Genomic DNA, 142,379 nt, shown 5'->3' on the forward strand with positions numbered 1-142,379 from the left:
GAGAGGTCATGCTATATATAGTGTAGAGGTCATGCTATATATAGTGTAGAGGTCATGCTATATATAGTGTAGAGGCTCATGCTATATATAGTGTAGAGGTCATGCTATATATAGTGTAGAGGTCATGCTATATATAGTGTAGAGGTCATGTATATAGTGTAGAGATCATGCTATATATAGTGTAGAGGTCATGCTATATCAGTGTCATGCTATATATAGAGGTCTATATATAGTGTAGAGGTTGTGCTATATATAGTGTAGAGGTCATGCTATATATAGTGTAGAGGTTGTGCTATATATAGTGTAGAGGTCATGCTATATATAGTGTAGAGGTCATGCTATATATAGTGTAGAGGTCATGCTATATATAGTGTAGAGTCATGCTATATATAGTGTAGAGGTCATGCTATATATAGTGTAGAGGTCATGCTATATATAGTGTAGAGGTTGTGCTATATATAGTGTAGAGGTCATGCTATATATAGTGTAGAGGTCATGCTATATATAGTGTAGAGGTCATGCTATATATAGTGTAGAGGTCATGCTATATATAGTGTAGAGGTCATGCTATATATAGTGTAGAGGTCATGCTATATATAGTGTAGAGATATATCATGAGGTCATGCTATATATAGTGTAGAGGTCATGCTATATATAGTGTAGAGGTCATGCTATATATAGTGTGCTATATATAGTGTAGAGGTCATGCTATATATAGTGTAGAGGTCATGCTATATATAGTGTAGAGGTCATGCTATATATAGTGTAGAGGTCATGCTATATATAGTGTAGAGGTCATGCTATATATAGTCTATCTAGAGGTCATGCTATATATAGTCTATCTAGAGGTCATGCTATATATAGTGTAGAGGTCATGCTATATATAGTCTATCTAGAGGTCATGCTATATATAGTGTAGAGGTCATGCTATATATAGTCTATCTAGAGGTCATGCTATATATAGTCTAGAGGTCATGCTATATATTGTGTAGAGGTCATGCTATATATAGTGTGGCTAGTGATATATTTACATAATTTCCCATCAATTCCCATTATTAAAGTGGCTGGAGTTGAGTCAGTGTCAGTGTGTTGGCAGCAGCCACTCAATGTTAGTGGTGGCTGTTTAACAGTCTGATGGCCTTGAGATAGAAGCTGTTTTTCAGTCTCTCGGTCCCAGCTTTGATGCACCTGTACTGACCTCGCCTTCCGGATGATAGCGGGGTGAACAGGCAGTGGCTCGGGTGGTTGTTGTCCTTGATGATCTTTATGGCCTTCCTGTAACATCGGGTGGTGTAGGTGTCCTGGAGGGTGGGTAGTTTGCCCCCGGTGATGCGTTGTGCAGACCTCACTACCCTCTGGAGAGCCTTACGGTTGAGGGCGGAGCAGTTGCCGTACCAGGCGGTGATACAGCCCGCCAGGATGCTCTCGATTGTGCATCTGTAGAAGTTTGTGAGTGCTTTTGGTGACAAGCCGAATTTCTTCAGCCTCCTGAGGTTGAAGAGGCGCTGCTGTGCCTTCTTCACGACGCTGTCAGTGTGAGTGGACCAATTCAGTTTGTCTGTGATGTGTATGCCGGGGAACTTAAAACTTGCTACCCTCTCCACTACTGTTCCATCGATGTGGATAGGGGGGTGTTCCCTCTGCTGTTTCCTGAAGTCCACAATCATCTCCTTAGTTTTGTTGACGTTGAGTGTGAGGTTATTTTCCTGACACCACACTCCGAGGGCCCTCACCTCCTCCCTGTAGGCCTTCTCGTCGTTGTTGGTAATCAAGCCTACCACTGTTGTGTCGTCCGCAAACTTGATGATTGAGTTGGAGGCGTGCGTGGCCACGCAGTCGTGGGTGAACAGGGAGTACAGGAGAGGGCTCAGAACGCACCCTTGTGGGGCCCCCGTGTTGAGGATCAGCGGGGAGGAGATGTTGTTGCCTACCCTCACCACCTGGGGGCGGCCCATCAGGAAGTCCAGTACCCAGTTGCACAGGGCGGGGTCGAGACCCAGGGTCTCGAGCTTGATGACGAGCTTGGAGGGTACTATGGTGTTGAATGCCGAGCTGTAGTCGATGAACAGCATTCTCACATAGGTATTCCTCTTGTCCAGGTGGGTTAGGGCAGTGTGCAGTGTGGTTGAGATTGCATCGTCTGTGGACCTATTTGGGCGGTAAGCAAATTGGAGTGGGTCTAGGGTGTCAGGTAGGGTGGAGGTGATATGGTCCTTGACTAGTCTCTCAAAGCACTTCATGATGACGGAAGTGAGTGCTACGGGGCGGTAGTCGTTTAGCTCAGTTACCTTAGCTTTCTTGGGAACAGGAACAATGGTGGCCCTCTTGAAGCATGTGGGAACAGCAGACTGGTATAGGGATTGATTGAATATGTCCGTAAACACACCGGCCAGCTGGTCTGCGCATGCTCTGAGGGCGCGGCTGGGGATGCCGTCTGGGCCTGCAGCCTTGCGAGGGTTAACACGTTTAAATGTCTTACTCACCTCGGCTGCAGTCAAGGAGAGCGCATGTTTTCGTTGCAGGCCGTGTCAGTGGCACTGTATTGTCCTCAAAGCGGGCAAAAAGTTATTTAGTCTGCCTGGGAGCAAGACATCCTGGTCCGTGACTGGGCTGGGTTTCTTCTTGTAGTCCGTGATTGACTGTAGACCCTGCCACATGCCTCTTGTGTCTGAGCCATTGAATTGAGATTCCACTTTGTCTCTGTACTGACGCTTAGCTTGTTTAATAGCCTTGCGGAGGGAATAGCTGCATTGTTTATATTCGGACATGTTACCAGACACCTTGCCCTGATTAAAAGCAGTGGTTCGCGCTTTCAGTTTCACGCGAATGCTGCCATCAATCCACGGTTTCTGGTTTGGGAATGTTTTTATCGTTGCTATGGGAACGACATCTTCGACGCACGTTCTAATGAACTCGCACACCGAATCAGCGTATTCGTCAATATTTTCATCTGACGCAATACGAAACATGTCCCAGTCCACGTGATGGAAGCAGTCTTGGAGTGTAGAGTCAGCTTGGTCTGACCAGCGTTGGACAGACCTCAGCGTGGGAGCCTCTTGTTTTAGTTTCTGTCAGTAGGCAATCAACAAAATGGAGTCGTGGTCAGCTTTTCCGAAAGGGGGGCGGGGCAGGGCCTTATATGCGTCGCGGAAGTTAGAGTAACAATGATCCAAGGTTTTACCACCCCTGGTTGCGCAATCGATATGCTGATAAAATTTAGGGAGTCTTGTTTTCAGATTAGCTTTGTTAAAATCCCCAGCTACAATGAATGCAGCCTCCGGATAAATGGTTTCCAGTTTGCAAAGAGTTAAATAAAGTTTGTTCAGAGCCATCGATGTGTCTGCTTGGAGGGGGGATATATACGGCTGTGATTATAATCGAAGAGAATTCTCTTGGATAATGCGGTCTACATTTGATTGTGAGGAATTCTAAATCAGGTGAACAGAAGGATTTGAGTTCCTGTATGTTTCCTTCATCACACCATGTCTCGTTAGTCATGAGGCATACGCCCCCGCCACTCTTCTTACCAGAAAGATGTTTGTTTCGTGGAGAAACCCGTTGGCTGCACCGCATCGGATAGCGTCTTCCCAGTAAGCCATGTTTCCGTGAAGCAGAGAACGTTGCAGTCTCTGATGTCCCTCTGGAATGCCACCCTTGCTCGGATTTCGTCAACCTTGTTGTCAAGAGACTGGCAAGAAGAATGCTGGGGAGTGGTCCGCCTCGTTTCCCTCTTTTTCGGAGTCGTTTCCTTGGGTCGCTGCATGCGATCCATTCCGTTGTCCTGTTTGTAAGGCAGATTATTATTCATCTCATATGTATACGTATATACTGTACTCTACATCATCGACTGCATCCTTATGTAATACATGTATCACTAGCCACTTTAACTATGCCACTTTGTTTACTTTGTCTACATACTCATCTCATATGTATATACTGTACTCGATACCATCTACTGTATGCTGCTCTGTACCATCACTCATTCATATATCCTTATGTACATATTCTTTATCCCCTTACACTGTGTATAAGACAGTAGTTTTGGAATTGTTAGTTAGATTACTTGTTGGTTATCACTGCATTGTCGGAACTAGAAGCACAAGCATTTCGCTACACTCGCATTAACATCTGCTAACCATGTGTATGTGACAAATACAATTTGATTTGATTTGAACAGTAGTCTGGTAGAGAATAGAGGACCATAACAGTAGTCTGGTAGAGAATAGAGGACCAGAACAGTAGTCTGGTAGAGAATAGAGGACCAGAACAGTAGTCTGGTATAGAATAGAGGACCAGAACAGTAGTCTGGTCGAGAATAGAGGACCAGAACAGTAGTCTGGTAGAGAATAGAGGACCAGAACAGTAGTCTGGTAGAGAATAGAGGACCAGAACAGTAGTCTGGTAGAGAATAGAGGACCAGAACAGTAGTCTGGTAGAGAATAGAGGACCAGAACAGTAGTCTGGTAGAGAATAGAGGACCAGAACAGTAGTCTGGTATAGAATAGAGGACCAGAACAGTAGTCTGGTAGAGAATAGAGGACCAGAACAGTAGTCTGGTAGAGAATAGAGGACCAGAACAGTAGTCTGGTAGAGAATAGAGGACCAGAACAGTAGTCTAATGTTATAGAATAGAGGACCAGAACAGTAGTCTGGTAGAGAATAGAGGACCAGAACAGTAGTCTGGTAGAGAATAGAGGACCAGAACAGTAGTCTGGTAGAGAATAGAGGACCAGAACAGTAGTCTGGTAGAGAATAGAGGACCAGAACAGTAGTCTAATGTTATAGAATAGAGGACCAGAACAGTAGTCTGATGTTATAGAATAGAGGACCAGAACAGTAGTCTGGTAGAGAATAGAGGACCAGAACAGTAGTCTAATGTTATAGAAGAGAGGACCAGAACAGTAGTCTAATGTTATAGAAGTAGAGACCAGAACAGTAGTCTGGTAGAGAATAGAGGACCAGAACAGTAGTCTGGAATAGAGGACCAGAGAATAGAGGACCAGAACAGTAGTCTGGTAGAGAATAGAGGACCAGATCAGTAGTCTAATGTTATAGAATAGAGGACCAGAACAGTAGTCTGGTAGAGAATAGAGGACCAGAACAGTAGTCTGGTAGAGAATAGAGGACCAGAACAGTAGTCTAATGTTATAGAATAGAGGACCAGAACTAAGTAGTCAGAACAGTATATTTATACAGTAGTCTGGTAGAGGACCAGAACAGTAGTCTAATGTATAGAATAGAGGACCAGAACAGTAGTCTAATGTTATAGAATAGAGGACCAGAACAGTAGTCTGGTAAGAATAGAGGACCAGAACAGTAGTCTGGTAGAGAATAGAGGACCAGAACAGTAGTCTAATGTTATTTAGAGTCTGTTATAGAAGAGAGGACCAGAACAGTAGTCTAATGTTATAGAATAGAGGACCAGAACAGTAGTCTAATGTTATAGAATAGAGGACCAGAACAGTAGTCTGGTAGAGAATAGAGGACCAGAACAGTAGTCTAATGTTATAGAATAGTAGGACCAGAACAGTAGTCTAATGTTATAGAAGTAGAGGACCAGAACAGTAGTCTAAGTAGAATAGAGGACCAGAACAGTAGTCTGGTAGAGAATAGAGGACCAGAACAGTAGTCTGGTAGAGAATAGAGGACCAGAACAGTAGTCTAATGTATATTTATAGTAGGACCAGAACAGTAGTCTGGTAGAGAATAGAGGACCAGAACAGTAGTCTGGTAGAGAATAGAGGACCAGAACAGTAGTCTAATGTTATAGAATAGAGGACCAGAACAGTAGTCTAATGTTATAGAATAGAGGACCAGAACAGTAGTCTGGTAGAGAATAGAGGACCAGAACAGTAGTCTAATGTTATAGAATAGAGGACCAGAACAGTAGTCTAATGTTATAGAATAGAGGACCAGAACAGTAGTCTGGTAGAGAATAGAGGACCAGAACAGTAGTCTGGTAGAGAATAGAGGACCAGAACAGTAGTCTGGTAGAGAATAGAGGACCAGAACAGTAGTCTGGTAGAGAATAGAGGACCAGAACAGTAGTCTGGTAGAGAATAGAGGACCAGAACAGTAGTCTGGTAGAGAATAGAGGACCAGAACAGTAGTCTAATGTTATAGAATAGAGGACCAGAACAGTAGTCTAATGTTATAGAATAGAGGACCAGAACAGTAGTCTGGTAGAGAATAGAGGACCAGAACAGTAGTCTGGTAGAGAATCTATTAAGGACCAGAACAGTAGTCTGGTAGAGAATAGAGGACCAGAACAGTAGTCTGGTAGAGAATAGAGGACCAGAACAGTAGTCTAATGTTATAGAATAGAGGACCAGAACAGTAGTCTGGTAGAGAATAGAGGACCAGAACAGTAGTCTGGTAGAGAATAGAGTTAATGTATAGAACAGTAGTCTGGTAGAGAATAGAGGACCAGAACAGTAGTCTTTAGACTGTAGTCTGAGGACCAGAACAGTAGTCTGGTAGAGAATGAGGACCAGAACAGTAGTCTGGTAGAGGAATAGAGGACCAGAACAGTAGTCTTTATAGAATAGAGGACCAGAACAGTAGTCTAATGTTATAGAATAGAGGACCAGAACAGTAGTCTGGTAGAGAATAGAGGACCAGAACAGTAGTCTGGTAGAGAATAGAGGACCAGAACAGTAGTCTGGTAAGAATAGAGGACCAGAACAGTAGTCTGGTAGAGAATAGAGGACCAGAACAGTAGTCTAATGTTATAGAATGTAGTCTGACCAGAACAGTAGTCTATAGAATAGAGGACCAGAACAGTAGTCTGGTAGAGAATAAGGACCAGAACAGTAGTCTAATGTTATAGAAGAGAGGACCAGAACAGTAGTCTAATGTTATAGAAGAGAGGACCAGAACAGTAGTCTAATGTTATTAGAGGACCAGAACAGTAGTCTGGTAGAGAACATAGTCTAATGTTAATGGACCAGAACAGTAGTCTGGTAGAGAATAGAGGACCAGAACAGTAGTCTAATGTTATAGAATAGAGGACCAGAACAGTAGTCTAATGAAATAGTCTGGTATAGGACCAGAACTGTAGTCTGGTAGAGAATAGAGGACCAGAACAGTAGTCTGGTAGAGAATAGAGGACCAGAACAGTAGTCTAATGTTATAGAATAGAGGACCAGAACAGTAGTCTGGTAGAGAATAAGGACCAGAACAGTAGTCTAATGTTATAGAATAGAGGACCAGAACAGTAGTCTAATGTTATAGTATAGGACCATACAGTAGTCTGGTAGAGAATAGAGGACCAGAACAGTAGTTAATGTTATAGAATAGAGGACCAGAACAGTAGTCTAATGTTATAGAATATGAACTGTAGTCTGGTAGAGAATAGAGGACCAGAACAGTAATCTAATAATGATATTTATACTAGTAGTCTGGTAGAATAGAGGACCAGAACAGTAGTCTAATGTTATAATAGAGGACAGAACAGTAGTCTGGTAGAGAATGAGGACCAGAACAGTAGTCTGGTAATATGAATGTATATTTAGAACAGTAGTCTAATATGAATAGAGGTCCATAACAATAGTCTATATGTTATAGAATGTAGTCAGAACAGTAGTATAATATAATGTTATATAATGTATATTTAGAACTGTAGTCTATAGGAGTCAATCTAATATAACTGGACCATTTAACAGTAGTCTGTATATGAGTAATAAGGACCAGATACATAGTCTGTAGTCTATAATAGAGGACCAGAACAGTAGTCTAATGTAATAGAATATAATACCAGAACTGTAGTCTCTAGAGAATAGAACAGTAATCAGTAAGTATATTTATGAACTGTAGACCAGAACAGTAGTCTAAGTAATCTAATGGAGAATAATATGTAACTGTAGGTCTATAATGTCATATTTAGAATGTAGGTCTAGAACAGTAGTCTAATCTATAGAATGAGGATTTAGAACTGTAGTCTGGTAGACTGTAGGTCCATAACAGTAGTCTATAGAGAATTTAGGACAGAACAGTAGTCTGGTAGAGAATAAGGACCAGAACAGTAGTCTGGTATATTTAGAATAGAACCAGAACAGTAAGGTCTAATCTAATTGAATGTATATTTAGAACAGTAGTCTGGTAGAGAACTAGTAATCCAGAAATTAATGTATATTTATACTGTAGTCTAATATGAATAGAGGACTAAACAGTAGTCATATTTATGAACTGTAGTCCAGAACAGTAATCTAATTGAATGTAGGATTTATAACAGTAGTCTATAATATGAATCTAATTAATGTATAATAGTAGTCTGGTAGAGAATAGAGGTCCATAATCTAGTAATATATAGAACTGTAGGTCAGAACAGTAGTAATGTAATATGAATGTATATTTATAACTGTAGTCTGGTAGAATAGGACCAGAACAGTAGTCTGGTATCTAGAGGACCATTAATGTATATTTATGAACTGTAGTCTGGTAGAGAACTGTAATCCATAACAGTAGTATATATAGAACTGTAGTCCAGAACAGTAGTCTAATGTTATAGATATAATAGAATGTATATCTATAACTGTAGTCTATAATAGAACTGAGTCTATAACCTCTCATATAATATGAATGTAGGACTAGAACAGTAGTCTGGTAGAGAATAAGGATGAACAGTAGTCGAGAATAGAGGACCAGAACAGTAGTCTATATGAATATAATATGAACTGTAGTCTAGAATGGTAGATAATATGACTGTAGACTATAATCTAATAATATGAACTATTTATACTATAAGTCTAGGACCAGATAATAGTCTGTAAGAATAAGTATATTTATAGAACTGTAGTCTGGTAGACCTCTATATAATACCAGAACTGTAGTCTGGTAAATAGAGGACCAGAACAGTAGTCTGGTAATCTATATTTAGAACTGTAGTCTGGTAGAGGAGGACCAGAACAGTAGTCTAATAATATATAATGAACCAGTAGAGTAGAGTAATCTAATTGAATGTATATTTAACTGTAGTCTGGTAGAAGTAATCTAATAATGTATATTTATACTGTAGTCTGGTAGAGTAATCTAATTAATGTAGAACTGTAGTCTATAATCTAATATAATAGAACTGTAGTCTGGTAGACCTCTCAATAGAGGTATTTAGAACAGTAGTCTAATATAGAATGAGGATATTTAACTGTAGTCTGGTAGAGGAGTAATCTAATAATGTATATTTAGAACTGTAGTCTGGTAGACCTCTCATATAATAGAACAGTAGTCTATAACCTCTCATATAGGATATGAACAGTAGTCTAATCTATAGAAAGGACCAGAACAGTAGTCTGGTAGAGAATAGAGGACTCATATAATAGAACTGTAGGTCTATAACCTCTCATAGGACCAGAACAGTAGTCTATAACCTCTCATATAATAGAACTGTAGTCTATAACCTCTCATATAATAGAACAGTAGTCTATAATGTCTCATATAATATGAAGGACTCTATAACCTCTCAGTAGTCTGGTAGAGAATGAACTGGACCATAACAGTAGTCTGGTAGAGAATAGAGGACCAGAACAGTAGTCTATAACCATATAATAGAACCTGTTATATAATATGAACCAGAACTAGTAACCTCTAATGTTATATGAACTGTAGGTCTAGAACCTCTAGTCTAATAGAGACTGAGGACCATAACAGTCTCTATAATATGAACTGTAGGTCTATAACAGTAGTCTATAATATGAACTGTAGTCTATAACCTCTCATATAATAGAACAGTAGTCTATAATCATATATAGAACTGTAGGTCCATAACCTCTCAGTAGTGAACTGGTAGCTCTATAACCTCTCATATAATATGAACAGTAGGTCTATAATGTTATAGAATATAGGACCAGAACAGTAGTCTATAACCTCTCATATAATATGAACAGAACAGTAGTCTATATGTTATAGAATATGAACCAGGTCATAAGTCTAATATAATATGAACTGTAGCTCTATAACCTCTCAGATAATAGTCTGGTAGATAATATAGGACCAGAACAGTAGTCTATAAGAATATAACCAGAACTGTAGTCTGGTATAACCTCTCATATAATAGAACAGTAGTCTAATGTTATATAATATGAACTGTAGCTCTATAACCTCTCATATAATAGAATAGAGGACCAGAACAGTAGAACTGGTAGTCTATAACCTCTCAGAGGAATATGAACAGTAGTCTATAATCTATAGAATAGAACTGAACATAACCTCTCATATAATATGAAGAGAGGACCATAACAGTAATATGAATGTTATAGAATAAGGACCAGAACAGTAGTCTGGTAGAAATAGTAGTCCTCTCATATAATATGAACTGTAGTCTATAACCTCTCATATAATATGAACTGTAGTCTAATGTTATAGAATAAGGTCCAGAACAGTAGTCTGAACTGTAGATAATAGAGGAATATGAACTGTAGTCTATAACCTCTCATATAATATGAACTGTAGGTCTATAACAGTAGTCTGAACTGTAGTCTATAATCATATACCAGAACTGTAGTCTATAACCTGTTATATAATATGAACCAGAACATAAGTCTCATAGAGAATAGAGGATATGAACTGTAGTCTATAACCTGTTATATAATATGAAGAGGTCCATAACAGTAATATATGAACTGAGGACCATAACCTCTCATATAATAGAATAGAGGTCTATAACAGTAGTCTGGTAATATGAACTGAGGACTCAGAACAGTCTCATATAATATGAACTGAGAGGTCCATAACAGTAGTCTGGTATATGAACTGTAGCTCCAGAACAGTAATAGAATAGAGCTCTATAACCTAGTCTAATATGAAATGTAGGTCTATAAACATATAATATGATACTGTAGTCTAATGTTATAGAATAGAGGACCAGAACAGTAGTCTATAATGTTATAGAATAGGACCAGAACAGTAGTCTGGTATAGAATATGAACTGGACCATAACCTCTCAGTCTGGTATATGAACTGAGGTCTATAACCAGAACAGTAGTCTGGTATAAATAATATGAACAGAACAGTAGTCTAATGTTATACCTCTCATATAATAGAAAAGTAGTCTACCTGTTATAGAATAGGACCAGAACAGTAGTCTGGTGGAGAATATAACCAGAACAGTAGTCTGGTAGAGAATATAATAGAACTGTAGTCTATAACCTCTCAGAGGACCAGAACAGTAGTCTGGTATAACCTCTCATATAATATGAACTGTAGTCTATAACCTCTCATATAATATGAACCAGAACAGTAACCTCTCAGATAATATGAACCAGAACAGTATAACCTCTCATATAATACCAGAACAGTAGTCTGGTAAGAATATAATATGGACCAGAACAGTAGTCTAATCTTATATAATATGAACTGGACCATAACAGTATCTAATAGAGAATAGAGGTAGGTATAACCAGAACAGTAGTCTGTAGGTCTATAAGGACTCATAATAGTAGTCTATAAGAATAATACCAGAACTGTAGTCTATAATGTTATATGAATAGAGGACCATAACAGTCATATAATATGAACTGTAGGTCCAGAACAGTAGTCATATAATATGAACTAGAGGACCAGAACATAACCTCTCATATAATATAGAGGACAGAACAGTAGTCTAATGTTATAGAACTGTAGGACCAGAACAGTAGTCTAATAGAACTGAGGTCTATAACAGTAGTCTATAATAGAATAGAGGTCCATAACCTCTCAGTAGTCTAATGTTATAGAATAGTAGGACCATAACAGTAGTCTGGTATATAATAGAGGACCAGAACATAACCTCTAATGTTATATGAACTGTAGGACCATAACCTCTCAGTAGTAATATGAAATAGAGGTCTATAACCTAGTCATATGGTATGAACTGAGGACCATAACAGTAGTCTCATATAATACCAGAACAGTAGTCTATAACCTCTGTTATAGAATAGAGGACCAGAACAGTAGTCTAATATGAACTGTAGGACCAGAACAGTAGTCTGGTATAGAATAGTAGGTCTATAACAGTCTCTAATAATATGAACTGTAGGTCCAGAACAGTAGTCTAATATAATAGAACTGTAGCTCCATAACCAGTAGTATAATATGAACTGTAGGTCTATAACAGTAGTCTGGTATAGAATATAATAGAACAGTAGTCTATAATGTTATATAATATGAAGGACCAGAACAGTAGTCTGGTATATGAATAGAGGACTCATAACAGTAGTCTGGTATAGAATAGAGGTCCATAACAGTAGTCTAATGTTATAGAATATGAACTGGACCATAACAGTAGTCTAATGTTATAGAATATAGGACCAGAACAGTAGTCTATAATGTTATAGAATAGAGGACCAGAACAGTAGTCTATAATGTTATAGAATAGGGGACCAGAACAGTAGTCTGGTAAGAGAATAGAGGACCAGAACAGTAGTCTGGTATAGAATAGAGGACCATATAATAGAACAGTAGTCTGGTAGAGAATATAATATGAACAGTAGTCTATAGAGAATATAACCAGAACAGTAGTCTAATGTTATAGAATAGAGGACCAGAACAGTAGTCTGGTAGATGAACTAGAGGACCAGAACAGTAGTCTGGTAGAGAATGGGACCAGAACAGTAGTCTAATGTTATAGAATAGATACCAGAACAGTAGTCTAATGTTATAGAATAGAGGACCAGAACAGTAGTCTGGTATAGAATATGAACCAGAACAGTAGTCTAATGTTATAGAATAGAGGTCCAGAACAGTAGTCTGGTAGAGAATAGAGGACCAGAACAGTAGTCTGGTAGAGAATAGGGACCAGAACAGTAGTCTAATGTTATAGAATAGAGGACCAGAACAGTAGTCTATAATGTTATAGAATAGGGGACCAGAACAGTAGTCTGGTAGAGAATAGAGGACCAGAACAGTAGTCTGGTAGAGAATAGAGGACCAGAACAGTAGTCTGGTAGAGAATAGAGGACCAGAACAGTAGTCTGGTAGAGAATAGAGGACCAGAACAGTAGTCTAATGTTATAGAATAGGGGACCAGAACAGTAGTCTAATGTTATAGAATATGAACTGTAGACCAGAACAGTAGTCTGGTAGATGAATAGAGGTCCAGAACAGTAGTCTGGTAGAGAATAGAGGACCAGAACAGTAGTCTGGTATAGAATAGAGGACCAGAACAGTAGTCTAATGTTATAGAATAGAGGACCGGAACAGTAGTCTGGTAAGATAATAGGGGACCAGAACAGTAGTCTGGTAGAAAATAGAGGACCAGAACAGTAGTCTGATGTTATAGAATAGAGGACCAGAACAGTAGTCTGGTAGAGAATAGAGGACCAGAACAGTAGTCTGGTAGAGAATAGAGGACCAGAACAGTAGTCTGGTAGAGAATAGAGGATAGAACAGTAGTCTAATGTTATAGAATAGAGGACCAGAACAGTAGTCTGGTATAGAATAGAGGACCAGAACAGTAGTCTGGTAGAGAATATAGGACCAGAACAGTAGTCTAATGTTATAGAATAGAGGACCAGAACAGTAGTCTGGTATAGAATAGAGGACCAGAACAGTAGTCTAATGTTATAGAATAGAGGACCAGAACAGTAGTCTGGTATATGAATAGAGGACCAGAACAGTAGTCTGGTAGAATAGAACCAGAACAGTAGTCTAATGTTATAGAATAGAGGACCAGAACAGTAGTCTGGTAGAGAATAGAGGACCAGAACAGTAGTCTGATGTTATAGAATAGAACCAGAACAGTAGTCTGGTAGAGAATAGGACCAGAACAGTAGTCTAATGTTATAGAATAGAGGACCAGAACAGTAGTCTAATGTTATAGAAGAGAGGACCAGAACAGTAGTCTGGTAGACCTCTCATAGGACCAGAACAGTAGTCTGGTAAGAATAGAGGACCAGAACAGTAGTCTAATGTTATAGAATAGAGGACCAGAACAGTAGTCTGGTAGATATGAATAGAGGACAGAACAGTAGTCTGGTATATGAACTGAGAGGACCAGAACAGTAGTCTGGTAGATGAATAGAGGACCAGAACAGTAGTCTGGTAGAGAATAGAGGACCAGAACAGTAGTCTATAGAGAATAGTCTGGTATAATATGAACTATAGGTCTATAACCTCTCATATAGCCTAATATAATATGAACTGTAGCTCTATAACCTCTCATATAATATGAACTGTAGCTCTATAACCTCTCATATAATATGAACTGTAGGTCTATAACCTCTCATATAATATGAACTGTAGGTCTATAACCTCTCATATAATATGAAGCCTCATATAATATGAACTGTAGGTCTATAACCTCTCATATAATATGAACTGTAGGCTCTATAACCTCTCATATAATATGAACTGTAGGTCTATAACCTCTCATATAATATGAAGTCTATAACCTCTCATATAATATGAACTGTAGGTCTATAACCTCTCATATAATATGAACTGTAGGTCTATAACCTCTCATATAGCCTCATATAATATGAACTGTAGGTCTATAACCTCTCATATAATATGAACTGTAGGTCTATAACCTCTCATATAATATGAACTGTAGGTCTATAACCTCTCATATAATATGAACTGTAGGTCTATAACCTCTCATATAGCCTCATATAATATGAACTGTAGGTCTATAACCTCTCATATAATATGAACTGTAGGTCTATAACCTCTCATATAATATGAACTGTAGGTCTATAACCTCTCATATAATATGAACTGTAGGTCTATAACCTCTCATATAATATGAACTGTAGCTCTATAACCTCTCATATAATATGAACTGTAGGTCTATAACCTCTCATATAATATGAACTGTAGGTCTATAACCTCTCATATAATATGAACTGTAGGTCTATAACCTCTCATATAATATGAACTGTAGGTCTATAACCTCTCATATAGCTATAACCTCATATAATATGAACTGTAGCTCTATAACCTCTCATATAATATGAACTGTAGGTCTATAACCTCTCATATAGCTGTAGCTCTCATATCTATAACCTCTCATATAATATGAACTGTAGGTCTATAACCTCTCATATAATATGAACTGTAGTCTATAACCTCATATAATATGAACTGTAGCTCTATAACCTCTCATATAATATGAACTGTAGGTCTATAACCTCTCATATAGCCTATGAACTGTAATATAATATGAACTGTAGGTCTATAACCTCTCATATAATATGAACTGTGGGTCTATAACCTTAAGATTAATTCCTGCAGAGTTAATAATTTATTTGACATTAAAATGATACATCGTAGGTAGCAACATTTGGAGAATTTATTTTCTGAAAATACAGAGACATAAATCTCCTTGTTTCGGTCCAAATGTAATACATTCTTCTCTTTTCTAACCAGTTGTCGGGTTTGTGGATGCGCGCAGGCCGAAGCTCGTTGCCAATGTTACCAAGGTTACCAATGTTACCAAGGTTACCAATGTTACCAAGGTTACCAATGTTACCAAGGTTACCAATGTTACCAATGTTACCAAGGTTACCAATGTTACCAAGGTTACCAATGTTACCAAGGTGATGCCATTAGCAGACGCCCTGAGGCCCCTGATCCAACAACAGGATTACTCTGATATCTGTGCTGCTGGGACCAGCGTGGAGAAGATGAGGGTTCTGTTCACGGCCGTAGATTCAGGCGGGGAAAAGGTGAAATCTGCTTTTTATACAAGAGTCTGATGAGAGAAGAACCTGATTTAGTCCGAGACATGCTGAAAGCAGAACCTGATCGAGTCATAAATCTACTGGGTGAAGAACTGGGTAAGTCTACCTATGTTGGTCATATATAATAATAATAATAATAATAATAATATATTATTATATATACAGTATATATACAGTATCACTGGGTATATCTCCAAAAAAATATTGTTTTATGTTGTCATAGTTTTCAAATTCAGTTCAGCGTTTCTACAAACTACGGTCTTTACTGGTTGAGCAGCTAAAACCAGGTTTGAGCCGATGTGATAAAATCCATTCATTATTATCATTATATTCACTGGTTCAATCCAAGGTGTTATTAATTTAGAGAGGAAACAGATTTAGTTGGAGATCTTGGTATTCTCTAACTTACTCTGGTCTTTTTAGGTATATCTCCAAAAACAGATGTTGTTGATGATGATCCACCTGGTAAGTTTCTGCCTGTCTTCCTTACTGCCTGCCTGTCTTCCTTACTGCCTGCCTGTCTTCCTTACTGCCTGCCTGTCTTCCTTACTGCCTGCCTGCCTGCCTGCCTGTCTTCCTTACTGCCTGCCTGCCTGCCTGCCTGTCTTCCTTACTGCCTGCCTGTCTGTCTTCCTTTACTGCCTGCCTGTCTTCCTTACTGCCTGCCTGCCTGTCTTCCTTACTGCCTGCCTGCCTGTCTTCCTTACTGCCTGCCTGCCTGTCTTCCTTACTGCCTGCCTGTCTTCCTTACTGCCTGCCTGTCTGTCTTCCTTACTGCCTGCCTGTCTGTCTTCCTTACTGCCTGCCTGTCTGTCTTCCTTACTGCCTGCCTGTCTTCCTTACTGCCTGCCTGTCTGTCTTCCTTACTGCCTGCCCTGTCTTCCTTACTGTCTGCCTGTCTTTCCTTACTGCCTGCCTGTCTTCCTTACTGCCTGCCTGTCTTCCTTACTGCCTGCCTGTCTGTCTTCCTTACTGCCTGCCTGCCTGTCTTCCTTACTGTCTGCCTGTCTTCCTTACTGCCTGCCTGCCTGTCTTCCTTACTGCCTGCCTGCCTGTCTTCCTTACTGCCTGCCTGCCTGTCTTCCTTACTGCCTGCCTGCCTGTCTGTCTTCCTTACTGCCTGCCTGTCTGTCTTCCTTACTGCCTGCCTGCCTGTCTTCCTTACTGCCTGCCTGTCTTCCTTACTGCCTGCCTGCCTGTCTTCCTTACTGCCTGCCTGCCTGTCTGTCTTCCTTACTGCCTGCCTGCCTGTCTGTCTTCCTTACTGCCTGCCTGCCTGTCTTCCTTACTGCCTGCCTGTCTTCCTTACTGCCTGTCTGTCTTCCTTACTGCCTGCCTGCCTGTCTTCCTTACTGTCTGCCTGTCTTCCTTACTGCCTGCCTGCCTGTCTGTCTTCCTTACTGCCTGCCTGTCTTTCTGTCTGTCTTCCTTACTGCCTGCCTGCCTGTCTGTCTCTGTCTGTCTGTCTTCCTTACTGCCTGCCTGCCTGTCTTCCTTACTGCCTGCCTGTCTTCCTTACTGCCTGCCTGCCTGCCTGCCTGTCTTCCTTACTGCCTGCCTGCCTGCCTGCCTGCCTGTCTGTCTGTCTGTCTGTCTCTGACTGTCTGTCTCTGTCTGTCTCTGCCTGTCTGTCTCTGACTGTCTGTCTCTGTCTGTCTCTGCCTGTCTGTCTCTCCGTCCCTCATTCCTGTAACATACAGTAATGTCACATATCAACAACTCCCCGAGACGGGAAAATATTACCAGTTGATGTCACCCACCTCAAGAAATATGTTGTTTGCCACACAGAATGATTTAAATTATTATATATAAGACCTCAGGCTTTATGAGTCTAATGTGTAATTACTGGTCAGGTCTAATGTGTAATTACTGGTCAGGTTATTAATGTTGTTGTCCTCAGGGAGAGAAGACCTCAGGCTTTATGAGTCTAATGTGTAATTACTGGTCAGGTTATTAATGTTGTTGTCCTCAGGTAGAGAAGACCTCAGGCTTTATGAGTCTAATGTGTAATTACTGGTCAGGTTATTAATGTTGTTGTCCTCAGGGAGAGAAGACCTCAGGCTTTATGAGTCTAATGTGTAATTACTGGTCAGGTTATTAATGTTGTTGTCCTCAGGGAGAGAAGACCTCAGCCTTTATGAGTCTAATGTGTAATTACTGGTCAGGTTATTAATGTTGTTGTCCTCAGGTAGAGTAGACCTCAGGCTTTATGAGTCTAATGTGTAATTACTGGTCAGGTTATTAATGTTGTTGTCCTCAGGGAGAGAAGACCTCAGGCTTTATGAGTCTAATGTGTAATTACTGGTCAGGTTATTAATGTTGTTGTCCTCAGGGAGAGAAGACCTCAGGCTTTATGAGTCTAATGTGTAATTACTGGTCAGGTTATTAATGTTGTTGTCCTCAGGGAGAGAAGACCTCAGCCTTTATGAGTCTAATGTGTAATTACTGGTCAGGTTATTAATGTTGTTGTCCTCAGGAGAGAAGACCTCAGGCTTTATGAGTCTAATGTGTAATTACTGGTCAGGTTATTAATGTTGTTGTCCTCAGGTAGAGTAGACCTCAGGCTTTATGAGTCTAATGTGTAATTACTGGTCAGGTTATTAATGTTGTTGTCCTCAGGGAGAGAAGACCTCAGGCTTTATGAGTCTAATGTGTAATTACTGGTCAGGTTATTAATGTTGTTGTTTTTGTTGTTGTTAATGTTGCTATATTTTATTTCAACAGATCAGTCTGGGAGTAACAGAGTTGAAATGATGGAGATGCAACCTTTACTGGGTCCTGGATCAGAGATGGAGAGAGGAGCAAGACAGGCTGTTGATGCTCTAGAAGACCAGGAGAGAGAGGAGGGAAGACCGGCTGTTGATGCTCTAGAAGACCAGGAGAGAGAGGAGGGAAGACCGGCTGTTGATGCTCTAGAAGACCAGGAGAGAGAGGAGGGAAGACCGGCTGTTGATGCTCTAGAAGACCAGGAGAGAAGACAGGCTGTTGATGCTCTAGAAGACCAGAGAGGAGGGAAGACCGGCTGTTGATGCTCTAGAAGACCAGGAGAGAGAGGAGGGAAGACAGGCTGTTGATGCTCTAGAAGACCAGGAGAGAGAGGAGGGAAGACAGGCTGTTGATGCTCTAGAAGACCAGGAGAGAGAGGAGGGAAGACCGGCTGTTGATGCTCTAGAAGACCAGGAGAGAGAGGAGGGAAGACAGGCTGTTGATGCTCTAGAAGACCAGGAGAGAGAGGAGGAAGACAGGCTGTTGATGCTCTAGAAGACCAGGAGAGAGAGGAGGAAGACAGGCTGTTGATGCTCTAGAAGACCAGGAGAGAGAGGAGGGAAGACAGGCTGTTGATGCTCTAGAAGACCAGGAGAGAGAGGAGGGAAGACAGGCTGTTGATGCTCTAGAAGACCAGGAGAGAGAGGCTCTAGAAGACCAGGAGAGAGAGCTCTAGAAGACCAGGAGAGAAGACAGGCTGTTGGTAGGAAGACAGGCTGTTGATGCTCTAGAAGACCAGGAGAGAGAGGAGGGAAGACAGGCTGTTGATGCTCTAGAAGACCAGGAGAGAGAGGAGGGAAGACAGGCTGTTGATGCTCTAGAAGACCAGGAGAGAGAGGAGGAAGACAGGCTGTTGATGCTCTAGAAGACCAGGAGAGAGAGGAGGGAAGACAGGCTGTTGATGCTAGAAGACTAGAAGACCATGAGAGAGAGGAGGGAAGACAGGCTGTTGATGCTCTAGAAGACCAGGAGAGAGGAGGAAGACAGGCTGTTGATGGAGAGAGAGGAGGGAAGACAGGCTGTTGATGCTCTAGAAGACCAGGAGAGAGAGGAGGGAAGATGCTCTAGAAGACCAGGAGAGAGAGGAGGGAAGACAGGCTGTTGATGCTCTAGAAGACCAGGAGAGAGATGAGGGAAGACAGGCTGTTGATGCTCTAGAAGACCAGGAGAGAGATGAGGGAAGACAGGCTGTGATGTTTCTGGGGCTCAGAAAGTCTCCGGTGTGAGAGAGGTTAAAGGTTAAAATGTCCAGAGTCAGAGTCGTGCAGAAGGTGTTGTATGCTGAGGCAGTGAAGAAAGTCGAGGAGGATGGGTCAGAGGGGCAGGGGATGCCTAGAAGACCAGGAGAGAGAGTAGTAGAATTTGTTCCAGCGCATTTAGGGAAGACAGGCTGTGATGTTTCTGGGGCTCAGAAAGTCTCCGGTTAGGTTTTAAAATTCAGAGTCAACAGAAGGTGGTATGCTGAGGCATGAAAAACTGGGTCCCGAGGGGGATCATAAACTACTGCAGCATAAATTTGTTCCAGCGCATTTAGGGAGGCCACGTGATTTATACTTCAGTAAAGGTTATTTAGCATTCATAACAATGGTTATAAAACTGTCCCACATAAACTACTGCAGCATAAATACTGGAGGCTGAGACAGATCTTAGCATTCATAACAATGGCTATAAAACTGTCCCACATAAACTACTGCAGCATAAATACTGGAGGCTGAGACAGATCTTAGCATTCATAACAATGGCTATAAAACTGTCCCACATAAACTACTGCAGCATAAATACTGGAGGCTGAGACAGATCTTAGCATTCATAACAATGGCTATAAAACTGTACCACATAAACTACTGCAGCATAAATACTGGAGGCTGAGACAGATCTTAGCATTCATAACAATGGTTATAAAACTGTCCCACATAAACTACTGCAGCATAAATACTGGAGGCTGAGACAGATCTTAGCATTCATAACAATGGTTATAAAACTGTCCCACATAAACATATTGTAAAAACAACAGGAACAAATAGATGCTGTGGTGGCAACTGCAGAGATGTATTTTGGGGTATATGACATGTACTGGGGGGGGTCCCGTCCTATCAGACAGTTGGCATGGTAAAACGAGCAGACAGGGGTCAAAGTGTGTGGGAATGGGGTATATGAAATGTTGACTTCAGAAGAGTTAGTGTGTCGGGGGGTCCGTCCTATCAGACCATTGGCATGGTGAAACGAGCAGACAGGGGTCAAAGTGTGTGGGAATGGGGTATATGAAATGTTGACTTCAGAAGAGTTAGTGTGTCGAGGGGGGGGTCCGTCCTACCAGACCGTTGGCATGGTAAAACGAGCAGACAGGGGTCAAAGTGTGTGGGAATGGGGTATATGAAATGTTGACTTCAGAAGAGTTAGTGTGTCGAGGGGGGTCCGTCCTATCAAACCGTTGGCATGGTGGAACGAGCAGACAGGGGTCAAAGTGTGTGGGAATGGGGTATATGAAATGTTGACTTCAGAAGAGTTAGTGTGTCGAGGGGGGGGTCCTGTCCTATCAGACAGTTGGCATGGTGAAACGAGCAGACAGGGGTCAAAGTGTGTGGGAATGGGGTATATGAAATGTTGACTTCAGATGAGTTAGTGTGTCGAGGGGGGTAAGTGGCCTTTTAAAAATGAGTGTAGACGGTGATGTCAAGGGGCTCTATTTAATTTATTTCCCAGAGGAACAAGAATAATGAAGAGAATTGAATGTAGATCTTTTTTGCCTTCACCTCCCTTATCTCACCTCATTTGCTCACATTGTATATAGACTTATTTTTCTACTGTATTATTGACTGTATGTTTTGTTTTACTCCATGTTGTTATATATGTGTCGAACTGCTTTGCTTTATCGTGGTCAGGGTCGCAGTTGTAAATGAGAACTTGTTCTGGTTAAATAAAAGGTGAAATAAAAAAAATAAAAAATAAACTGAACTGCCCTCTCACTCCAGTCCGGTAGGTGGCGCTGTATATAAACACACCTAACAGTTGGACGCGATCCGCCAGGAAGAAAGTCCCCGAGTCTGTAGTTGGTTCAACCCTCCCGGGTCTCAGAGGAATGAGAAATGCGTGGTGCTCATAACTAGAGCTGTTGTTTTAAAAAAAATAATGTTTTTTTTTTTTAACGAGTTTTACTTATATAATAACGATTTAAAAAATAAATAAAAAGCCTCCGTTAAAAATCATATGGACAAGACAAGACCGTAAGAATATTATTTTTAAAAAATAAATAATTTTTTAACCGATTTTGCCTCGTCACTTGAAATACCGTTTTGGTACTTCCGGTTGTTGCTGAACCTGGTTGCTAACCAGTTAGCCATGCTAACTATCTAGCCTGTATTCACACGAAAATAGTCAAAATAACAGGACAGGAATAACGCAACGACGAAACTAATAGACGCAGATTCATTCCGTGTCATTTAACTCGTAAAAATTAGTATACATTTACTACTTTGAATCGTCGACTTGTTTTATTTTGTTGGGAAAACAACCCGTTTTAAGTGAGCTAAAGTTGTTCGCCACATCACAACATATAACTACCGTGAGGACGGTCACCGGGAGCCTCCCGGTCCCCGCGTCTACAGACGGACAATTATGGAAGTGAAATAACTATAATTACAACCAACTCCTACATTTTATATTTATATATTATATATATATATCAAATAAAACATGTCAGCCAGTGGTTTCTCCGACCTGCGGGAAAAGCTGACGTCCATGACTCCTCACCGGGACAATTACAAAAACAGAGTTACCGATAAGGACGACAGTTACAAAAATAGGAAAGTTAAAGTTACCGACGGAGGTAGTAGTAACGGGAACGGCCGGAAGCGGAAGCACCGAGATTCCTCCGAGGATGAGGTCGAGCCTGTGGAGTCCCGTGAGCAGGTATGATGATGACCTGCTGTTGACACTGAACTTCTCTGAGATGAATCCAATTCAAAGTATGAATCAATATTTCTGTCTTTTCCCCCACTTTCTTCTCTCTCTCTCTCCATCTCTCTCCCCCTCCATCTCTCTCTCCATCTCTCCATCTCTTTCCCTCCATCTCTCTCTCTCCATCTCTCTCTCTCCATCTCTCTCTCCCTCCATCTCTCTCCCCCTCTCTCCATCTCCATCTCCTTCCATCTCTCCCCCTCTCTCCTCCATCTCTCTCTCCTCCTCTCTCTCTCTCCCTCCATCTCCTCTCTCCTCCATCTCTCTCCCCCTCCATCTCTCTCTCCCTCCATCTCTCTCCCTCCATCTCTCTCTCCCCTCCATCTCTCTCCCCTCCATCTCTCTCTCTCTCCCTCCATCTCTCTCCCCTCCATCTCTCTCCCCCTCCATCTCTCTCTCCCTCCATCTCTCTCCCTCCATCTCTCTCTCCCCTCCTCTCTCCCTCTCTCTCTCCCCCTCCATCTCTCTCCATCTCTCTCTCCCCTCCATCTCTCTCCCCTCCATCTCTCTCTCTCTCCATCTCTCTCCATCTCTCCATATCTCCTCCATCTCTCTCATCTCTCTCTCCCTCCATCTCCCCCCTCCCTCCATCTCTCTCCATCTCTCTCCCCCTCCATCTCTATCTCTCCTCATCTCTCTCCATCCCCTCCATCTCTCTCGCCCTCCCTCCATCTCTCTCTCCATCTCTCTCCCCCTCCATCTCACACTCCCTCCATCTCTCTCTCGCCCTCTCTCTCTCTCTCTCCATCTCCCTCCAGGAGGCGAGGCGTGTCCAGAGTGGCATTGTTCAGGTAGAGGTCTTCTCTAAAGAGGACTGTGATGTCATTGAGGGCAAGATAAATGAGGTGGTTGCTAACGGAGAAGCGGGGCTTTACCGGGAACACACCGTAGATCGGGCACCGCTACGGAACAAATATTTCTTTGGAGAGGTGAAGTCACGCACCTGTTGTTCCTCTCTCAGTCTCTACCCCCCCATCTTCCTCTCCTCATCTCTCTTTTGCTCTGTCTCTAAACCCCTCTCTTCCTCTCTCTGTCTCTAAACCCCTCTCTTCCTCCCTCTCTCTGTCTCTAAACTCCTCTCCTCCTCCCTCTTTCTGTCTCTAAACCCTCTCTCCCTCCCTCTCTGTCTAAACCCCTCTTCCTCCCTCTCTCTGTCTCTAAACCCCTCTCTCCCTCCCTCTCTCTGTCTCTAAACCCCTCTCTTCCTCCCTCTCTCTGTCTCTAAACCCCTCTTCCTCCATCCCTCTCTGTCTCTAAGCCCCTCTCTTCCTCCCTCTCTCTGTCTAAACCCCTCTCTTCCTCCCTCTCTCTGTCTCTAAACCCCTCTCTTCCTCCCTCTCTCTGTCTCTAAACCCCTCTCTTCCTCTCTCTCTCACCTCGTCTCGTCTTCCAGGGCTATACATACGGGGCCCAGCTAGAGAAGTCTTCTCTAAAGAGGACTGTGATGTCATTGAGGGCAAGATAAATGAGGTGGTTGCTAACGGAGAAGCGGGGGCTTTACCGGAACACACCGTAGATCGGGCACCGCTACGGAACCTGAAGTCAGAGAGATTGTACCCTAAAGGAGAGGTAAACCCCGACATCCCGACCTGGGTTCACCTCTCTCTGTCATCACTAAACTGGTCTGTCTCTAAACTCCTCTACCTGAAGGTAATAACTTTTAACCTCTAACATCCTGCTCGTTACCCCAGCCCACTTCCTGTCTCAGATTTGACCTTAACTGTGCTCCAGCCCACTTCCTGTCTCAGATTTGACCTTAAGTGTGCTCCAGCACACTTCCTGTCTCAGATTTTTACCTTAACTGTGCTCCAGCCCACTTCCTGTCTCAGATTGTACCTTAACGTGCTCCAGCCCACTTCCTGTCTCAGATTTGACCTTAACTGTGCTCCAGCCCACTTCCTGTCTCAGATTGTACCTGAACGTGCTCCAGCCCACTTCCTGTCTCAGATTTGACCTTAACTGTGCTCCAGCACACTTCCTGTCTCAGATTTTTACCTTAACTGTGCTCCAGCCCACTTCCTGTCTCAGATTGTACCTTAACGTGCTCCAGCACACTTCCTGTCTCAGATTTCTACCTTAACTGTGCTCCAGCCCACTTCCTGTCTCAGATTTTTACCTTAACTGTGCTCCAGCCCACTTCCTGTCTCAGATTGTACCTTAACGTGCTCCAGCACACTTCCTGTCTCAGATTTTTACCTTAACTGTGCTCCAGCCCACTTCCTGTCTCAGATTGTACCTTAACGTGCTCTAGCCCACTTCCTGTCTCAGATTGTACCATAACGTGCTCTAGCCCACTTCCTGTCTCCAGCCCACTTCCTGTCTCCAGCCCACTTCCTGTCTCCAGCCCACTTCCTGTCTCCAGCCCACTTCCTGTCTCCAGGAAAAGCCTGTTGTTGATGTTGTTTTTTGTCCTGTAGGTTTTGTGAACTCGGCGGTGATCAACGACTACCAACCAGGCGGCTGCATCGTGTCACATGTCGACCCGCTCCACATCTTCGCCCGGCCAATCGTATCCGTGTCCTTCTTCTCAGACTCGGCCCTCTGCTTCGGCTGCCGCTTCCAGTTTAAACCAATCAGAGTGTCCGAGCCCGTCCTGGAGCTTCCTGTCAGGAGAGGAAGTGTTACTGTCCTCAGGTAGGCGAGGGAGGTGGAGAGAGAGAGAGAGAGAGTGTGAGAGGGAGAGGTGTGATGTCATAGTGTTCTCTCTCCTCTCAGTGGCTACGCGGCTGATGACATCACCCACTGTATCCGCCCCCAGGACATCAAGGAGAGACGAGCCGTCATCATCCTCAGGAAGTATGTCTGTCACCATGACAACCAAGAGTTAGCAGGTTGACTGTGGCGTCAGGCTATTGCACTAACTCTCTCGCTGTGTGTGTGTGCAGGACGAGACCAGATGCTCCCCGTGTAGACCAGAGCCCCTCCCCTAACCCCTCCCCTCCTGAGAGACACGCCCCTCTGAAGGCCAAACGCTCTCACCGCAGAGCTGACCCAGACGCTGCACACAGGTACTCACACACTGGGAGACATACACTCACACACAGGACCAGAGCCCCTCCCCTAACTCCTCCTACCTGAGATACAGGACCAGAGCCCCTCCCCTAACTCCTCCTACCTGAGATACAGGACCAGAGCCCCTCCCCTAACTCCTCCTACCTGAGATACAGGACCAGAGCCCCTCCCCTAACTCCTCCTACCTGAGATACAGGACCAGAGCCCCTCCCCTAACTCCTCCTACCTGAGATACAGGACCAGAGCCCCTCCCCTAACTCCTCCTACCTGAGATACAGGACCAGAGCCCCTCCCCTAACTCCTCCTACCTGAGATACAGGACCAGAGCCCCTCCCCCCATGACTCTTAACTCTCTCCTGTCAGACCCTGAGATGGACAGGACCAGAGCCCCTCCCCTAACTCCTCCTAGCAACAGCCTGAGATACAGGACTAGAGCCCTCCCAAGGTCAACTCCTCCTGCCTGACTGGATACAGGACCAGAGCCGTTCTCCCCTAACTCCTCCTGCCTGAGATACAGGACTAGAGCCCCTCCCCTAACTCCTCCTGCCTGAGATACAGGACCAGAGACAGGCCCCTCCCCTGGGAACTCCTCCTGCCTGAGATACAGTCCTAGAGCCCCTCCCTAGTGACTCCAAGACCTCCTGCCTGAGACCCCCTCCATTATAGGACTAGAGTTCCTGGGTCCCCCTGTAACCCTGAACCTTCTGAGATACAGGACCAGATCCCCTCCCCTGAACCCTCCTACCTGAGATATCTGTTCCAGGACCAGATCCCCTGTCACCCTGAACCCTCCTACCTGAGATACAGGACCAGATCCCCTGTCACCCCCATAACTCTTCTTCAGTGATCTCTCTGTCAGAACCGAGGGTTCTGGAGATGGATAAGGAGGAGTATCTGTTCCTCCTCCTCTTTGTCCCTGAACCATTATCATCTGTTCCTGGGTAGCAACAGCTACCCTGAGAACTACCGGAGGCGGAGCCTGGGACGTGATCTACCGTGTCACGAACCATTAAGGTCAAGATGCTGACGTCACTGAACACCGGACTGGACCAGATAGGGAGGAGGTAGTGTGTGTTGTGTGTGTGTGTACCCTGTGTGTATGTGTAGTGTCTGTTCCTGTGTGTGTGTGTGTGTGTGTGTGAGGTGTATCTGTTCCTGGGTGTGATCTACCCTGTCACCCTGAACCATTATGTGTGTAGTATCTGTTCCTGGGTCAGTGATCTACCCTGTCACCCTGAACCATTATAGGGAGGTAGTATCTGTTCCTGTCAGTGAAACCCTGTCCCCCTGAACCATGCTAGGGATGGATGGAACATCTGTTCCTGGGCTGTCAGCCAATCAGAGACTGAACCTGAGGGAGGGGGGGGATCTACCCTGTCACCCTAAGACCATTATGGGAAGTTCTGTTCCTGGGTCAGTGATCTACCCTGTCACCCTGAACCCTGTTGTCAGTGATCTACCCTGTCACCCTGAACCATTACGCTGGGTCAGTGATCACCCTGTCCCCATGTCCTAGTAAAGTGTTTCCTGGGTCAGTGATCTACCCTGTCAGTCCAAGACCATTTATTTTTCAGGGTGTGATCCCCTGTCACCCCCTCCATTATAGAGAGGTAGTATCTGTTCCTGGGTCAGTGATCTACCCTGTCACCCTGAACCATTATAGGGAGGAGGTAGTATCTGTTCCTGGGTCAGTGATCTACCCTGTCACCCTGAACCATTATAGGGAGGTAGTATCTGTTCCTGGGTCAGTGATCTACCCTGTCACCCTGAACCATTATAGGAGGTAGTATCTGTTCCTGGGTCAGTGATCTACCCTGTCACCCTGAACCATTATAGGGAGGAGGTAGTATCTGTTCCTGGGTCAGTGATCTACCCTGTCACCCTGAACCATTATAGGGAGGTAGTATCTGTTCCTGGGTCAGTGATGTCACCAATTCTCAGGTGCTGATTTGGCCCGTAGGGTTAATGAAACGGGGTGGAGAGGAGTCACGGCAGCACGTTTTTCAACCCCCCCCTCCTCCCTCCGGAACTTTTAATTAAGGGTGTAACCGTGGTTACAGCTGAACACCTGACCAGGGGGCCACGTTCAGTCGCCGAACGTTGTGAAACGTTGTGAAACGTGAGCAGCTAGAAATGTCACGGATAGAGCCGACCACGGTTCCTCATTCTACGTCTGTCAGAGAGGCGTGTTTCTTCTACACAGCATATTTCTACCTGAACAACTTTCTGTTGCATATTCTAGAAAACATATATCTATGCTATATCCCTTTTTATTGTTCAGCTCAAACGGCATCCTGTTCCCTAGGTAACACTACTACTGGCCAGAGGGGTCAGCCACCTCATCAGAACCTAATATCTAACAAATTACACAACAAACACCTAATTAACACCTAAAACATAGTGGCTAAAGTAGTGCACTATAATAGGGAACAGGGAGCTGTTCGGGAGTGGGCTGACCTCTTAGTGTGTCCATGACGATATGTATGTAACATGGTTTGTAATAAGATGTACAGTTTAAAGACCATTTATGAACAGAGCTGACTGACTGGCTGGTTTACTGCCTGTTACACAGAGGAACCGTGGACTGTATAACATGTCCTATTGGTACACTGGGGGGGTAGCCCAATGGGTCCTGGTCAAACCTAGTTCACTACAGGAAGCCATTTGGGATGCATGTGAGTGTGGGGGGGTTTGTTCAATGAAGCCCTGTTGTAAACCTGCTGTTCGACCAGGGGGGTTTGTTCAGTGAAGCCCTGTTGTCAACCTGCTGTTCGACCAGGGGGGTTTGTTCAGTGAAGCCCTGTTGTAGTAAACCTGCTGTTCGACTGACAGGGTCTATGTATAAAGAACTGTGGACTGATACATAATAGTAATGATCTGTTTAGGTTTTAGTTTAAACTGTAAAAAAATGAACTGTTCCACAAAAATGCTTCCGTTTTAAAATAATATCTTCCTAAACTGTTTCTCTTCTTATTGGACTGAGTGGTTGTAAAGTTCTACTCCTGAGAGAGGTGGACCGGACCAGAGTGGGACAGGACCAGAGTTAGTGGTTGTAAAGTTCTACTCCTGGGAGAGGTGGACCGGACCAGAGTGGGACTGGACCAGTTAGTGGGACCTGGGACCAGTGGACCGGACCGGACCAGAGTGGGACCGGACCAGAGTTAGTGGTTGTAAAGTTCTACTCCTGGGAGGTGGAGGTGGGACAGGACCAGAGTGGGACAGGACCAGAGTTAGTGGTTGTAAAGTTCTACTCCTGGGAGAGGTGGGACAGGACCAGAGTGGGACCGGACCAGAGTTAGTGGTTGTAAAGTTCTACTCCTGGGAGAGGTGGACCGGACCGGACCAGAGTGGGACCGGACCAGAGTTAGTGGTTGTAAAGTTCTACTCCTGAGAGAGGTGGACCGGACCAGAGTGGGACAGGACCAGAGTGGGACAGGACCAGAGTTAGTGGTTGTAAAGTTCTACTCCTGGGAGAGGTGGACCGGACCAGAGTGGGACAGGACCAGAGTTAGTGGTTGTAAAGTTCTACTCCTGGGAGAGGTGGACCGGACCAGAGTGGGACAGGACCAGAGTGACAGGACCAGAGTTAGTGGTTGTAAAGTTCTACTCCTGGGAGAATTGGACAGGCTCAATAGGACAGGTCTAGGTCCAGAGTGACAGGCTCAATAGGACAGGTCTAGGTCCAGAGTGACAGGCTCAATAGGACAGGTCTAGGTCCAGAGTGACAGGCTCAGCAGGACAGGTCTAGGTCCAGAGTGACAGGCTCAGCAGGACAGGTCTAGGTCCAGAGTGACAGGCTCAACGGGACAAGTCTAGGTCCAGAGTGACAGGCTCAGCAGGACAGGTCTAGGTCCAGAGTGACAGGCTCAGCAGGACAGGTCTAGGTCCAGAGTGACAGGCTCAACGGGACAAGTCTAGGTCCAGAGTGACAGGCTCAACGGGACAAGTCTAGGTCCAGAGTGACAGGCTCAACGGGACAAGTCTAGGTCCAGAGTGACAGGCTCAACTGGACAGGTCTAGGTCCAGAGTGACAGGCTCAACTGGACAAGTCTAGGTCCAGAGTGACATGCTCAACTGGACAGGTCTAGGTCCAGAGTGACAGGCTCAGCAGGACAGGTCTAGGTCCAGAGTGACAGGCTCAACTGGACAGGTCTAGGTCCAGAGTGACAGGCTCAACTGGACAGGTCTAGGTCCAGAGTGACAGGCTCAACGGGACAAGTCTAGGTCCAGAGTGACAGGCTCAACGGGACAAGTCTAGGTCCAGAGTGACAGGCTCAACGGGACAGGTCTAGGTCCAGAGTGACAGGCCCAGGGTGACAAGTCTAGGTCCAGAGTGACAGGCTCAACGGGACAAGTCTAGGTCCAGAGTGACAGGCCCAGAGAGAGTGACAGGCCCAGAGAGAGTGACAGGCCCAGAGAGAGTGACAGGCCCAGGGAGAGTGACAGGCCAGGGAGAGTGACAGGCTCAATAGGACAGGTCTAGGTCCAGAGTGACAGGCTCAGCAGGACAGGTCTAGGTCCAGAGTGACAGGCCCAGGGTGACAAGTCTAGGTCCAGAGTGACAGGCCCAGGGTGACAAGTCTAGGTCCAGAGTGACAGGCCCAGAGAGAGTGACAGGCCCAGAGAGAGTGACAGGCCCAGGGAGAGTGACAGGCCCAGAGATGCACATGGAGAGCGAATATGAATGACATGCATGTCAATCTCTCCTGGCTCAAAGTAGAGTAGAGGTTGACTTTATCACTACTTGTTTTTCTAAGAGGTATTGACATGCTGAATGCACCGAGCTCTCTGTTTAAGACACAAGACATGCCACCAGAGGTCTGTTTAAACTACTGGCACACAGCTCAGACACCCACCCCACAAGACATGCCACCAGAGGTTTCTTCACAGTCCCCCAAGTCCAGAACAGACCATGGGAGGCGCACAGTGCTCCATAGAGCCATGAATACATGGAACTCTATTCCACATCAGGTAACTGATGCAGCAGTAGAATCACATTTAAATAACAGGTAAAAATGTTGCTGGACCCAGGAAGAGTAGCTGCTGCCTTGGCAGGAACTAATGGGGATCTATAATAAACCCCAGGAAGAGTAGCTGCTGCCTTGGCAGGAACTAATGGGGATCCATAATAAACCCCAGGAAGAGTAGCTGCTGCCTTGGCAGGAACTAATGGGGATCCATAATAAACCCCAGGAAGAGTAGCTGCTGCCTTGGCAGGAACTAATGGGGATCCATAATAAACACCAGGAAGAGTAGCTGCTGCCTTGGCAGGAACTAATGGGGATCCATAATAAACCCCAGGAAGAGTAGCTGCTGCTTTGGCAGGAACTAATGGGGATCCATAATAAACCCCAGGAAGAGTAGCTGCTGCCTTGGCAGGAACTAATGGGGATCCATAATAAACCCCAGGAAGAGTAGCTGCTGCCTTGGAACTAATGGGGAATAATAAACCCCAGGAAGGGATCCATATGGGGATAAACCCCAGGAAGAGTAGCTGCTGCCTTGGCAGGAACTAATGGGGATCCATAATAAACCCCAGGAAGAGTAGCTGCTGCCTTGGCAGGAACTAATGTGGATCCATAATAAACCCCAGGAAGAGTAGCTGCTGCAGGAACTAATGGGGATCCATAATAAACCCCAGGAAGAGTAGCTGCTGCAGGAACTAATGGGGATCCATAATAAACCCCAGGAAGAGTAGCTGCCTTGCAGGAACTAATGGGGATCCATAATAAACCCCAGGAAGAGTAGCTGCTGCCTTGGCAGGAACTAATGGGGATCCATAATAAACCCCAGGAAGAGTAGCTGCTGCCTTGACAGGAACTAATGGGGATCCATAATAAACACAACAACAAAGATGAAAAACGCGGGATTATACGGTAATTAATGATCAAAACCAGGTCGAATTAATGTTCTCCGCAAATTGAAAAGGTAATACCGCGTTCACGTACTAGTAAATACTAGGAAACTCTGAAATGTCCAACTTGCTAACTGGTTGAACGCAGGCAAATGTATAACTACAACCAGTTAGCAGGTCGGAAATGTCCCAGTTCCGACTAAATTATGTTTTACACACAATAAATGTATGCGTGTTGTTTGGGTAAAATAGAAATAAATACAACTCCCACCCCTTCAGCTGCAAAGACCCCAAACGTCAACGTCAGAACATAACGTCTCCTGCCATTGGTCCGCCTGGTTGTCAATTACATGGACAATGTAATGGGCGTGTTCCTCTGACATTTTTTATTAACAACAAATCAATACATAAAGCACACGAGGGAACACAAGCATACATAGATTACAAACAATGGACAATCGAGCTAGGGGGTACAATATCACATTACAATTACACAAGGACCTTAAGGAATATGCATATACCTACAATTCTAACAGCTTTTTTGTCCCGCCTGCCAGATCTTACAACCGTGACAGGTATTTTACGTGTCATCTAAGAACATTATTTATTTATTTATTTATTTTGAAATCTAAGAACATTATATATATATATATATATATTTTTTTTAAATATGTTTTAATATATTTTACATTTTTAATCTAAGAACATTATATATATATTTAAAATAAAATATGTTTTAATATATTTGACATTTTTAATCTAAGAACATTATATATATATATTTAAAATAAAATATGTTTTAATATATTTGACATTTTTAATCTAAGAACATTATATATATATATTTAAAATAAAATATGTTTTAATATATTTTACATTTTTAATCTAAGAACATTATATATATATATTTAAAATAAAATATGTTTTAATATATTTGACATTTTTAATCTAAGAACATTATGTCCGCGGGGGGATCCGACCCTAGGTTACGGTAACTATGTATGACGTGGGTTCTTTTCATGGTGACAGAAAATCAAAACACAAGATATTTACATGGTCGACGAGTCGGCTAAATAACGCTGCTTTTATATTTTGATTTTAACAAAATGGATTGGAGTTTGAATACAATATAGCAGAAGTTGTAGATTGGTGAGTTGTCCCCGAACAGCTAAGCTAAATGATAACAACAGCTGGAGCTAGCTAACGTAATGTGGCTAACTTAGCTAGCTAACGTAATGTGGCTAACTTAACCTAGCTAACGTAATGTGGCTAACTTAACCTGCTAACGTAATGTGGCTAACTTAGCTAGCTAACGTAATGTGGCTAACTTAGCTAGCTAACGTAATGTGGCTAACTTAGCTAGCTAACGTAATGTGGCTAACTTAACCTGCTAACGTAATGTGGCTAACTTAGCTAGCTAACGTAATGTGGCTAACTTAACCTGCTAACGTAATGTGGCTAACTTAACCTGCTAACGTAATGTGGCTAACTTAACCTGCTAACGTAATGTGGCTAACTTAACCTAGCTAACGTAATGTGGCTAACTTAACCTGCTAACGTAATGTGGCTAACTTAACCTGCTAACGTAATGTGGCTAACTTAACCTGCTAACGTAATGTGGCTAACTTAACCTGCTAACGTAATGTGGCTAACTTAACCAGCTAACGTAATGTGGCTAACTTAACCTGCTAACGTAATGTGGCTAACTTAACCTGCTAACGTAATGTGGCTAACTTAACCTGCTAACGTAATGTGGCTAACTTAACTAGCTACATGGCTAACTGGTTTGTCTTGTTCGGATGCAAAACAACAGTTTTGTCCCGCCCATGTTGATGTGCGGTGAGATCCGGGTCGCTGTCTTTTCACAGTAACATTACAGCGTTTTTACGAATAGTTGATTTACTGCTAACCAGCTAACCTAGCTAGTTTCAAAACAAACATTTCAATGTACGGCGCCCATCCCACCTAACCAGACCAGCTGCAATTAAACACTGGGCGAAGGGGAGATAAACAGAGACGGTTCACCTCTATTAGCTTTGTAACTACTATCTCAGGCTGAACATATACTAGCTAGCTATCACACACGTCCTCCTCTTAACATTGTCAATAGATATGGCTACAGCGAGTTAGATATATCGACCCCGTTATGTTGATGTGTGTTATTGTACTGGAAAAGGGTCAACATTTGGTGAATGAATAGCTCGCTGATCAGCTGATGCCTGGAATTTGGAATTGGACAACGTGTCTCGGGTTGCACATACTGACACAGGGAGAATAAGTAAATACGGTCCATGGCAGATACATATGTAGAGAGTTTGGACTTTAAGCTTCTGGTCCCTGGTAGTTGGTTGGTTGGTGCTTGTTATATCTGAGCAGGTCCAGGAATATAATGTGACCTGCACAAATGGAGCTCATCTCAGTCTTTAAATAGACTGGTCTGAATCCCAAATGACACCCATTTCCCTATATAGTGCACTACTTTTGGCCAGGGCCCATAGCACTCTTTTCCCTATATAGTGCACTACTTTTGGCCAGGGCCCATAGCACCCTTTTCCCTATATAGTGCACTACTTTTGGCCAGGGCCCATAGAGAATAGGGTGCCATTTGGGATGAAGTCTTGGGCTCCGTCCAGTGCCAGGGTAGCCAAGGGGACATCCTATGATCTGACTCTGCTTTCTGTCAGAGTGATCTGCTGAGGCTATTTCTGTCTGCCAGGTGCAGCAGGAGAGAAATATGACACCAACAGAAAACGGTCACGTAGAGCTGGGAAAGGAAAGTGTGACACAGGCCTGTCAGTCAACACCAGAGATAGGACTGGTTCAGTCTCCGGGACCTAGACCTGTCACCTCCTATCTCTGGTGTTGACTGATAGGACTGGTTCAGTCTCCGGGACCTAGACCTGTCACCTCCTATCTCTGGTGTTGACTGACAGGACTGGTTCAGTCTCCGGGACCTAGACCTGTCATCTCCTGTCTCTGGTGTTGACTGGTTCAGTCTCCGGGACCTAGACCTGTCACCTCCTATCTCTGGTGTTGACTGACAGGACTGGTTCAGTCTCTAGGACCTGGACCTGTCACCTCCTATCCCTGGTGTTGACTGGATCAGTCTCTAGGACCTAGACCTGTCACCTCCCATCTCTGGTGTTGACTGACAGGACTGGTTCAGTCTCTAGGACCTAGACCTGTCACCTCCTATCTCTGGTGTTGACTGGACTGGTTCAGTCTCTAGGACCTAGACCTGTCACCTCCTATCTCTGGTGTTGACTGGTTCAGTCTCTAGGACCTAGACCTGTCACCTCCTATCTCTGGTGTTGACTGACAGGACTGGTTCAGTCTCTAGGACCTGGACCTGTCACCTCCTATCTCTGGTGTTGACTGGTTCTGTCTCTAGGACCTAGACCTGTCACCTCCTGTCTCTGGTGTTGACTGACAGGACTGGTTCAGTCTCTAGGACCTAGACCTGTCACCTCCTATCTCTGGTGTTGACTGACAGGACTGGTTCAGTCTCTGGACCTAGACCTGTCACCTCCTATCTCTGGTGTTGACTGGTTCAGTCTCTAGGACCTAGACCTGTCACCTCCTATCTCTGGTGTTGACTGACAGGACTGGTTCAGTCTCTAGGACCTAGACCTGTCACCTCCTATCTCTGGTGACCTTGACTGATCTCTGGTGGACTGGTTCAGTCTCTAGAACCTAGACCTGTCACCTCCTATCTCTGGTGTTGACTGGTTCAGTCTCTAGGACCTAGACCTGTCACCTCCTATCTCTGGTGTTGACTGACAGGACTGGTTCAGTCTCTAGGACCTAGACCTGTCATCTCCTATCTCTGGTGTTGACTGGTTCAGTCTCTAGGACCTAGACCTGTCACCTCCTATCTCTGGTGTTGACTGGTTCAGTCTCTAGGACCTAGACCTGTCACCTCCTATCTCTGGTGTTGACTGGTTCAGTCTCTAGGACCTAGACCTGTCACCTCCTATCTCTGGTGTTGACTGACAGGACTGGTTCAGTCTCTAGGACCTGGACCTGTCACCTCCTATCTCTGGTGTTGACTGACAGGACTGGTTCTGTCTCTAGGACCTAGACCTGTCACCTCCTATCTCTGGTGTTGACTGACAGGACTGGTTCAGTCTCTAGGACCTAGACCTGTCACCTCCTATCTCTGGTGTTGACTGGTTCAGTCTCCGGGACCTAGACCTGTCACCTCCTATCTCTGGTGTTGACTGGTTCAGTCTCTAGACCTAGACCTGTCACCTCCTATCTCTGGTGTTGACTGGTTCAGTCTCTAGGACCTAGACCTGTCACCTCCTATCTCTGGTGTTGACTGGTTCAGTCTCTAGGACCTAGACCTGTCACCTCCTATCTCTGGTGTTGACTGACAGGACTGGTTCAGTCTCTAGGACCTAGACCTGTCACCTCCTGTCTCTGGTGTTGACTGACAGGTCTGGTTCAGTCTCTAGGACCTAGACCTGTCACCTCCTATCTCTGGTGTTGACTGGTTCAGTCTCTAGGACCTAGACCTGTCACCTCCTATCTCTGGTGTTGACTGGTTCAGTCTCTAGGACCTAGACCTGTCACCTGTCTCTGGTGTTGACTGACAGGTCTGGTTCAGTCTCTAGGACCTAGACCTGTCACCCCTGTCTCTGGTGTTGACTGACAGGTCTGGTTCAGTCTCTAGGACCTAGACCTGTCACCTCCTATCTCTGGTGTTGACTGACAGGACTGGTTCAGTCTCTAGAACCTAGACCTGTCACCTCCTATCTCTGGTGTTGACTGGTTCAGTCTCTAGGACCTAGACCTGTCACCTCCTATCTCTGGTGTTGACTGATAGGACTGGTTCAGTCTCTAGGACCTAGACCTGTCACCTCCTATCTCTGGTGTTGACTGGTTCAGTCTCTAGGACCTAGACCTGTCACCTCCTATCTCTGGTGTTGACTGACAGGTCTAGGTTCTGGAGACTGCACCAGTCGTATACAGTACCAGTCAAAAGTTTGGACATTGTAGAATAATAATGAAGGCAAAAATCATGGTTTGTGCTTAGTGGGACTATAATTTGTTTTTCAACAGGACAATGACCCAACACACCTCCAGGCTATGTAAGGGCTATTTGACCAAGAAGGAGAGTGATGGAGTGCTGCATCAGATGACCTGGCCTCCACAATCACCCGACCTCAACCCAATTGAGATGGTTTGGGATGAGTTGGACCGCAGAGTGAAGGAAAAACAGCCAACAAGTGCTCAGCATATGTGGGAACTCCTTCAAGACTGTTGTAAAAGCATTCCTCATGAAGCTGGTTGAGAGAATTCCAAGAGTGTGCAAAGCTCTCATCAAGGCAAAGGGTGGCAACTTTGAAGAATCTAACATATATTTTGATTTAAAACATTTTTTTTTTTTACTACATGATTCCATATGTGTTTTTTTCATAGTTTTGATGTCTTCACTATTATTCTACAATGTAGAAAATAGTAAAAAATAAAGAAAAACCCTTGAATGAGGAGGTGTGTCTAAACTTTTGACTCGTACTGTATATATTTTTAAATTCCAGTCGGATAAACACTCCAAACCCGACTGCTCAGAGGCGTCTGCAAGGTCCTAAAGCCTCGTTTTGTATCACATTCCAATGATAAAACTGGAGGGGGACAAAAATGCCATTTCAGAATGTGGGGTGGGGGGGCATCTCCCCAGTGAAAGTTACGCCCCTGCTTATACATATATATCCCTCCACAGAAACAGAAAGTCATCTCTCTCTGTTTCTTGTTTCTATCAGGTGACTCTGCGGGACAGGAAGTGATGGACTTCCGGTGGGGGAGGAGCCGGGGCGAGGAGGGCATCGCCGTGGTGATAAACTTCCTGCTGGCTAATGCCCGATTGGTCCTGGGAGTGGGAGGGGCCGCGGTGCTGGGCATCGCTACGTTGGCTGTCAAGAGGGTGAGAGAGACTTTCATCCGACTGGAAAAAATAATCTTGCATCATAATTACTCATTATATTTTACATTACATTTAAGTCATTTAGCAGACGCTCTTATCCAGAGCGACTTACAAATTGGTGCATTCACCTTATGACATCCAGTGGAACAGCCACTTTACAATAGTGCATCTAAATCTTAAAGGGGGGTGAGAAGGATTACTTATCCTATCCTAGGCATTACCGTTTTGTAGGTATTTAAGTCAGTCACAATTTACCCACAATGCATCACAGATTTTATGCGCTCAAACAGGGCCTGTGTGTGTGTGAGAGAGCGCATATGTGTGTGTCTGAACGATGGTAGTTCAGGTTTATAATGTGTCTGTAGTTGACACAACGTGCAGGTTTATAATGTGTCTGTAGTTGATACAACATGCAGGTTTATAATGTGTCTGTAGTAGATACAACGTGCAGGTTTATAATGTGTCTGTAGTTGATACAACGTGCAGGTTTATAATGTGTCTGTAGTTGATAGAACATGCAGGTTTATAATGTGTCTGTAGTTGATACAACGTGCAGGTTTATAATGTGTCTGTAGTTGATACAACATGCAGGTTTATAATGTGTCTGTAGTTGATACAACATGCAGGTTTATAATGTGTCTGTAGTTGATACAACGTGCAGGTTTATAATGTGTCTGTAGTTGATACAACGTGCAGGTTTATAATGTGTCTGTAGTTGATACAACGTGCAGGTTTATAATGTGTCTGTAGTAGTTGATACAACGTGCAGGTTTATAATGTGTCTGTAGTTGATACAACGTGCAGGTTTATAATGTGTCTGTAGTTGATACAACGTGCAGGTTTATAATGTGTCTGTAGTTGATACAACGTGCAGGTTTATAATGTGTCTGTAGTTGATACAACGTGCAGGTTTATAATGTGTCTGTAGTTGATAGAACATGCAGGTTTATAATGTGTCTGTAGTTGATACAACGTGCAGGTTTATAATGTGTCTGTAGTTGATACAACATGCAGGTTTATAATGTGTCTGTAGTTGATACAACATGCAGGTTTATAATGTGTCTGTAGTTGATACAACGTGCAGGTTTATAATGTGTCTGTAGTTGATACAACGTGCAGGTTTATAATGTGTCTGTAGTTGATACAACATGCAGGTTTATAATGTGTCTGTAGTTGATACAACATGCAGGTTTATAATGTGTCTGTAGTTGATACAATGTGCAGGTTTATAATGTGTCTGTAGTTGATACAACGTGCAGGTTTATAATGTGTCTGTAGTTGATACAACGTGCAGGTTTATAATGTGTCTGTAGTTGATACAACGTGCAGGTTTATAATGTGTCTGTAGTTGATACAACGTGCAGGTTTATAATGTGTTTGTGTCTGTAGTTGATAGAACGTGCAGGTTTATAATGTGTCTGTAGTTGATACAACGTGCAGGTTTATAATGTGTCTGTAGTTGATACAACGTGCAGGTTTATAATGTGTCTGTAGTTGATACAACGTGCAGGTTTATAATGTGTCTGTAGTTGATACAACGTGCAGGTTTATAATGTGTCTGTAGTTGATACAACGTGCAGGTTTATAATGTGTCTGTAGTTGATACAACGTGCAGGTTTATAATGTGTCTGTAGTTGATACAACGTGCAGGTTTATAATGTGTCTGTAGTTGATACAACGTGCAGGTTTATAATGTGTCTGTAGTTGATACAACTGCAGGTTTATAATGTGTCTGTAGTTGATACAACATGCAGGTTTATAATGTGTCTGTAGTTGATACAACGTGCAGGTTTATAATGTGTCTGTAGTTGATACAACATGCAGGTTTATAATGTGTCTGTAGTTGACACAACGTGCAGGTTTATAATGTGTCTGTAGTTGATACAACATGCAGGTTTATAATGTGTCTGTAGTAGATACAACGTGCAGGTTTATAATGTGTCTGTAGTTGATACAACGTGCAGGTTTATAATGTGTCTGTAGTTGATACAACATGCAGGTTTATAATGTGTCTGTAGTTGATACAACGTGCAGGTTTATAATGTGTCTGTAGTTGATACAACGTGCAGGTTTATAATGTGTCTGTAGTTGATATAATGTGTCTGTAGTTGATACAACGTGCAGGTTTATAATGTGTCTGTAGTTGACACAACGTGCAGGTTTATAATGTGTCTGTAGTTGACACAACGTGCAGGTTTATAATGTGTCTGTAGTTGATACAACGTGCAGGTTTATAATGTGTCTGTAGTTGACACAACGTGCAGGTTTATAATGTGTCTGTAGTTATAATGTGATACAACGTGCAGGTTTATAATGTGTCTGTAGTTGATACAACGTGCAGGTTTATAATGTGTCTGTAGTTGATAGAATGTGCAGGTTTATAATGTGTCTGTAGTTGATATAATGTGTCTGTAGTTGATACAACGTGCAGGTTTATAATGTGTCTGTAGTTGATACAACGTGCAGGTTTATAATGTGTCTGTAGTTGACACAACGTGCAGGTTTATAATGTGTCTGTAGTTGATACAACGTGCAGGTTTATAATGTGTCTGTAGTTGACACAACGTGCAGGTTTATAATGTGTCTGTAGTTGATACAACGTGCAGGTTTATAATGTGTCTGTAGTTGATACAACGTGCAGGTTTATAATGTGTCTGTAGTTGATACAACGTGCAGGTTTATAATGTGTCTGTAGTTGACACAACATGCAGGTTTATAATGTGTCTGTAGTTGATAGAATGTGCAGGTTTATAATGTGTCTGTAGTTGATACAACGTGCAGGTTTATAATGTGTCTGTAGTTGACACAACGTGCAGGTTTATAATGTGTCTGTAGTTGATACAACGTGCAGGTTTATAATGTGTCTGTAGTTGACAACGTGCAGGTTTATAATGTGTCTGTAGTTGATACAACGTGCAGGTTTATAATGTGTCTGTAGTTGATACAACGTGCAGGTTTATAATGTGTCTGTAGTTGACACAACGTGCAGGTTTATAATGTGTCTGTAGTTGATACAACGTGCAGGTTTATAATGTGTCTGTAGTTGATACAACGTGCAGGTTTATAATGTGTCTGTAGTTGATACAATGTGCAGGTTTATAATGTGTCTGTAGTTGATACAACGTGCAGGTTTATAATGTGTCTGTAGTTGATACAACGTGCAGGTTTATAATGTGTCTGTAGTTGATACAACATGCAGGTTTATAATGTGTCTGTAGTTGATACAACGTGCAGGTTTATAATGTGTCTGTAGTTGATACAACGTGCAGGTTTATAATGTGTCTGTAGTTGATACAACGTGCAGGTTTATAATGTGTCTGTAGTTGATAGAACGTGCAGGTTTATAATGTGTCTGTAGTTGATACAACGTGCAGGTTTATAATGTGTCTGTAGTTGATACAACGTGCAGGTTTATAATGTGTCTGTAGTTGATACAACGTGCAGGTTTATAATGTGTCTGTAGTTGATACAACGTGCAGGTTTATAATGTGTCTGTAGTTGATACAACGTGCAGGTTTATAATGTGTCTGTAGTTGATACAACGTGCAGGTTTATAATGTGTCTGTAGTTGATACAACGTGCAGGTTTATAATGTGTCTGTAGTTGATACAACGTGCAGGTTTATAATGTGTCTGTAGTTGATACAACGTGCAGGTTTATAATGTGTCTGTAGTTGATACAACGTGCAGGTTTATAATGTGTCTGTAGTTGATACAACGTGCAGGTTTATAATGTGTTTGTGTCTGTAGTTGATAGAACGTGCGGGTTTATAATGTGTCTGTAGTTGATACAACGTGCAGGTTTATAATGTGTCTGTAGTTGATACAACGTGCAGGTTTATAATGTGTCTGTAGTTGATACAACATGCAGGTTTATAATGTGTCTGTAGTTGATACAACGTGCAGGTTTATAATGTGTCTGTAGTTGATATAATGTGTCTGTAGTTGATACAACGTGCAGGTTTATAATGTGTTTGTGTCTGTAGTTGATACAACGTGCAGGTTTATAATGTGTCTGTAGTTGACACGACGTGCAGGTTTATAATGTGTCTGTAGTTCCACAACGTGCAGGTTTATAATGTGTCTGTAGTTGATACAACGTGCAGGTTTATAATGTGTCTGTAGTTGACACAACGTGCAGGTTTATAATGTGTCTGTAGTTGATACAACGTGCAGGTTTATAATGTGTCTGTAGTTGATACGTGCAGGTTTATAATGTGTCTGTAGTTGATACAACGTGCAGGTTTATAATGTGTCTGTAGTTGATACAACGTGCAGGTTTATAATGTGTCTGTAGTTGATACAACGTGCAGGTTTATAATGTGTCTGTAGTTGATACAACGTGCAGGTTTATAATGTGTCTGTAGTTGATACAACGTGCAGGTTTATAATGTGTCTGTAGTTGATACAACGTGCAGGTTTATAATGTGTCTGTAGTTGCAGGTTTATACGTGCAGGTTTATAATGTGTCTGTAGTTGATACAACGTGCAGGTTTATAATGTGTCTGTAGTTGATACAACGTGCAGGTTTATAATGTGTCTGTAGTTGATACAACGTGCAGGTTTATAATGTGTCTGTAGTTGATACAACGTGCAGGTTTATAATGTGTCTGTAGTTGATACAACGTGCAGGTTTATAATGTGTCTGTAGTTGATACAACGTGCAGGTTTATAATGTGTCTGTAGTTGATACAACGTGCAGGTTTATAATGTGTCTGTAGTTGATACAACGTGCAGGTTTATAATGTGTCTGTAGTTGATACAACGTGCAGGTTTATAATGTGTCTGTAGTTGATACAACGTGCAGGTTTATAATGTGTCTGTAGTTGATACAACGTGCAGGTTTATAATGTGTCTGTAGTTGATACAACGTGCAGGTTTATAATGTGTCTGTAGTTGATACAACGTGCAGGTTTATAATGTGTCTGTAGTTGATACAACGTGCAGGTTTATAATGTGTCTGTAGTTGATACAACGTGCAGGTTTATAATGTGTCTGTAGTTGATACAACGTGCAGGTTTATAATGTGTCTGTAGTTGATACAACGTGCAGGTTTATAATGTGTCTGTAGTTGATACAACGTGCAGGTTTATAATGTGTCTGTAGTTGACACAACGTGCAGGTTTATAATGTGTCTGTAGTTGATACAACGTGCAGGTTTATAATGTGTCTGTAGTTGATACAACGTGCAGGTTTATAATGTGTCTGTAGTTGATACAACGTGCAGGTTTATAATGTGTCTGTAGTTGTTTATAATGTGTCTGTAGTTGATACAACGTGCAGGTTTATAATGTGTTTGTGTCTGTAGTTGATACAACGTGCAGGTTTATAATGTGTCTGTAGTTGACACAACGTGCAGGTTTATAATGTGTCTGTAGTTGATACAACGTGCAGGTTTATAATGTGTCTGTAGTTGATACAACGTGCAGGTTTATAATGTGTCTGTAGTTGATACAACGTGCAGGTTTATAATGTGTCTGTAGTTGATACAACGTGCAGGTTTATAATGTGTCTGTAGTTGATACAACATGCAGGTTTATAATGTGTCTGTAGTTGATACAACGTGCAGGTTTATAATGTGTCTGTAGTTGATACAACGTGCAGGTTTATAATGTGTCTGTAGTTGATACAACATGCAGGTTTATAATGTGTCTGTAGTTGATACAACGTGCAGGTTTATAATGTGTCTGTAGTTGATACAACATGCAGGTTTATAATGTGTCTGTAGTTGACAGAGCGTGCAGGTTTATAATGTGTCTGTAGTTGATACAACATGCAGGTTTATAATGTGTCTGTAGTAGATACAACGTGCAGGTTTATAATGTGTCTGTAGTTGATACAACGTGCAGGTTTATAATGTGTCTGTAGTTGATACAACGTGCAGGTTTATAATGTGTCTGTAGTTGATACAACGTGCAGGTTTATAATGTGTCTGTAGTTGATACAACGTGCAGGTTTATAATGTGTCTGTAGTTGATATAATGTGTCTGTAGTTGATACAACGTGCAGGTTTATAATGTGTCTGTAGTTGACGTGCAGGTTTATAATGTGTCTGTAGTTGACACAACGTGCAGGTTTATAATGTGTCTGTAGTTGATACAACGTGCAGGTTTATAATGTGTCTGTAGTTGACACAACGTGCAGGTTTATAATGTGTCTGTAGTTGATACAACGTGCAGGTTTATAATGTGTCTGTAGTTGATACAACGTGCAGGTTTATAATGTGTCTGTAGTTGATAGAATGTGCAGGTTTATAATGTGTCTGTAGTTGAGTTGATATAATGTGTCTGTAGTTGATACAACGTGCAGGTTTATAATGTGTCTGTAGTTGATACAACGTGCAGGTTTATAATGTGTCTGTAGTTGACACAACGTGCAGGTTTATAATGTGTCTGTAGTTGATACAACGTGCAGGTTTATAATGTGTCTGTAGTTGACACAACGTGCAGGTTTATAATGTGTCTGTAGTTGATACAACGTGCAGGTTTATAATGTGTCTGTAGTTGATACAACGTGCAGGTTTATAATGTGTCTGTAGTTGATACAACGTGCAGGTTTATAATGTGTCTGTAGTTGACACAACATGCAGGTTTATAATGTGTCTGTAGTTGATAGAATGTGCAGGTTTATAATGTGTCTGTAGTTGATACAACGTGCAGGTTTATAATGTGTCTGTAGTTGACACAACGTGCAGGTTTATAATGTGTCTGTAGTTGATACAACGTGCAGGTTTATAATGTGTCTGTAGTTGATACAACGTGCAGGTTTATAATGTGTCTGTAGTTGATACAACGTGCAGGTTTATAATGTGTCTGTAGTTGATACAACATGCAGGTTTATAATGTGTCTGTAGTTGATACAACGTGCAGGTTTATAATGTGTCTGTAGTTGATACAGGTTTACATGCAGGTTTATAATGTGTCTGTAGTTGACACAGCGTGCAGGTTTATAATGTGTCTGTAGTTGATACAACATGCAGGTTTATAATGTGTCTGTAGTTGATACAACGTGCAGGTTTATAATGTGTCAGGTAGTTGATACAACGTGCAGGTTTATAATGTGTCTGTAGTTGATACAACATGCAGGTTTATAATGTGTCTGTAGTTGATACAACGTGCAGGTTTATAATGTGTCTGTAGTTGATACAACGTGCAGGTTTATAATGTGTCTGTAGTTGATATAATGTGTCTGTAGTTGATACAACGTGCAGGTTTATAATGTGTCTGTAGTTGACACAACGTGCAGGTTTATAATGTGTCTGTAGTTGACACAACGTGCAGGTTTATAATGTGTCTGTAGTTGATACAACGTGCAGGTTTATAATGTGTCTGTAGTTGACACAACGTGCAGGTTTATAATGTGTCTGTAGTTGATACAACGTGCAGGTTTATAATGTGTCTGTAGTTGATACAACGTGCAGGTTTATAATGTGTCTGTAGTTGATAGAATGTGCAGGTTTATAATGTGTCTGTAGTTGATATAATGTGTCTGTAGTTGATACAACGTGCAGGTTTATAATGTGTCTGTAGTTGATACAACGTGCAGGTTTATAATGTGTCTGTAGTTGACACAACGTGCAGGTTTATAATGTGTCTGTAGTTGATACAACGTGCAGGTTTATAATGTGTCTGTAGTTGACACAACGTGCAGGTTTATAATGTGTCTGTAGTTGATACAACGTGCAGGTTTATAATGTGTCTGTAGTTGATACAACGTGCAGGTTTATAATGTGTCTGTAGTTGATACAACGTGCAGGTTTATAATGTGTCTGTAGTTGACACAACATGCAGGTTTATAATGTGTCTGTAGTTGATAGAATGTGCAGGTTTATAATGTGTCTGTAGTTGATACAACGTGCAGGTTTATAATGTGTCTGTAGTTGATACAACGTGCAGGTTTATAATGTGTCTGTAGTTGATACAACGTGCAGGTTTATAATGTGTCTGTAGTTGATACAACATGCAGGTTTATAATGTGTCTGTAGTTGATACAACGTGCAGGTTTATAATGTGTCTGTAGTTGATACAATGTGCAGGTTTATAATGTGTCTGTAGTTGATACAACGTGCAGGTTTATAATGTGTCTGTAGTTGATACAACGTGCAGGTTTATAATGTGTCTGTAGTTGATACAACATGCAGGTTTATAATGTGTCTGTAGTAGATACAACGTGCAGGTTTATAATGTGTCTGTAGTTGATACAACGTGCAGGTTTATAATGTGTCTGTAGTTGATACAACGTTGCAGGTTTATAATGTGTCTGTAGTTGATACAACGTGCAGGTTTATAATGTGTCTGTAGTTGATATAACGTGCAGGTTTATAATGTGTCTGTAGTTGATACAACGTGCAGGTTTATAATGTGTCTGTAGTTGATACAACGTGCAGGTTTATAATGTGTCTGTAGTTGATACAACGTGCAGGTTTATAATGTGTCTGTAGTTGATACAACGTGCAGGTTTATAATGTGTCTGTAGTTGATACAACGTGCAGGTTTATAATGTGTCTGTAGTTGATACAACGTGCAGGTTTATAATGTGTCTGTAGTTGATACAACGTGTTTATAAGGTTTATAATGTGTCTGTAGTTGATACAACGTGCAGGTTTATAATGTGTCTGTAGTTGATACAACGTGCAGGTTTATAATGTGTCTGTAGTTGATACAACGTGCAGGTTTATAATGTGTCTGTAGTTGATACAACGTGCAGGTTTATAATGTGTCTGTAGTTGATACAACGTGCAGGTTTATAATGTGTCTGTAGTTGATACAACGTGCAGGTTTATAATGTGTCTGTAGTTGATACAACATGCAGGTTTATAATGTGTCTGTAGTTGATACAACGTGCAGGTTTATAATGTGTCTGTAGTTGATACAACGTGCAGGTTTATAATGTGTCTGTAGTTGATACAACATGCAGGTTTATAATGTGTCTGTAGTTGATACAACGTGCAGGTTTATAATGTGTCTGTAGTTGATATAATGTGTCTGTAGTTGATACAACATGCAGGTTTATAATGTGTCTTTAGTTGATACAACGTGCAGGTTTATAATGTGTCTGTAGTTGATACAACATGCAGGTTTATAATGTGTCTGTAGTTGATACAACGTGCAGGTTTATAATGTGTCTGTAGTTGATACAACGTGCAGGTTTATAATGTGTCTGTAGTTGATACAACGTGCAGGTTTATAATGTGTCTGTAGTTGATACAACGTGCAGGTTTATAATGTGTCTGTAGTTGATACAACGTGCAGGTTTATAATGTGTCTGTAGTTGATAGAACGTGCAGGTTTATAATGTGTTTGTGTCTGTAGTTGATAGAACGTGCGGGCCGAGCGGCGGAGGACGAGAAGGTGGAACAGAAGATGTCAGAGAGCTGGGAGGAGCTTGGCTTAGTCTCCGCCTCCCCCAAGTCCATAAGGAAGGGGCTGGAGAGTGTGGTCATGAAACATGTCGCCAAGGCAACCAAACCACAGAAAGGTACAGGACACTGATTACCACACCACTAATGATCCAGAAAGGTACAGGACACTGATTACCACACCACTAATGATCCAGAAAGGTACAGGACACTGATTACCACACCACTAATGATCCAGAAAGGTACAGGACACTGATCACTACACCACTAATGACCCAGAAAGGTACAGGACACTGATTACCACACCAGTAATGATCCAGAAAGGTACAGGACACTGATTACCACACCACTACTGATCCAGAAAGGTACAGGACACTGATTACCACACTACACCACTAATGATCCAGAAAGGTACAGGACACTGATTACCACACCACTACTGATCCAGAAAGGTACAGGACACTGATTACCACACCACTACTGATCCAGAAAGGTACAGGACACTGATTACCACACCACTAATGATCCAGAAAGGTACAGGACACTGATCACTACACCACTAATGACCCAGAAAGGTACAGGACACTGATTACCACACCAGTAATGATCCAGAAAGGTACAGGACACTGATTACCACACCACTACTGATCCAGAAAGGTACAGGACACTGATTACCACACTACACCACTAATGATCCAGAAAGGTACAGGACACTGATTACCACCACCACTACAGGACACTGATACCACACCACAGATCCAGAAAGGTACAGGACACTGATTACCACACCACTAATGATCCAGAAAGGTACAGGACACTGATCACCTGATCCACCACTACTGATCCAGAAAGGTACAGGACACTGATTACCACACCACTACTGATCCAGAAAGGTACAGGACACTGATTACCACACCACTACTGATCCAGAAAGGTACAGGACACTGATTACCACACCACTAATGATCCAGAAAGGTACAGGACACTGATTACCACACCACTAATGATCCAGAAAGGTACAGGACACTGATTACCACACCACTACTGATCCAGAAAGGTACAGGACACTGATCACCACACCACTAATGATCCAGAAAGGTACAGGACACTGATTACCACACCACTACTGATCCAGAAAGGTACAGGACACTGATTACCACACCACTACTGATCCAGAAAGGTACAGGACACTGATTACCACACCACTAATGATCCAGAAAGGTACAGGACACTGATTACCACACCACTAATGATCCAGAAAGGTACAGGACACTGATTACCACACCACTACTGATCCAGAAAGGTACAGGACACTGATCACCACACCACTAATGATCCAGAAAGGTACAGGACACTGATTACCACACCACTACTGATCCAGAAAGGTACAGGACACTGATTACCACACCACTACTGATCCAGAAAGGTACAGGACACTGATTACCACACCACTAATGATCCAGAAAGGTACAGGACACTGATCACCACACCACTACTGATCCAGAAAGGTACAGGACACTGATTACCACACCACTACTGATCCAGAAAGGTACAGGACACTGATTACCACACCACTACTGATCCAGAAAGGTACAGGACACTGATTACCACACCACTAATGATCCAGAAAGGTACAGGACACTGATCACCACACCACTACTGATCCAGAAAGGTACAGGACACTGATTACCACACCACTACTGATCCAGAAAGGTACAGGACACTGATTACCACACCACTACTGATCCAGAAAGGTACAGGACACTGATTACCACACCACTAATGATCCAGAAAGGTACAGGACACTGATTACCACACCACTAATGATCCAGAAAGGTACAGGACACTGATTACCACACCACTACTGATCCAGAAAGGTACAGGACACTGATGATCCAGAAAGGTACAGGACACACACCACTACTGATCCAGAAAGGTACAGGACACTGATTACCACACCACTACTGATCCAGAAAGGTACAGGACACTGATTACCACACCACTACTGATCCAGAAAGGTACAGGACACTGATTACCACACCACTAATGATCCAGAAAGGTACAGGACACTGACAGGACACTGATCCAGAAAGGTACAGGACACTGATTACCACACCACTACTGATCCAGAAAGGTACAGGACACTGATCACCACACCACTAATGATCCAGAAAGGTACAGGACACTGATTACCACACCACTACTGATCCAGAAAGGTACAGGACACTGATTACCACACCACTACTGATCCAGAAAGGTACAGGACACTGATTACCACACCACTACTGATCCAGAAAGGTACAGGACACTGATTACCACACCACTAATGATCCAGAAAGGTACAGGACACTGATCACCACACCACTAATGATCCAGAAAGGTACAGGACACTGATTACCACACCACTACTGATCCAGAAAGGTACAGGACACTGATTACCACACCACTACTGATCCAGAAAGGTACAGGACACTGATTACCACACCACTACTGATCCAGAAAGGTACAGGACACTGATTACCACACCACTAATGATCCAGAAAGGTACAGGACACTGATCACCACACCACTACTGATCCAGAAAGGTACAGGACACTGATTACCACACCACTACTGATCCAGAAAGGTACAGGACACTGATTACCACACCACTAATGATCCAGAAAGGTACAGGACACTGATTACCACACCACTACTGATCCAGAAAGGTACAGGACACTGATCACCACACCACTACTGATCCAGAAAGGTACAGGACACTGATCACCACACCACTACTGATCCAGAAAGGTACAGGACACTGATCACCACACCACTACTGATCCAGAAAGGTACAGGACACTGATTACCACACCACTACTGATCCAGAAAGGTACAGGACACTGATCACCACACCACTAATGATCCAGAAAGGTACAGGACACTGATTACCACACCACTAATGATCCAGAAAGGTACAGGACACTGATTACCACACCACTACTGATCCAGAAAGGTACAGGACACTGATTACCACACCACTAATGATCCAGAAAGGTACAGGACACTGATTACCACACCACTAATGATCCAGAAAGGTACAGGACACTGATCACCACACCACTAATGATCCAGAAAGGTACAGGACACTGATTACCACACCACTACTGATCCAGAAAGGTACAGGACACTGATTACCACACCACTACTGATCCAGAAAGGTACAGGACACTGATTACCACACCACTACTGATCCAGAAAGGTACAGGACACTGATTACCACACCACTAATGATCCAGAAAGGTACAGGACACTGATTACCACACCACTACTGATCCAGAAAGGTACAGGACACTGATTACCACACCACTACTGATCCAGAAAGGTACAGGACACTGATTACCACACCACTACTGATCCAGAAAGGTACAGGACACTGATCACCACACCACTACTGATCCAGAAAGGTACAGGACACTGATCACCACACCACTACTGATCCAGAAAGGTACAGGACACTGATCACCACACCACTACTGATCCAGAAAGGTACAGGACACTGATCACCACACCACTAATGATCCAGAAAGGTACAGGACACTGATCACCACACCACTACTGATCCAGAAAGGTACAGGACACTGATCACCACACCACTACTGATCCAGAAAGGTACAGGACACTGATTACCACACCACTACTGATCCAGAAAGGTACAGGACACTGATTACCACACCACTACTGATCCAGAAAGGTACAGGACACTGATCACCACACCACTACTGATCCAGAAAGGTACAGGACACTGATTACCACACCAGTAATGATCCAGAAAGGTACAGGACACTGATCACCACACCACTAATGATCCAGAAAGGTACAGGACACTGATTACCACACCAGTAATGATCCAGAAAGGTACAGGACACTGATTACCACACCACTAATGATCCAGAAAGGTACAGGACACTGATCACCACACCACTACTGATCCAGAAAGGTACAGGACACTGATTACCACACCACTAATGATCCAGAAAGGTACAGGACACTGATCACCACACCACTAATGATCCAGAAAGGTACAGGACACTGATCACCACACCACTACTGATCCAGAAAGGTACAGGACACTGATCACCACACCACTACTGATCCAGAAAGGTACAGGACACTGATTACCACACCACTACTGATCCAGAAAGGTACAGGACACTGATCACTACACCACTACTGATCCAGAAAGGTACAGGACACTGATTACCACACCACTACTGATCCAGAAAGGTACAGGACACTGATTACCACACCACTACTGATCCAGAAAGGTACAGGACACTGATTACCACACCACTACTGATCCAGAAAGGTACAGGACACTGATCACCACACCACTACTGATCCAGAAAGGTACAGGACACTGATTACCACACCACTACTGATCCAGAAAGGTACAGGACACTGATTACCACACCACTAATGATCCAGAAAGGTACAGGACACTGATTACCACACCACTACTGATCCAGAAAGGTACAGGACACTGATTACCACACCACTAATGATCCAGAAAGGTACAGGACACTGATCACCACACCACTGATCCAGAAAGGTACAGGACACTGATCACCACACCACTAATGATCCAGAAAGGTACAGGACACTGATTACCACACCACTAATGATCCAGAAAGGTACAGGACACTGATTACCACACCACTAATGATCCAGAAAGGTACAGGACACTGATCACCACACCACTAATGATCCAGAAAGGTACAGGACACTGATCACCACACCACTACTGATCCAGAAAGGTACAGGACACTGATTACCACACCACTACTGATCCAGAAAGGTACAGGACACTGATTACCACACCACTACTGATCCAGAAAGGTACAGGACACTGATTACCACACCACTAATGATCCAGAAAGGTACAGGACACTGATCACCACACCACTACTGATCCAGAAAGGTACAGGACACTGATTACCACACCACTACTGATCCAGAAAGGTACAGGACACTGATTACCACACCACTAATGATCCAGAAAGGTACAGGACACTGATTACCACACCACTACTGATCCAGAAAGGTACAGGACACTGATCACCACACCACTACTGATCCAGAAAGGTACAGGACACTGATCACCACACCACTACTGATCCAGAAAGGTACAGGACACTGATCACCACACCACTACTGATCCAGAAAGGTACAGGACACTGATTACCACACCACTAATGATCCAGAAAGGTACAGGACACTGATCACCACACCACTAATGATCCAGAAAGGTACAGGACACTGATTACCACACCACTACTGATCCAGAAAGGTACAGGACACTGATTACCACACCACTACTGATCCAGAAAGGTACAGGACACTGATTACCACACCACTAATGATCCAGAAAGGTACAGGACACTGATTACCACACCACACCACTAATGACCCAGAAAGGTACAGGACACTGATCACCACACCACTAATGATCCAGAAAGGTACAGGACACTGATTACCACACCACTACTGATCCAGAAAGGTACAGGACACTGATTACCACACCACTACTGATCCAGAAAGGTACAGGACACTGATTACCACACCACTACTGATCCAGAAAGGTACAGGACACTGATTACCACACCACTAATGATCCAGAAAGGTACAGGACACTGATCACCACACCACTACTGATCCAGAAAGGTACAGGACACTGATTACCACACCACTACTGATCCAGAAAGGTACAGGACACTGATTACCACACCACTAATGATCCAGAAAGGTACAGGACACTGATCACCACACCACTACTGATCCAGAAAGGTACAGGACACTGATCACCACACCACTACTGATCTAGAAAGGTACAGGACACTGATTACCACACCACTACTGATCCAGAAAGGTACAGGACACTGATCACCACACCACTAATGATCCAGAAAGGTACAGGACACTGATCACCCACACCACTACTGATCCAGAAAGGTACAGGACACTGATCACCACACCACTACTGATCCAGAAAGGTACAGGACACTGATTACCACACCACTACTGATCCAGAAAGGTACAGGACACTGATTACCACACCACTACTGATCCAGAAAGGTACAGGACACTGATCACCACACCACTACTGATCCAGAAAGGTACAGGACACTGATTACCACACCACTAATGATCCAGAAAGGTACAGGACACTGATCACCACACCACTAATGATCCAGAAAGGTACAGGACACTGATTACCACACCACTAATGATCCAGAAAGGTACAGGACACTGATTACCACACCACTAATGATCCAGAAAGGTACAGGACACTGATCACCACACCACTACTGATCCAGAAAGGTACAGGACACTGATTACCACACCACTAATGATCCAGAAAGGTACAGGACACTGATCACCACACCACTAATGATCCAGAAAGGTACAGGACACTGATCACCACACCACTACTGATCCAGAAAGGTACAGGACACTGATCACCACACCACTACTGATCCAGAAAGGTACAGGACACTGATTACCACACCACTACTGATCCAGAAAGGTACAAGGTACTGATCCAGAAAGGTACACTGATCACCACACCACTACTGATCCAGAAAGGTACAGGACACTGATTACCACACCACTACTGATCCAGAAAGGTACAGGACACTGATTACCACACCACTACTGATCCAGAAAGGTACAGGACACTGATTCACCACACCACTACTGATCCAGAAAGGTACAGGACACTGATCACCACACCACTAATGATCCAGAAAGGTACAGGACACTGATCACCACACCACTACTGATCCAGAAAGGTACAGGACACTGATTCACCACACCACTACTGATCCAGAAAGGTACAGGACACTGATTACCACACCACTACTGATCCAGAAAGGTACAGGACACTGATCACCACACCACTACTGATCCAGAAAGGTACAGGACACTGATCACCACACCACTACTGATCCAGAAAGGTACAGGACACTGATCACCACACCACTACTGATCCAGAAAGGTACAGGGACACTGATCCACACACCACTACTGATCCAGAAAGGTACAGGACACTGATCACCACACCACTACTGATCCAGAAAGGTACAGGACACTGATCACCACACCACTAATGATCCAGAAAGGTACAGGACACTGATTACCACACCACTAATGATCCAGAAAGGTACAGGACACTGATACCACACCACACAGGACACTGATTACCACACCACTACTGATCCAGAAAGGTACAGGACACTGATTACCACACCACTAATGATCCAGAAAGGTACAGGACACTGATTGATCCAGAAAGGTACAGGACCACCACACCAATGATCCAGAAAGGTACAGGACACTGATCACCACACCACTAATGATCCAGAAAGGTACAGGACACTGATTACCACACCAGTAATGATCCAGAAAGGTACAGGACACTGATTACCACACCACTACTGATCCAGAAAGGTACAGGACACTGATCACCACACCACTAATGATCCAGAAAGGTACAGGACACTGATCACTACACCACTACTGATCCAGAAAGGTACAGGACACTGATTACCACACCACTAATGATCCAGAAAGGTACAGGACACTGATCACCACACCACTACTGATCCAGAAAGGTACAGGACACTGATTACCACACCACTACTGATCCAGAAAGGTACAGGACACTGATCACCACACCACTACTGATCCAGAAAGGTACAGGACACTGATTACCACACCACTACTGATCCAGAAAGGTACAGGACACTGATCACCACACCACTAATGATCCAGAAAGGTACAGGACACTGATCACCACACCACTACTGATCCAGAAAGGTACAGGACACTGATTACCACACCACTACTGATCCAGAAAGGTACAGGACACTGATTACCACACCACTACTGATCCAGAAAGGTACAGGACACTGATCACCACACCACTACTGATCCAGAAAGGTACAGGACACTGATCACCACACCACTAATGATCCTGATCACCACACCACTAATGATCCAGAAAGGTACAGGACACTGATTACCACACCACTAATGATCCAGAAAGGTACAGGACACTGATCACCACACCACTACTGATCCAGAAAGGTACAGGACACTGATTACCACACCACTAATGATCCAGAAAGGTACAGGACACTGATTACCACACCACTAATGATCCAGAAAGGTACAGGACACTGATTACCACACCACTAATGATCCAGAAAGGTACAGGACACTGATTACCACACCACTAATGATCCAGAAAGGTACAGGACACTGATTACCACACCACTAATGATCCAGAAAGGTACAGGACACTGATTACCACACCACTAATGATCCAGAAAGGTACAGGACACTGATTACCACACCACACCACTACTGATCCAGAAAGGTACAGGACACTGATTACCACACCACACCACTACTGATCCAGAAAGGTACAGGACACTGATTACCACACCACACCACTACTGATCCAGAAAGGTACAGGACACTGATTACCACACCACTAATGATCCAGAAAGGTACAGGACACTGATTACCACACCACTAATGATCCAGAAAGGTACAGGACACTGATCACTACACCACTCTCTCCTCTCTCTTTCTCACCCCATCCTCTCTCTCCTCTCTCTTCTTTCTCACCCCTTCCTCTCTCTCCTCTCTCTTCTTTCTCACCCCTTCCTCTCTCTCCTCTCTCTCTAGCTGACCTGTGCCAGCCCCAGCAGCAGAAGTCTAGTCTGAATGAGAAGCCTGTCAACGCAGCAGAGCCCCAGAGACCCAAGAGCCTACAGCTGTCTCTCACCCTGCAGGTATGACCCTTGACCTCTAGCCAGGAGTTTACTTTGGTGTTCCTGGCTGACTGCATTGCATCAACATGACTGTGTGCGATCTGATTGTGTGGCTCAATTGGTAGAGCGTGGTACTTGCAACGTCAAGGATCGTGGGTTCGATTCCTGCTGGGGACAACAAACATTTTCCCACATGTTACATTACAGCCTTATTCTAAAAGTTCTTAAATAAAAAATGTTAAGGTATATAAGGTATTTCTGTTATTAGTAAACATTCCTGAACTGTTTTTCTTTGGTCGTTATGGGGTATTGTGTGTAGATTGATGAGGGGAAACTATTTAATTCAGTTTAGAGTAAAAGGCTGTAACGTAACAACATGTGGACAAAGTCAAGGGGTCTGAATTCTTTCAGAATGCCCTGTATGTTATGGTGTGGTTAGCTGGTATGTTATGATGTGGTTAGCTGGTATGTTATGATGTGGTTAGCTGGTATGTTATGATGTGGTTAGCTGGTATGTTATGATGTGGTTAGCTGGTATGTTATGATGTGGTTAGCTGGTATGTTATGGATGTGGTTAGCTGGTATGTTATGATGTGGTTAGCTGGTATGTTATGATGTGGTTAGCTGATGTGGTTAGCTGGTATGTTATGATGTGGTTAGCTGGTATGTTATGATGTGGTTAGCTGGTATGTTATGATGTGGTTAGCTGGTATGTTATGATGTGGTTAGCTGGTTATGTTATGATGTGGTTAGCTGGTATGTTATGATGTGGTTAGCTGGTATGTTATGATGTGGTTAGCTGGTATGTTATGATGTGGTTAGCTGGTATGTTATGATGTGGTTAGCTGGTATGTTATGATGTGGTTAGCTGGTATGTTATGATGTGGTTAGCTGGTATGTTATGATGTGGTTAGCTGGTATGTTATGATGTGGTTAGCTGGTATGTTATGATGTGGTTAGCTGGTATGTTATGATGTGGTTAGCTGGTATGTTATGATGTGGTTAGCTGGTATGTTATGATGTGGTTAGCTGGTATGTTAAGATGTGGTTAGCTGGTATGTTATGATGTGGTTAGCTGGTATGTTGGTTAGCTGGATGTGGTTAGCTGGTATGTTATGATGTGGTTAGCTGGTATGTTATGATGTGGTTAGCTGGTATGTTATGATGTGGTTAGCTGGTATGTTATGATGTGGTTAGCTGGTATGTTATGATGTGGTTAGCTGGTATGTTATGATGTGGTTAGCTGGTATGTTATGGATGCTGGTTAGCTGGTATGTTATGATGTGGTTAGCTGGTATGTTATGATGTGGTTAGCTGGTATGTTATGATGTGGTTAGCTGGTATGTTATGATGTGGTTAGCTGGTATGTTATGATGTGGTTAGCTGGTATGTTATGATGTGGTTAGCTGGTATGTTATGATGTGGTTAGCTGGTATGTTATGTGGTTAGCTGGTATGTTATGATGTGGTTAGCTGGTATGTTATGATGTGGTTAGCTGTTAGCTGGTATGTTATGATGTGGTTAGCTGGTATGTTATGATGTGGTTAGCTGGTATGTTATGATGTGGTTAGCTGGTATGTTATGATGTGGTTAGCTGGTATGTTATGATGTGGTTAGCTGGTATGTTATGATGTGGTTAGCTGGTATGTTATGATGTGGTTAGCTGGTATGTTATGATGTGGTTAGCTGGTATGTTATGTTATGTTATGATGTGGTTAGCTGGTATGTTATGATGTGGTTAGCTGGTATGTTATGATGTGGTTAGCTGGTATGTTATGATGTGGTTGGTTATGCTGGTTATGTTATGATGTGGTTAGCTGGTATGTTATGATATGTTAGCTGGTATGTTATGATGTGGTTAGCTGGTATGTTATGATGTGGTTAGCTGGTATGTTATGATGTGGTTAGCTGGTATGTTATGATGTGGTTAGCTGGTATGTTATGATGTGGTTAGCTGGTATGTTATGATGTGGTTAGCTGGTATGTTATGATGTGGTTAGCTGGTATGTTATGATGTGGTTAGCTGGTATGTTATGATGTTAGCTGGATGTGGTTAGCTGGTATGTTATGATGTGGTTAGCTGGTATGTTATGATGTGGTTAGCTGGTATGTTATGATGTGGTTAGCTGGTATGTTATGTTGCTGTATGTTATGATGTGGTTGGTATGTTATGATGTGGTTAGCTGGTATGTTATGATGTGGTTAGCTGGTATGTTATGATGTGGTTAGCTGGTATGTTATGATGTGGTTAGCTGGTATGTTATGATGTGGTTAGCTGGTATGTTATGATGTGGTTAGCTGGTATGTTATGATGTGGTTAGCTGGTATGTTATGATGTGGTTAGCTGGTATGTTATGATGTGGTTAGCTGGTATGTTATGATGTGGTTAGCTGGTATGTTATGATGTGGTTAGCTGGTATGTTATGATGTGGTTAGCTGGTATGTTATGATGTGGTTAGCTGGTATGTTATGATGTGGTTAGCTGGTATGTTATGATGTGGTTAGCTGGTATGTTATGATGTGGTTAGCTGGTATGTTATGATGTGGTTAGCTGGTATGTTATGATGTGGTTAGCTGGTATGTTATGATGTGGTTAGCTGGTATGTTATGATGTGGTTAGCTGGTATGATGATGTGGTTAGCTGGTATGTTATGATGTGGTTAGCTGGTATGTTATGATGTGGTTAGCTGGTATGTTATGATGTGGTTAGCTGGTATGATGTGGTTAGCTGGTATGTTATGATGTGGTTAGCTGGTATGTTATGATGTGGTTAGCTGGTATGTTATGATGTGGTTAGCTGGTATGTTATGATGTGGTTAGCTGGTATGTTATGATGTGGTTAGCTGGTATGTTATGATGTGGTTAGCTGGTATGTTATGATGTGGTTAGCTGGTATGTGGTTAGCTGGTATGTTATGATGTGGTTAGCTGGTATGTTATGATGTGGTTAGCTGGTATGTTATGATGTGGTTAGCTGGTATGTTATGATGTGGTTAGCTGGTATGTTATGATGTGGTTAGCTGGTATGTTATGATGTGGTTAGCTGGTATGTTATGATGTGGTTAGCTGGTATGTTATGATGTGGTATGTTAGCTGGTATGTTATGATGTGGTTAGCTGGTATGTTATGATGTGGTTAGCTGGTATGTTATGATGTGGTTAGCTGGTATGTTATGATGTGGTTAGCTGGATGTGATGTGGTTAGCTGGTATGTTATGATGTGGTTAGCTGGTATGTTATGATGTGGTTAGCTGGTATGTTATGATGTGGTTAGCTGGTATGTTATGATGTGGTTAGCTGGTATGTTATGATGTGGTTAGCTGGTATGTTATGATGTGGTTAGCTGGTATGTTATGATGTGGTTAGCTGGTATGTTATGATGTGGTTAGCTGGTATGTTATGATGTGGTTAGCTGGTATGTTATGATGTTAGCTGGTATGTTATGATGTGGTTAGCTGGTATGTTATGATGTGGTTAGCTGGTATGTTATGATGTGGTTAGCTGGTATGTTATGATGTGGTTAGCTGGTATGTTATGATGTGGTTAGCTGGTATGTTATGATGTGGTTAGCTGGTATGTTATGATGTGGTTAGCTGGTATGTTATGATGTGGTTAGCTGGTATGTTAATGATGTGGTTAGCTGGTATGTTATGATGTGGTTAGCTGGTATGTTATGATGTGGTTAGCTGGTATGTTATGATGTGGTTAGCTGGTATGTTATGATGTGGTTAGCTGGTATGTTATGATGTGGTTGTGTATGTTAGCTGGTATGTTATGATGTGGTTAGCTGGTATGTTAGATGTGGTTAGCTGGTATGTTATGATGTGGTTAGCTGTATGTTATGATGTGGTTAGCTGGTATGTTATGATGTGGTTAGCTGGTATGTTATGATGTGGTTAGCTGGTATGTTATGATGTGGTTAGCTGGTATGTTATGATGTGGTTAGCTGGTATGTTATGTTGATGTGGTTAGCTGGTATGTTATGATGTGGTTAGCTGGTATGTTAAGATGTGGTTAGCTGGTATGTTATGATGTGGTTAGCTGGTATGTTATGATGTGGTTAGCTGGTATGTTATGATGTGGTTAGCTGGTATGTTATGATGTGGTTAGCTGGTATGTTATGATGTGGTTAGCTGGTATGTTATGATGTGGTTAGCTGGTATGTTATGATGTGGTTAGCTGGTATGTTATGATGTGGTTAGCTGGTATGTTATGATGTGGTTAGCTGGTATGTTAAGATGTGGTTAGCTGGTATGTTAAGATGTGGTTAGCTGGTATGTTATGATGTGGTTAGCTGGTATGTTATGATGTGGTTAGCTGGTATGTTATGATGTGGTTAGCTGGTATGTTAAGATGTGGTTAGCTGGTATGTTATGATGTGGTTAGCTGGTATGTTATGATGTGGTTAGCTGGTATGTTATGATGTGGTTAGCTGGTATGTTAAGATGTGGTTAGCTGGTATGTTATGATGTGGTTAGCTGGTATGTTATGATGTGGTTAGCTGGTATGTTATGTTGTATGTTATGATGTGGTTAGCTGGTATGTTAAGATGTGGTTAGCTGGTATGTTATGATGTGGTTAGCTGGTATGTTATGATGTGGTTAGCTGGTATGTTATGATGTGGTTAGCTGGTATGTTATGATGTGGTTAGCTGGTATGTTATGTTATGATGTGGTTAGCTGGTATGTTATGATGTGGTTAGCTGGTATGTTATGATGTGGTTAGCTGGTATGTTATGATGTGGTTAGCTGGTATGTTATGATGTGGTTAGCTGGTATGTTATGATGTGGTTAGCTGGTATGTTAGCTGGTATGATGTGGTTAGCTGGTATGTTATGATGTGGTTAGCTGGTATGTTATGATGTGGTTAGCTGGTATGTTATGATGTGGTTAGCTGGTATGTTATGATATGTTATGTGGTTAGCTGGTATGTTTATGTGGTTAGCTGGTATGTTATGATGTGGTTAGCTGGTATGTTATGATGTGGTTAGCTGGTATGTTATGATGTGGTTAGCTGGTATGTTATGATGTGGTTAGCTGGTATGTTATGATGTATGTTATGGTGTGGTTAGCTGGTATGTTATGATGTGGTTAGCTGGTATGTTATGATGTGGTTAGCTGGTATGTTATGATGTGGTTAGCTGGTATGTTAAGATGTGGTTAGCTGGTATGTTATGATGTGGTTAGCTGGTATGTTATGATGTGGTTAGCTGGTATGTTATGATGTATGTTATGATGTGGTTAGCTGGTATGTTAAGATGTGGTTAGCTGGTATGTTATGATGTGGTTAGCTGGTATGTTATGATGTGGTTAGCTGGTATGTTATGATGTGGTTAGCTGGTATGTTATGATGTGGTTAGCTGGTATGTTATGCTGTATGTTAAGATGTGGTTAGCTGGTATGTTATGATGTGGTTAGCTGGTATGTTATGATGTGGTTAGCTGGTATGTTATGATGTGGTTAGCTGGTATGTTATGATGTGGTTAGCTGGTATGTTATGATGTGGTTAGCTGGTATGTTATGATGTGGTTAGCTGGTATGTTATGATGTGGTTAGCTGGTATGTTATGATGTGGTTAGCTGGTATGTTATGATGTGGTTAGCTGGTATGTTATGATGTGGTTAGCTGGTATGTTATGATGTGGTTAGCTGGTATGTTATGATGTGGTTAGCTGGTATGTTATGATGTGGTTAGCTGGTATGTTATGATGTGGTTAGCTGGTATGTTATGATGTGGTTAGCTGGTATGTTATGATGTGGTTAGCTGGTATGTTATGATGTGGTTAGCTGGTATGTTATGATGTGGTTAGCTGGTATGTTATGATGTGGTTAGCTGGTATGTTATGATGTGGTTAGCTGGTATGTTTATGATATGATGTGGTTAGCTGGTATGTTATGATGTGGTTAGCTGGTATGTTATGATGTGGTTAGCTGGTATGTTATGATGTGGTTAGCTGGTATGTTATGATGTGGTTAGCTGGTATGTTATGATGTGGTTAGCTGGTATGTTATGATGTGGTTAGCTGGTATGTTATGATGTGGTTAGCTGGTATGTTATGATGTGGTTAGCTGGTATGTTATGATGTGGTTAGCTGGTATGTTATGATGTGGTTAGCTGGTATGTTATGATGTGGTTAGCTGGTATGTTATGATGTGGTTAGCTGGTATGTTATGATGTGGTTAGCTGGTATGTTATGATGTGGTTAGCTGGTATGTTATGATGTGGTTAGCTGGTATGTTATGATGTGGTTAGCTGGTATGTTATGATGTGGTTAGCTGGTATGTTATGATGTGGTTAGCTGGTATGTTATGATGTGGTTAGCTGGTATGTTATGATGTTGGTTAGCTGGTATGTTATGATGTGTTAGCTGGTATGTTATGATGTGGTTAGCTGGTATGTTAAGCTGTATGTTAAGATGTGGTTAGCTGGTATGTTATGATGTGGTTAGCTGGTATGTTATGATGTGGTTAGCTGGTATGTTATGATGTGGTTAGCTGGTATGTTATGATGTGGTTAGCTGGTATGTTATGATGTGGTTAGCTGGTATGTTATGATGTGGTTAGCTGGTATGTTATGATGTGGTTAGCTGGTATGTTATGATGTGGTTAGCTGGTATGTTATGATGTGGTTAGCTGGTATGTTATGATGTGGTTAGCTGGTATGTTATGATGTGGTTAGCTGGTATGTTATGATGTGGTTAGCTGGTATGTTATGATGTGGTTAGCTGGTATGTTATGATGTGGTTAGCTGGTATGTTATGATGTGGTTAGCTGGTATGTTATGATGTATGTTATGATGTGGTTAGCTGGTATGTTATGATGTGGTTAGCTGGTATGTTATGATGTGGTTAGCTGGTATGTTATGATGTGGTTAGCTGGTATGTTATGATGTATGTTATGATGTGGTTAGCTGGTATGTTATGATGTGGTTAGCTGGTATGTTATGATGTGGTTAGCTGGTATGTTATGATGTGGTTAGCTGGTATGTTATGATGTGGTTAGCTGGTATGTTATGATGTGGTTAGCTGGTATGTTATGATGTGGTTAGCTGGTATGTTATGATGTGGTTAGCTGGTATGTTATGATGTGGTTAGCTGGTATGTTATGATGTGGTTAGCTGGTATGTTATGATGTGGTTAGCTGGTATGTTATGATGTGGTTAGTATGTTGGTATGTTATGATGTGGTTAGCTGGTATGTTATGATGTGGTTAGCTGGTATGTTATGATGTGGTTAGCTGGTATGTTATGATGTGGTTAGCTGGTATGTTATGATGTGGTTAGCTGGTATGTTATGATGTGGTTAGCTGGTATGTTATGATGTGGTTAGCTGGTATGTTATGATGTGGTTAGCTGGTATGTTATGATGTGGTTAGCTGGTATGTTATGATGTGGTTAGCTGGTATGTTATGATGTGGTTAGCTGGTATGTTATGATGTGGTTAGCTGGTATGTGATGTTATGATGTGGTTAGCTGGTATGTTATGATGTGGTTAGCTGGTATGTTATGATGTGGTTAGCTGGTATGTTATGATGTGGTTAGCTGGTATGTTATGATGTGGTTAGCTGATGTATGTTATGATGTGGTTAGCTGGTATGTTATGATGTGGTTAGCTGGTATGTGATGTTAGCTGGTATGTTGATGTGGTTAGCTGGTATGTTATGATGTGGTTAGCTGGTATGTTATGATGTGGTTAGCTGGTATGTTATGATGTGGTTAGCTGGTATGTTATGATGTGGTTAGCTGGTATGTTATGATGTGGTTAGCTGGTATGTTATGATGTGGTTAGCTGGTATGTTATGATGTGGTTAGCTGGTATGTTATGATGTGGTTAGCTGGTATGTTATGTTGATGTGGTTAGCTGGTATGTTATGATGTGGTTAGCTGGTATGTTATGATGTGGTTAGCTGGTATGTTATGATGTGGTTAGCTGGTATGTTATGATGTGGTTAGCTGGTATGTTATGATGTGGTTAGCTGGTATGTTATGATGTGGTTAGCTGGTATGTTATGATGTGGTTAGCTGGTATGTTATGATGTGGTTAGCTGGTATGTTATGATGTGGTTAGCTGGTATGTTATGATGTGGTTAGCTGGTATGTTATGATGTGGTTAGCTGGTATGTTATGATGTGGTTAGCTGGTATGTTATGATGTGGTTAGCTGGTATGTTATGATGTGGTTAGCTGGTATGTTATGATGTGGTTAGCTGGTATGTTATGATGTGGTTAGCTGGTATGTTATGATGTGGTTAGCTGGTATGTTATGATGTGGTTAGCTGGTATGTTATGATGTGGTTAGCTGGTATGTTATGATGTGGTTAGCTGGTATGTTATGATGTGGTTAGCTGGTATGTTAAGATGTGGTTAGCTGGTATGTTATGATGTGGTTAGCTGGTATGTTATGATGTGGTTAGCTGGTATGTTATGATGTGGTTAGCTGGTATGTTATGATGTGGTTAGCTGGTATGTTATGATGTGGTTAGCTGGTATGTTATGATGTGGTTAGCTGGTATGTTATGATGTGGTTAGCTGGTATGTTATGATGTATGGATGTGGTTAGCTGGTATGTTATGATGTGGTTAGCTGGTATGTTATGATGTTGTATGTTATGATGTGGTTAGCTGGTATGTTATGATGCTGGTTGCTGTATGTTATGATGTGGTTAGCTGGTATGTTATGATGTGGTTAGCTGGTATGTTATGATGTGGTTAGCTGGTATGTTATGATGTGGTTAGCTGGTATGTTATGATGTGGTTAGCTGGTATGTTATGCTGTATGTTATGATGTGGTTAGCTGGTATGTTATGATGTGGTTAGCTGGTATGTTATGATGTGGTTAGCTGGTATGTTATGATGTGGTTAGCTGGTATGTTATGATGTGGTTAGCTGGTATGTTATGATGTGGTTAGCTGGTATGTTATGATGTGGTTAGCTGGTATGTTATGATGTGGTTAGCTGGTATGTTATGATGTGGTTAGCTGGTATGTTTGATGTGGTTAGCTGGTATGTTATGATGTATGTTATGATGTGGTTAGCTGGTATGTTATGATGTGGTTAGCTGGTATGTTATGATGTGGTTAGCTGGTATATGTTAGCTGGATAGCTGGTATGGTGGTTAGCTGGTATGTTATGATGTGGTTAGCTGGTATGTTGGTATGTTATGATGTGGTTAGCTGGTATGTTATGATGTGGTTAGCTGGTATGTTATGATGTGGTTAGCTGGTATGTTATGATGTGGTTAGCTGGTATGTTATGATGTGGTTAGCTGGTATGTTATGATGTGGTTAGCTGGTATGTTATGATGTGGTTAGCTGGTATGTTATGATGTGGTTAGCTGGTATGTTATGATGTGGTTAGCTGGTATGGTTAGCTGGTATGTTATGATGTGGTTAGCTGGTATGTTATGATGTGGTTAGCTGGTATGTTATGATGTGGTTAGCTGGTATGTTATGATGTGGTTAGCTGGTATGTTATGATGTGGTTAGCTGGTATGTTATGATGTGGTTAGCTGGTATGTTATGATGTGGTTAGCTGGTATGTTATGATGTGGTTAGCTGGTATGTTATGATGTGGTTAGCTGGTATGTTATGATGTGGTTAGCTGGTATGTTATGATGTGGTTAGCTGGTATGTTATGATGTGGTTAGCTGGTATGTTATGATGTGGTTAGCTGGTATGTTATGATGTATGTTAAGATGTGGTTAGCTGGTATGTTATGATGTGGTTAGCTGGTATGTTATGATGTGGTTAGCTGGTATGTTATGATGTGGTTAGCTGGTATGTTATGATGTGGTTAGCTGGTATGTTATGATGTGGTTAGCTGGTATGTTATGATGTGGTTAGCTGGTATGTTATGATGTGGTTAGCTGGTATGTTATGATGTGGTTAGCTGGTATGTTATGTTATGGTATGTTATGATTGGCTGGTATGTTATGATGTGGTTAGCTGGTATGTATGTTATGATGTGGTTAGCTGGTATGTTATGATGTGGTTAGCTGGTATGTTATGATGTGGTTAGCTGGTATGTTATGATGTGGTTAGCTGGTATGTTATGATGTGGTTAGCTGGTATGTTATGATGGTTAGCTGGTATGTTATGATGTGGTTAGCTGGTATGTTATGATGTGGTTAGCTGGTATGTTATGATGTGGTTAGCTGGTATGTTATGATGTGGTTAGCTGTATGTTATGATGTTATGTTGATGTGGTTAGCTGGTATGTTATGATGTGGTTAGCTGGTATGTTATGATGTGGTTAGCTGGTATGTTATGATGTGGTTAGCTGGTATGTTATGATGTGGTTAGCTGGTATGTTATGATGTGGTTAGCTGGTATGTTATGATGTGGTTAGCTGGTATGTTATGATGTGGTTAGCTGGTATGTTATGATGTGGTTAGCTGGTATGTTATGATGGTTAGCTGGTATGTTATGATGTGGTTAGCTGGTATGTTATGATGTGGTTAGCTGGTATGTTTGATGGTTAGCTGGTATGTTATGATGTGGTGGTATGTTAGCTGGTATGTTATGATGTGGTTAGCTGGTATGTTATGATGTGGTTAGCTGGTATGTTATGATGTGGTTAGCTGGTATGTTATGATGTGGTTAGCTGGTATGTTATGATGTGGTTATGTTATGATGTGGTTAGCTGGTATGTTAGATGTGATTAGCTGGTATGTTATGTTATGATGTGGTTAGCTGGTATGTTATGATGTGGTTAGCTGGTATGTTATGATGTGGTTAGCTGGTATGTTATGATGTGGTTAGCTGGTATGTTATGATATGTGGTTAGCTGGTATGTTATGATGTGGTTAGCTGGTATGTTATGATGTGGTTAGCTGGTATGTTATGATGTGGTTAGCTGGTATGTTATGATGTGGTATGTATGTTAGCTGGTATGTTATGATGTGGTTAGCTGGTATGTTATGATGTGGTTAGCTGGTATGTTATGATGTGGTTAGCTGGTATGTTATGATTGGTTCCAGCTGGTATGTTATGGTTAGCTGGTATGTTATGATGTGGTTAGCTGGTATGTTATGATGTGGTTAGCTGGTATGTTATGATGTGGTTAGCTGGTATGTTATGATGTGGTTAGCTGGTATGTTTATGTGGTTAGCTGGTATGTTATGATGTGGTTAGCTGGTATGTTATGATGTGGTTAGCTGGTATGTTATGATGTATGTTAGCTAGCTGGTATGTTATGATGTGGTTAGCTGGTATGTTATGATGTGGTTATGTTATGATGTGGTTAGCTGTTATGTTCAGTATGTTATGATGTGGTTAGCTGGTATGTTATGATGTGGTTAGCTGGTATGTTATGATGTGGTTAGCTGGTATGTTATGCTGTATGTTATGATGTGGTTGCTGTATGTTAAGATGTGGTTAGCTGGTATGTTATGATGTGGTTAGCTGGTATGTTATGATGTGGTTAGCTGGTATGTTATGATGTGGTTAGCTGGTATGTTATGTTATGCTGGTTATGTTATGATGTTAGCTGTATGTTATGTGGTTAGCTGGTATGTTATGATGTGGTTAGCTGATGTTATGTATGTTATGATGTGGTTAGCTGTATGTTATGATGTGGTTAGCTTATGTTGATGTGGTTAGCTGGTATGTTATGATGTGGTTAGCTGGTATGTTATGATGTGGTTAGCTGGTATATTATGATGTGGTTAGTTGGTATGTTATGATGTGGTTAGCTGGTATGTTATGCTGTGGTTAGTTTGTATGTTATGCTGTATGTTATGATGTGGTTAGCTGGTATGTTATGATGTGGTTAGCTGGTATGTTATGATGTGGTTAGCTGGTATGTTATGCTGTGGTTAGCTGGTATGTTATGATGTGGTTAGCTGGTATGTTATGCGGTTAGCTGGTATGTTATGATGTGGTTAGCTGGAATGTTATGTGGTTAGCTGGTATGTTAAGTATCTATCTATGGTCTGTAGTCTCTCCTGTCGGTTTTCATCCACTGGGCCATCTACAAGGCATTCCTAGTGGATCACCAACCATTTCATCCACTGGCCCATCTACAAGGCATTCCTAGTGGATCACCAACCATTTCATCCACTGGTCCATCTACAAGGCATTCCTAGTGGATCACCAACCATTTCATCCACTGGTCCATCTACAAGGCATTCCTAGTGGATCACCAACCATTTCATCCACTGGGCCATCTACAAGGCATTCCTAGTGGATCACCAACCATTTCATCCACTGGGCCATCTACAAGGCATTCCTAGTGGATCACCAACCATTTCATCCACTGGGCCATCTACAAGGCATTCCTAGTGGATCACCAACCATTTCATCCACTGGCCCATCTACAAGGCATTCCTAGTGGATCACCAACCATTTCATCCACTGGTCCATCTACAAGGCATTCCTAGTGGATCACCAACCATTTCATCCACTGGGCCATCTACAAGGCATTCCTAGTGGATCACCAACCATTTCATCCACTGGGCCATCTACAAGGCTAGTGGATTCCACTGGATCACTAGGCTCCTATTTAATTAGTCTTTTGGCGGCAGGTGAGCTTGATTCATTTCATCCACTGGTTCCATCTACAAGGCATTCCAGGTGAGCTTGATTAGCTGGATCACCAACCATTTCTGTAGAGCTTGAAAGATGATTCAGCTGCCCTGTTGGTGGCTGAGCTAGGCTCCTATTTAATTAGTCTTTTGGCGGCAGGTGAGCTTGATTCAGCTGCCCTGTTGGTGGCAGGTGAGCTTGATTCAGCTGCCCTGTTAGCTGCAGGTGAGCTTGATTCAGCTGCCCTGTTAGCTGCAGCTTGATTCAGCTGCCCTGTTGGTGCAGGTGAGCTTGATTCAGCTGCCCTGTTGGTGCAGGTGAGCTTGATTCAGCTGCCCTGTTAGCTGCAGGTGCTTGATTCAGCTGCCCTGTTGGTGGCAGGTGAGCTTGATTCAGCTGCCCTGATTCAGCTGCCCTGTTAGCTGCAGGTGAGCTTGATTCAGCTGCCCTGTTGGTGGCAGGTGAGCTTGATTCAGCTGCCCTGTTAGCTGCAGGTGAGCTTGATTCAGCTGCCCTGTTAGCTGCAGGTGAGCTTGATTCAGCTGCCCTGTTAGCTGCAGGTGAGCTTGATTCAGCTGCCCTGTTAGCTGCAGGTGAGCTTGATTCAGCTGCCCTGTTAGCTGCAGGTGAGCTTGATTCAGCTGCCCTGTTAGCTGCAGGTGAGCTTGATTCAGCTGCCCTGTTAGCTGCAGGTGAGCTTGATTCAGCTGCCCTGTTAGCTGCAGGTGAGCTTGATTCAGCTGCCCTGTTAGCTGCAGGTGAGCTTGATTCAGCTGCCCTGTTGGCGGCAGGTGAGCTTGATTCAGCTGCCCTGTTAGCTGCAGGTGAGCTTGATTCAGCTGCCCTGTTGGTGGCAGGTGAGTTGAGCTGCAGGTGAGCTTGATTCAGCTGCCCTGAAGCTGCACTGATTGATTCAGCTGCCCTGTTGCTGCAGGTGAAGCTTGATTCAGCTGCCCTGTTAGCTGCAGGTCATTCAGAGCTTGTCAATGTCACTCTCTGAATCAGCTCTCTCTGTAGGACCATTGCCCTGTTAGCTGCAAGCTGCCCTGTTGGTGGCAGGCGAGCTTGATTCAGCTCCAGCAGTATTACTCAACCAGAGCAGCTTTAGCCCCAGAGGTCGTCCACAGAGCTGAGAGTCTCGCGCTAGATATCTGTATAGAGGTACAAGGCTTCCTGCACAGCACAAACCCTGACATGCCTCTGGGAGAGATGTCACTGGGAGGGTCCCTGCTCGACGACCTACAGGTACCAGGCACCGAATCACACTCATTGAATCACACTCATTGAATCACACTCACTGAATCACACTCACTGAATCACACTCATTGAATCACACTCATTGAATCACACTCATTGAATCACACTCATTGAATCACACTCATTGAATCACACTCATTGAATCACACTCACTGAATCACACTCACTGAATCACACTCATTGAATCACACTCATTGAATCACACTCACTGAATCACACTCATTGAATCACACTCACTGAATCACACTCATTGAATCACACTCATTGAATCACACTCATTGAATCACACTCATTGAATCACACTCACTGAATCACACTCATTGAATCACACTCATTGAATCACACTCACTGAATCACACTCATTGAATCACACTCACTGAATCACACTCATTGAATCACACTCATTGAATCACACTCATTGAATCACACTCATTGAATCACACTCATTGAATCACACTCAATAATTGTTCATGTTGAATGGACTGAGTAAGTCTTTCTGAATAAGAGTGTCTTTCTAAATGGCCGACAACTGGGTTGAACAATTCAGTGAATTCACAACGAAATGTGCAGTATGAATATCACAGGAGATATACAGTATCAATATTACAGGAGATCTACAGTATCAATATTACAGGAGATCTACAGTATCAATATTACAGGAGATCTACAGTATGAATATCACAGGAGATCTACAGTATGAATATCACAGGATATCTACAGTATGAATATCACAGGAGATATACAGTATCAATATTACAGGAGATCTACAGTATCAATATTACAGGAGATCTACAGTATGAATATCACAGGAGATCTACAGTATCAATATTACAGGAGATCTACAGTATCAATATTACAGGAGATCTACAGTATGAATATCACAGGAGATCTACAGTATGAATAGGAGATATACAGTATCAATATTACAGAGATCTACAGTATCAATATTACAGGAGATATACAGTATCAATATTACAGGAGATCTACAGTATCAATATCACAGGAGATCTACAGTATGAATATCACAGGAGATCTACAGTATCAATATTACAGGAGATCTACAGTATCAATATTACAGGAGATCTACAGTATCAATATTACAGGAGATCTACAGTATCAATATCACAGGAGATCTACAGTATCAATATCACAGGAGATCTACAGTATCAATATTACAGGAGATCTACAGTATGAATATTACAGGAGATCTACAGTATCAATATTACAGGAGATCTACAGTATCAATATTACAGGAGATATACAGTATCAATATTACAGGAGATATACAGTATCAATATTACAGGAGATCTACAGTATCAATATTACAGGAGATCTACAGTATCAATATTACAGGAGATCTACAGTATCAATATTACAGGAGATCTACAGTATCAATATTACAGGAGATCTACAGTATCAATATTACAGGAGATCTACAGTATCAATATTACAGGAGATCTACAGTATCAATATTACAGGAGATCTACAGTATCAATATTACAGGAGATCTACAGTATCAATATTACAGGAGATCTACAGTATCAATATTACAGGAGATCTACAGTATCAATATTACAGGAGATCTACAGTATCAATATTACAGGAGATCTACAGTATCAATATTACAGGAGATCTACAGTATCAATATTACAGGAGATCTACAGTATCAATATTACAGGAGATCTACAGTATCTACAGTATGAATATTACAGGATACAGTATCAATACAGGAGATCTACAGTATCAATATTACAGGAGATCTACAGTATCAATATTACAGGAGATCTACAGTATCAATATTACAGGAGATCTACAGTATCAATATTACAGGAGATCTACAGTATCAATATTACAGGAGATCTACAGTATCAATATCACAGGAGATCTACAGTATCAATATTACAGGAGATCTACAGTATCAATATTACAGGAGATCTACAGTATCAATATTACAGGAGATATACAGTATCAATATTACAGGAGATCTACAGTATCAATATCACAGGAGATCTACAGTATCAATATTACAGGAGATCTACAGTATCAATATTACAGGAGATCTACAGTATCAATATTACAGGAGATCTACAGTATCAATATTACAGGAGATCTACAGTATCAATATTACAGGAGATCTACAGTATCAATATTACAGGAGATCTACAGTATCAATATTACAGGAGATCTACAGTATCAATATTACAGGAGATCTACAGTATCAATATTACAGGAGATCTACAGTATATCACAGTATCAATATTACAGGAGTAATGTAATATTTTGAAACGCCACTCAGCCTCTTGTAGGTGGTGATGAAGCTGGTCATGTTGTGTCTGTCTAGGTGGTGATGAAGCTGGTCATGTTGTGTCTGTCTAGGTGGTGATGAAGCTGGTCATGTGTCTGTCTAGGTGGTGATGAAGCTGGTCATGTGTCTGTCTAGGTGGTGATGAAGCTGGTCATGTGTCTGTCTAGGTGGTGATGAAGCTGGTCATGTGTCTGTCTAGGTGGTGATGAAGCTGGTCATGTTGTCTGTCTAGGTGGTGATGAAGCTGGTCATGTGTCTGTCTAGGTGGTGATGAAGCTGGTCATGTTGTCTGTCTAGGTGGTGATGAAGCTGGTCATGTGTCTGTCTAGGTGGTGATGAAGCTGGTCATGTGTCTGTCTAGGTGGTGATGAAGCTGGTCATGTGTCTGTCTAGGTGGTGATGAAGCTGGTCATGTGTCTGTCTAGGTGGTGATGAAGCTGGTCATGTTGTCTGTCTAGGTGGTGATGAAGCTGGTCATGTTGTCTGTCTAGGTGGTGATGAAGCTGGTCATGTTGTCTGTCTAGGTGGTGATGAAGCTGGTCATGATGTCTGTCTAGGTGGTGATGAAGCTGGTCATGTGTCTGTCTAGGTGGTGATGAAGCTGGTCATGTTGTCTGTCTAGGTGGTGATGAAGCTGGTCATGTGTCTGTCTAGGTGGTGATGAAGCTGGTCATGTTGTCTGTCTAGGTGGTGATGAAGCTGGTCATGTGTCTGTCTAGGTGGTGATGAAGCTGGTCATGTTGTCTGTCTAGGTGGTGATGAAGCTGGTCATGTTGTCTGTCATGTTGTCTGTCTAGGTGGTGATGAAGCTGGTCATGTTGTCTGTCTAGCTGGGTGGTGATGAAGCTGGTCATGTTGTCTGTCTAGGTGGTGATGAAGCTGGTCATGTTGTCTGTCTAGGTGGTGATGAAGCTGGTCATGTTGTCTGTCTAGGTGGTGATGAAGTCATGTTGTCTGTCTAGGTGGTGATGAAGCTGGTCATGTGTCTGTCTAGGTGGTGATGAAGCTGGTCATGTCTGTCTAGGTGGTGATGAAGCTGGTCATGTTGTCTGTCTAGGTGGTGATGAAGCTGGTCATGTGTCTGTCTAGGTGGTGATGAAGCTGGTCATGTTGTCTGTCTAGGTGGTGATGAAGCTGGTCATGTGAAGCTGTCTGTCTAGGTGGTGATGAAGCTGGTCATGTGTCTGTCTAGGTGGTGATGAAGCTGGTCATGTGTCTGTCTAGGTGGTGATGAAGCTGGTCATGTTGTGTCTGTCTAGGTGGTGATGAAGCTGGTCATGTTGTCTGTCTAGGTGGTGATGAAGCTGGTCATGTTGTCTGTCTAGGTGGTGATGAAGCTGGTCATGTGTCTGTCTAGGTGGTGATGAAGCTGGTCATGTTGTCTGTCTAGGTGGTGATGAAGCTGGTCATGGTGTCTGTCTAGGTGGTGATGAAGCTGGTCATGTGTCTGTCTAGGTGGTGATGAAGCTGGTCATGTGTCTGTCTAGGTGGTGATGAAGCTGGTCATGTTGTCTGTCTAGGTGGTGATGAAGCTGGTCATGTTGTCTGTCTAGGTGGTGATGAAGCTGGTCATGTGTCTGTCTAGGTGGTGATGAAGCTGGTCATGTTGTCTGTCTAGGTGGTGATGAAGCTGGTCATGTTGTCTGTCTAGGTGGTGATGAAGCTGGTCATGTTGTCTGTCTAGGTGGTGATGAAGCTGGTCATGTTGTGTCTGTCTAGGTGGTGATGAAGCTGGTCATGTTGTCTGTCTAGGTGGTGATGAAGCTGGTCATGTTGTCTGTCTAGGTGGTGATGAAGCTGGTCATGTGTCTGTCTAGGTGGTGATGAAGCTGGTCATGTTGTGTCTGTCTAGGTGGTGATGAAGCTGGTCATGTGTCTGTCTAGGTGGTGATGAAGCTGGTCATGATGTCTGTCTAGGTGGTGATGAAGCTGGTCATGTTGTCTGTCTAGGTGGTGATGAAGCTGGTCATGTTGTCTGTCTAGGTGGTGATGAAGCTGGTCATGTTGTCTGTCTAGGTGGTGATGAAGCTGGTCATGTGTCTGTCTAGGTGGTGATGAAGCTGGTCATGTTGTCTGTCTAGGTGGTGATGAAGCTGGTCATGTGTCTGTCTAGGTGGTGATGAAGCTGGTCATGTGTCTGTCTAGGTGGTGATGAAGCTGGTCATGTTGTCTGTCTAGGTGGTGATGAAGCTGGTCATGTGTCTGTCTAGGTGGTGATGAAGCTGGTCATGTGTCTGTCTAGGTGGTGATGAAGCTGGTCATGTGTCTGTCTAGGTGGTGGTGATGAATGTTGTCTGGTCATGTGATGAAGCTGTCTGTCTAGGTGGTGATGAAGCTGGTCATGTTGTCTGTCTAGGTGGTGATGAAGCTGGTCATGTGTCTGTCTAGGTGGTGATGAAGCTGGTCATGTGTCTGTCTAGGTGGTGATGAAGCTGGTCATGTTGTCTGTCTAGGTGGTGAGAGCGGACCATGCGTGCCTGCTGGTTCCCCTCCAGCTAGAACCCAGTCTGTGGAGACTGATCCCTGGGGAGGAGACTCTCCTAACACACCCTCTACACTGGATGGTCCGGCGGGTCAACCTGGTGATGAAGCTGGTCTGTGTCTTGGTGAGAGGGTGTTCTACCTGATCAGCTACTGGGACCGGTACACCCATTTACATACTGTCTAGGGGTATTTAAATCTGTTCTGTTCTACCTGATCATTATCCATACTGTCTAGGGGTATTTAAATCTGTTCTACCTGATCATTATCCATACTGTCTAGGGGTATTTAAATCTGTTCTGTTCTACCTGATCATTATCCATACTGTCTAGGGGTATTTAAATCTGTTCTGTTCTACCTGGTCATTATTATCCATACTGTCTAGGGGTATTTAAATCTGTTCTGTTCTACCTGATCATTATCCATACTGTCTAGGGGTATTTAAATCTGTTCTACCTGATCATTATCCATACTGTCTAGGGTTATTTAAATCTGTTCTGTTCTACCTGATCATTATCCATACTGTCTAGGGGTATTTAAATCTCTTCTGTTCTACCTGGTCATTATACATACTGTCTAGGGTTATTTAAATCTGTTCTGTTCTACCTGATCATTATCCATACTGTCTAGGGGTATTTAAATCTGTTCTACCTGATCATTATCCATACTGTCTAGGGTTATTTAAATCTGTTCTGTTCTACCTGATCATTATCCATACTGTCTAGGGTTATTTAAATCTGTTCTGTTCTACCTGGTCATTATACATACTGTCTAGGGTTATTTAAATCTGTTCTGTTCTACCTGATCATTATACATACTGTCTAGGGTTATTTAAATCTGTTCTGTTCTACCTGGTCATTATACATACTGTCTAGGGTTATTTAAATCTGTTCTGTTCTACCTGATCATTATCCATACTGTCTAGGGGTATTTAAATCTGTTCTACCTGGTCATTATACATACTGTCTAGGGGTATTTAAATCTGTTCTGTTCTACCTGATCATTATCCATACTGTCTAGGGGTATTTAAATCTGTTCTACCTGATCATTATCCATACTGTCTAGGGGTATTTAAATCTGTTCTGTTCTACCTGATCATTATCCATACTGTCTAGGGGTATTTAAATCTGTTCTACCTGATCATTATCCATACTGTCTAGGGGTATTTAAATCTGTTCTGTTCTACCTGATCATTATCCATACTGTCTAGGGGTATTTAAATCTGTTCTGTTCTACCTGATCATTATCCATACTGTCTAGGGGTATTTAAATCTGTTCTGTTCTACCTGATCATTATCCATACTGTCTAGGGGTATTTAAATCTGTTCTACCTGATCATTATCATACTGTCTAGGGGTATTTAAATCTGTTCTGTTCATTCATTATCCATACTGTCTAGGGGTATTTAAATCTGTTCTGTTCTACCTGATCATTATCCATACTGTCTAGGGGTATTTAAATCTGTTCTGTTCTACCTGGTCATTATCCATACTGTCTAGGGGGTTATTTAAATCTGTTCTGTTCTACCTGATCATTATCCATACTGTCTAGGGGTATTTAAATCTGTTCTACCTGATCATTATCCATACTGTCTAGGGGTATTTAAATCTGTTCTGTTCTACCTGGTCATTATCCATACTGTCTAGGGGTATTTAAATCTGTTCTGTTCTACCTGATCATTATCCATACTGTCTAGGGGTATTTAAATCTGTTCTGTTCTACCTGATCATTATCCATACTGTCTAGGGGTATTTAAATCTGTTCTACCTGATCATTATCCATACTGTCTAGGGGTATTTAAATCTGTTCTACCTGATCATTATCCATACTGTCTAGGGGTATTTAAATCTGTTCTGTTCTACCTGATCATTATCCATACTGTCTAGGGGTATTTAAATCTGTTCTACCTGATCATTATCCATACTGTCTAGGGGTATTTAAATCTGTTCTACCTGATCATTATCCATACTGTCTAGGGGTATTTAAATCTGTTTCTGTTCTACTGTCTGATCTGTTCTCATTATCCATACTGTCTAGGGGTATTTAAATCTGTTCTGTATCTACCTGAGGGGTCATTATCCATACTGTCTAGGGGTATTTAAATCTGTTCTGTTCTACCTGATCATTATCCATACTGTCTAGGGGTATTTAAATCTGTTCTGTTCTACCTGATCATTATACATACATTATCCATACTGTCTAGGGGTATTTAAATCTGTTCTACCTGATCATTATCCATACTGTCTAGGGGTATTTAAATCTGTTCTACCTGATCATTATCCATACTGTCTAGGGGTATTTAAATCTGTTCTCTGATCATTATCCATACTGTCTAGGGTATTTAAATCTGTTCTATCATTATCCATACTGTCTAGGGGTATTTAAATCTGTTCTACCTGATCATTATACATACTGTCTAGGGGTATTTAAATCTGTTCTACCTGATCATTATCCATACTGTCTAGGGGTATTTAAATCTGTTCTGTTCTACCTGATCATTATCCATACTGTCTATGGGTATTTAAATCTGTTCTACCTGATCATTATCCATACTGTCTAGGGGTATTTAAATCTGTTCTGTTCTACCTGATCATTATCCATACTGTCTAGGGGTATTTAAATCTGTTCTACCTGATCATTATCCATACTGTCTAGGGGTATTTAAATCTGTTCTACCTGATCATTATCCATACTGTCTAGGGGTATTTAAATCTGTTCTGTTCTACCTGATCATTATCCATACTGTCTAGGGGTATTTAAATCTGTTCTGCCTGATCATTATACATACTGTCTAGGGGTATTTAAATCTGTTCTACCTGATCATTATCCATACTGTCTAGGGGTATTTAAATCTGTTCTGTTCTACCTGATCATTATCCATACTGTCTAGGGGTATTTAAATCTGTTCTACCTGATCATTATCCATACTGTCTAGGGGTATTTAAATCTGTTCTACCTGATCATTATCCATACTGTCTAGGGGTATTTAAATCTGTTCTACCTGATCATTATCCATACTGTCTAGGGGTATTTAAATCTGTTCTGTTCTACCTGATCATTATCCATACTGTCTAGGGGTATTTAAATCTGTTCTAGCTGATCATTATCCATACTGTCTGTTCTGTTCTACCTGGTCATTATCCATACTGTCTAGGGGTATTTAAATCTGTTCTGTTCTACCTGATCATTATCCATACTGTCTAGGGGGGGTATTTAAATCTAGGGGTATTTAAATCTGTTCTACCTGATCATTATACATACTGTCTAGGGGTATTTAAATCTGTTCTACCTGGTCATTATACATACTGTCTAGGGGTATTTAAATCTGTTCTACCTGGTCATTATACATACTGTCTAGGGGTATTTAAATCTGTTCTACCTGGTCATTATACATACTGTCTAGACTCTGTCTCTCTAGACCTCGTGTCCCTGGGAACGATGGGGGAAACAAGCAGTGGAACTGGCTTGGAGGTCCAGATTTTAATTTTGAGGGATCTCTAGATTTCTGGCCCGGCTATTAATTGTCTGTCTCCTCTCCTCTCCTCTCCTCTCCTCTCTCTCCTCTCCTCTCCTCTCCTCTCCTCTCCTCTCCTCTCCTAGGTTCCTAGTAGGAGGGTATCTGTCCTGCCGGGCGCTGGTGAGCATGCTCAGTAAGGCTGTGATGGAAACCATGAACTGGCCGTCTCTCTCCTCCACTCTGGACTGTCTGGTCAGGCCTGTCCTCGGGGGAGATGAACTGAAACTAGAGATACGGTATCTCACACACACACACACACACACACACACACACACACACACACACACACACACACACACACACACACACACACACACACGAACGAACTGGCCGTCTCTCTCCTCCACTCTGGACTGTCTGGTCAGGCCTATCTCTCACACACACACAGATATATATTTTAGTCAGCAGACGATCTTATCCAGAGAGACTAACAGTCAGTCAGAGATATCTCTGTGGGACAGCCCACATATCTCATAGTCACATGTTTCCTCAGTAAACAAGTTATCAGCAGTCAGTAGCAGTTTTACTGTGAACACTGAGGCTGTACCTGCTTTAAGTTACAGTTTTACTGTGAACACTGAGACTGTACCCACTAAGTTACAGTTTTACTGTGAACACTGAGGCTGTACCCACTAAGTTACAGTTTTACTGTGAACACTGAGGCTGTACCTACTAAGTTACAGTTTTACTGTGAACACTGAGGCTGTACCCACTAAGTTACAGTTTTGCTGTGAACACTGAGGCTGTACCTGCTTTAAGTTACAGTTTTACTGTGAACACTGAGGCTGTACCAGTTTTACAGTTTTACTGAACACTGAGGCTGTACCTGCTTTAAGTTACAGTTTTACTGTGAACACTGAGGCTGTACCTGCTTTAAGTTACAGTTTTACTGTGAACACTGAGGCTGTACACTGCTTTAAGTTACAGTTTTACTGTGAACACTGAACACTGAGTTTTACTGTGAACACTGCTTTAAGTTACAGTTTTACTGTGAACACTGAGGCTGTACCTGCTTTAAGTTACAGTTTTACTGTGAACACTGAGGCTGTACCCTTTAAGTTACAGTTTTACTGTGAACACTGAGGCTGTACCCACTAAGTTACAGTTTTACTGTGAACACTGAGGCTGTACCCACTAAGTTACAGTTTTACTGTGAACACTGAGGCTGTACCTGCTTTAAGTTACAGTTTTACTGTGAACACTGAGGCTGTACCTGCTTTAAGTTACAGTTTTACTGTGAACACTGAGGCTGTACCTGCTTTAAGTTACAGTTTTACTGTGAACACTGAGGCTGTACCTGCTTTAAGTTACAGTTTTACTGTGAACACTGAGGCTGTACCTGCTTTAAGTTACAGTTTTACTGTGAACACTGAGGCTGTACCCACTAAGTTACAGTTTTACTGTGAACACTGAGGCTGTACCTGCTTTAAGTTACAGTTTTACTGTGAACACTGAGGCTGTACCCTTTAAGTTACAGTTTTACTGTGAACACTGAGGCTGTACCTGCTTTAAGTTACAGTTTTACTGTGAACACTGAGGCTGTACCTGCTTTAAGTTACAGTTTTACTGTGAACACTGAGGCTGTACCTGCTTTAAGTTACAGTTTTACTGTGAACACTGAGGCTGTACCCACTAAGTTACAGTTTTACTGTGAACACTGAGGCTGTACCTGCTTTAAGTTACAGTTTTACTGTGAACACTGAGGCTGTACCTGCTTTAAGTTACAGTTTTACTGTGAACACTGAGGCTGTACCTGCTTTAAGTTACAGTTTTACTGTGAACACTGAGGCTGTACCCACTAAGTTACAGTTTTACTGTGAACACTGAGGCTGTACCTGCTTTAAGTTACAGTTTTACTGTGAACACTGAGGCTGTACCTGCTTTAAGTTACAGTTTTACTGTGAACACTGAGGCTGTACCTGCTTTAAGTTACAGTTTTACTGTGAACACTGAGGCTGTACCTGCTTTAAGTTACAGTTTTACTGTGAACACTGAGGCTGTACCCTTTAAGTTACAGTTTTACTGTGAACACTGAGGCTGTACCCACTAAGTTACAGTTTTACTGTGAACACTGAGGCTGTACCCGCTTTAAGTTACAGTTTTACTGTGAACACTGAGGCTGTACCCACTAAGTTACAGTTTTACTGTGAACACTGAGGCTGTACCCACTAAGTTACAGTTTTACTGTGAACACTGAGGCTGTACCTGCTTTAAGTTACAGTTTTACTGTGAACACTGAGGCTGTACCCACTAAGTTACAGTTTTACTGTGAACACTGAGGCTGTACCTGCTTTAAGTTACAGTTTTACTGTGAACACTGAGGCTGTACCCACTAAGTTACAGTTTTACTGTGAACACTGAGGCTGTACCTGCTTTAAGTTACAGTTTTACTGTGAACACTGAGGCTGTACCTGCTTTCAGTTACAGTTTTACTGTGAACACTGAGGCTGTACCTGCTTTAAGTTACAGTTTTACTGTGAACACTGAGGCTGTACCTGCTTTAAGTTACAGTTTTACTGTGAACACTGAGGCTGTACCCACTAAGTTACAGTTTTACTGTGAACACTGAGGCTGTACCTGCTAAGTTACAGTTTTACTGTTGACAGTTTTACTGTGAACACTGAGGCTGTACCTGCTTTAAGTTACAGTTTTACTGTGAACACTGAGGCTGTACCTGCTTTAAGTTACAGTTTTACTGTGAACACTGAGGCTGTACCTGCTTTAAGTTACAGTTTTACTGTGAACACTGAGGCTGTACCTGCTTTAAGTTACAGTTTTACTGTGAACACTGAGGCTGTACCCACTAAGTACCCACTAAGTTCAGTTTTACTGTGAACACTGAGGCTGTACCTGCTTTAAGTTACAGTTTTACTGTGAACACTGAGGCTGTACCCACTTTAAGTTACAGTTTTACTGTGAACACTGAGGCTTACCTGCTTTCAGTTACAGTTTTACTGTGAACACTGAGGCTGTACCTGCTTTAAGTTACAGTTTTACTGTGAACACTGAGGCTGTACCCTTTAAGTTACAGTTTTACTGTGAACACTGAGGCTGTACCCTTTAAGTTACAGTTTTACTGTGAACACTGAGGCTGTACCTGCTTTAAGTTACAGTTTTACTGTGAACACTGACTGTACTGAGTTACAGTTTTACTGTGAACACTGAGGCTGTACCCACTAAGTTACACTTTAAGTTACAGTTTTACTGTGAACACTGAGGCTGTACCCACTAAGTTACAGTTTTACTGTGAACACTGAGGCTGTACCCACTAAGTTACAGTTTTACTGTGAACACTGAGGCTGTACCTGCTTTAAGTTACAGTTTTACTGTGAACACTGAGGCTGTACCTGCTTTCAGTTACAGTTTTACTGTGAACACTGAGGCTGTACCTGCTTTAAGTTACAGTTTTACTGTGAACACTGAGGCTGTACCCACTAAGTTACAGTTTTACTGTGAACACTGAGGCTGTACCTGCTTTAAGTTACAGTTTTACTGTGAACACTGAGGCTGTACCCTTTAAGTTACAGTTTTACTGTGAACACTGAGGCTGTACCTGCTTTAAGTTACAGTTTTACTGTGAACACTGAGGCTGTACCTGCTTTAAGTTACAGTTTTACTGTGAACACTGAGGCTGTACCTGCTTTAAGTTACAGTTTTACTGTGAACACTGAGGCTGTACCTGCTTTAAGTTACAGTTTTACTGTGAACACTGAGGCTGTACCTGCTTTAAGTTACAGTTTTACTGTGAACACTGAGGCTGTACCCACTAAGTTACAGTTTTACTGTGAACACTGAGGCTGTACCCTTTAAGTTACAGTTTTACTGTGAACACTGAGGCTGTACCCACTAAGTTACAGTTTTACTGTGAACACTGAGGCTGTACCCACTTTACAGTTACAGTTACAGTATTTACTGTGAACACTGAGCTGCTGTACCCACTAAGTTACAGTTTTACTGTGAACACTGAGGCTGTACCCACTAAGTTACAGTTTTACTGTGAACACTGAGGCTGTACCTGCTTTAAGTTACAGTTTTACTGTGAACACTGAGGCTGTACCCACTTTAAGTTACAGTTTTACTGTGAACACTGAGGCTGTACCTGCTTTAAGTTACAGTTTTACTGTGAACACTGAGGCTGTACCTGCTTTAAGTTACAGTTTTACTGTGAACACTGAGGCTGTACCCACTAAGTTACAGTTTTACTGTGAACACTGAGGCTGTACCCACTAAGTTACAGTTTTACTGTGAACACTGAGGCTGTACCTGCTTTAAGTTACAGTTTTACTGTGAACACTGAGGCTGTACCCATTAAGTTACAGTTTTACTGTGAACACTGAGGCTGTACCCCACTTGAGGCTGTACCAGTTTTACTGTGAACACTGAGGCTGTACCCACTAAGTTACAGTTTTACTGTGAACACTGAGGCTGTACCCACTAAGTTACAGTTTTACTGTGAACACTGAGGCTGTACCCACTTTAAGTTACAGTTTTACTGTGAACACTGAGGCTGTACCCCTAAGTTACAGTTACAGTTTTACTGTGAACACTGAGGCTGTACCTGCTTTAAGTTACAGTTTTACTGTGAACACTGAGGCTGTACCTGCTTTAAGTTACAGTTTTACTGTGAACACTGAGGCTGTACCTGCTTTAAGTTACAGTTTTACTGTGAACACTGAGGCTGTACCCACTAAGTTACAGTTTTACTGTGAACACTGAGGCTGTACCCACTTTAAGTTACAGTTTTACTGTGAACACTGAGGCTGTACCCACTTTAAGTTACAGTTTTACTGTGAACACTGAGGCTGTACCCACTTTAAGTTACAGTTTTACTGTGAACACTGAGGCTGTACCTGCTTTAAGTTACAGTTTTACTGTGAACACTGAGGCTGTACCTGCTTTAAGTTACAGTTTTACTGTGAACACTGAGGCTGTACCCACTTTAGGTGAGTCATTAACACTGAGGCTGTACCCACTAAGTTACAGTTTTACTGTGAACACTGAGGCTGTACCTGCTTTAAGTTACAGTTTTACTGTGAACACTGAGGCTGTACCTGCTTTAAGTTACAGTTTTACTGTGAACACTGAGGCTGTACCCACTAAGTTACAGTTTTACTGTGAACACTGAGGCTGTACCCACTAAGTTACAGTTTTACTGTGAACACTGAGGCTGTACCTGCTTTAAGTTACAGTTTTACTGTGAACACTGAGGCTGTACCTGCTTTAAGTTACAGTTTTACTGTGAACACTGAGGCTGTACCACTTTAAGTTACAGTTTTACTGTGAACACTGAGGCTGTACCCACTAAGTTACAGTTTTACTGTGAACACTGAGGCTGTACCCACTAAGTTACAGTTTTACTGTGAACACTGAGGCTGTACCCACTAAGTTACAGTTTTACTGTGAACACTGAGGCTGCTAAGTTACAGTTTTACTGTGAACACTGAGGCTGTACCTGCTTTAAGTTACAGTTTTACTGTGAACACTGAGGCACTAAGTTACAGTTTTACTGTGAACACTGAGGCTGACCCACTTTAAGTTACAGTTTTACTGTGAACACTGAGGCTGTACCCACTAAGTTACAGTTTTACTGTGAACACTGAGGCTGTACCTGCTTTAAGTTACAGTTTTACTGTGAACACTGAGGCTGTACCTGCTTTAAGTTACAGTTTTACTGTGAACACTGAGGCTGTACCTGCTTTAAGTTACAGTTTTACTGTGAACACTGAGGCTGTACCTGCTTTAAGTTACAGTTTTACTGTGAACACTGAGGCTGTACCTGCTTTAAGTTACAGTTTTACTGTGAACACTGAGGCTGTACCTGCTTTAAGTTACAGTTTTACTGTGAACACTGAGGCTGTACCCACTTTAAGTTACAGTTTTACTGTGAACACTGAGGCTGTACCCACTAAGTTACAGTTTTACTGTGAACACTGAGGCTGTACCCACTAAGTTACAGTTTTACTGTGAACACTGAGGCTGTACCTGCTTTAAGTTACAGTTTTACTGTGAACACTGAGGCTGTACCCACTAAGTTACAGTTTTACTGTGAACACTGAGGCTGTACCTGCTTTAAGTTACAGTTTTACTGTGAACACTGAGGCTGTACTGCTTTAAGTTACAGTTTTTTGAACACTGAGTTACAGTTTTACTGTGAACACTGAGGCTGTACCTGCTTTAAGTTACAGTTTTACTGTGAACACTGAGGCTGTACCCACTAAGTTACAGTTTTACTGTGAACACTGAGGCTGTACCCACTAAGTTACAGTTTTACTGTGAACACTGAGGCTGTACCCCTGCTGAGGCTGTAGTTACAGTTTTACTGTGAACACTGAGGCTGTACCCACTTTAAGTTACAGTTTTACTGTGAACACTGAGGCTGTACCTGCTTTAAGTTACAGTTTTACTGTGAACACTGAGGCTGTACCTGCTTTAAGTTACAGTTTTACTGTGAACACTGAGGCTGTACCCACTTTAAGTTACAGTTTTACTGTGAACACTGAGGCTGTACCTGCTTTAAGTTACAGTTTTACTGTGAACACTGAGGCTGTACCCACTTTAAGTTACAGTTTTACTGTGAACACTGAGGCTGTACCCACTAAGTTACAGTTTTACTGTGAACACTGAGGCTGTACCTGCTTTAAGTTACAGTTTTACTGTGAACACTGAGGCTGTACCTGCTTTAAGTTAGTTTTACTGTGAACACTGAGGCTGTACCCACTAAGTTACAGTTTTAACAGTGGCCAAGTAGGCTACTGTGGTTATTTGATCATAATGTCGCTCTACCAGAGTAGCCTACCATCAAAAACAATGGAGAAAATGCATCCCATAATATTTTAACACGGAAACAGATGTTCTATCATTCAGCCTACAGTAGCAGCCAATGTGCGGTGTTCACTGAGTGTTAAAGGTCAGGGTTAAAGGTCAGGGTTAATGTGTATCTCTGTCTCTCTCCAGACCTGAGGGTTAAAGGTCAGGGTTAATGTGTATCTCTGTCTCTCTCCAGACCTGAGGGTTAAAGGTCAGTTACACTGTGGGTTAATGTGTATCTCTGTTCAGTTTTCTCCAGACCTGAGGGTTAAAGGTCAGGGTTAAAGGTCAGGGTTAATGTGTATCTCTGTCTCTCTCCAGACCTGAGGGTTAAAGGTCAGGGTTAAAGGTCAGGGTTAATGTGTATCTCTGTCTCTCTCCAGACCTGAGGGTTAAAGGTCAGGGTTAATGTGTATCACTGTCTCTCTCCAGACCTGAGGGTTAAAGGTCAGGGTTAATGTGTATCTCTGTCTCTCCAGACCTGAGGGTTAAAGGTCAGGGTTAATTACAGTTTTATCTCTGTCTCTCTCCAGACCTGAGGGTTAAAGGTCAGGGGTTAATGTGTATCTCTGTCTCTTCCAGACCTGAGGGTTGAAGTTCAGGTTATGTGAACACTGAGGCTGTCACTAAGTTCCAGACTGAGGGTTAAAGGTCAGGGTTAATGGGTGTATTCTGTTTTACTGTCCAGACCTGAGGGTTAAAGGTCAGGGTTAAAGGTCAGGGTTAATGTGAACACTGAGGCTGTCTCTCTCAGACCTGAGGGTTAGTACAGGGTTAATGGTCAGGGTTAATGTGTACAGTTTTCTGTCACTCTGACCTGAGGGTTAAAGGTCAGGGTTAATTTATGTGAACACTGATCTGTCTCTCTCCAGACCTGAGGGTTAAAGGTCAGGGTTAATGTGAGTTTTATCACTCTGTTAGTTCCAGACCTGAGGGTTAAAGGTCAGGGTTAATGTGTATAACTGTATCTCTCCAGTGTTAGTTAAAGGTCAGGGTTAATGTGTATCTCTGTCTCTGAGGGTTCAGGGTTAATGGTCAGGGTTAATATAACTCTCTGTCACTCTCCAGACCTGAGAGGTCAGGGGTTAAAGGTCAGGGTTAATGTGTACTCTCTGTCTCTCTCCAGACCTGAGGGTTAAAGTTTTCAGGTGTGGTTATCTCTGATCTACATTCTCTCCAGAAGACAAACATCAAAAACAATGGAGGCTTCACATAATATTTTCCACGGAAACAGATGTTCTATCATTCAGCCTACAGTAGCAGCCAATGTTTAACTGAGTGTTAAAGGTCAGGGTTAAAGGTCAGGGTTAATGTGTATCTCTGTCTCTCTCCAGACCTGAGGGTTAAAGGTCAGGGTTAATGTGTATCTCTGTCTCTCTCCAGACCTGAGGGTTAAAGGTCAGGGTTAATGTGTATCTCTGTCTCTCTCCAGACCTGAGGGTTAAAGGTCAGGGTTAATGTGTATCTCTGTCTCTCTCCAGACCTGAGGGTTAATACATGACTGATATGTCACTGTGTTAGTCAGGATCAGGGGTTAAAGGTCAGGGTTAATATATAACTAATATGTCACTATGTTAGTTTGGGGTTAAAGTTCAGGGTTAATATATAACTGACTGATATGTCACTGTGTTAGTTAGGGTCAGGGGTTAAAGGTCAGGGTTAATATATAACTAATATGTCACTATGTTAGTTTGGGGTTAAAGTTCAGGGTTAATATATAACTGACTGATATGTCACTGTGTTAGTTAGGGGTTAAAGGTCAGGGTTAATACATGACTGATATGTCACTGTGTTAGTTAGGGGTTAAAGGTCAGGGTTAATACATGACTGATATGTCACTGTGTTAGTTAGGGGTTAAAGGTCAGGGTTAATATATAACTGATATCACTGTGTTAGTTAGGGTCGGGGGTTAAAGGTCAGGGTTAATATATAACTGATATGTCACTATGTTAGTTAGGGTCAGGGGTTAAAGGTCAGGGTTAATATATAACTGATATCACTGTGTTAGTTAGGGTCAGGGGTTAAATGCCAGGGTTAATATATAACTGATATGTCACTATGTTAGTTAGGGTCAGGGGTTAAAGGTCAGGGTTAATATATAACTGATATGTCTCTCTGTGTGTCCAGACCAGAGCGAGGTGATACTCTCTTCATCTCCGTAGTGCCGGTGCTGAGGGAGGCAGACGTGGTCCTGACTGCCCAGGTAGAGTTAACCCAGCCCTGGGATAGTGCCTGGCACCTCTCCCTCTACCCTTGGGAGACCCAGCGCCTGACCCAGCTTGACTCCGCTGACCAGGGGGTCCGACGCGCCCTCCTCAAAACCCTCAAAGCCGTCTGCCGACGCTGTCCCGCCCTGCGACCCCTCACCGCCGCACCGCTGGCCAACCTCATCCTCCACCTCAGCGACAAGGACGTGGATTGGTCGGAGGGTTGTCTGAGTGGGCGGTTCCAGCAGTGTGTGTGGGAGCTGATAGGCTATCTGGAACAGGGGGTGTTACCAGGCTACTAAGCCCAGGCTACAGGACGGAGGAAGCCCAGTGTTAATATGTTATAGAAATTCTGACGGAGAAGAGTGTATATATCGATGAGGATGGGTATTAGATATGAGAGACACCACCCTGTCTCTGATAGATCATGCTGATATAGATATATATATATACTCTAACCTGGTGTGTATATCAGACAGAGGAAGAGGACACCTGGTGTGTCAGAGAGGAAGAGGACATGTATTAGATATGAGAGACACCACCCTGACGTCTATAGATCATATATATATATATATACTCTAACCTGGTGTGTATATCAGAGAGGAAGAGGACATGTATTAGATATGAGAGACACCACCCTGACGTCTATAGATCATATATATATAATATATACTCTAACCTGGTGTATATATCAGAGAGGAAGAGGACATGTATTAGATATGAGAGACACCACCCTGACGTCTATAGATCATATATATATATATATACTCTAACCTGGTGTATATATCAGAGAGGAAGAGGACATGTATTAGATATGAGAGACACCACCCTGACGTCTATAGATCAGTTGTGCCATATTACCGCTCCACTGAGACGTGGACGGGAGATTGTTGTTCAGGCAGTCATGCATCTCCTTCACATACACCTGTGTGGCTGACTGACTAAACAGAGATAATTTATACATTGTGTATGAGTACTACGGTGTGGATGAGTCGATGGGGGGGGCTCTGACTGAACAGCACAGAGACTGATGATGATGATGATGATGATGATGATGGACTGTGCCTTAAGGGAAGTAGATGAGGGAAGGAAGAAATGAAAAAGAAGGCTGCGTTTTACACAAGACACCCAGAATCAGGTTACTGCAGACGTAGTGACAGGCTTTCTCCTGCTGTGGACTATATATCTAGATCTAGTACAGCTCTGTCCAAAAGGCTGTTTCAGAATGGCCTGCGCCATTGAGGCTTTACAACCCATAGGAATCCCCCACCCTAGTTGACTACTTTAAAATGGTGGAAGCCCTCAATGAGCGCTACCCATTCTAAAACTGCATATTTTTGGGGGGGGGGGGTCATTGAAAGGCCTGGATCATTCTCTATGGGCCGACTGGACGACACAAGCTAACAGACTTAGCACCAGTTACCACAGCCACAAAGTGATAATTATGTCTAAAATCCCTCCCGCCAATTTCTCTTGTTTTAAACCTGTTGAATGACGTCACTATATGCACCTTCTACTGAATAAAAGCGCTCAACCCTTTTCTTTTCATAATGTTGTGTGTGTTTTGCGTTTGCTGCGGTGTTGTTTTTAAGTTGAAGAGTGTTTATTTAAATAAATGTTTTCTGCTGAACTACTGGTGATAATAATCCTCATTATTTACATGTTTAGCTGATATAATTCTGTGAAATCCAACATTGTGGACATTTGTTTTAAAGAAGAAGAACACTTTTCATGTTGCATTTTATTTCAAGTTGTAATTTGTAGTCCATCGGGTCATGATTGAACTACAAATCCAAGCTTGCATCAGTAAATAGCTGCTTTTCCCCACAAATCAATCCCGTTATTGTATACCGAAATGATCTGTCCCCGCTGAGGACTGAATTCCCACCGGACACCGGAGGCGGTGATTCAGCTCTTTCACAAGTCTCCTCGAGGTGTCTCGGGACGGATTCATCACCCCGGTAAAGAAGGAACGGCTCCTCCCCGCTCACGACCGGCAGCTGTCACATGGCTCAATATGTCTGGAGTTGGACCCGCTGCCTGAAGACGTGATACACACTTCGTTTCTCTCCACCGGAGCTGCGAGTCTCCGGTAGAGTTCAGTTCATTACTCTACGGAGGCGAAAAGAGGAACCGGGCCAAAAGTTGACCATGTGACTCGGTGTTACTTCCCGCAGACGGACCTGTTTCTCCCGGTTAATTTAACGCTCCTGTCGTGGGCTACTTTGTGTTTACGTGTTTTTTTGTCGCTGCTTCAGGACAGCTGCTGTTGACGTAAAACGACTCCCGGTTACGTCGGTAAGTTAACACCTCGCTCTGACGTTGAACTTTCCGTGTTTAAAATGTTTAGGATAATGTTATTTACCGACGTCCACCGATCTAAATACATTTTAATGAGAAGTGAAACATGTTTGTTTCGCTTTTAAGTTGTACTTCGAATAGTTCTCAACAACACAACAGCAAGACTTTTTAATACCCGTTACCCGGTCAGTTCTCCGGTGCCAAAAAACAGACTCCAACGGGAAAGTTAAACGGGAAGTGACCAACCAACACACACACACTGGCTCTCTAGGATCAACACACAGAGACACCTGGGATTGATGTTTTTATGACGTTATGATTGGATCTCCTGATGTGCTGGCCTTCACCAGTGAAGGGGATTTGGGGGGGTACCCAGACGCCCAGGTCCTGCCAGAGGAGCTCTCCCTCCCTCTCCTTCCCCTGTCTCACCCCTGGACCTCCCCTGCCCATTTCAACAGGGACTTCATACTGGTGGCTGAGTTCTCAGAACAGGTAGGACCTGGCAGGGGGTGGTGTGTGTGTTTTCAAATCATAGTTTATTTGTCACTTGCGCAGGGTACAACAGGTGTAAAACCAATAGTGCAAAAAAGGTTTTGGATGATGAACAGAGAGTAGCAGCAGAGTAAAAGAGGGGTTGGTGGGACACAGATAGATATGATGAACAGAGAGTAGCAGCAGAGTAAAAGAGGGGTTGGTGGTGGGACACAGATAGATATGATGAACAGAGAGTAGCAGCAGAGTAAAAGAGGGGTTGGTGGGACACAGATAGATATGATGAACAGAGAGTAGCAGCAGAGTAAAAGAGGGGTTGGTGGGACACAGATAGATATGATGAACAGAGACTAGCAGCAGAGTGAAAGAGGGGTTGGTGGTGGGACACAGATAGATATGATGAACAGAGAGTAGCAGCAGAGTGAAAGAGGGGTTGGTGGGACACAGATAGATATGATGAACAGAGAGAACAGTAAAAGAGGGGTTGGTGGGACACAGATAGATATGATGAACAGAGAGTAGCAGCAGAGTGAAAGAGGGGTTGGTGGGACACAGATAGATATGATGAACAGAGAGTAGCAGCAGAGTAAAAGAGGGGTTGGTGGGACACAGATAGATATGATGAACAGAGAGTAGCAGCAGAGTAAAAGAGGGGTTGGTGGGACACAGATAGATATGATGAACAGAGAGTAGCAGCAGAGTAAAAGAGGGGTTGGTGGGACACAGATAGATATGATGAACAGAGAGTAGCAGCAGAGTAAAAGAGGGGTTGGTGGGACACAGATAGATATGATGAACAGAGAGTAGCAGCAGAGTAAAAGAGGGGTTGGTGGGACACAGATAGATATGATACAGAGAGTAGCAGCAGTGTGATATGGGATTCTAGATATGGAGAAGCAGAGTGTGTGAATTATAGGGTGTATATATTGGGACACAGATAGATATGATGAACAGAGAGTATATATTCAGTAAAAGAGGGGTTGGTGGGACACAGATAGATATGATGAACAGCAGTGGAGGGGTGGTGTGTTTATTATACTGAGAGTGTATATATTCTGTCCAGGTGGAGGGGGTGGTGTGTTTATTATACTGAGAGTGTATATATTCTGTCCAGGTGGAGGGGTGGTGTGTTTATTATACAGATATATATGATGTCCAGAGAGGGGTGTGTGTTTATTATACAGAGTGTAATATTCTGTCCAGGTGGAGGGTGGTTGTTTATTATAGAGAGTGTATATATTCTGAACAGAGAGTGTGTTTATTATACTGAGAGTGTATATATTCTGTCCAGGTGTGTTTATTAACAGAGAGTGTATATATTCTGTCAGTGATGTCCAGGGGGGTGTGTTTATTATACAGAGTGTAGATATTCTGAACAGTCAGTGTGAGGGGTTGGAGTAGTTTATTATAGCAGAGTAAAAGAGGGGTTGGTGGGACACAGATAGATTATGATGAACAGAAGTGCAGAGTAAAAGGGGTGGTGTGTTTATTATACAGAGTGTATATAAAAGTCAGGGGAGTAAAAGGGGGTGTGTTTATTAGACTGAGACAGATATTCTGTCCAGGTGAGGGGTTGGTGAACATTATACTGAAGTGTAGATATTCTGTCCTCCTGTCCAGGTAAAAGAGGGGTTGGTGGGACAGTGATCATTCTGACCCCAGAGAGTAAAAGAGGGGTTGGTGATGATTACAGAGAGTGTATATATTCAGCATCAGTGTCTGAGGGGTTGCCCCTGTGTCCTCAGATAGACCATGTGAACATTGCCCTTGTAGCAGCAGAGTCAAAAGGTGGGTTGGTGGGACACAGATAGTCCTCTGATGAACAGAGTGTAGCAGCAGAGTGAAAGAGGGGTTGGGGGACACAGATAGATATGATGTCAGAGAGTAGCAGCAGAGTAAACTAGGGGTTGGTCAGGGTTTATGTTAGAACAGTCTCAGTCCTCTGCAGCAGTGTAAAAGAGGGGTTGTGGGTTACACAGATAGTCCCTGTCTGTCAGAGTAAAATTATTATACTGAGAGTGTAGGGGTTGTATTCTGTCCAGTCCTCTGTCAGTCAGTGTGTTTCAGGGGTGTGTTTAGTCTAGTCCTCTGAGAGTGTGTTTAGGGGTTGTGTTAGACTAGTCTCAGTCCTCTGTCAGTCAGTGTGGAGGGGTGGTGTGTTTAGTTATACTGAGAGTGTATATAGTCTCAGTCCTCTGTCCAGGTGTTTCAGGGGGTTGTGTTAGACTAGTCTATCCTCTGAGTCAGTGTGTTTCATATTCTGTCCAGGTCAGTCAGGGGTGGTTGTGTTTAGTCTCAGTACTCTATATCATTCTGTCAGTGTGTTTCAGGGGGTTGTGTTAGACTAGTCTCAGTCCTCTGTAGTCAGTGTGTTTCAGGGGGTTGTGTTAGACTAGTCTCAGTCCTCTGTCAGGTGTGTTTCAGGGGTTGTGTTAGTGTCAGTTTAGTGTTATAGGGAGTTGTGTTAGACTAGTCTCAGTCCTCTGTCAGTCAGGTGGAGGGGTTGTGGTGTCAGTTTATTATACTGAGGGGAGTGTATACTATCTCTGTCTGTCAGTGTGGAGGGGGTTGTGTTAGACTAGTTAGTCCTCTGTCAGTGTGAGGGGTTGTGTTGACTAGTCTCAGTCCTCTGTCCAGGTGAGGGGTGGTGTGTTTATTATACTGAGGGGTTGTGTTAGACTAGTCTCAGTCCTCTGTCAGTCAGTGTGTTTCAGGGGTTGTGTTAGACTAGTCTCAGTCCTCTGTCAGTCTGAGAGTGTATAGTTCTGTCAGGTGGAGGGGTTGTGTTAGACTAGTCTCATTATACTGAGTGTGTTTCAGGGGGTTGTGTTCTGTCCTCCGTTAGACTAGTCCGGACCATCCCAGGGGTTGTGTTGACTAGTCCCAGTCCTCTGTGAGTCGTGGTTTCAGGGGGTTGTGAGACCAGTCTCAGTCCTCTCGTCAGTGTGTTTCAGGGGTTGTGTTAGACTAGTCTCAGTCTCTGTCAGTCCCTGTGTTTCAGCCAGTCTCAGTCCTCTGTCAGTGTGTTTCAGGGGTTGTGTTAGACTAGTCTCAGTCCTCTGTCTGTCAGTGTGTTTCAGGGGGTTGTGTTAGACTAGTCTCAGTCCTCTGTCAGTGTGTTTAGGGGTTGTGGCTAGTCTCAGCAACTGTCAGTCAGTTGTTTCAGGGGTTGTGTTAGACTAGTCTCAGTCCTCTGTCAGTCAGTGTGTTTCAGGGGTGTTGTTGGTTAGACTAGTCTCAGTGCCATCTCTGTCAGTGTGTTTCAGGGGGTTGTGTTAGACTAGTCTCAGTCCTCTGTCAACCAGTGTGTTTCAGGGGTTGTGTTAGACTAGTCTCAGTCCTCTGTCAGTCAGTGTGTTTCAGGGGTTGTGTTAGACTAGTCTCAGTCCTCTGTCAGTCAGTGTGTTTCAGGGGGTTGTGTTAGACTAGTCTCAGTCCCTCTGTCAGTGTGTCAGGGGTTGTGTTGTGTCTTCCTCTGTCAGGGGTTGTGTTAGACTAGTCTCAGTCCTCTGTCAGTCAGTGTGTTTCAGGGGGTTGTGTTAGACTAGTCTCAGTCCTCTGTCAGTGTGTTTCAGGGGGTTGTGTTAGACTAGTCTCAGTCCTCTGTCAGTCAGTGTGTTTCAGGGGGTTGTGTTAGACTAGTCTCAGTCCTCTGTCAGTCAGTGTGTTTCAGGGGGTTGTGTTAGACTAGTCTCAGTCCTCTGTCAGTCAGTGTGTTTCAGGGGGTTGTGTTAGACTAGTCTCAGTCCTCTGTCAGTCAGTGTGTTTCAGGGGGTTGTGTTAGACTAGTCTCAGTCCTCTGTCAGTGTGTTTCAGGGGGTTGTGTTAGACTAGTCTCAGTCCTCTGTCAGTCAGTGTGTTTCAGGGGGTTGTGTTAGACTAGTCTCAGTCCTCTGTCTGTCAGTGTGTTTCAGGGGGTTGTGTTAGACTAGTCTCAGTCCTCTGTCAGTCAGTGTGTTTCAGGGGGTTGTGTTAGACTAGTCTCAGTCCTCTGTCAGTCAGTGTGTTTCAGGGGGTTGTGTTAGACTCAGTCAGTGTGTCTCAGTCTCAGTCCTCTGTCTGTCAGTGTGTTTCAGGGGGTTGTGTTAGACTAGTCTCAGTCCTCTGTCAGTCAGTGTGTTTCAGGGGGTTGTGTTAGACTAGTCTCAGTCCTCTGTCTGTCAGTGTGTTTCAGGGGGTTGTGTTAGACTAGTCTCAGTCCTCTGTCAGTGTGTTTCAGGGGGTTGTGTTAGACTAGTCTCAGTCCTCTGTCTGTCAGTGTGTTTCAGGGGGTTGTGTTAGACTAGTCTCAGTCCTCTGTCAGTCAGTGTGTTTCAGGGGGTTGTGTTAGACTAGTCTCAGTCCTCTGTCAGTGTGTTTCAGGGGGTTGTGTTAGACTAGTCTCAGTCCTCTGTCAGTCAGTGTGTTTCAGGGGGTTGTGTTAGACTAGTCTCAGTCCTCTGTCAGTCAGTGTGTTTCAGGGGGTTGTGTTAGACTAGTCTCAGTCCTCTGTCAGTCAGTGTGTTTCAGGGGGTTGTGTTAGACTAGTCTCAGTCCTCTGTCAGTGTGTTTCAGGGGGTTGTGTTAGACTAGTCTCAGTCCTCTGTCAGTGTGGGGTCCTCTGTTTCAGTGTGTTTCAGGGGTTGTGTTAGACTAGTCTCAGTCCTCTGTCTGTCAGTGTGTTTCAGGGGGTTGTGTTAGACTAGTCTCAGTCCTCTGTCAGTGTGTTTCAGGGGGTTGTGTTAGACTAGTCTCAGTCCTCTGTCAGTCAGTGTGTTTCAGGGGGTTGTGTTAGACTAGTCTCAGTCCTCTGTCAGTCAGTGTGTTTCAGGGGGTTGTGTTAGACTAGTCTCAGTCCTCTGTCAGTCAGTGTGTTTCAGGGGGTTGTGTTAGACTAGTCTCAGTCCTCTGTCAGTCAGTGTGTTTCAGGGGGTTGTGTTAGACTAGTCTCAGTCCTCTGTCAGTCAGTGTGTTTCAGGGGGTTGTGTTAGACTAGTCTCAGTCCTCTGTCAGTGTGTCAGTGTGTTTCAGTCCTCTGGGGTTTCAGGGGTGTTAGACTAGTCTCAGTCCTCTGTGTCAGTGTGTTTCAGGGGTTGTGTTAGACTAGTCTCAGTCCTCTGTGTCAGTGTGTTTCAGGGGGTTGTGTTAGACTAGTCTCAGTCCTCTGTGTCAGTGTGTTTCAGGGGGTTGTGTTAGACTAGTCTCAGTCCTCTGTCAGTCAGTGTGTTTCAGGGGGTTGTGTTAGACTAGTCTCAGTCCTCTGTCAGTCAGTGTGTTTCAGGGGTTGTGTTAGACTAGTCTCAGTCCTCTGTCTGTCAGTGTGTTTCAGGGGGTTGTGTTAGACTAGTCTCAGTCCTCTGTCAGTCAGTGTGTTTCAGGGGTTGTGTTTAGTCTCACTCAGTCTCTCAGTCCTCTGTCAGTCAGTGTGTTTCAGGGGGTTGTGTTAGACTAGTCTCAGTCCTCTGTCAGTCAGTGTGTTTCAGGGGGTTGTGTTAGACTAGTCTCAGTCCTCTGTCAGTGTGTCAGTGTGTTTCAGTCCTCTGGGGGTTGTGTTAGACTAGTCTCAGTCCTCTGTCAGTCAGTGTGTTTCAGGGGTTGTGTTAGACTAGTCTCAGTCCTCTGTCTGTCAGTGTGTTTCAGGGGTTGTGTGTTAGACTAGTCTCAGTCCTCTGTCAGTCAGTGTGTTTCAGGGGTTGTGTTAGACTAGTCTCAGTCCTCTGTCAGTGTGTCAGTGTGTTTCAGTGTGGGGTTGTGTTAGACTAGTCTCAGTCCTCTGTCTGTCAGTGTGTTTCAGGGGTTGTGTTAGACTAGTCTCAGTCCTCTGTCTGTCAGTGTGTTTCAGGGGTTGTGTTAGACTAGTCTCAGTCCTCTGTCAGTCAGTGTGTTTCAGGGGTTGTGTTAGACTAGTCTCAGTCCTCTGTCAGTCAGTGTGTTTCAGGGGGTTGTGTTAGACTAGTCTCAGTCCTCTGTGTCAGTGTGTTTCAGTCCTCTGGGGTTGTGTTAGACTAGTCTCAGTCCTCTGTCTGTCAGTGTGTTTCAGGGGGTTGTGTTAGACTAGTCTCAGTCCTCTGTCAGTCAGTGTGTTTCAGGGGTTGTGTTAGACTAGTCTCAGTCCTCTGTCAGTCAGTGTGTTTTGTCTAGGGTCTCAGTCCTCTGTCAGTCAGTGTGTTTCAGGGGTGGTTAGACTAGTCTCAGTCCTCTGTCAGGTGTGGTTCTGTGGTAACTCTCTGTCAGTGTGAGGGGGTTGTGTTAGACTAGTCCAGTTCTGTCAGTCAGGTGTTTCAGGGGGTTCTGTTAACTAGTCTCAGTCCTCTGAGTCAGTGTGTTTCAGGGGGTGTGTTAGACTAGTCTCAGTCCTCTGTCAGGGTGTTTCTGTGTTAGACTAGTCTCAGTCCTCTGTAGTCAGTGTGTTTCAGGGGGTTGTGTTAGACTGTCTCAGTCCTCAGTCAGGTGTTTCAGGGTTGTGTTCTAGTCTCAGTCCTCTGTCAGTCAGTGTGTTTCAGGGGTGTGTTAGTGTCTCTTCCTCAGTGTGTTTCAGGGGGTTCAGGACTTCAGGGGGTTGTGTGCTAGTCTCAGTCCTCTGTCTGTCAGTGGAGGGGGGTTGTGTAGACTAGTCTTCCTCTGTCAGGTGTTTCAGGGGGTGGTGACTGTCTCAGTCCTCTGTCAGTCAGTGTGAGGGGGTGGTTAGACTAGTCTCAGTCCTCTGTCAGTCAGGTTTCAGGGGTGGTTCTGGGTCAGTCCTCTAAGTCAGTGTGTTTGGTTGTGTTCTTCCTCCAGGACTCCAGGGTGGTGCTGGGTGTCCTCTGTCAGTCAGGTGTTTCAGGGGGGCGTGTTGCCTAGTCTCACCACCTGTCACGCTCTATGACCTGGAGGTGTTTCAGGGGTTGTGTTAGACTAGTCTCAGTCCTCTGTCAGTCTGTTTCAGGGGCCTGTGTTCTAGTCTCAGTCCGAGAGGAAGATCATGCTGCAGTTCAGGAGCTGTGCTCCACTAGTCTCAGTCCTCTGTCGTCAGTGTTTCAGTTGTGTTAGACTAGTCTCAGTCCTCTGTCAGTCAGTGTGCAGGGGGAGGAAGACTAGTCTCAGTCCTCTGTCAGTCAGTGTGTTTCAGGGGGACACACACACACCTTCAAGTCACTGTCACTCACAGTCAGTGTGTTTCAGGGCACTGTGAGACAGTCTCAGTCCTCTGTCAGTCAGTGTGTTTCAGGGGGTTGACACACACAGTCTCAGTCCTCTGTCAGTCAGTGTGTTTCAGGGGTTGTGTTAGACTAGTCACAGTCCTCTGTCAGTGTGTCAGTAGTCTCAGTCCTCTTCAGGCACAGGGGTTGTGTTACAGTCTCAGTCCTCTGTCACAGTGTGTTTCAGGGCACTGTGTTAGACTAGTCTCAGTCCTCTGTCCTTCAAGTTGTGACACACACACACACCTTCAGGGCACTGTTAGACAGTCTCAGTCCTCACAGTCAGTGTGTTTCAGGGGTTGTGAGACAGTCACAGTCACTCTGTCAGTCAGTGTGTTTCACCTTCAGTGCACTGAGACAGTCTCAGTCCTCTGTCAGTCAGTGTGTTTCAGGCACTGACACACACTAGTCTCACACTCTTCAGTGTGCACTGTTAGACTAGTCTCAGTCCTCTTCAGTGTGTTTCAGGGGGTTGTGACACAGTCTCAGTCCTCTTCAAGCACTGTTTCACACACAGTCTCAGTCCTCTGTCAGTGTGTTTCAGCACACACACACACCTTCAAGCACTGAGACAGTCTCAGTCCACTGTCTGTCAGTGTGTTTCAGGGGGTTGTGACACAGTCACAGTCACTCTTCAAGCACTGACACACACACACACACACACCTTCAAGCACTGACACACAGTCTCAGTCCACTGTCTTCAGTGTGTTTCACTGACAGACTAGTCTCAGTCCTCACCTTCAAGCAGGGGTTGTGTTAGACAGTCTCAGTCCTCTGTCAGTGTGTTTCAGGGGTTGTGTTAGACAGTCTCAGTCACCTTCAGTCACTGACACACACACACACACCTTCAGGGGCACTGACACAGTCTCAGTCCACTGTCTGTCAGTGTGCAGGGGTTGTGTTACACAGTCTCAGTCACCTTCAGTCACTGTTTCAGGGGGTTGTGTTAGACAGTCTCAGTCCTCTTCAAGTGTGTTTCAGGGGGTTGTGTTACACACAGTCTCACACCTTCAAGTCAGTGTGTTTCACAGACTAGTCTCAGTCCTCTGTCAGTCAGTGTGTTTCAGGGGTTGTGTTACACACACACACACCTTCAGTCAGCACTGACAGTCTCAGTCACACACACACAGTGTGTTTCAGGGGGTTGTGTTACACAGTCACCTTCAGTCCTCTGTCTGTCACACACAGGGGGTTGTGTTAGCACTAGTCTCAGTCCTCTTCAAGCACTGACACACTAGTCTCAGTCCTCTGTCTGTCAGTGTGTTTCAGGGGTTGTGTTAGACTAGTCTCAGTCCTCTGTCTTCAGTGTGCAGGGGGTTGTGTTAGACTAGTCTCAGTCCTCTGTCAAGTCAGTGTGTTTCACAGACAGTCTCAGTCCTCTTCAGTCACTGTTTCACAGACAGTCTCAGTCCTCTGTCAAGCAGTGTGTTTCAGGGGTTGTGTTAGACTAGTCTCAGTCCTCTGTCACAGTGTGTTTCAAGTTGTGTTACACAGTCTCAGTCCACCTTCAGTGTGTTTCAGGGGGTTGTGTTACACTAGTCTCACACCTCACAGTCAGTGTGTTTCACTGACACAGACTAGTCTCAGTCCTCTGTCAGTCAGTGTGTTTCAAGCACTGTTAGACAGTCACACACCTCTTCAAGTCAGTGTGTTTCACACACAGTCTCAGTCCTCTGTCAGTGTGTTTCAGGGGGTTGTGTTAGACACACACAGTCCCTGTCAGTGTGACACACACACACACCTTGTGACAGACAGTCTCACACACTCTTCAGTGTGTTTCACTGACACACACAGTCTCAGTCCTCTGTCAGTCAGTGTGTTTCAGGGCACTGTGTTAGACAGTCTCAGTCCTCTGTCAGCAGGGGTTGTGACACACACACACACACCTTCAAGCACTGACACACACTAGTCTCAGTCCTCTGTCACAGTGTGTTTCAGGGGTTGTGTTACACAGTCTCACAGTCCTCTGTCAGTCAGTGTGTTTCAGGGGCACTGTTAGACAGTCTCAGTCCTCTGTCTGTCAGTGTGCACTGACACAGTCTCACACACCTCTGTCAGTCAGTGTTTCAGGGGTTGTGTTAGACAGTCTCAGTCCTCTGTCAGTCAGTGTGTTTCAGGCACTGACACACAGTCTCAGTCCTCTGTCAGTCAGTGTGTTTCAGGGGTTGTGTTAGACTAGTCTCAGTCCTCTGTCAGTCAGTGTGTTTCAGGGGGTTGTGTTAGACTAGTCTCAGTCCTCTGTCAGTCAGTGTGTTTCAGGGGTTGTGACACACACAGACAGTCTCAGTCCTCTGTCTGTCAGTGTGTTTCACACACACACAGTCTCAGTCACCTTCAGTTTCAGGGGTTGTGTTAGACTAGTCTCAGTCCTCTGTCAGTCAGTGTGTTTCAGGGGGTTGTGTTAGACTAGTCTCAGTCCACCTGTCAGTGTGTTTCAGGGGGTTGTGTTAGACAGTCTCAGTCCTCTGTCAGTCAGTGTGTTTCACACACACACACTCAGTCTCACACTGTCCTCTGTCAGTGTGTTTCAGGGGTTGTGTTACACACACACAGTCTCAGTCCTCACACACACACACACACACACAGTCTCAGTCCCTTCAAGTCAGTGTGTTTCAGGGGGTTGTGTTAGACTAGTCTCAGTCCTCTGTCACTCAGGGGGTTGTGTTAGACAGTCTCAGTCCACACCTTCAGTGTGTTTCAGGGGTTGTTGTCACTAGTCACAGTCCTCTGTCACACAGTGTGTTTCACACACACACACACACACACACACACACACACCTTCAAGCACTAGACAGTCTCAGTCCTCTGTCAGTTTCACTGACACACTGTTTCTTCAGGGGTTTGGTGACACACACAGTCTCAGTCCTCTGTCAAGTCACTGTTTCACACACAGTCTCAGTCCACTGTCAGTCAGTGTGTTTCAGGGGGTTGTGTTAGACAGTCTCAGTCACTGTCTGTCAGTGTGTTTCAGGGGTTGCACTGACACAGTCTCAGTCCTCTGTCAGTCAGTGTGACAGGGGTTGTGTTAGACTAGTCTCACACTCTGTCAGTCAGTGTGTTTCAGGGGGTTGTGTTACACACACACACACTCTCAGTCAAGCACTGACACAGTCACACACCTCAAGCACTGTCAGTCACACACACACACCTTCAAGCACTGTCACAGTCCTCACAGTCACCTTCAAGTTGTGACACACAGTCACACACCTTCAGCACTGACAGGGGGTTGTGTTCCACACACTCAGTCCTCCTTCAGCACTGACTAGTCTCAGTCCTCTGTCAGTCACACACCTTCAAGTTAGACTGACACACACACACACACCTTAGAGCACTCAGACACTGTCTGTCACACACACTTGCACTAGACTAGTCTCACCTTCAGTGTGCACTGACACACACACCTCTCTCAAGCACTGACACACACACACACACACCTTCAAGCACTGACACACACACACACACCTTCAAGCACTGACACACACACACACACCTTCAAGCACTGACTAGTCTCAGTCACACACACACACACACCTTCAAGCACTGACACACACACACACACACACCTTCAAGCACTGACACACACACACACACCTTCAAGCACTGACCACACACACACACACACACCTTCAAGCACTGACACACACACACACACACACCTTCAAGCACTGACACACACACACACACACACCTTCAAGCACTGACACACACACACACACCTTCAAGCACTGACACACACACACACACACCTTCAAGCACTGACACACACACACACCTTCAAGCACTGACACACACACACACCTTCAACACTGACACACACACACACCTTCAAGCACTGCACACACACACACACACCTTCAAGCACTGACACACACACACACACACCTTCAAGCACACACACACACAGTCACACACCTTCAAGCACTGACACACACACACACACCTTCAAGCACTGACACACACACACACACACCTTCAAGCACTGACACACACACACACACACCTTCAAGCACTGACACACACACACACACACACACCTTCACAGCACACACACACACACACACACACACACCTTCAAGCACTGACACACACACACACTTCAAGCACACACACACACACACCTTCAAGCACTGACACACACACACACACCTTCAAGCACTGACACACACACACACACCTTCAAGCACTGACACACACACACACACACCTTCAAGCACTGACACACACACACACACACCTTCAAGCACTGACACACACACACACACCTTCAAGCACTGACACACACACACACACACACCTTCAAGCACTGACACACACACACACACACCTTCAAGCACTGACACACACACACACCTTCAAGCACTGACACACACACACACCTTCAAGCACTGACACACACACACACCTTCAAGCACTGACACACACACACACACACACACCTTCAAGCACTGGCACACACACACACACACCTTCAAGCACTGACACACACACACACACACCTTCAAGCACTGACACACACACACACACACCTTCAAGCACACACACACACACACACCTTCAAGCACACACACACACACACACACACACACCTTCAAGCACTGACACACACACACACACATTTACATTACATTTACATTTACATTTAAGTCATTTAGCAGACGCTCTTATCCAGAGCGACTTACAAATTGGTGCATACACCTTATGACAACCAGTGGAACAGCCACTTGCATCTAAATCTTGTTGGGGGGAGAAGGGGGTGAGAAGGATTACTTACCCTTACTTACCCTATCCTAGGTATTCCTTGAAGAGGTGGGGTTTCAGGTGTCTCCGGAAGGTGGTGATTGACTCCACTGTCCTGGCGTCGTGAGGGAGTTTGTTCCACCATTGGGGGCCAGAGCAGCGAACAGTTTTGACTGGGCTGAGCGGGAACTGTACTTCCTCAGTGGTAGGGAGGCGAGCAGGCCAGAGGTGGATGAACGCAGTGCCCTTGTTTGGGTGTAGGGCCTGATCAGAGCCTGGAGGTACTGAGGTGCCGTTCCCCTCACAGCTCCGTGGCGAGCACCATGGTCTTGTAGCGGATGCGAGCTTCAACTGGAAGCCAGTGGAGAGAGCGGAGGAGCGGGGTGACGTGAGAGAACTTGGGAAGGTTGAACACCAGACGGGCTGCGGCGTTCTGGATGAGTTGTAGGGGTTTAATGGCACAGGCAGGGAGCCCAGCCAACAGCGAGTTGCAGTAATCAAGACGGGAGATGACAAGTGCCTGGATTAGGACCTGCGCCGCTTCCTGTGTGAGGCAGGGTCGTACTCTGCGGATGTTGTAGAGCATGAACCTACAGGAACGGGACACCGCCTTGATGTTAGTTGAGAACGTCAGGGTGTTGTCCAGGATCACGCCAAGGTTCTTAGCGCTCTGGGAGGAGGACACAATGGAGTTGTCAACCGTGATGGCGAGATCATGGAACGGGCAGTCCTTCCCCGGGAGGAAGAGGAGCTCCGTCTTGCTGAGGTTCAGCTTGAGGTGGTGATCCGTCATCCACACTGATATGTCTGCCAGACATGCAGAGATGCGATTCGCCACCTGGTCATCAGAAGGGGGAAAGGAGAAGATTAATTGTGTGTCGTCTGCATAGCAATGATAGGAGAGACCATGTGAGGTTATGACAGAGCCAAGTGACTTGGTGTATAGCGAGAATAAGAGAGGGCCTAGAACAGAGCCCTGGGGACACCAGTGGTGAGAGCGCGTGGTGAGGAGACAGATTCTCGCCACGCCACCTGGTAGGAGCGACCTGTCAGGTAGGACGCAATCCAAGCGTGGGCCGCGCCGGAGATGCCCAACTCGGAGAGGGTGGAGAGGAGGATCTGATGGTTCACAGTATCGAAGGCAGCCGATAGGTCTAGAAGGATGAGAGCAGAGGAGAGAGAGTTAGCTTTAGCAGTGCGGAGCGCCTCCGTGATACAGAGAAGAGCAGTCTCAGTTGAATGACTAGTCTTGAAACCTGACTGATTTGGATCAAGAAGGTCATTCTGAGAGAGATAGCGGTAGAGCTGGCCAAGGACGGCACGCTCAAGAGTTTTGGAGAGAAAAGAGAGAAGGGATACTGGTCTGTAGTTGTTGACATCGGAGGGATCGAGTGTAGGTTTTTTTCAGAAGGGGTGCAACTCTCGCTCTCTTGAAGACGGGAGGGACGTAGCCAGCGGTCAGGGATGAGTTGATGAGCGAGGTAAGGTAAGGGAGAAGGTCTCCGGAAATGGTCTGGAGAAGAGAGGAGGGGATAGGGTCAAGCGGGCAGGTTGTTGGGCGGCCGGCCGTCACAAGACGCGAGATTTCATCTGGAGAGAGAGGGGAGAAAGAGGTCAGAGCATAGGGTAGGGCAGTGTGAGCAGAACCAGCGGTGTCGTTTGACTTAGCAAACGAGGATCGGATGTCATCGACCTTCTTTTCAAAATGGTTGACGAAGTCATCTGCAGAGAGGGAGGAGGAGGGGGGGGGGGATTCAGGAGGGAGGAGAAGGTGGCAAAGAGCTTCCTAGGGTTAGAGGCAGATGCTTGGAATTTAGAATGGTAGAAAGTGGCTTTAGCAGCAGAGACAGAGGAGGAAAATGTAGAGAGGAGGGAGTGAAAGGATGCCAGGTCCGCAGGGAGGCGAGTTTTCCTCCATTTCCGCTCGGCTGCCCGGAGCCCTGTTCTGTGAGCTCGCAATGAGTCGTCGAGCCACGGAGCGGGAGGGAGGACCGAGCCGGCCTGGAGGATAGGGGACATAGGGAGTCAAAGGATGCAGTAAGGGAGGAGAGGAGCTTCAAGCACTGACACACACACACACCTTCAAGCACTGACACACACACACACCTTCAAGCACTGACACACACACACACCTTCAAGCACTGACACACACACACACCTTCAAGCACTGACACACACACACACCTTCAAGCACTGACACACACACACACCTTCAAGCACTGACACACACACACACCTTCAAGCACTGACACACACACACACACCTTCAAGCACTGACACACACACACACCTTCAAGCACTGACACACACACACACACCTTCAAGCACTGACACACACACACACACACCTTCAAGCACTGACACACACACACACCTTCAAGCACTGACACACACACACACACCTTCAAGCACTGACACACACACACACCTTCAAGCACTGACACACACACACCTTCAAGCACTGACACACACACACACCTTCAAGCACTGACACACACACACACACCTTCAAGCACTGACACACACACACACACACACACACACACACACACACACACACACACCTTCAAGCACTGACACACACACACACACCTTCAAGCACACACACACACACACACACACACACACACACACACACACACACACACACACACACACACACACACACACACACACACACACACACACACACACACACCTTCAAGCACTGACACACACACACCTTCAAGCACTGACACACACACACACACACACACACACACACACACACACACCACACACACACACACCTTCAAGCACTGACACACACACACACACACACACACACACACACACACACACACACACACACACACACACACACACCTTCAAGCACTGGCACACACACACACACACACCTTCAAGCACTGACACACACACACACCTTCAAGCACTGACACACACACGCACACACTGACACACACACACACACACACACACACACACACACACACACACACACACACACACACACACCTTCAAGCACTGACACACACACCTTCAAGCACTGACACACACACACCTTCAAGCACTGACACACACACACACACACCTTCAAGCACTGACACACACACACACACCTTCAAGCACTGACACACACACACACACACCTTCAAGCACTGACACACACACACACACCTTCAAGCACTGACACACACACACACACCTTCAAGCACTGACACACACACACACACCTTCAAGCACTGACACACACACACACACACCTTCAAGCACTGACACACACACACACCTTCAAGCACTGACACACACACACCTTCAAGCACTGACACACACACACACACACACCTTCAAGCACTGACACACACACACACCTTCAAGCACTGCACACACACACACACCACACACACACACACCTTCAAGCACTGACACACACACACACACCTTCAAGCACTGACACACACACACACCTTCAAGCACTGACACACACACACACCTTCAAGCACTGACACACACACACACACACCTTCAAGCACTGACACACACACACACCTTCAAGCACTGACACACACACACACACACACCTTCAAGCACTGACACACACACACCTTCACACTGACACACACACACACCTTCAAGCACTGACACACACACACACCTTCAAGCACTGACACACACACACACCTTCAAGCACTGACACACACACACACACCTTCAAGCACTGACACACACACACACACCTTCAAGCACTGACACACACACACACACCTTCAAGCACTGACACACACACACACCTTCAAGCACTGACACACACACACACACACCTTCAAGCACTGACACACACACACACACCTTCAAGCACTGACACACACACACACACACACACACACACACACACACACACACACACACACACACCTTCAAGCACTGACACACACACACACACCTTCAAGCACTGACACACACACACACACACACACACACACACACACACACACACACACACACACCTTCAAGCACTGACACACACACACACCTTCAAGCACTGACACACACACACACACACACACACACACACACACACACACACACACACACACACACACCTTCAAGCACTGCACACACACACACACACCTTCAAGCACACACACACACACACACACACACCACACACACACACACACACACACACACACACACACACCTTCAAGCACTGGCACACACACACACACACACCTTCAAGCACTGACACACACACACACACACCACACAAGCACTGGCACACACACACACACACACCACACACACACACACACACACACACACACACACCTTCAAGCACTCACACACACACACACCTTCAAGCACTCACACACACACACGCACGCACACACACACACACACACACCTTCAAGCACTCACACACACACACACACACACACACACACACACCTTCAAGCACTCACACACACACACACACACACACACACACACACACCTTCAAGCACTGACACACACACACACCTTCAAGCACTGACACACACACACACACACACACACACACACACACACACCTTCAAGCACTGGCACACACACACACACACACCTTCACACACACACACACACACACACACACACACACACACACACACACCTTCAGCACACACACACACACACCTTCACACACACACACACACACACACACACACACACACACACACACCTTCAAGCACTGGCACACACACACACACACCTTCAAGCACTGACACACACACACACACACACACACACACACACACACACACACACACACACACACACACACACACACACACACACACACACACACCTTCAAGCACACACACACACACACACACACACCTTCAAGCACTGGCACACACACACACACACACACACACCTTCAAGCACTCACACACACACACACACACACTCACACACACACACACCTTCAAGCACTCACACACACACACACCTTCAGCACTCACACACACACACACACACACACACACACACACACCTTCACACACACACACACACACACACACACACACACACACACACACACACACACACACACACACACACACACACACACACACACACACACACACACCTTCAAGCACTGACACAGAGTTTGTTTATGGGCGTTTTTAAATCCTTCTCTCTGTTGACAGTGTCCTGTCTTTGGCTTCGGATTAAGTGACATGACATGCTATTCTATAAAATCATTTCTCCGTAATTAATATTACCTGATTGAGCTAATCAGGTAAATGTAATTAACTAGAGAGTCGGGGCACCACAAAATAATATTTATAGAGCTGTTATCTTCCAAATAAACTCTTAAAGACCTAGTAATATTTATTTATTTATAATTATTTATAATTAAGAACAAATTCTTATTTTCAATGACAGCCTAGGAACAGTGAGTTAACTGCCTGTTCAGGGGCTGAAAGACAGATTTGTACCTTGTCAGCTCGGGGGTTTGAACTTGCAACCTTCCGGTTCCTAGTCCAACGCGCTAACCACTGGGCTACACTGCTGCCCCTCACTCATTTTACATCCATAGCAGTCGATATCAATCGTTGTCTTAATTCAGTCTCATCTGAAAGTTGTAAATTATTTTATCTGCATGAACCCTGGCTAACAAGTTGAATCAGCAATACAAAATTGGGTTTAATTATTTATTTACTAAATACCTAACTAATCACACAGAATCACACATGCACATAATTCAATCTTAACTTGATTACAAATTACGTCATAAAGGAAAACGGCCCCTTTGTTACACAAGGAAAAGGGGTTGGGTTTGAGTGAAAGAGCGGGAAGACTGAGGAACAAAGAAAGAAGCTGTGCTATCGTAAATACAGTATCTTATGCATTCTAAATTACAGCCCATTTGGAAAAGGAACATGCAATAAATATTTACTCTGAGCTGCGCTTCAGTAGGTTGGTGTTAGATGGAAGGCCGTGTTGCCAAACCGAGTCCTTTGTCCTTTGAAGAATGTCTCTGGTGGTCAATTGGATAAGTTGTAGTAACGTTGTTGTGTGGTAGATGGGATAGTCTGTCTGTTCCTTCCTAACCCTCGTTTGCAGCTGCGGTCGCTAACTCAACGGCTAGGAGGTATCACTTCTGGAGTGAATAAGAGTTCAAAGTTCATACCATTCGCAACCAAAGCTCATGCTGATGTTGGCTTCGTTCTGTAGTTATTATCTGAACCATTCTGACATCGGACCGTCGTCCTCATATCCTCGGAACAGGAAGTTATGTTGTCGTCAAGGGCTTAATATAGGAAGGGAGAGGAGGGTGTGTTTGAAAAGATTTATAGCCCTTGTCCCTTCACAGGGGCGGGCCACTGATTGAGCAGCCCTATCTTATGAAAACCCAAATGTCACATTTTAGAAGCTAAAATCACATTTCATCCCATCACAAATAATTTCATATTCAAACATTTAAATTGAACAACAATTCCATTTGAATCCGATAACTCTGATGTGTAGACTTTCCACTGTCGAGTTTATGTCATCTTATCATTGATGAGAATGTCTCAGATGACAACCGAACTGACATCATATTCATTAAGTCCACCGCATATTTTCAATTGGTCGGATTACCAGAATATAGTTCATTTCCCCCCACCTTCTGATGTTCCCAGAATCTCAATGTTAACCAAGGGGGTTTCAAATGTCACATCAGTAGGGTAGAGAGAGGAAAAATGGGGGAAGAGGTATTTATGACTATCAGAAACCTATCCCCCAGGCCAACGTCATGACAACAGGTACACACGATCCACAGAGTTTGTTTGTGTGAGCGTTTTCTTAAATCCTTCTCTCTGTTGACAGGTACACACGATCCACAGAGTTTGTTTGTGCGAGCGTTTTTTAAATCCTTCTCTCTGTTGACAGGTACACACGATCCACAGAGTTTGTTTGTGTGAGCGTTTTTTAAATCCTTCTCTCTGTTGACAGGTACACACGATCCACAGAGTTTGTTTGTGTGAGCGTTTTTTAAATCCTTCTCTCTGTTGACAGGTACACACGATCCACAGAGTTTGTTTTTTAAATCCTTCTCTCTGTTGACAGGTACACACGATCCATCCTTCAAGCAGCGCTTCAAAGGATATCCAATGAGGGTGCGGAGATCAGGGAGGAGGCGGAGCTGCAGAAGACGGCCAACGAGCTTGCTAGCGTGGATCGTTCCATCGTGGACCACAGATCCCTCCTCCACCAGGTCACTTCCTATCCCAACAGGAAGTTAAAAGACCCAGGCTTTCTGCCCTACGACCCCTCCCTGATTCCAGAGACCCTCCCCTTGACTCCTGATCCCTCCTCCCCCTCATACACCCCCCAGCTGGTTTCCGGGGCGTCGCTAGGGGGCGGGGGCTGGTCAGCGAGGCGGTTCGACCGCCGTCTGAAGCCGTTGGAGGAGCTGAGCGACTGCTACTTCCTGTCTCTGACGCTAGAACAGCTGGGCAACGCAGAACGCCGTCTCCGTGGAGACCAGAGTGTTCTACACAACCGTCGCATCACACACAGGCTCTCTAGGACGCTTTCACACACACAGTTCCTGTTCCAGCTCTGGGACCAGGAGGAGGAGGAGGACCTGGAGGAGGATGGGGCGGGGCTAGAGGGAGGAAGCGGCGTGATGTCACATCCTGTGGCAGGGGCGGGTCCACCGAGCCTGGAGTCGTTCTTCTCCTGCGTGGAGGAGGTGTCAATCAAACTGGAGACAGGAAGTGGAGGGGCGGAGCCGACACTTGATCCTGAGGGAGAAGGAGTAACCGCGGAGACGAGACCAGGCAGCGTGAGCAGCGGAGACAGCATTGAGGTTCTGGGGACGGAGCGCTCGTATAGAACACAGGGACTAACCCACGTGGAACTCAGAGGTACAGTGAATTCAGAATCTGTTCAGACCCCTTGACTTTTAACACGTTGTGTTACAGCCTTATTCTGAAATGGATTCAATCGTTTCCCCCCCCTTCAATCTACACACAATACCCCATAATGACATCACAATACCCCATAGTGACATCACAATACCCCATAGTGACATCACAATACCCCATAATGACATCACAATACCCCATAATGACAGAGCAAAAACAGGTTTTTAGAAATGTTTGCAAATGCACAAGTTTAAAAAAAATAATTATTAAAAAACTGATCACATTTACTTAAGTATTCAGACCCTTTACTCAGTACTTTGTTGAAGCACCATTGGCAGTGATTAAAGCCTCAAGTCTTCTTGGGTATGACGCTACAAGCTTGGCACACCTGTATTTGGGGAGTTTCTCCCATTCTTCTCTGCAGATCCTCTCAAGCTCTGTCAGGTTGGATGGGGAGCATCGCTGCACAGCTATTTTCAGGTCTCTCCAGAGATGTTAGATCGGGTTCAAGTCGGGCTCTGGCTGGGCCACTCAAGGACATTCAGAGACTTGTCCTGAAGCCACTCCTGCGTTGTCTTGGCTGTGTGCTTCGGGTCGTTGTCCTGTTGGAAGGTGAACCTGAGGTCCTGAGCAGGTTTTCATCAAGGATGTCTCTGTACTTTGCTCCGTTCATCTTTGACTCGATCCTGACTAGTCTCCCAGTCCCTGCCGCTGAAAAACATCCCCACAGCATGATGCTGCCACCACCACCATGCTTCACTCTAGGGATGGTGCCAGGTTTCCTCCAAATGTAACGCTTGGCATTCAGGCCAAATAGATCAATCTTGGTTTCATCAGAACAGAGAATCTTGTTTCTCATGGTCTGAGAGTCTTTTAGGTTGTTTTTGGCTAACTCTAAGTGGGCTCTCAGGTGCCTTTTACTGAGGAGTGGCTTCCGTCTGGCCACTCTACCATAAAGGCCTGATTGTTGGAGTGCTGCAGAGATGGTTGTCCTTCTGGAAGGTTCTCCCATCTCCACAGAGGAACTCTGGAGCTCTGTCAGAGTGACCATCGGGTCTTGGTCACCTCCCTGACCAAGCTCCTTCTCCTGATTGGTCAGTTTGGCCGAGCGGCCAGCTCTAGGAAGAGTCTTGGTGGTTCCAAACTTCTTCCATTCAAGAATGATGGAGGCCACTGCGTTCTTGGGGACCTTCGTTCTTGGGGACCTTATACAGACAGGTGTGTGCCTTTCTAAATCATGTCCAATCAATTGAATTTACCACGGGTGGACTCTAATCAAGTTGTAGAAACATCTTAATCGATGGATGATCAATGGAAACAGGATGCATCTGAGCTCAATTTCGAGTCTCATAGCAAAGGTTCTGAATACTTATGTAAATAATGTATTTCTGTTTTTCTTTTGAATACATTTGCAAAAATGTCTAAACCTGTTTTTGTTTTGTCATTACGGGGTGTTGTGATGTCATTATGGGGTGTTGTGACGTCATTATGGGGTGTTGTGACGTCATTATGGGGTGTTGTGACGTCATTATGGGGTGTTGTGATGTCATTATGGGGTGTTGTGATGTCATTATGGGGTGTTGTAACGTCATTATGGGGTGTTGTAACGTCATTATGGGGTGTTGTGACGTCATTATGGGGTGTTGTGACGCATTATGGGGTGTTGTTGTAACGTCGTTATGGGGTGTTGTGACGTCGTTATGGGGTGTTGTGACGTCATTATGGGGTGTTGTGACGTCATTATGGGGTGCTGGGGGTTGTGACGTCGTTATGGGGGTTGTGCGTGTGGGGTGTTGTGACGCGTCATTATGGGGGTGCTGTGACGTCATTATGTGACGTCATTATGGGGTGTTGTGACGTCATTATGGGGTGTTGTGACGTCATTATGGGGTGTTGTGACGTCATTATGGGGTGTTGTGACGTCATTATGGGGTGTTGTGACGTCATTATGGGGTGTTGTGACGTCATTATGGGGTGTTGTGACGTCATTATGGGGTGTTGTGACGTCGTTATGGGGTGTTGTGACGTCATTATGGGGTGTTGTGACGTCATTATGGGGTGTTGTGACGTCATTATGGGGTGTTGTGACGTCATTATGGGGTGTTGTGACGTCATTATGGGGTGTTGTGACGTCATTATGGGGTGTTGTGACGTCGTTATGGGGTGTTGTGACGTCGTTATGGGGTGTTGTGACGTCGTTATGGGGTGTTGTGACGTCGTTATGGGGTGTTGTGACGTCATTAGTGTTGTAGCGTCGTTATGGGGTGTTGGCGTCGTTATGGGGTGTTGTGACGTCGTTATGGGGTGTTGTGGCGTCGTTATGGGGTGTTGTGATGTCATTATGGGGTGTTGTGACGTCGTTATGGGGTGTTGTGACGTCGTTATGGGGTGTTGTGACGTCGTTATGGGGTGTTGTAACGTCGTTATGGGGTGTTGTGACGTCATTATGGGGTGTTGTAACGTCATTATGGGGTGTTGTGACGTCATTATGGGGTGTTGTGATGTCATTATGGGGTGTGTATTAGACTCTCTCCTCTCCTCCTATAGAGTTGTCTGGTGGGTCAGGGGTCAGGGCTGTGTATTAGACTCCTCTCCTCCTATAGAGTTGTCTGGTGGGTCAGGGGTCAGGGCTGTGTATTAGACTCCTCTCCTCCTATAGAGTTGTCTGGTGGGTCAGGGGTCAGGGCTGTGTATTAGACTCCTCTCCTCCTATAGAGTTGTCTGGTGGGTCAGGGGTCAGGGCTGTGTATTAGACTCTCTCCTCCTATAGAGTTGTCTGGTGGGTCAGGGGTCAGGGCTGTGTATTAGACTCCTCTCCTCCTATAGAGTTGTCTGGTGGGTCAGGGGTCAGGGCTGTGTATTAGACTCCTCTCCTCCTATAGAGTTGTCTGGTGGGTCAGGGGTCAGGGCTGTGTATTAGACTCCTCTCCTCCTATAGAGTTGTCTGGTGGGTCAGGGGTCAGGGCTGTGTATTAGACTCTCTCTCCTCCTATAGAGTTGTCTGGTGGGTCAGGGGTCAGGGCTGTGTATTAGACTCTCTCCTCCTATAGAGTTGTCTGGTGGGTCAGGGGTCAGGGCTGTGTATTAGACTCCTCTCCTCCTATAGAGTTGTCTGGTGGGTCAGGGGTCAGGGCTGTGTATTAGACTCCTCCTCCTATAGAGTTGTCTGGTGGGTCAGGGGTCAGGGCTGTGTATTAGACTCTCTCTCCTCCTATAGAGTTGTCTGGTGGGTCAGGGGTCAGGGCTGTGTATTAGACTCCTCTCCTCCTATAGAGTTGTCTGGTGGGTCAGGGGTCAGGGCTGTGTATTAGACTCTCTCCTCTCCTCCTATAGAGTTGTCTGGTGGGTCAGGGGTCAGGGCTGTGTATTAGACTCCTCTCCTCCTATAGAGTTGTCTGGTGGGTCAGGGGTCAGGGCTGTGTATTAGACTCCTCCTCCTATAGAGTTGTCTGGTGGGTCAGGGGTCAGGGCTGTGTATTAGACTCCTCTCCTCCTATAGAGTTGTCTGGTGGGTCAGGGGTCAGGGCTGTGTATTAGACTCCTCTCCTCCTATAGAGTTGTCTGGTGGGTCAGGGGTCAGGGCTGTGTATTAGACTCCTCTCCTCCTATAGAGTTGTCTGGTGGGTCAGGGGTCAGGGCTGTGTATTAGACTCTCTCCTCTCCTCCTATAGAGTTGTCTGGTGGGTCAGGGGTCAGGGCTGTGTATTAGACTCCTCTCCTCCTATAGAGTTGTCTGGTGGGTCAGGGGTCAGGGCTGTGTATTAGACTCTCTCCTCTCCTCCTATAGAGTTGTCTGGTGGGTCAGGGGTCAGGGCTGTGTATTAGACTCTCTCCTCTCCTCCTATAGAGTTGTCTGGTGGGTCAGGGGTCAGGGCTGTGTATTAGACTCTCTCCTCCTATAGAGTTGTCTGGTGGGTCAGGGGTCAGGGCTGTGTATTAGACTCTCTCCTCTCCTCCTATAGAGTTGTCTGGTGGGTCAGGGGTCAGGGCTGTGTATTAGACTCCTCCTCTCCTCCTATAGAGTTGTCTGGTGGGTCAGGGGTCAGGGCTGTGTATTAGACTCCTCTCCTCCTATAGAGTTGTCTGTGTGGTCAGGGGTCAGGGCTGTGTATTAGACTCTCTCCTCTCCTCCTATAGAGTTGTCTGGTGGGTCAGGGGTCAGGGCTGTGTATTAGACTCCACTCCTCCTATAGAGTTGTCTGGTGGGTCAGGGGTCAGGGCTGTGTATTAGACTCTCCTCCTATAGAGTTGTCTGGTGGGTCAGGGGTCAGGGCTGTGTATTAGACTCTCTCCTCCTATAGAGTTGTCTGGTGGGTCAGGGGTCAGGGCTGTGTATTAGACTCCTCTCCTCCTATAGAGTTGTCTGGTGGGTCAGGGGTCAGGGCTGTGTATTAGACTCTCTCCTCTCCTCCTATAGAGTTGTCTGGTGGGTCAGGGGTCAGGGCTGTGTATTAGACTCCTCTCCTCCTATAGAGTTGTCTGGTGGGTCAGGGGTCAGGGCTGTGTATTAGACTCTCTCCTCCTATAGAGTTGTCTGGTGGGTCAGGGGTCAGGGCTGTGTATTAGACTCTCTCCTCTCCTCCTATAGAGTTGTCTGGTGGGTCAGGGGTCAGGGCTGTGTATTAGACTCTCTCCTCCTATAGAGTTGTCTGGTGGGTCAGGGGTCAGGGCTGTGTATTAGACTCCTCTCCTCCTATAGAGTTGTCTGGTGGGTCAGGGGTCAGGGCTGTGTATTAGACTCTCTCCTCTCCTCCTATAGAGTTGTCTGGTGGGTCAGGGGTCAGGGCTGTGTATTAGACTCCTCTCCTCCTATAGAGTTGTCTGGTGGGTCAGGGGTCAGGGCTGTGTATTAGACTCTCTCCTCTCCTCCTATAGAGTTGTCTGGTGGGTCAGGGGTCAGGGCTGTGTATTAGACTCTCTCCTCTCCTCCTATAGAGTTGTCTGGTGGGTCAGGGGTCAGGGCTGTGTATTAGACTCTCTCCTCTCCTCCTATAGAGTTGTCTGGTGGGTCAGGGGTCAGGGCTGTGTATTAGACTCTCTCCTCTCCTCCTATAGAGTTGTCTGGTGGGTCAGGGGTCAGGGCTGTGTATTAGACTCCTCTCCTCCTATAGAGTTGTCTGGTGGGTCAGGGGTCAGGGCTGTGTATTAGACTCCACTCCTCCTATAGAGTTGTCTGGTGGGTCAGGGGTCAGGGCTGTGTATTAGACTCCTCTCCTCCTATAGAGTTGTCTGGTGGGTCAGGGGTCAGGGCTGTGTATTAGATCCTCTCCTCCTATAGAGTTGTCTGGTGGGTCAGGGGTCAGGGCTGTGTATTAGACTCTCTCCTCTCCTCCTATAGAGTTGTCTGGTGGGTCAGGGGTCAGGGCTGTGTATTAGACTCTCTCCTCTCCTCCTATAGAGTTGTCTGGTGGGTCAGGGGTCAGGGCTGTGTATTAGACTCTCTCCTCTCCTCCTATAGAGTTGTCTGGTGGGTCAGGGGTCAGGGCTGTGTATTAGACTCTCTCCTCTCCTCCTATAGAGTTGTCTGGTGGGTCAGGGGTCAGGGCTGTGTATTAGACTCTCTCCTCTCCTCCTATAGAGTTGTCTGGTGGGTCAGGGGTCAGGCTGTGTATTAGACTCTCTCCTCTCCTCCTATAGAGTTGTCTGGTGGGTCAGGGGTCAGGGCTGTGTATTAGACTCTCTCCTCTCCTCCTATAGAGTTGTCTGGTGGGTCAGGGGTCAGGGCTGTGTATTAGACTCCTCTCCTCCTATAGAGTTGTCTGGTGGGTCAGGGGTCAGGGCTGTGTATTAGACTCTCCTCTCCTCCTATAGAGTTGTCTGGTGGGTCAGGGGTCAGGGCTGTGTATTAGACTCTCTCCTCTCCTCCTATAGAGTTGTCTGGTGGGTCAGGGGTCAGGGCTGTGTATTAGACTCCTCTCCTCCTATAGAGTTGTCTGGTGGGTCAGGGGTCAGGGCTGTGTATTAGACTCCTCTCCTCCTATAGAGTTGTCTGGTGGGTCAGGGGTCAGGGCTGTGTATTAGACTCTCTCCTCCTATAGAGTTGTCTGGTGGGTCAGGGGTCAGGGCTGTGTATTAGACTCCTCTCCTCCTATAGAGTTGTCTGGTGGGTCAGGGGTCAGGGCTGTGTATTAGACTCCTCTCCTCCTATAGAGTTGTCTGGTGGGTCAGGGGTCAGGGCTGTGTATTAGACTCCTCTCCTCCTATAGAGTTGTCTGGTGGGTCAGGGGTCAGGGCTGTGTATTAGACTCTCTCCTCTCCTCCTATAGAGTTGTCTGGTGGGTCAGGGGTCAGGGCTGTGTATTAGACTCTCTCCTCTCCTCCTATAGAGTTGTCTGGTGGGTCAGGGGTCAGGGCTGTGTATTAGACTCTCCTCTCCTCCTATAGAGTTGTCTGGTGGGTCAGGGGTCAGGGCTGTGTATTAGACTCTCTCCTCTCCTCCTATAGAGTTGTCTGGTGGGTCAGGGGTCAGGGCTGTGTATTAGACTCTCTCCCTCCTCCTATAGAGTTGTCTGGTGGGTCAGGGGTCAGGGCTGTGTATTAGACTCCTCTCCTCCTATAGAGTTGTCTGGTGGGTCAGGGGTCAGGGCTGTGTATTAGACTCTCTCCTCTCCTCCTATAGAGTTGTCTGGTGGGTCAGGGGTCAGGGCTGTGTATTAGACTCTCCTCTCCTCCTATAGAGTTGTCTGGTGGGTCAGGGGTCAGGGCTGTGTATTAGACTCTCTCTCCTCCTATAGAGTTGTCTGGTGGGTCAGGGGTCAGGGCTGTGTATTAGACTCCTCTCCTCCTATAGAGTTGTCTGGTGGGTCAGGGGTCAGGGCTGTGTATTAGACTCTCTCCTCCTATAGAGTTGTCTGGTGGGTCAGGGGTCAGGGCTGTGTATTAGACTCTCTCTCTCCTCCTATAGAGTTGTCTGGTGGGTCAGGGGTCAGGGCTGTGTATTAGACTCTCTCCTCTCCTCCTATAGAGTTGTCTGGTGGGTCAGGGGTCAGGGCTGTGTATTAGACTCTCCTCTCCTCCTATAGAGTTGTCTGGTGGGTCAGGGGTCAGGGCTGTGTATTAGACTCTCTCCTCCTATAGAGTTGTCTGGTGGGTCAGGGGTCAGGGCTGTGTATTAGACTCTCCTCTCCTCCTATAGAGTTGTCTGGTGGGTCAGGGGTCAGGGCTGTGTATTAGACTCTCTCCTCTCCTCCTATAGAGTTGTCTGGTGGGTCAGGGGTCAGGGCTGTGTATTAGACTCTCTCCTCTCCTCCTATAGAGTTGTCTGGTGGGTCAGGGGTCAGGGCTGTGTATTAGACTCTCTCCTCTCCTCCTATAGGGTTGTCTGGTGGGTCAGGGGTCAGGGGTGTGTATTAGACTCCTCTCCTCCTATAGAGTTGTCTGGTGGGTCAGGGGTCAGGGCTGTGTATTAGACTCCTCTCCTCCTATAGAGTTGTCTGGTGGGTCAGGGGTCAGGGCTGTGTATTAGACTCCTCTCCTCCTATAGAGTTGTCTGGTGGGTCAGGGGTCAGGGCTGTGTATTAGACTCCTCTCCTCCTATAGAGTTGTCTGGTGGGTCAGGGGTCAGGGCTGTGTATTAGACTCCTCTCCTCCTATAGAGTTGTCTGGTGGGTCAGGGGTCAGGGCTGTGTATTAGACTCCTCTCCTCCTATAGAGTTGTCTGGTGGGTCAGGGGTCAGGGCTGTGTATTAGACTCTCTCCTCTCCTCCTATAGAGTTGTCTGGTGGGTCAGGGGTCAGGGCTGTGTATTAGACTCTCTCTCCTCCTATAGAGTTGTCTGGTGGGTCAGGGGTCAGGGCTGTGTATTAGACTCCTCTCCTCCTATAGAGTTGTCTGGTGGGTCAGGGGTCAGGGCTGTGTATTAGACTCTCTCCTCCTATAGAGTTGTCTGGTGGGTCAGGGGTCAGGGCTGTGTATTAGACTCCTCTCCTCCTATAGAGTTGTCTGGTGGGTCAGGGGTCAGGGCTGTGTATTAGACTCTCTCCTCTCCTCCTATAGAGTTGTCTGGTGGGTCAGGGGTCAGGGCTGTGTATTAGACTCTCTCTCCTCCTATAGAGTTGTCTGGTGGGTCAGGGGTCAGGGCTGTGTATTAGACTCCTCTCCTCCTATAGAGTTGTCTGGTGGGTCAGGGGTCAGGGCTGTGTATTAGACTCCTCTCCTCCTATAGAGTTGTCTGGTGGGTCAGGGGTCAGGGCTGTGTATTAGACTCTCTCCTCTCCTCTTATAGAGTTGTCTGGTGGGTCAGGGGTCAGGGCTGTGTATTAGACCCTCTCCTCCTATAGAGTTGTCTGGTGGGTCAGGGGTCAGGGCTGTGTATTAGACCCTCTCCTCCTATAGAGTTGTCTGGTGGGTCAGGGGTCAGGGCTGTGTATTAGACCCTCTCCTCCTATAGAGTTGTCTGGTGGGTCAGGGGTCAGGGCTGTGTATTAGACTCTCTCCTCCTATAGAGTTGTCTGGTGGGTCAGGGGTCAGGGCTGTGTATTAGACTCTCTCCTCCTATAGAGTTGTCTGGTGGGTCAGGGGTCAGGGCTGTGTATTAGACTCCTCTCCTCCTATAGAGTTGTCTGGTGGGTCAGGGGTCAGGGCTGTGTATTAGACTCTCTCCTCCTCCTATAGAGTTGTCTGGTGGGTCAGGGGTCAGGGCTGTGTATTAGACTCTCTCCTCTCCTCCTATAGAGTTGTCTGGTGGGTCAGGGTCAGGGCTGTGTATTAGACCCCTCTCCTCTCCTCCTATAGAGTTGTCTGGTGGGTCAGGGGTCAGGGCTGTGTATTAGACTCCTCTCCTCCTATAGAGTTGTCTGGTGGGTCAGGGGTCAGGGCTGTGTATTAGACTCTCTCCTCCTATAGAGTTGTCTGGTGGGTCAGGGGTCAGGGCTGTGTATTAGACTCCTCTCCTCCTATAGAGTTGTCTGGTGGGTCAGGGGTCAGGGCTGTGTATTAGACTCTCTCCTCTCCTCCTATAGAGTTGTCTGGTGGGTCAGGGGTCAGGGCTGTGTATTAGACTCCTCTCCTCCTATAGAGTTGTCTGGTGGGTCAGGGGTCAGGGCTGTGTATTAGACTCTCTCCTCCTATAGAGTTGTCTGGTGGGTCAGGGGTCAGGGCTGTGTATTAGACTCTCTCCTCCTATAGAGTTGTCTGGTGGGTCAGGGGTCAGGGCTGTGTATTAGACTCCTCTCCTCCTATAGAGTTGTCTGGTGGGTCAGGGGTCAGGGCTGTGTATTAGACTCCTCTCCTCCTATAGAGTTGTCTGGTGGGTCAGGGGTCAGGGCTGTGTATTAGACTCTCTCCTCTCCTCCTATAGAGTTGTCTGGTGGGTCAGGGGTCAGGGCTGTGTATTAGACTCCTCTCCTCCTATAGAGTTGTCTGGTGGGTCAGGGGTCAGGGCTGTGTATTAGACTCTCTCCTCCTATAGAGTTGTCTGGTGGGTCAGGGGTCAGGGCTGTGTATTAGACTCTCTCTCCTCCTATAGAGTTGTCTGGTGGGTCAGGGGTCAGGGCTGTGTATTAGACTCCTCTCCTCCTATAGAGTTGTCTGGTGGGTCAGGGGTCAGGGCTGTGTATTAGACTCTCTCCTCCTATAGAGTTGTCTGGTGGGTCAGGGGTCAGGGCTGTGTATTAGACTCTCTCCTCTCCTCCTATAGAGTTGTCTGGTGGGTCAGGGGTCAGGGCTGTGTATTAGACTCCTCTCCTCCTATAGAGTTGTCTGGTGGGTCAGGGGTCAGGGCTGTGTATTAGACTCTCTCCTCCTATAGAGTTGTCTGGTGGGTCAGGGGTCAGGGCTGTGTATTAGACTCTCTCCTCCTATAGAGTTGTCTGGTGGGTCAGGGGTCAGGGCTGTGTATTAGACTCTCTCCTCCTATAGAGTTGTCTGGTGGGTCAGGGGTCAGGGCTGTGTATTAGACTCCTCTCCTCCTATAGAGTTGTCTGGTGGGTCAGGGGTCAGGGCTGTGTATTAGACTCTCTCCTCTCCTCCTATAGAGTTGTCTGGTGGGTCAGGGGTCAGGGCTGTGTATTAGACTCTCTCCTCTCCTCCTATAGAGTTGTCTGGTGGGTCAGGGGTCAGGGCTGTGTATTAGACTCTCTCCTCCTATAGAGTTGTCTGGTGGGTCAGGGGTCAGGGCTGTGTATTAGACTCCTCTCCTCCTATAGAGTTGTCTGGTGGGTCAGGGGTCAGGGCTGTGTATTAGACTCCTCTCCTCCTATAGAGTTGTCTGGTGGGTCAGGGGTCAGGGCTGTGTATTAGACTCCTCTCCTCCTATAGAGTTGTCTGGTGGGTCAGGGGTCAGGGCTGTGTATTAGACTCTCTCCTCTCCTCCTATAGAGTTGTCTGGTGGGTCAGGGGTCAGGGCTGTGTATTAGACTCTCTCCTCCTATAGAGTTGTCTGGTGGGTCAGGGGTCAGGGCTGTGTATTAGACTCCTCTCCTCCTATAGAGTTGTCTGGTGGGTCAGGGGTCAGGGCTGTGTATTAGACTCTCTCCTCTCCTCCTATAGAGTTGTCTGGTGGGTCAGGGGTCAGGGCTGTGTATTAGACTCTCTCCTCCTATAGAGTTGTCTGGTGGGTCAGGGGTCAGGGCTGTGTATTAGACTCCTCTCCTCCTATAGAGTTGTCTGGTGGGTCAGGGGTCAGGGCTGTGTATTAGACTCTCTCCTCTCCTCCTATAGAGTTGTCTGGTGGGTCAGGGGTCAGGGCTGTGTATTAGACTCTCTCCTCCTATAGAGTTGTCTGGTGGGTCAGGGGTCAGGGCTGTGTATTAGACTCCTCTCCTCCTATAGAGTTGTCTGGTGGGTCAGGGTCAGGGCTGTGTATTAGACTCTCTCCTCTCCTCCTATAGAGTTGTCTGGTGGGTCAGGGGTCAGGGCTGTGTATTAGACTCTCTCCTCTCCTCCTATAGAGTTGTCTGGTGGGTCAGGGGTCAGGGCTGTGTATTAGACTCCTCTCCTCCTATAGAGTTGTCTGGTGGGTCAGGGGTCAGGGCTGTGTATTAGACTCTCTCCTCCTATAGAGTTGTCTGGTGGGTCAGGGGTCAGGGCTGTGTATTAGACTCTCCTCTCCTCCTATAGAGTTGTCTGGTGGGTCAGGGGTCAGGGCTGTGTATTAGACTCTCTCTCTCCTCCTATAGAGTTGTCTGGTGGGTCAGGGGTCAGGGCTGTGTATTAGACTCTCTCTCTCCTCCTATAGAGTTGTCTGGTGGGTCAGGGGTCAGGGCTGTGTATTAGACTCTCTCCTCTCCTCCTATAGAGTTGTCTGGTGGGTCAGGGGTCAGGGCTGTGTATTAGACTCCTCTCCTCCTATAGAGTTGTCTGGTGGGTCAGGGGTCAGGGCTGTGTATTAGACTCTCTCCTCCTATAGAGTTGTCTGGTGGGTCAGGGGTCAGGGCTGTGTATTAGACTCCTCTCCTCCTATAGAGTTGTCTGGTGGGTCAGGGGTCAGGGCTGTGTATTAGACTCTCTCCTCTCCTCCTATAGAGTTGTCTGGTGGGTCAGGGGTCAGGGCTGTGTATTAGACTCCTCTCCTCCTATAGAGTTGTCTGGTGGGTCAGGGGTCAGGGCTGTGTATTAGACTCTCTCCTCCTATAGAGTTGTCTGGTGGGTCAGGGGTCAGGGCTGTGTATTAGACTCTCCTCTCCTCCTATAGAGTTGTCTGGTGGGTCAGGGGTCAGGGCTGTGTATTAGACTCTCTCCTCCTATAGAGTTGTCTGGTGGGTCAGGGGTCAGGGCTGTGTATTAGACTCTCTCCTCTCCTCCTATAGAGTTGTCTGGTGGGTCAGGGGTCAGGGCTGTGTATTAGACTCCTCTCCTCCTATAGAGTTGTCTGGTGGGTCAGGGGTCAGGGCTGTGTATTAGACTCCTCTCCTCCTATAGAGTTGTCTGGTGGGTCAGGGGTCAGGGCTGTGTATTAGACTCCTCTCCTCCTATAGAGTTGTCTGGTGGGTCAGGGGTCAGGGCTGTGTATTAGACTCCTCTCCTCCTATAGAGTTGTCTGGTGGGTCAGGGGTCAGGGCTGTGTATTAGACTCCTCTCCTCCTATAGAGTTGTCTGGTGGGTCAGGGGTCAGGGCTGTGTATTAGACTCCTCTCCTCCTATAGAGTTGTCTGGTGGGTCAGGGGTCAGGGCTGTGTATTAGACTCCTCTCCTCCTATAGAGTTGTCTGGTGGGTCAGGGGTCAGGGCTGTGTAGACTCTCTCCTCTCCTCCTTAGACTCCTCTCCTCCTATAGAGTTGTCTGGTGGGTCAGGGGTCAGGGCTGTGTATTAGACTCTCTCTCTCCTCCTATAGAGTTGTCTGGTGGGTCAGGGTCAGGGCTGTGTATTAGACTCTCTCCTCCTATAGAGTTGTCTGGTGGGTCAGGGGTCAGGGCTGTGTATTAGACTCCTCTCCTCCTATAGAGTTGTCTGGTGGGTCAGGGGTCAGGGCTGTGTATTAGACTCTCTCCTCTCCTCCTATAGAGTTGTCTGGTGGGTCAGGGGTCAGGGCTGTGTATTAGACTCTCTCCTCTCCTCCTATAGAGTTGTCTGGTGGGTCAGGGGTCAGGGCTGTGTATTAGACTCTCTCTCTCCTCCTATAGAGTTGTCTGGTGGGTCAGGGGTCAGGGCTGTGTATTAGACTCCTCTCCTCCTATAGAGTTGTCTGGTGGGTCAGGGGTCAGGGCTGTGTATTAGACTCTCTCCTCTCCTCCTATAGAGTTGTCTGGTGGGTCAGGGGTCAGGGCTGTGTATTAGACTCTCTCTCTCCTCCTATAGAGTTGTCTGGTGGGTCAGGGGTCAGGGCTGTGTATTAGACTCCTCTCCTCCTATAGAGTTGTCTGGTGGGTCAGGGGTCAGGGCTGTGTATTAGACTCTCTCCTCTCCTCCTATAGAGTTGTCTGGTGGGTCAGGGGTCAGGGCTGTGTATTAGACTCTCTCCTCTCCTCCTATAGAGTTGTCTGGTGGGTCAGGGGTCAGGGCTGTGTATTAGACTCTCTCCTCTCCTCCTATAGAGTTGTCTGGTGGGTCAGGGGTCAGGGCTGTGTATTAGACTCTCTCCTCTCCTCCTATAGAGTTGTCTGGTGGGTCAGGGGTCAGGGCTGTGTATTAGACTCTCTCCTCTCCTCCTATAGAGTTGTCTGGTGGGTCAGGGGTCAGGGCTGTGTATTAGACTCTCTCCTCTCTCCTATAGAGTTGTCTGGTGGGTCAGGGGTCAGGGCTGTGTATTAGACTCTCTCCTCTCCTCCTATAGAGTTGTCTGGTGGGTCAGGGGTCAGGGCTGTGTATTAGACTCCTCTCCTCCTATAGAGTTGTCTGGTGGGTCAGGGGTCAGGGCTGTGTATTAGACTCCTCTCCTCCTATAGAGTTGTCTGGTGGGTCAGGGGTCAGGGCTGTGTATTAGACTCCTCTCCTCCTATAGAGTTGTCTGGTGGGTCAGGGGTCAGGGCTGTGTATTAGACTCTCTCCTCTCCTCCTATAGAGTGGGTCAGGGGTCTGGTGGGACTCCTCCTCTCCTCAGGGTTGTCTGGTGGGTCAGGGGTCAGGGCTGTGTATTAGACTCTCTCTCTCCTCCTATAGAGTTGTCTGGTGGGTCAGGGGTCAGGGCTGTGTATTAGACTCTCTCCTCTCCTCCTATAGAGTTGTCTGGTGGGTCAGGGGTCAGGGCTGTGTATTAGACTCTCTCCTCCTATAGAGTTGTCTGGTGGGTCAGGGGTCAGGGCTGTGTATTAGACTCTCTCCTCTCCTCCTATAGAGTTGTCTGGTGGGTCAGGGGTCAGGGCTGTGTATTAGACTCCTCTCCTCCTATAGAGTTGTCTGGTGGGTCAGGGGTCAGGGCTGTGTATTAGACTCTCTCCTCTCCTCCTATAGAGTTGTCTGGTGGGTCAGGGGTCAGGGCTGTGTATTAGACTCTCTCCTCTCCTCCTATAGAGTTGTCTGGTGGGTCAGGGGTCAGGGCTGTGTATTAGACTCTCTCCTCCTATAGAGTTGTCTGGTGGGTCAGGGGTCAGGGCTGTGTATTAGACTCCTCTCCTCCTATAGAGTTGTCTGGTGGGTCAGGGGTCAGGGCTGTGTATTAGACTCCACTCCTCCTATAGAGTTGTCTGGTGGGTCAGGGGTCAGGGCTGTGTGTTAGACTCTCTCCTCTCCTCCTATAGAGTTGTCTGGTGGGTCAGGGGTCAGGGCTGTGTATTAGACTCTCTCCTCTCCTCCTATAGAGTTGTCTGGTGGGTCAGGGGTCAGGGCTGTGTATTAGACTCCTCTCCTCCTATAGAGTTGTCTGGTGGGTCAGGGGTCAGGGCTGTGTATTAGACTCTCTCCTCTCCTCCTATAGAGTTGTCTGGTGGGTCAGGGGTCAGGGCTGTGTATTAGACTCCTCTCCTCCTATAGAGTTGTCTGGTGGGTCAGGGGTCAGGGCTGTGTATTAGAGTTGTCTGGTGGGTCTCAGGGCTGTGTATTCTCCTCCTATAGAGTTGTCTGGTGGGTCAGGGGTCAGGGCTGTGTATTAGACTCTCTCTCCTCCTATAGAGTTGTCTGGTGGGTCAGGGGTCAGGGCTGTGTATTAGACTCCTCTCCTCCTATAGAGTTGTCTGGTGGGTCAGGGGTCAGGGCTGTGTATTAGACTCTCTCCTCTCCTCCTATAGAGTTGTCTGGTGGGTCAGGGGTCAGGGCTGTGTATTAGACTCTCTCCTCTCCTCCTATAGAGTTGTCTGGTGGGTCAGGGGTCAGGGCTGTGTATTAGACTCCTCTCCTCCTATAGAGTTGTCTGGTGGGTCAGGGGTCAGGGCTGTGTATTAGACTCTCTCCTCTCTCCTCCTATAGAGTTGTCTGGTGGGTCAGGGGTCAGGGCTGTGTATTAGACTCTCTCTCCTCCTATAGAGTTGTCTGGTGGGTCAGGGGTCAGGGCTGTGTATTAGACTCTCTCCTCCTATAGAGTTGTCTGGTGGGTCAGGGGTCAGGGCTGTGTATTAGACTCTCTCCTCCTATAGAGTTGTCTGGTGGGTCAGGGGTCAGGGCTGTGTATTAGACTCCTCTCCTCCTATAGAGTTGTCTGGTGGGTCAGGGGTCAGGGCTGTGTATTAGACTCCTCTCCTCCTATAGAGTTGTCTGGTGGGTCAGGGGTCAGGGCTGTGTATTAGACTCTCTCCTCTCCTCCTATAGAGTTGTCTGGTGGGTCAGGGTCAGGGCTGTGTATTAGACTCCTCTCCTCCTATAGAGTTGTCTGGTGGGTCAGGGGTCAGGGCTGTGTGTTAGACTCCTCTCCTCTCCTCCTATAGAGTTGTCTGGTGGGTCAGGGGTCAGGGCTGTGTATTAGACTCTCTCCTCTCCTCCTATAGAGTTGTCTGGTGGGTTGGGTCAAGGTGAAGGCTGTGATGTGGTGCGGAGTTGTGCCCCTGCGGAGGTGTGGATGAGACGTGACGTGCGGTCCCTGGCACGGAGGGCGAACAGCGAGGACAGTATTGAGATCATCAGCACCTCAGACTCCATCTTCCCCGACGACCTCATCTTCAACGCCATCACAGAGGAGGAGCCTGAGGAGCATGGAATCATGGGTAGTGTAATCCAGGAAGAGGAGGAGGAGGAGGAGGAGGCAGCAGGTGAGGACGCGCCCATTCAGCAGCACAGCACCCTGGGTATTGTAGTTCACGAGGAGGAGGAGCAAACTCTGCACCAAAGAATCCTGGGTAATATAGTCCAGACGGAGGGAAAGGAGGAGCTCGAGGACACTCCCACTCGGCTGCACCGCACCCTGGGTATTGAAGTCCGGGAATTGGATGAGGAGAAGCCAGAGAGATGGGACACTCCGGCCCCCTTGTCTGAGCCCCAGAGAACTCTGGGTAAGACTGTCTGTTTGTCCTCTTCAATAATAATAATAATGACATATCTGTCAATCCCAATGATAATAACTAACAATAAGCTTTGACCAATCCCAATGATAATAACTAACAATAAGCTTTGACCAATCCCAATGATAATAACTAACAATAAGCTTTGACCAATCCCAATGATAATAACTAACAATAAGCTTTGACCAATCCCAATGATAATAACTAACAATAAGCTTTGACCAATCCCAATGATAATAACAATAACAATCCCAATGATAATAACTAACAATTGCTTTGACCAATCCCAATGATAATAACTAACAATAAGCTTTGACCAATCCCAATGATAATAACTAACAATAAGCTTTGACCAATCCCAATGATAATAACTAACAATAAGCTTTGACCAATCCCAATGATAATAACTAACAATAAGCTTTGACCAATCCCAATGATAATAACTAACAATAAGCTTTGACCAATCCCAATGATAATAACTAACAATAAGCTTTGACCAATCCCAATGATAATAACTAACAATAAGCTTTGACCAATCCCAATGATAATAACTAACAATAAGCTTTGACCAATCCCAATGATAATAACTAACAATAAGCTTTGACCAATCCCAATGATAATAACTAACAATAAGCTTTGACCAATCCCAATGATAATAACTAACAATAAGCTTTGACCAATCCCAATGATAATAACTAACAATAAGCTTTGACCAATCCCAATGATAATAACTAACAATAAGCTTTGACCAATCCCGAGGTTTGTAAGACCCTGGGTTTAATAATAATTAGGCAAAGATTTAGTTTATGCTAAAGGTTCGCACAGTTTATTCACGAGAGCGCTCTGAAGTCCATAATACAAAGACATCCATTTTATAATGCACATACCTCCACACAAACAGTAGATGTCCTACACACATACATACACACGAACAGCAGGTGAATTGTATCCTTCCCCAGAGTTCTCACCACTGGGTATCACTACCCAGCGCTGTCAGTTCCATTCCCCCGAGATTACAGGAACCTTGAGAAGGACTCCCTGTCCTATCATACGTTTCTCAGAGTTCTAGCCAGGTCGGGTCAAACACAGTTGAATCTCTCTGTATTTTCTTCGACACAAACACACACATTTCTCTCCCTCCCATGTCTCTACTGAACCTTATTGGACGTTTATTAATCATTCATTGTACTACATAAACCAATAATCGCTAATAGTTTCAGGGTGGAATACTTTAATCATTACCTTTTAAGTATATAATTCCCTTATCAATATCCCTAATAGTTTCAAGGTGGGATACTTTAATCATTACCTTTTAAGCATATAATTCCCTTATCAATATCCCAGATGCTTTTTTCCCCAAGGTGTCTTACAACGTATCATCTGTTTTCTCTCTTAGTAACTGATATAGTTTCTGTCTCCAGTCCACCAGGTGTCAGTAGAGGGCTCCTCCCAGCAGTACGAGGATCATCATGCCAACGGCGAGGTCAGAGGTCAGGCTGGGAGTGACAGCAGGCGGGTGGTGGTGCCTGACCTCCAGGTGAACTTTTCTATCCCCTTGAGGTTAGATGTTAGAGGTCGGGGGTCAGGGGGGCAGCGGTTGCTAGGCGACACCCCTTACAGGCTGAGTGTAGACGAGGCATCGGACTGTATGAGCAACATCAGCACCTCTCCATCTTCCTCTCTGCCCCCCACACATCTCCATGGCAACCACAGCGCTGGTAATCCGCGACGACATCAGCGCCAGAGGAGGAAGGCGGGTCCTGGAGCCCTCAGGTTCCTGCGGCAGAATTCCTTCTCCCAGAGTGCCGTGTTCTGCCTGCTAAGTGGACGGCCGCTGGTGGTGATTGGTGGAGAGGAGGGTTCCGTGAGGAGGACGGTCGCTGCCCTCTCGCTCTACCTGCCTTCACCTGGTCGCTATGGAGATGCTGTGCAACCTTACTTGGCCACGCCTCTTCAGCTGACAGACCTGCTCACCTGGAGACTCATCGGAATCCACAGGTAAAAACAGAGCATCAAAACCCTGCTGTATCATGGGTAAATTGTGACTGACTGAGCTACAAATGATATTGAGTAGTGATTTATCAGGCCTTTTATAGTCTGTTGTAATGTTGAACGTCCCCATTACTCTGCCTCCTGACATTGAGTAGTGATTTATCAGGCCTTTATAGTCTGTTGTAATGTTGAACGTCCCCATTACTCTGCCTCCTGACATTGAGTAGTGATTTATCAGGCCTTTTATAGTCTGTTGTAATGTTGAACGTCCCCATTACTCTGCCTCCTATCCAAGTTCTAGAGCAGTTATTTCCAAACTGGGGTATGCGCAATGCCGTCGGGAGTACTGCCTCCTATCCAAGTTCTAGAGCAGGTATTTCCAAACTGGGGTATGCGCAATGCCGTCGGGAGTACTGCCTCCTATCCAAGTTCTAGATCAGGTATTTCCAAACTGGGGTATGCGCAATGCCGTCGGGAGTACTGCCTCCTATCCAAGTTCTAGAGCAGGTATTTCCAAACTGGGGTATGCACAATGCCGTCGGGAGTACTGCCTCCTATCCAAGTTCTAGATCAGGTATTTCCAAACTGGGGTATGCGCAATGCCGTCGGGAGTACGCCAAATAAAAATGTGATTCACATTTTTAAAAACAATCCGTTTCTATTTTCCAACAGGGCGAAACATTTGGGCAAGTTCTTTTTTTCTTTTTCTTGCCTGAGTAGCCTCGTTTCACCGCCAAAATGAAACCATTTGGTGTTCAGTGAAATAACAACACAACTGTAGCTTTCTGGCGACGCGCCTCGATCTCACAGTTGAAGTCACCCTCGTTCAAGATGACCGTACTTCTTCATTTTGCACAAAGGAAAAACCTCAACCAATTTCTAAAGACTGGTGACATCCAGTGGAAGCGATAGGAACTGCAGGAAGGTCCCTTAGAAATCTGGATTCCCAATGAAACACCATTGGAAAGAGAGAGTGACCTCTCGCCTGCTAAATATGTTCTGCTATAGTCACAGACATGATTCAAACGGTTTGAGAAACTTCAGAGTGTTTTCTATCCAAATCTACTAATAATATGCATATTTTATCATCTGGGGATGAGTAGCAGGCAGTTGAATTTGGGCATGCATTTAATTTAAATCCGGACGTGAAAATACTGCCCCCTGTCACCAAGAAGTTAAAGCAAGGCCCCTGAACTCTCGTTCTAGAACACCATAATAAATCACTTTCTGCACTATGCAACGATGTGGGCAGCGATCATGTATCGCTTTCACAACATACAGAGAAGTACGTTGGTTATCAAGGGGCAAAGTATTGACACATTTTTTTTTTTAAATTGAGAGACGAGCTTATTTTTGTATTTACTGGCCGTCATTTTCACTTGTCTGACCGCTTGCATGATGACGAGTTTCTCGTATAGTGTGTGTGGCAGGCTTACTATGATGGCAAATAATAACATTTGAGAGTGTGGTGACCCTGGTGCTAGAGGGGGTACAGCTGACCCTGGTGCTAGAGGGGGTACAGCTGACCCTGGTGCTAGAGGGGGTACAGCTGACCCTGGTGCTAGAGGGGGTACAGCTGACCCTGGTGCTAGAGGGGGTACAGCTGACCCTGGTGCTAGAGGGGGTACAGCTGACCCTGGTGCTAGAGGAGGTTGAATGATTTGAAGGGGTACGGAACTAGGGGGTACAGCTGGAGGTTGAATGTTTGAAGGGGTACAGGACTAGGGGGTACAGCTGGAGGTTGAATGTTTGAAGGGGTACTGGACAAGGGGTACAGCTGGAGGTTGAATGTTTGAAGGGGTACTGGACTAGGGGGTACAGCTGGAGGTTGAATGTTTGAAGGGGTACTGGACTAGGGGGTACAGCTGGAGGTTGAATGTTTGAAGGGGTACTGAACTAGGGGGTACAGCTGGAGGTTGAATGTTTGAAGGGGTACTGAACTAGGGGGTACAGCTGGAGGTTGAATGTTTGAAGGGGTACTGAACTATAAAAAGTTTGGGAACCGCTGTTCTAGAACACAAGTCGAAGTTCTAGAACACCATATAAATCACTAAATAACTTCCATCTTTCTCCCCAGGACGTCTCCTACAGCTCCCAGCATGCTTCACTCTCTGGCTCGTTACGGACGGTACCTGGCCGTGCTGGACCTGGACCAGCGTACACTGAGAAGCCCCGCCTACCACGGACACCTCATTGGCCGGCTGGCCAACCCCCACACTCTGATAGGCTAGTGAAATGATTAGTATTTTTTGTTGTTGATTTGTCTTGTACATATTTACACCAGTTCACCTCAATGGAGGGGGTAGAGTCGTAGTGGAGGGGGTAGAGTCGTAGTGGAGGGGGGTAGAGTCGTAGTGGAGGGGGTAGAGTCGTAGTGGAGGGGGGGTAGAGTCGTAGTGGAGGGGTAGAGTCGTAGTGGAGGGGGTAGAGTCGTAGTGGAGGGGTAGAGTCGTAGTGGAGGGGGGGAGAGTCGTAGTGGAGGGGGTAGAGTCGTAGTGGAGGGGGTAGAGTCGTAGTGGAGGGGGTAGGTCGTAGTGGGTCGTAGTGGAGGGGGTAGAGTCGTAGTGGAGGGGGTAGAGTCGTAGTGGAGGGGGTGAGTCGTAGTGGAGGGGGTAGAGTCGTAGTGGAGGGGTAGAGTCGTAGTGGAGGGGGTAGAGTCGTAGTGGAGGGGGGTAGAGTCGTAGTGGAGGGGGTAGAGTCGTAGTGGGGGGGTAGAGTCGTAGTGGAGGGGTAGAGTAGTAGTGGAGGGGTAGAGTCTGGAGGGGGGTAGAGTCGTAGTGGGGGGGGGGTAGAGTCGTGGTAGTGGAGGGGGTAGAGTCGTAGTGGACGGGAGGGGGTAGAGTCGTAGTGGAGGGAGGGGGGTAGAGTCGTGAGTGGAGGGGGTAGAGTCGTGGTACGGGAGGGGGGTAGAGTCGTGGTGGAGGAGGGGGTAGAGTCTTGGTGACGGGAGGGAGGGGGTAGAGTCGTGGTGGAGGGAGGGGGTAGAGTCGTGGTGACGAGGAGGGGGGTAGAGTCGTGGTGACGGGGAGGGAGGGGGAGTCGTGGTGGAGGGAGGGTAGAGTCGTAGTGACGGGAGGGAGGGGTAGAGTCGTGGTGGAGGGGGGTAGAGTCGTGGTGACGGGGAGGGAGGGAGTCGTGGTGGGGGGGAGTCGTGGTGGGGGGTAGAGTCGTAGTGGAGGGGGTAGAGAGTCGTGGTGACGGGAGGGGGGGAGTCGTGGTGACGGGAGGGGGGGTAGAGTCGTGGTGACGGGGGGGGGGGTAGAGTCGTGGTGACGGGAGGGAGGGGGTAGAGTCGTGGTGACGGGAGGGGGGGTAGAGTCGTGGTGACGGGAGGGGGGGGTAGAGTCGTGGTGACGGGAGGGAGGGGGTAGAGTCTTGGTGACGGGAGGGAGGGGTAGAGTCGTGGTGACGAGAGGGAGGGGGGTAGAGTCGTGGTGACGGGAGGGGGTAGAGTCTTGGTGACGGGAGGAGGGGTAGAGTCGTGGTGACGGGAGGGAGGGGGGTAGAGTCGTGGTGACGGGAGGGGGGTAGAGTCTTGGTGACGGGAGGGAGGGTAGAGTCGTGGTGACGGGAGGGGAGGGGGGTAGAGTCGTGGGACGGGAGGGAGGGGAGAGTCTTGGTGCTATCGGGAGGGGTAGAGTCGTGGTACGAGGGGGAGGGTAGAGTCGTGGTGGAGGGGGTAGAGTTGGTGACGGGGGGGGTAGAGTCGTAGCCGAGAGAGGGGTAGAGTCGTGGTGACGGGAGGGGGGGTAGAGTCGTGGTGACGGGAGGGAGGGGGTAGAGTCGTGGTGACGGGAGGGGGGTAGAGTCTTGGTGACGGGAGGGAGGGGTAGAGTCGTGGTGACGGGAGGGGGGAGAGTCGTGGTGGGGTAGAGTCGTGGTGAGAGGGGGGGGAGTCGTGGTGACGGGAGGGAGGGGGGGTAGAGTCGTGGTGACGAGAGGGGGGTAGGTCGGGGTGGAGGGGGGGTAGAGTCGTGAGTGACGGGAGGGAGGGGGGGTAGAGTCGTGGTGACGGGAGGGGGGGAGTCGTGGGAGAGAGGGGGTAGAGTCGTGGTGACGGAGGGAGGGCGGGAGGGAGGGGGTAGAGTCGTGGTGAGGGAGGGGGGAGTCTTGGGAGGGAGGGGGGGTAGAGTCGTGGTGACGGGGGGGAGGGGGTAGAGTCTTGGGACGGGAGGGAGGGGGTAGAGTCGTGGTGACGGGAGGGAGGGGTAGAGTCGTGGTGGAGGGAGGGTAGGGGGTGACGGGAGGGGGGTAGAGTCGTGGTGACGGGAGGGAGGGGGTAGGGTAAGGACGAAGGGGGGTAGACGTGGACGGGAGGGGGGGTAGAGTCGTGGTGACGGGAGGGGGGTAGAGTCGTGGTGGAGGGGGGAGTCGTGGGACGGGAGGGTAGAGTCGTGGTGACGGGAGGGGGGAGTCGTGGTGAGGAGGGAGGGGGTAGAGTCGTGGTGACGGGAGGGGGGGTAGAGTCGTGGTGACGGGAGGAGGGGTAGAGTCGTGGTGACGGGAGGGAGGGGGTAGAGTCGTGGTGACGGGGGGGGAGGGGGTAGAGTCGTGGTGACGGGGGAGGGGGTAGAGTCGTGGTGACGGGGGAGGGGGGTACTATTGGTGGGGACGGGGGGTTCCAGTGGAGTCGTGGTCTCCCAGAGTCGTGGTGACGGGGGGGGGTAGAGTCGTACTACGGGTTGACAGGAGGGAGGGGCGTTCCAGTGGATGTCTCTCCCAGGGGGATCTTTAATTCCCACGGGGGAGGGGATCTTTGGCGGGAGGGAGGGGGTAGTGGATGTCGTCTGACGGGAGGAGGGGTAAGTCGTGGACGGGAGGGAGGGGGTAGCCAGTTGACGGGAGGGGGGGTAGAGTCAGTGGATGTCTCTCCCAGGGATAGAGTTTAATTCCCACTACTATTGGCCAGTTGGACGGGAGGGGGCGTTCCAGTGGATGTCTCTCCCAGGGATCTTTAATTCCCACTACTATTGGCCGGGGAAGCGTTCGGGAGTGGATGTCTCTCCCAGGGATCTTTAATTCCCACTACTATTGGCCAGTTGGAGGGGGGGTTCGTGATGTCTCTCCCAGGGATCTTTAATTCCCACTACTATTGGGAGTTGGAGGGGGTAGAGTCTTGGTGACGGGAGGGGAGGGGGGTAGAGTTGGTACGGGAGGGAGTTGGGGAGTCGTGGTCTCCCAGGGATCTTGGTTCCCACTACTAGGCCAGTTGGAGGGAGTCTGTGATGTCTCTCCCAGGGATCTTTAATTCCCACTACGGGAGGGATATGGTGGGGAGGGGCGTTCCAGTGGATGTCTCTCCCAGGGATCTTTAATTCGTGGTGACGGGGGGGATTGGCCAGTTGGAGGGGCGTTCCAGTGGATGTCTCTCCCAGGGATCTTTAATTCCCACTACTATTGGCGTGGTGGAGGGAGGGAGGGGGTTGGAGGGAGGGGGTAGAGTCGTGGTGACGAGAGGGAGGGGGTAGAGTCGTGGATCTTTCTCCCTACAGGGAGGGAGGGGTGTCGTGGTCCCACTACTCGTTGGAGGGAGGGGGGGTTCCAGTGGATGTCTCTCGGGAGGGGTCTTTAATTCCCACTACTATTGGCCAGTTGGAGGGGGGTTCCAGTGGATGTCTCTCCCAGGGAGTCGTGGTGGAGGGGGAGGGAGGGGGTAGGGTTTAGGGATTCCCACTACTGGTTGGCCAGTTGGAGGGGACGTTCCAGTGGATGACGGGAGGGAGGGGAGTCTTTAATTCCGGGACTACTATTGGCCAGTTGGAGGGGTCGGGAGTGGATGTCGTCTCCGGGAGTCCGGGAGGGAGGGGGTAGGGTCTTTAATTCCCACTACGTGGTGGCCAGGGGAGGGTCGTTCCAGGTGGATGTCTCTGGAGGGAGGGAGGGAGTCTTTAATTCCCACTACTATTGGCCAGTTGGAGGGGGGGTCGTTCCAGTGGATGTCTCTCCCAGGGATCTTTAATTCCCACTACTATTGGCCAGTTGGGGAGGTCGTTCCAGTGGATGTCTCTGACCCCAGGGGGGATCTTTAATTCCCACTACTATTGGCCAGTTCGTGGTTCCAGGGTGGATGTCTCTCCCAGGGGATCTTTGGGAGTCTACTAGTTGGGGGAGGATCTTTAATTCCCACTACTATTGGGAGGGGGTTAATTCCCAGGGGACTATTGGCCAGTTGGAGGGGGGGGTCGTTCCAGTGGATGTCTCTCCCAGGGAGTCTTTAATTCCCACTACTATTGGCCAGTTGGGGGGAGTCGTTCCAGTGGATGTCTCTCCCAGTTTGGGGGATCTTTACGGGGATTCCCACTACTATTGGCCAGTTGACGGGAGGGGGGTAGAGTCGTTGGTGGAGGGTGGATGTCTCTCCCAGGGGATCTTTAATTCCCACTACTATTGGCCAGAGGGAGGGGGGGGGCGTGGTCCAGTGGATGTCTCTCCCAGTCCAATGGGGTAGAGTCGTACTACTAGTACGTTGGCCAGTTGGAGGGGCGTTCCAGTGGATGTCTCTCCCAGGGATCTTTAATTCCCACTACTATTGGCCAGTTGGAGGGGGTTCCAGTGGATGTCTCTCCCAGGGATCTTTAATTCCCACTACTATTGGCCAGTTGGAGGGGGTTCCAGTGGATGTCTCTCCCAGGGATCTTTAATTCCCACTACTATTGGCCAGTTGGAGGGGTGTTCCAGTGGATGTCTCTCCGGGAGGGGGGATCTTTAATTCCCACTACTATTGACCAGTTGGAGGGGGTTCCAGTGGATGACGGGAGGGAGGATCTTGTAGAGTCGTGGTGACGGGAATTCCCACTACTAGTCGCCAGTGGAGGGAGGGGGGTTCCAGTGGATGTGACTCCCAGGGAGGGGTCTTTAATTGACCCACTACTATTGACCAGTTGGAGAGGCGTTCCAGTGGATGTCTCTCCCAGGGGATCTTTAATTCCCACTACTATTGGCCAGTTGGAGGGTGTTCCAGTGGATGTCTCTCCCAGGGATCTTTAATTCCCACTACGGGGAGGGAGTTGGGGTAGACCAGTGGTGACGGGAGGGGATCTTTAAGCGTTGGACCAGTAGAGTGTGTCTCGGGAGGGGTCTTTAATTCCCACTACTAGAGGGAGTTGGATGGGTCGTTCGGGAGTGGATGTCTCTCCCAGGGTCTTTAATTCGGGACTCTAGTCGTGGCCACGGGAGGGGAGGGTTCCAGTGGAGTCTCTCGTGTCTCCCACTACTATTGTCCAGTGGATGTCTCTCCCAGGGATCTTTAATTCCCACTACTATTGGCCAGTTGGAGGGGCGTTCCAGTGGATGTCTCTCCCAGGGATCTTTAATTCCCACTACTATTGGCCAGTTGGAGGGGCGTTCCAGTGGATGTCTCTCCCAGGGATCTTTAATTCCCACTACTATTGGCCAGTTGGAGGGGCGTTCCAGTGGATGTCTCTCCCAGGGATCTTTAATTCCCACTACTATTGGCCAGTTGGAGGGGCGTTCCAGTGGATGTCTCTCCCAGGGATCTTTAATTCCCACTACTATTGGCCAGTTGGAGGGGCGTTCCAGTGGATGTCTCTCCCAGGGATCTTTAATTCCCACTACTATTGGCCAGTTGGAGGGGCGTTCCAGTGGATGTCTCTCCCAGGGATCTTTAATTCCCACTACTATTGGCCAGTTGGAGGGGCGTTCCAGTGGATGTCTCTCCCAGGGATCTTTAATTCCCACTACTATTGGCCAGTTGGAGGGGCGTTCCAGTGGATGTCTCTCCCAGGGATCTTTAATTCCCACTACTATTGGCCAGTTGGAGGGGCGTTCCAGTGGATGTCTCTCCCAGGGATCTTTAATTCCCACTACTATTGGCCAGTTGGAGGGGCGTTCCAGTGGATGTCTCTCCCAGGGATCTTTAATTCCCACTACTATTGGCCAGTTGGAGGGGCGTTCCAGTGGATGTCTCTCCCAGGGATCTTTAATTCCCACTACTATTGGCCAGTTGGAGGGGTGTTCCAGTGGATGTCTCTCCCAGGGATCTTTAATTCCCACTACTATTGGCCAGTTGGAGGGGCGTTCCAGTGGATGTCTCTCCCCAGGGATCTTTAATTCCCACTACTATTGGCCAGTTGGAGGGGCGTTCCAGTGGATGTCTCTCCCAGGGATCTTTAATTCCCACTACTATTGGCCAGTTGGAGGGGCGTTCCAGTGGATGTCTCTCCCAGGGATCTTTAATTCCCACTACTATTGGCCAGTTGGAGGGGCGTTCCAGTGGATGTCTCTCCCAGGGATCTTTAATTCCCACTACTATTGGCCAGTTGGAGGGGCGTTCCAGTGGATGTCTCTCCCAGGGATCTTTAATTCCCACTACTATTGGCCAGTTGGAGGGGCGTTCCAGTGGATGTCTCTCCCAGGGATCTTTAATTCCCACTACTATTGGCCAGTTGGAGGGGCGTTCCAGTGGATGTCTCTCCCAGGGATCTTTAATTCCCACTACTATTGGCCAGTTGGAGGGGCGTTCCAGTGGATGTCTCTCCCAGGGATCTTTAATTCCCACTACTATTGGCCAGTTGGAGGGGCGTTCCAGTGGATGTCTCTCTCCCAGGGATCTTTAATTCCCACTACTATTGGCCAGTTGGAGGGGCGTTCCAGTGGATGTCTCTCCCAGGGATCTTTAATTCCCACTACTATTGGCCAGTTGGAGGGGCGTTCCAGTGGATGTCTCTCCCAGGGATCTTTAATTCCCACTACTATTGGCCAGTTGGAGGGGCGTTCCAGTGGATGTCTCTCCCAGGGATCTTTAATTCCCACTACTATTGGCCAGTTGGAGGGGTGTTCCAGTGGATGTCTCTCCCAGGGATCTTTAATTCCCACTACTATTGGCCAGTTGGAGGGGTGTTCCAGTGGATGTCTCTCCCAGGGATCTTTAATTCCCACTACTATTGGCCAGTTGGAGGGGCGTTCCAGTGGATGTCTCTCCCAGGGATCTTTAATTCCCACTACTATTGGCCAGTTGGAGGGGCGTTCCAGTGGATGTCTCTCCCAGGGATCTTTAATTCCCACTACTATTGGCCAGTTGGAGGGGCGTTCCAGTGGATGTCTCTCCCAGGGATCTTTAATTCCCACTACTATTGGCCAGTTGGAGGGGTGTTCCAGTGGATGTCTCTCCCAGGGATCTTTAATTCCCACTACTATTGGCCAGTTGGAGGGGCGTTCCAGTGGATGTCTCTCCCAGGGATCTTTAATTCCCACTACTATTGACCAGTTGGAGGGGCGTTCCAGTGGATGTCTCTCCCAGGGATCTTTAATGAATTAAATTCCTACTTCCACTTGGTTATGAACACAGCATTCCTGTCTTAAGTCTTGACCTGCATCTTCGACTAAACTATTTGAATGTCTATCATAGTGTAAAATGTGTTGAATGTTTGGTTTGTGTTTCTTATGTCCAGGTCGTGGCAGCACCTACCTTCTCCACGTGGAGAGCTGCCTCGCTGAGCTGACCGCTAAGGCCTTCCTGTTCTCCTGTTCTCCTGACCTTTCAACTCTAACATCGGGTCGAGCTCAGAGTTCACCTGGGGGTCAGGCACCACCCATCTGCCACAGCCACTCTGACCTCCAGCTTCCCAGCCTCCCGGGGATCTTGACTTCACGCTGACTCATTGGCCAGGGTTGGTGGGGGGTTTCCGGGAGGATGTCCTCCGGGTGGACTTCCTGTTACCTCATCAAACAGCACCACGTTGGAAGTGGTCCTCCAGCCCTCCATGTCTCCCCAGGATCTTTAATAGAAACACCACAACATAGATATGCAGCCCTGTCCCTTTGGATGAAACACCCAACATAGATACAGCCCTGTTCTTTAATAGAAATACCACAACATAGATATACAGCCCTGTCCCTTTACATAGAAACACCACAACATAGATACAGCCCTGTCCCTTTACATAGAAACACCACAACATAGATATACAGCCCTGTCAGTTACATAGAAATACCACAACATAGATATACAGCCCTGTCCCTTTACATAGAAACACCACAACATAGATATACAGCCCTGTCCTTACATAGAAATACCACAACATGATATACAGCCCTGTCATCTTTAATAGAAACACCACAACATAGATACAGCCCTGTCACTTTACATAGAAACACCACAACATAGATACAGCCCTGTCTTTACATAGAAACACCACAACATAGATATACCAGCCCTGTCCCTTTACATAGAAATACCACAACATAGATATACAGCCCTGTCACTACATAGAAACACCACAACATAGATACAGCCCTGTCCCTTTACATAGAAACACCACAACATAGATTGCAGCCCTGTCACTATTGGCCAGTAGAAACACCACAACATAGATATACAGCCCAGGGTCCCTTTACATAGAAACACCACAACATAGATACAGCCCTGTCCCTTTACATAGAAACACCACAACATAGATATACAGCCCTGTCCCTTTACATAGAAACACCACAACATAGATATACAGCCCTGTCCCTTTACATAGAAACACCACAACATAGATATACAGCCCTGTCCCTTTACATAGAAACACCACAACATAGATACAGCCCTGTCCCTTTACATAGAAACACCACAACATAGATATACAGCCCTGTCACTTTACATAGAAATACCACAACATAGATATACAGCCCTGTCCTTTACATAGAAACACCACAACATAGATATACAGCCCTGTCCCTTTACATAGAAATACCACAACATAGATATACAGCCCTGTCACTTTACATAGAAACACCACAACATAGATACAGCCCTGTCACTTTACATAGAAACACCACAACATAGATACAGCCCTGTCACTTTACATAGAAACACCACAACATAGATATACAGCCCTGTCCCTTTACATAGAAATACCACAACATAGATATACAGCCCTGTCACTTTACATAGAAACACCACAACATAGATACAGCCCTGTCCCTTTACATAGAAACACCACAACATAGATACAGCCCTGTCCCTTTACATAGAAACACCACAACATAGATATACAGCCCTGTCCCTTTACATAGAAACACCACAACATAGATATACAGCCCTGTCCCTTTACATAGAAACACCACAACATAGATATACAGCCCTGTCACTTTACATAGAAATACCACAACATAGATATGCAGCCCTGTCCCTTTACATAGAAACACCACAACATAGATATACAGCCCTGTCACTTTACATAGAAACACCACAACATAGATATACAGCCCTGTCCCTTTACATAGAAACACCACAACATAGATATACAGCCCCCCTTTACATACACCACAACATATAACAGCCCTGTCACTTTACATAGAAACACCACAACATAGATATACAGCCCCCCTTTACATAGAAACACCACAACATAGATAACAGCCCTGTCCCTTTACATAGAAATACCACAACATAGATATACATCTGTTGCTGAATGTAACCACCTAAACAATAACGTGACACAGCTCTACCTCCAACACCACCTAAACACCCCCTCTCCAACACCACCTAAACACCCCCTCTCCAACACCACCTAAACACCCCCCTCCAACACCACCTAAACACCCCCCTCTCCAACACCACCTAAACAACCCCCCTCCAACACCACCTAAACAACCCCCTCTCCAACACCACCTAAACACCCCCTCTCCAACACCACCTAAACACCCCCTCCAACACCACCTAAACACCCCCTCCAACACCACCTAAACACCCCCTCCAACACCACCTAAACAACCCCCTCCAACACCACCTAAACACCCTCCAACACCACCTAAACACCCCCCTCCAACACCACCTAAACACCCCCCCCTCTCCAACACCACCTAAACAACCCCCCCTCCAACACCACCTAAACACCCCCCCCCTCCAACACCACCTAAACCCCCTCCAACACCACCAAAACCCAACCCCCCCTCCAACACCACCTAAACACCCCCTCCAACACCACCTAAACACCCCCCTCCAACACCACCTAAACACCCCCCTCCAACACCACCTAAACCCCCCTCCAACACCACCTAAACAACCCCCCTCCAGACTGTTATGTAATGTTCATTGGTGTGTGTGTGTTAATGCAGACTGTTATGTGATGTTCATTGGTGTGTGTGTGTTAATGCAGACTGTTATGTAATGTTCATTGGTGTGTGTGTGTTAATGCAGACTGTTATGTGATGTTCATTGGTGTGTGTGTGTTAATGCAGACTGTTATGTAATGTTCATTGGTGTGTGTGTGTTAATGCAGACTGTTATGTGATGTTCATTGGTGTGTGTGTGTTAATGCAGACTGTTATGTAATGTTCATTGGTGTGTGTGTGTTAATGCAGACTGTTATGTGATGTTCATTGGTGTGTGTGTGTTAATGCAGACTGTTATGTAATGTTCATTGGTGTGTGTGTGTTAATGCAGTGTACTTTTGTGTGCCGTGTAAAAAATCTGAAAATTAATTTATTAAAGATTGATATTAGCCATGTTTCAACTTGGTGCTAACATGTGTCCTGCCCTTGGCTTTAAAGGTTTAAAGGTAGGGTTGGCCGAACGCTGAGACTAGGGTGGTGCTAACATGTGTCCTGCCCTTTTGCTTTAAAGGTTTAAAGGTAGGGTTGGCCGAACCCTGCGTCGAGACTAGGGTTGGCCGAACGTCGAGACTAGGGTTGGCCGAACGTCGAGACTAGGGTTGGCCGAACGTCGAGACTAGGGTTGGCCGAACGTCGAGACTAGGGTTGTCGAGACTAGGGTTGGCCGAACGTCGAGACTAGGGTTGGCCGAACGTCGAGACTAGGGTTGGCCGAACGGGGACTAGGGTTAGGGCCATCGAGACTAGGGTTGGCCGAATTTCTCATAATTAAAGATTGCCGAAGCCGAGTTAGGGTTCGAACGCTCACGTCGAGACTAGGGTTGGCCTGAACGCGAGACTTTAGGGTTGGTCAACGCTGCATCGTAAGGTCCATATCGATATGTATTACTTTAGAATGACTCAGGGGTTGTCGAATTTCAGACCATACATACATTTTGGCACCGTGGTTTCAACATCACTGTTGAAGTTTGGTATCAATATAATTTTTTTGGATATTTTTGCAAGAAGGGCCTCGTTAGCGCAGTAGGTAGCGCGTCAGTCTCATAATCTGAAGGTCGTGAGTTCGATCCTCACACGGGGCAGCAAACCTTTCAAAAAGACAGTGTTGGCTGAAGATGAAGTGAAAAGGAATTCACTCTCATTTTGGACTTTCACACAATACATACTTTTGTCAAGGTGGATACCACATCGTAAGGTCCATATCGATATGTATTACTTTAGAATGAAATCAATATTTTTTTCTCAGGGGTTGTCGAATTTCAGACCATACATACATTTTGGCACGGTGGTTTCAACATCACTGTCAAAATCTGACGTTCGGTATCGATATTTTTTTTCCTTTTGGGGAAATTTGCAAGAAGGGCCTCGTTAGCGCAGTAGGTAGCGCGTCAGTCTCATAATCTGAAGGTCGTGAGTTCGATCCTCACACGGGGCAGCAAACCTTTCAAAAACACAGTGTTGGCTGAAGATGAAGTGAAAATGAATTCACTGTTGTTTTGGACTTTCACACAATACAAATTTTTGTCAAGGTGGATACCACATCTTAAGGTCCATATCGATATGTATTACTTTAGAATGAAATCAATCTTTTTTTCTCAGGGGTTGTCGAATTTCAGACCATACATACATTTTGGCACGGTGGTTTCAACATCACTGTAAAAATCTGAAGTTTGGTATCAATATTTTTTTTCTTTTGGGGATATTTTTGCAAGAAGGGCCTCGTTAGCGCAGTAGGTAGCGCGTCAGTCTCATAATCTGAAGGTCGTGAGTTCGATCCTCACACGGGGCAGCAAACCTTTCAAAAAGACAGTGTTGGCTGAAGATGAAGTGAAATGAATTCACTGTTGTTTTGGACTTTCACACAATACATACTTTTGTCAAGGTGGATACCACATCGTAAGGTCCATATCGATATGTATTACTTTAGAATGAAATCAATCTTTTTTCTCAGGGGTTGTCGAATTTCAGACCATACATACATTTTGGCACGGTGGTTTCAACATCACTGTAAAAATCTGAAGTTCGGTATCGATATTTTTTTTTCATTTTGGATATTTTTGCAAGAAGGGCCTCGTTAGCGCAGTAGGTAGCGCGTCAGTCTCATAATCTGAAGGTCGTGAGTTCGATCCTCACACGGGGCAGCAAACCTTTCAAAAAGACAGTGTTTGAAGATGAAGTGAAAATGAATTCACTGTTGTTTTGGACTTTCACACAATACATACTTTTGTCAAGGTGGATACCACATCGTAAGGTCCATATCGATATGTATTACTTTAGAATGAAATCAATCTTTTTTCTCAGGGGTTGTCGAATTTCAGACCATACATACATTTTGGCACGGTGGTTTCAACATCACTGTAAAAATCTGACGTTCGGTATCAATATTTTTTTTCATCATTTAGGATATTTTTGTAAGAAGGGCCTCGTTAGCGCAGTAGGTAGCGCGTCAGTCTCATAATCTGAAGGTCGTGAGTTCGATCCTCACACGGGGCAGCAAAGCTTTCAAAAACACAGTGTTGGCTGAAGATGAAGTGAAAATGAATTCACTGTTGTTTTGGACTTTCACACAATACACACTTTTGTGAAGGTGGATACCACATCGTAAGGTCCATATCGATATGTATTACTTTAGAATGAAATCAATCTTTTTTTCTCAGGGTTTGTCGAATTTCAGACCATACATACATTTTGGTACGGTGGTTTCAACATCACTGTAAAAATCTGGCGTTCGGTATCAATATTTTTTTCTTCATTTGGATATTTTTGCAAGAAGGGCCTCGTTAGCGCAGTAGGTAGCGCGTCAGTCTCATAATCTGAAGGTCGTGAGTTCGATCCTCACACGGGGCAGCAAACCTTTCAAAAAGACAGTGTTGGCTGAAGATGAAGTGAAAATGAATTCACTGTTGTTTTGGACTTTCACACAATACACACTTTTGTCAAGGTGGATACCACATCTTAAGGGCCATATCGATATGTATTACTTTAGAATGAAATCAATCTTTTTTTCTCAGGGGTTGTCGAATTTCAGACCATACATACATTTTGGCACGGTGGTTTCAACATCACTGTAAAAATCTGAAGTTCGGTATCGATATTTTTTTTTCGTTTTTTTGGATATTTTTGCAAGAAGGGCCTCGTTAGCGCAGTAGGTAGCGCGTCAGTCTCATAATCTGAAGGTCGTGAGTTCGATCCTCACACGGGGCAGCAAACCTTTCAAAAAGACAGTGTTGGCTGAAAATGAATTCACTGTTGTTTTGGACTTTCACACAATACATACTTTTGTCAAGGTGGATACCACATCGTAAGGTCCATATCGATATGTATTACTTTAGAATGAAATCAATCTTTTTTTCTCAGGGGTTGTCGAATTTCAGACCATACATACATTTTGGCACGGTGGTTTCAACATCACTGTCAAAATCTGAAGGTTGGTATCAATATATAATTTTTTCTTTTGGGGAAATTTGCAAGAAGGGCCTCGTTAGCGCAGTAGGTAGCGCGT

At 45.4% G+C, this 142,379-nt stretch overlaps 4 protein-coding genes, 5 long non-coding RNA genes and 8 other non-coding genes across 34 annotated transcripts in view; 14 read left to right on the top strand and 3 right to left on the bottom strand.

Moving 5' to 3' along the window:
• Positions 1-15,529: 15,529 nt before the first annotated feature.
• LOC127928279 (uncharacterized) lies at positions 15,530-18,682 on the top strand. The gene is made up of 3 exons (XM_052515438.1): positions 15,530-15,749; positions 16,077-16,118; positions 18,378-18,682. Exons 1-3 carry the CDS (start codon positions 15,668-15,670, stop codon positions 18,680-18,682), a joined length of 429 nt encoding a protein of 142 aa, XP_052371398.1. The 5' UTR covers positions 15,530-15,667.
• On the bottom strand, positions 17,507-18,337 carry LOC127928267 (uncharacterized). 2 transcript variants are annotated; one of them, XR_008131119.1, is made up of 4 exons: positions 18,212-18,337; positions 17,853-18,068; positions 17,637-17,780; positions 17,507-17,564 (listed from the first exon to the last, which is right to left on the bottom strand). It is a non-coding gene; the product is annotated as an uncharacterized LOC127928267 (long non-coding RNA). The 2 variants fall into 2 exon arrangements; XR_008131120.1 differs by lacking the exon at positions 18,212-18,337 and adding an exon at positions 18,140-18,193.
• Positions 18,683-21,662: 2,980 nt separating the features above from the next.
• alkbh5 (alkB homolog 5, RNA demethylase) lies at positions 21,663-25,718 on the top strand. The gene is made up of 7 exons (XM_052515435.1): positions 21,663-22,328; positions 23,135-23,305; positions 23,770-23,817; positions 23,925-24,002; positions 24,763-25,010; positions 25,092-25,172; positions 25,262-25,718. Exons 1-7 carry the CDS (start codon positions 22,113-22,115, stop codon positions 25,452-25,454), a joined length of 1,035 nt encoding a protein of 344 aa, XP_052371395.1. The 5' UTR covers positions 21,663-22,112; the 3' UTR covers positions 25,455-25,718.
• Positions 25,719-26,548: 830 nt separating this feature from the next.
• Positions 26,549-28,959, top strand: LOC127928264 (uncharacterized). Of its 3 annotated transcripts, none has more exons than XR_008131115.1 (6): positions 26,549-26,640; positions 26,999-27,115; positions 27,169-28,463; positions 28,651-28,715; positions 28,785-28,864; positions 28,945-28,959. It is a non-coding gene; the product is annotated as an uncharacterized LOC127928264 (long non-coding RNA). The 3 variants fall into 3 exon arrangements; XR_008131116.1 differs by having other exon boundaries at positions 26,583-26,643; XR_008131117.1 differs by having other exon boundaries at positions 26,550-26,640; positions 27,059-28,463.
• A 2,679-nt stretch (positions 28,960-31,638) lies between these two features.
• mief2 (mitochondrial elongation factor 2) lies at positions 31,639-86,736 on the top strand. Its single transcript, XM_052515439.1, has 9 exons — positions 31,639-31,817; positions 37,008-37,168; positions 46,479-46,644; positions 55,259-55,365; positions 68,878-69,105; positions 73,876-74,012; positions 74,054-74,065; positions 77,504-77,656; positions 86,355-86,736. Exons 1-9 carry the CDS (start codon positions 31,754-31,756, stop codon positions 86,734-86,736), a joined length of 1,410 nt encoding a protein of 469 aa, XP_052371399.1. The 5' UTR covers positions 31,639-31,753.
• LOC127928277 (uncharacterized) lies at positions 47,492-55,112 on the top strand. 9 transcript variants are annotated; one of them, XR_008131158.1, is made up of 3 exons: positions 47,492-47,664; positions 51,937-51,982; positions 54,899-55,112. It is a non-coding gene; the product is annotated as an uncharacterized LOC127928277 (long non-coding RNA). The 9 variants fall into 9 exon arrangements; XR_008131161.1 differs by lacking the exon at positions 47,492-47,664 and adding an exon at positions 47,772-47,828; XR_008131155.1 differs by lacking the exon at positions 47,492-47,664 and adding an exon at positions 47,822-47,910.
• On the bottom strand, positions 74,078-77,380 carry LOC127928276 (uncharacterized). Of its 2 annotated transcripts, XR_008131153.1 has the most exons (8): positions 77,148-77,380; positions 77,034-77,083; positions 76,440-76,904; positions 76,300-76,394; positions 75,431-75,855; positions 74,705-75,089; positions 74,460-74,604; positions 74,078-74,261 (listed from the first exon to the last, which is right to left on the bottom strand). It is a non-coding gene; the product is annotated as an uncharacterized LOC127928276 (long non-coding RNA). The 2 variants fall into 2 exon arrangements; XR_008131154.1 differs by lacking the exons at positions 75,431-75,855; positions 77,034-77,083; positions 77,148-77,380 and having other exon boundaries at positions 74,705-75,139; positions 76,440-76,990.
• Positions 77,664-84,223, bottom strand: LOC127928275 (uncharacterized). Of its 6 annotated transcripts, XR_008131147.1 has the most exons (11): positions 84,135-84,223; positions 83,971-84,094; positions 83,071-83,402; positions 82,021-82,270; positions 81,396-81,683; positions 80,646-80,891; positions 79,750-79,997; positions 79,504-79,707; positions 79,008-79,255; positions 78,718-78,841; positions 77,664-77,967 (listed from the first exon to the last, which is right to left on the bottom strand). It is a non-coding gene; the product is annotated as an uncharacterized LOC127928275 (long non-coding RNA). The 6 variants fall into 6 exon arrangements; XR_008131152.1 differs by lacking the exons at positions 77,664-77,967; positions 82,021-82,270; positions 83,971-84,094; positions 84,135-84,223 and adding exons at positions 82,514-82,593; positions 83,590-83,707 and having other exon boundaries at positions 78,640-78,841; positions 83,323-83,484; XR_008131150.1 differs by lacking the exons at positions 77,664-77,967; positions 82,021-82,270; positions 83,971-84,094; positions 84,135-84,223 and adding exons at positions 82,514-82,635; positions 83,590-83,707 and having other exon boundaries at positions 78,640-78,841; positions 83,323-83,484.
• A 21,169-nt stretch (positions 86,737-107,905) lies between the features above and the next one.
• smcr8b (Smith-Magenis syndrome chromosome region, candidate 8b) lies at positions 107,906-136,434 on the top strand. Its single transcript, XM_052515440.1, has 7 exons — positions 107,906-107,915; positions 108,106-108,133; positions 108,220-109,022; positions 124,317-124,817; positions 126,248-126,824; positions 128,896-129,044; positions 136,229-136,434. The coding sequence occupies exons 1-7, from the start codon at positions 107,906-107,908 to the stop codon at positions 136,432-136,434; spliced, it is 2,274 nt and encodes a 757-aa protein (XP_052371400.1).
• Positions 136,435-139,886: 3,452 nt separating this feature from the next.
• trnam-cau (transfer RNA methionine (anticodon CAU)) lies at positions 139,887-139,959 on the top strand. Its single transcript has one exon. It is a non-coding gene; the product is annotated as a tRNA-Met (tRNA).
• Positions 139,960-140,239: 280 nt separating this feature from the next.
• On the top strand, positions 140,240-140,312 carry trnam-cau (transfer RNA methionine (anticodon CAU)). Its single transcript has one exon. It is a non-coding gene; the product is annotated as a tRNA-Met (tRNA).
• A 281-nt stretch (positions 140,313-140,593) lies between these two features.
• trnam-cau (transfer RNA methionine (anticodon CAU)) lies at positions 140,594-140,666 on the top strand. The gene has a single exon. It is a non-coding gene; the product is annotated as a tRNA-Met (tRNA).
• Positions 140,667-140,945: 279 nt separating this feature from the next.
• On the top strand, positions 140,946-141,018 carry trnam-cau (transfer RNA methionine (anticodon CAU)). Its single transcript has one exon. It is a non-coding gene; the product is annotated as a tRNA-Met (tRNA).
• A 279-nt stretch (positions 141,019-141,297) lies between these two features.
• trnam-cau (transfer RNA methionine (anticodon CAU)) lies at positions 141,298-141,370 on the top strand. Its single transcript has one exon. It is a non-coding gene; the product is annotated as a tRNA-Met (tRNA).
• Positions 141,371-141,651: 281 nt separating this feature from the next.
• Positions 141,652-141,724, top strand: trnam-cau (transfer RNA methionine (anticodon CAU)). The gene has a single exon. It is a non-coding gene; the product is annotated as a tRNA-Met (tRNA).
• Positions 141,725-142,008: 284 nt separating this feature from the next.
• On the top strand, positions 142,009-142,081 carry trnam-cau (transfer RNA methionine (anticodon CAU)). Its single transcript has one exon. It is a non-coding gene; the product is annotated as a tRNA-Met (tRNA).
• Positions 142,082-142,352: 271 nt separating this feature from the next.
• trnam-cau (transfer RNA methionine (anticodon CAU)) overlaps positions 142,353-142,379 on the top strand; it is a 73-nt gene continuing 46 nt past the window's right edge. Inside the window, exon 1 of the tRNA in view lies at positions 142,353-142,379. This exon is cut by the window's right edge and continues 46 nt beyond it. This is a non-coding gene — a tRNA (tRNA-Met).

Source organism: Oncorhynchus keta, unplaced genomic scaffold (genome assembly GCF_023373465.1).
Source record: "Oncorhynchus keta strain PuntledgeMale-10-30-2019 unplaced genomic scaffold, Oket_V2 Un_scaffold_2576_pilon_pilon, whole genome shotgun sequence".
NCBI lineage: Eukaryota > Metazoa > Chordata > Actinopteri > Salmoniformes > Salmonidae > Oncorhynchus > Oncorhynchus keta.

Coding starts and splice junctions, on each gene's coding strand:
- LOC127928279 (XM_052515438.1), top strand. CDS start 15,668: ATGAGAGAAGAACCTGATTTAGTCCGAGACATGCTGAAAGCAGAACCT. Junction 15,750..16,076: donor TCTACTGGGTGAAGAACTGG/GTAAGTCTACCT, acceptor TGGTCTTTTTAG/GTATATCTCCAAAAACAGAT. Junction 16,119..18,377: donor TGTTGATGATGATCCACCTG/GTAAGTTTCTGC, acceptor TTATTTCAACAG/ATCAGTCTGGGAGTAACAGA.
- alkbh5 (XM_052515435.1), top strand. CDS start 22,113: ATGTCAGCCAGTGGTTTCTCCGACCTGCGGGAAAAGCTGACGTCCATG. Junction 22,329..23,134: donor CTGTGGAGTCCCGTGAGCAG/GTATGATGATGA, acceptor ATCTCCCTCCAG/GAGGCGAGGCGTGTCCAGAG. Junction 23,306..23,769: donor ACAAATATTTCTTTGGAGAG/GTGAAGTCACGC, acceptor CTCGTCTTCCAG/GGCTATACATACGGGGCCCA.
- mief2 (XM_052515439.1), top strand. CDS start 31,754: ATGCATATACCTACAATTCTAACAGCTTTTTTGTCCCGCCTGCCAGAT. Junction 55,366..68,877: donor AGCTGTCTCTCACCCTGCAG/GTATGACCCTTG, acceptor CTCTCTCTGTAG/GACCATTGCCCTGTTAGCTG. Junction 77,657..86,354: donor GAACTGAAACTAGAGATACG/GTATCTCACACA, acceptor CTGTGTGTCCAG/ACCAGAGCGAGGTGATACTC.
- smcr8b (XM_052515440.1), top strand. Junction 108,134..108,219: donor GATCCACAGAGTTTGTTTGT/GTGAGCGTTTTT, acceptor CTCTGTTGACAG/GTACACACGATCCATCCTTC. Junction 109,023..124,316: donor AACCCACGTGGAACTCAGAG/GTACAGTGAATT, acceptor CTCCTCCTATAG/AGTTGTCTGGTGGGTTGGGT.